The following is a 117,069-nucleotide window of genomic DNA, read 5'->3' as shown; positions in this document are numbered from 1 at the left end:
TTGCAAGCCACGTGTCAGCACCCAAACATGGTTATGTGATGATGTTTTCTGAAATGAGAATGAAAATCCACTGAGCACTTTCCTGTCAGTATATGATAATTCGGTGGAGTTTTCACGGCACTAAAAATGTTCTGTTCTCCTGCGTTCCACCCTCCCTCCCCACCCTACAACCCCAGATCTTGTACTGTCCACGCAGTTTTGCCTTTTCCAGAACGTTACGTACTTGGATTCACACAGTATGTAGCCTTCTCAGATGGGCTTCTTTCACTTAGTAATATGCATTTAAGTTTCCTCTGTGTCTTTTCACTGAATTTCTCTTTATCACTTATAATATTCCATCGTCTAGCTGGACCAGTTTGCTTATCCATCACCCATTGAAAACATCTCAGTAGTTTCCAAGTTTTGGCAGTTACGAAAAAAGCTGCTATAAACATCCGTGTGCGGGTTTTGTGTGGACATGTGTTTTCAGTTTTGGAAGAAACCACCAGACTGTCACCCAAAGTGGCTGTGCCATTTGTGTCCCCACCAGCAGTGACTGAGAGTCCCTGCTGCCATGCGTCCTGCCGGCACTTGGGGACGTCAGTGTGCTGGGGTGTGGCCAGGCTGGCAGGTGTGTGGAGATGTCGTTTCAGTTTGCATCTCTCTGGTGACGTGCCGTGGGGCACCTTCTCGTGTGCTTACTGCCATCTGTGTGTGTTCTTGGTCTATTCAGGTCTTCGCTCATTTGCTTATGGGTGTATTGTCTGTCTCGACTGGAGTGTAAGCTCCTGAGGGCAGGGGTTTGTCCTCGGGCCACTGTGTCCCCAGAGCCTAGAACAGTGTCTGGCTTCAGGTAGGTTCTCGTAGACAAAGAGGAGACAGATGTGAGCTCAGCAGTGCACAGCAGCCGTGTGGCTCTGCTGGATGTCACCCAGCTCTGCAGCTAAGTGTCCACTCACCTGAAGGATGTCGAGATCACCGGACACCACGTGTTCAATCCCAGAGGAAAGTTCTGGAAGTCAGAATTAGGCCCTGGCTAGAACTCAGAACGGGACATCTCTCAGCTGCTTTGTCTGTCCTTGGTGACACCGTGCACAGCTCGGCACCGGGTAAATGCCTGCTAGATGAACAAACAATTGGGGGACCCTGGATGATCTCTGTGGGGGGGGCGGGGAAGCCCCACTCCCCAGGGATGGATGCCTCTGCCTCATAGTGGCCTCGGGGACACTTCGTGACCTTGCTTCCTGTCTCACTTCCTTGCTTCCTGTCTCAATTCCCTGCTCTCTCCCTCCTGCTTCCTGGGATCACCTCTCAAATGATTACTGCACACAAACCTTTGAGTCCATATCTGTTTTTAGGGCAATTGAAAATGAGCATCATCCTTAACATAAATGTGGGGAAACTGAGGCCTGCCCAGACCACGGAGAGCATCAGCCAGACCCTTGGCTTTTCCAGGACGGCCCAACTCTGTAGCTGAGCCTTGGGGCACTGCCCACAAGCCGCTGGGTGACATGTGAAGCGTGAGGACACATAGGATGAGCCAGGCCTGGCACACGGCTGCACGGAGAAGCCCAGTGAAGCCGAAGCACGGCTCTTCCATGAGGGTCAGTGCCGGGTGCCATTGCCATGGGTCCTGGCCTTCCAGCCCAGACACAGGCCAGCCCAGGGAGCCTGCAACCAGCCAAGGCCGGCCAGGCCCTGAGACGCTACTGGGGGTCAGGCCAGGTACCTGCCCCCAGACCGTGCTGCTGGGAGAAGTCAGACATCTGGAGAGTCACGTACACTCTGGGAAAGGCCACAGGGCTTTCCAGGCATTTCCTCCTTTTTAAAATATTGTTCCTCCCTCCTTTCCCTGGAGGGGTGTGAAGTGGTGAAGCAGGGTTTCTCTCCACAAGAGCTGCCGGGGAGACCTGCCTACTAGGTTTTGGCAAAGCAACAACATAGTTTGTGGCAGTAAGTTGTGTTTAGCGCCTCCAGAAAGGTACCGGTTCTGTGAGAGTGACCCGGCCGGGACACGTAAGCCCTCAGCTGTCCACAAGGGGGCAGTCTCGGCTTCCCAGTCTCCTCGGGCAGCTGGAGACACTGTGCCTGCGTGTCACTGGGGCACGGTGAGGGGAGGGCCTGCTGTGCAGGGGCAGGGCCTGCGAGCTGGTCAGGACAGGGCAGACGGACACTGTGTGTCTGTCTCGGTGAGGTGACAGAGCTGCAGCACAGCAAGTGGCGCCTTCCTTGCTCCTCTGTCCCCGCCGACCCCCATGGTCCCTGATGGAGAGCCTGACCATGGAGAGCCTGAGGCTCAAGAACAAGAGTCTGTCTGGAGCTGATGAGCATGTGACCCATGGCACACACGGGACAGGGCGGCCGTGCTCAGCAGAGGCCGTGGCCAGAGCTGTCCTCTCGGGTTCTGTGACAGGACCACGGCAGGCGTGTCGTAACAGCCACAGCCCTAGACGAGTAGGTGGCAGCCACTAAGAGCTTGGGTGGCATCAGCGCCCCTCCCAGGACCCTGCCTTCCCTGACGGGGGCCAAGTGCTGCTTGCCCCGTTAGGCGTTGTTTGGGGGCAGGGATTACAACATTGAGCGCCTGCTGTCAGCGTTCTCTGTATGGGCTGCAGCTTCCCGTCTGGGGGCTCCCCTGAATTCCACACGGCTCCCCACTATAGCAGGCACCACTGCAGGTGAGGACGGGGTGCTCCCGGGCACCGGCACAGACCTGCTCAGGGAAGGGGCTCTGGGCCGTGCACGGTCTCCTGTGTGCACCTCCCCCCACAGTGACGTCTCGTGCACATTGGCACAGCTTGGCCACGCGCTGTGGAGGAGCTGTTTTTCTCCAGGGAAGGACGTGTGGACACCCCAATTTCAAGCACTGCAATTCTGAATGACCAGCGAGGGTGCAGCCGGCAGCGGGCACTGTCTCAGCACCGTGGGCCCTTGGGCTGCGCGCTCACCCTGCAAACAGTGCCCACAGCAATACCGCTCTTTAAAGGGCCCGCTCATCGCTTGGCTCCAGTCGGAGTCCAACTGAGCCAACTGCGCGCTGGTACGATTCTACTGCCCCTGGATTTCTCAGGGAGGGAGGACTGGCAGCACGTTCCTCATCAGGGAGAGCCAGACCTCTCTGGACAGTGCAGACGGTGGATTCTGCCCAGGTTCGGGGGGCAGGCCCTCCTGGAGCTGCATCTCTGAGGTGAAGATGACGCTTGTACAGGACAAAGCAGGCTTTCCCCTGGGTGTCGCGTTTCGGGTAGCACCACAGGGCCCCCACCGGGACTCGGAAGGTACCCTGCAGGCACCTGAACCCCATTACAGAGGAAAGAGCTGACACTAAATGCGCAAGGACAGGCGGCCGGGTGTTCCTGAGGAAGACACAGTCGTGATGTGAAGGTGATAACAATTTGTTCCTTCCCTCAGCCGGCCCAGCACTTGTTTACTGAGCACCTGCCGTGTTCCAGGCGCTGCTCCAGCAACAGGGACTCAGTGGTGGTTTTCCTGCGAGTTATAGTGGGGGGGCAGACGTGTTGTAGTGGGGGGCAGACGTGTTGTAGTGGGGAGCAGACGTGTTATAGTGGGGGGCAGTGCGTGTGATAGTGGGGGGCAGACGTGTTATAGTGGGGGGCAGACATGTGATAGTGGGGGGCAGATGTGTTATAGTGGGGGGCAGTGTGTGTTATAGTGGGGGGCAGACGTATTATAGTGGGGGGCAGACGTGTTTTAGTGGGGGGCAGACGTGTTATAGTGGGGGGCAGACATGTGATAGTGGGGGGCAGATGTGTTATAGTGGGGGGCAGTGTGTGTTATAGTGGGGGGCAGACGTGTTATAGTGGGGGGCAGACGTATTATAGTGGGAGGCAGACGTGTTATAGTGGGGGGCAGTGTGTGTTATAGTGGGGGGCAGAAGTGTTATAGTGGGGGGAGACGTGTTATAGTGGGGGAGCAGATGTGTTATACTGGAGGCAGACGTGTTGTAGTGGGGGGCAGACGTGTTATAGTGGGGAGCAGACGTGTTATAGTGGGAGGCAGACGTGTTATAGTGGGGGGCAGTGTGTGTTATAGTGGGGGGCAGAAGTGTTATACTGGAGGCAGACGTGTTGTAGTGGGGGGGCAGTGTGTGTTATAGTGGGAGGCAGATGTGTTATAGCGGGGGGAGACGTGTTATAGTGGGGGAGCAGATGTGTTATACTGGAGGCAGACGTGTTGTAGTGGGGGGGCAGTGTGTGTTATAGTGGGAGGCAGATGTGTTATAGCGGGGGGAGACGTGTTATAGTGGGGGGCAGACGTGTTATAGTGGGGGACAGACGTGTTATAGTGGAGGGCAGACGTATTATAGTGGGGGACAGACGTGTTATAGTGGAGGGCAGACGTGTTATAGTGGGGGCAGACGTGTTATAGTGGGAGGCAGACGTGTTATAGTGGAGGGCAGACATGTTATAGTGGGGGCAGTGCGTGTTATAGTGGGGACAGACGTGTTATATTGGGGAGCAGACATAAACAAATTAAATTAAGATGATAAAGTGGCAACGACTGTAAAGCCGGTGAGGGTGGTGAGAGGGCCTATTGGGAGGTGGGCACAGGAGGGGCTTCCGCTGTCCACTTGGGTGGTCGGGCTCAGGCTGTTTGAGGAAGGCTCCCGTGATTGGTGGGGAGGAGCCAGCTGTGTGCAGATCTGGGAAAAGAGCAGTCAGCCAGAGGGACAGCACATGCAAAGGCCCTGAGGTAGGAAGTGGCTGGTGAGCTTCAGGAGCAGCAGGGAGGGCAGCGTGGCTGGATCACATGACTGAGGGGCAAAGGGAGGGATGGCGGTCAAGGACCCCGGGGGAGGGGGGGACCGTGCCGAAGCCTGCGGCCTGGTGTTGGCATCTCGAGGGGAGTGTCTGCCCTCAGCGGCGCCGTAGCACTGATGATAATTATGCCGCATTGAGAACAAGGGCAGTGACTTCCCGGGGAGGGTAGGTGGGGAGCTTACCATGAGCTGGTTCTGCCCTGGGCACTGAGTAGAGGCCTCTCATAACCCTGTGACTTCCCTGCAGGGAGATTAAACAGGGACCCCCGTAAACAAAGGAGGACAGTGAAGGTGGGACAGAGCGAATGGTTTCTCATGGTTCTGCAGCTGAGTGGTGAGCTGGGGTCTGAACCCAGGTTTGGGTCACTGTCCACCGTGCTCTTGCCATTGCACAGACCTCCCGCCTCTTGGCTGGAACACTGCCAGTGACAAGGAGCTCGTCACCTCACCCTCAGCCACCCCAACAGGGACAAGCACAGTGTCTGATTTGTGGGCGAACCGTCCGTCCAGGAGCTCGGCTGTGGTGCTCCTCACACCGTGGGGGCTGGCCCTGCATGTGTGGCCAGAGGGGCGGGGTGACGGTCCAGGGCTGGCACGCTGCCCAGCCAGAGGTCAAGGGGCGCTGTGGACGGACAGACACTTGTGGAACAGCTGCCTCCCTGTACTTACAAGAGGGCGCAGGAAGCCCTCTCCTCTCACCCTGCCTGTCCCCACTCGGGAGGCCGTGTGTCAGGCAGCGATTCTGGGAAGACTGCACACGCCCAGGCCACGCTGGTGGAGCTGGACAGCTGACCACAGCTCAGCCCCTCACCTCCCAACGTCCTGCCATTCTTCTTGTCACTACTCGTACCAGCAGCAATCTGACACAGTTACTGGCACTCAAGCTTTCCAAACTACTAAGGGCTGGTTTATAAGCAAAATATGGCCCGAAACAGGACTGAAATGGAGACTCAGAGGCAGCAGCGGGGAGAAAGGCTTCCGCTGGGAAGCTTCGTGTTACGTATAACCATCGTACATCCATCAGAAAGGATGGTTTGAGAGGCTGCTGGGGTTTGTTCCAGGCCCTGGGGGTGCAGCTAACAGTCAAAATGGCAGCCCAGGACACCGTCCCCCATCTCGGTGGGGACAGCAGGCCCCAAGGAATGTTTGTGTGCTTGCACACCCTGCACTTACGCTCACACACACTTACAGTTTCTGTACACACCCATCTCCGTACAGGCAAACAAGTGCATAAACGCCTATCGCAGATCCTAGGAGGGCCATGTCACCTGTGGCCTGTTGGGAACAGAGGGTCCCTAAGCCAGTGAGATCACCCAGTAGAGACGACCTTCCTAAGATGTCATGTTTCCCACAGCCTGAGGACAGGTGTGTTGTCATGCCTGCGACGTGCACAGCTGGAGCTGCCAGTGGCGCCCTCACCAGGCTGCTCCTGCCCCATGGGCCTGCCCGCTGACAGCCTCCAGGGGAGGAAGGCAGGGCTGCAGTCGGCTTGTCCCGGGCTTCCTTCTCCTCCTGCGCAGGCTGCTGGCTCACCTCTGAAGCTCCCTGAGGCTCACAGACAGCGTGCGTGGTGGGCACACTGGCACAGAACACAGAGCAAGGACCTGCCCACGTGGGGACTTTGTTCAAGAACTCAAGTTGATAACACTTATTTGGTACCATCTTTTGAGTTTCCACTGTGACTATTTGCTTCATATACTTTCTATCCATCAATACAAGATAACCTGCCCCCCAAGCCTCATGAGGCGGTGCCATCACCCCCTTGAGCAGACAAAAAGCACGGGATTCTGGAGCTGACAGGACTCACCAGGCCTGACCCACCTCTGACGTGGACTCTGGGACCCAGCCTCGCAGGGCCCCCCGTGGGTGTGGCTCAGGTCGCTGCGTGAATATGAACAGACGTGCCGTGCCTCCAGGACTCACACAGTGGGACCCACCAGTACTGAGCATGATGAAGGGATTGGGGTTACTGTCCAAGTGAGACACTGGGTCTCTGTCCCAAGGGGATTAAAATGTAGACGAAGAGAGAAGTAATCTAAGGTGGAGCCAGAAAAGAATCAGAAGAGAAAAGGACACGTGTCAGGAGAGTCTGAGGCACGACGGTGCTACCTGAACACTCCCGAGACCGGGTGGCGCCGGCCCGGGACGACGGGTCCTCCCCACATCACGCACCCTGGCGATGGGCCTTCCGAATCCACCAAGACACGTTGGTGGGGGTGGCGTGGGGGGGGTCCTTACTCCAGCCAGGCTCTGCAGGCCACTGGTGGGGTGGCTGGGCTGGAATCAGCCCATCTCTGTCCAAGCTGGTAACCACCTGAAGCAGCGTTCTCTCTCTCTGATAAAGGATGACAAAATAGTCTTCCTCCTTTACATCACAAGGATGGTGAAAATATAAGCCAGAGTTTCCCAGAGCGCCTTAAGGAAGGAAAAGCAAGGAGCAGATGTGTCCAGGTAGACAGACTCTCCCGGGGTGAGGGCTGCGGTCCTCTCTCCCAAGAATACGAGGAACCTGTGTCAGGTGGTCTTCCTGGGGCACCTGTCCTGCGGGGACTACATGTCACTGAAGAAGACGGCAGCAGGCAGGTGCCCAGAGCAGGCGAGCTGGACGGAGGAGCTGGACGTGCTGGTCTGAGGCCTGCATGGAGAGGCCCCACCGGCTCACACACGACCCGCCTCTGGGGTCCTGGGCCTCGTGGCTCTGCCCAGGACCGTGCCCCCGCCCACCCACACGTCCCTCTCCACCACACCTTTATCTCACTTCCTCAGCTCCGTCCAACAACCAGCGCCCAGGAGGCCTTCCTGGCAGCCCCTTGGCTGAGCGTTTGCACAGACACAGGCCCCGAGCTGCCCCTGGGACTCTCATGGGCCCTCCCTGGGCATGTGTCCCGTCAGCTCTCCCACTGTGCTGTGACAGGGTCCCTGACAGCTCCACCTGAACAGGCTGCAGGACAAGGCAACATCCCATGTGCTTGTCCATCTTGTTTCAAACTGCCTCTGGGGCTCTAATGTCAACAGTGAGTACCAGACAGCGATGACCACGGAGAGGAGACGAAGGGGTCGGGAAGCCGGGCAAGAGAGGCACGTCACAGTGGAAGAAGCAAATGCCAGCTTTCATTGAAGAGCTCAGTGGGGCACTGAGGTGTGGCCTGCACTTCCTGTTGGGAAGAGTGGACTGGCAGGAAATGGCTGCAATCCTGTGGCGCCCTGAAAGGCTCTCCCTGAATGACTCTGTGTCCCCATCGATGCGTCACCGACGAGGTGGCCCCCGTCCCCCATCCTTCACGTCAGACAGCACCTTGCTTCCCACCGTGGTAACTTATATTTCTAATTTTGGTCCTGATCACTAAAGGCCACAGAGGAGATTTACATGTTCAATTTTAACAAAAGGGGCGGGAACAAGCAGGGGTCTGTGCAGACTTCATTTGGAGCCTCACACAGGGAAGCCAGCCCGTCAGAGGAAACACTTGCACGGGGCAGCAGGTCGGCAGTTTCCTTTTCCGTGTGGGATTTGTGTTAGCAGGTTTGCAAATGGTAAATGCGTTAGGAACCGCCAGGGTCCTGGGAAGTGGGATGTTAATCCAGTCGGTATTTTAAAACTTGTCTCAGGGTTGGGAGTGACTGGAATCGTTTTGGACTTAATTTTGCATGAGGATGTCGCAAAGCGTGACAGGAGGAGAAAAAGAGAACATGCTGGCTAGGAGAAGTGGGCACCTGAGCCCAACGGGGACGTGAGGGTGAAGACAGGAGGCGCAGAGGTGGCGGCCACGCGGGGCTGGGCTGTGGGTGCAGCCGCCTCCGGCTCTCAAGCCCTGGGGTGCTGTGCCGTCCGGAGAGGCAGCCGCTGGGTGGGCCCTGGGGGCTGTACGGCTGACCAGAGGAGGGCTGGAGGAGGGACGGGGTGCAGGCTAGCGGTTTCAGCCCCTAGCGCCACCTTCGACGTGACCTTGGGGGCTGCTCCGTGGCGGGTGGTGTCTGTCCTGCGTGATGGTAAGGCCTGGGCAGGGCCGTGTGGCTTTGCGTGCGGTGGGCACCGCTCCTCCCTGGGGCCCAGGAGAACCCAGGCAGCGGTCACCCTCCCCGCGGCCTAGATGATCACTGGGAAATGAGGCTGCGTGGTCAGCCTGGCAGCAGAAGCCCGACGCCGACACTACGGTTTCCCACAGCACACGTGAGCGGCACACTCACACGTAGCCATACATGCCATGCCACCCACTCACGGTCCTGGACACACCTGGGACACGTGTGCTTGCTCACACAGGTGGGTGTGCCCGGCTCAGGGCTCACGGAGCCTCCTGGCAGGGAGGGCGGGGCTGGCCATCCAGGCCACGCGGTCTGGTCTGTCCTGACTCTGCCCAGGCTGCCTCCCACAGAGGCCAGCTCTGCCCAGATGACCGGCCTGCTCCCAGCAGGGGCTCATGATCTTGTTTTGCCACCAGTATTGTGTGTCCCTGGTCACCCAGACCTGGGGCTGGGCACTGCCCAGGGCAAATAGGCCACATTGACAAGGCTGAGAGAGGAGCAGTGGACAGTGATCCTCCAGCTTGTCAGCAGCTGTCACTTCCCGTTACCCCAGAGTGTCCGAGGGGACTGCTGTGGGTGACGCCCAGGTGGAGCCGCCTGAAACCGCAGCACGTCCAGGCTGAACTGGAGCCAGACCAGGTAGCAAGGACTTCACGCTCACGGGAGGGGAGGAGGCTGCAGGACGGGCCACCCGAGCCTGGTCCAGCTGAGACGTGCAGGTGCCCTGCTGTCCAGCCTCGTGCAGGAAACGAGGTCTTTAAAATTGAGCTCGTTGTTTCTGTGCTTCTGTAAAAGGCCTGTGATTGAGCGAATCAGAGTGGACGTGCAGCTGCCCCACCCCTGCCCGGCCCCTCAGCACCGTGACTCTCCCGACAGGAACACAGCCGCTCCACACTGGGGTCTTGCTGCTCAGCACTGCAGGGCGGTCCCCCTAGATGGCCTTAGTGACCATTCACGGCTGCTCCCAGTGCCCTGGGTCCAGATGGTCAAGTTCACGCTGGCGTCATGACATCGTGACTTCTGTCTCCCCAAGTCACAAGGTGGAGAGGTCACTGTTAGTGTTCATTTTGGGGGCGTTTTCCCCACTGCTTCCTGCCTCCCTGTGTGTGCACTGTCGTTCACTCACTCAGCCGTTCACTGAGCATGTGACAGGCAGGGTTGTGCTGTCCCCGGGGATTCCTGGGAAACATGGAAAATGCACGATGAGAAATTTTAATGAGGCGCTGGCAGGAAAAGAATAACGGGGTGTAATTTATATTGTCGCAAGGGGCCAGGGTCATCCTCCTTGAGGAAACCTGACAACAGCAGGTGTTAGCCAGGCAGGGACAAGGGAGAGCCTTCTGGGCAGGGAGGCCCCTCCCCACCTGCTCCTGCATTCCTGAGTGTTTATTCAGCACAGAGGCCACATTCCCAAGGTGAAAGGAAGGAGGGCCCAGCTCTCAGCGCCAGGTACTTGCATCTGGCCTTGGGCAGGGGGCATTTCGGGGGCCCCACTGCTGTTCTGTGGTCATTCCTCGGCCCTCCTCACAGCGTGGCAGCAGGCAGGTGACCCCATTCAGACAGAGCTGCACAATGAGCCCTTGAGCAAGCCTGAGATTCCTGGGAGGCCATGGAATCCCTTCACGTGGTCAAGCCCAGAAGCTGGGAGCCAGGCACACCCGGGTGGGGTCTCCTGACGGCACCACCCTGTTGCACCAACACCAGCCCCACAGAATCTCTCAATCCAAGACGACACTGCTTAGAGTTGAACACGCAGTGATAAATGTCCACTTTCTATTCTTGGTGTCACTGTTCTTCCTCCCAGCTCTTGGAGGAACAGGGTGAGGGCACAGGAAGGACTGTCTTCCCGAGATTCAGGCTCCAGGCCCATGGAGGGGGCTCCTGTCTGAGCTGCCCCCGCAGGCTCCTGAGGCCACACACAGCCACTTCCTCCCCATCTTGTGCTCGGGACACAGGGCCAAGAGCGCCAGCTGCAGACGGAAAGAGAAATTGGGGTCACAGAGCTCACAGCACACGGCGTGACCCGTGGGACCATGAGTGAGGGGTGCCCATGCTCAGCATGGACTCCTGCACCCACAGAGCTGCCAGTGGGGGAGTGGGGGGTGAGAGAGAGAGAGAGTGTGTGTGTGTCAGGGTGTCCTGGGGGCTGAGCCCGTTGGGGGAACCGGGCACTATCTGGGTGAACACGCGTCCTCGGCACCTGGCAGCCCCCTGACCTGCAGGAAGGACTGCCCAGCTGGCCAACCCTGTACAGGCCACACAAGGGCCTCCAGACCAGCCTGGCTCTGGCTCAGCATGTTTTCTCCCAGATCCCTCTCTCTGATTTTGTGCTACTGGCCTCTTACATCAAAATCCAGGAAGTGATCCCTCGGAGAGTCACTCATTTCCCACGGAGCCCAGCCCGCCTGCTAGGAAGTAGGGAAGGCAGAGAGCCGAGCCTGGCTGGGGGTGGAGGGAGCTGGAGCAGAATCTCAAGCGTGGGGTCCTGCCCCCTTTACCTGGAGCTCACACCGTATCTGACACAAGTCAATCAACAAGCCATTGCTTTTGTTCAAGCTACAAGCTACTTTCTCATTCTGCCTTATTTGCTCTGTTGCGTGTCCATGGATTTGGGTGTCCCCACCTTGTTCCTGATGAGAAGAGCTGGTCGCTCCCAGCCTGTGAGCGTCCCTGCTGGGGTGGGCTGTGGGCCTGAGCAGGGCCCTCTCTTGCCCAGAGCTGGGAGGTCTGTGTTCCTGCCCAGGGGCTCAGATGGCCCGGCCACAGCTTCTCTGGGAGCCGCCTGGCCGTGGTGCCTGGTCCAGAGGCTGGGCCCTTGGCCTGAGGCTTGCAGCTCCAACAAGTGTCCCAGCGGATAGGCTCATCCCACGAGGGGATGGCTGGTCTGGGCTCCTGACTCCAGCAGCCCTCAGATTGGACACGTGGCTGGTCAGCTCAGCAGCTGCTGCTTCTGCACCTGAGCCACCAGCTCTGACCTTGCACACACACCTGTGGACACTGGGGAAGCTCCAGGGCCCTGCACCTGGCTTGGCTCAGAAAAGGCTGCCACCTTCCCTTTGAACCCTCAGGTCGGGGGGAATGGCCCAGCCCTGAGCCCAGACCCCCGCCGCCCTTCTTTCAGACACACAAGTCAGGACACCATGGAGGCGACCAGCGGGGCCCTGTACCACGGAGCTCCAGAGCCCCAGGGAGCAAGGAGCACCTGAGGAGCACTGTTCCTGGGCCGCTCTGGGTTCTCCACCTTGGCCAGGGCGGCGTAACAGGACTCAGCCCACGAAAACCTCAGGGGATGGGCTAGCACTTGATATCTGGAGGATAAAAATGTAAACAAAACCAGTTATTCCCCCAAATATACAGGAAGTGAAACCCATGAGTGCACAGACCGGGCCTCATTCTTTGCCAGGCCCCCCAATTAGGTGTTCTGCTGTGGGGACGCTCTAGGCTGGCAAGCTCAACTCAGCGTCTAGGGCCTCCCGGAGTCCGACCCCCGTCAGCCTGTGGGGCCCTCTGTCCCCCTGAAGACTTGCCTAAGGCAGGATCTCTCAGTCCCCGGCTTTCTGAGCAAGGCCGGTCCCACAGGCTGTGCTACCCCTCCCCCATGCCATGTGGCTGCAGCTCAGAGTCCCCCTGGAGCGCTGGCTCACGGACCCCTCCCTGTCCACTGCTCAGAGTCTGTAGCAGGAGCCTGACGCTGGCTTCTCTGGAGCAGGGGGACCTTGAGCGAGGGCAGGAGGCTGTGGGGCTGCTCAGGGAGCCTGCAGGCCCTGCTCTGGCCTTGGTTCTGGGGACAGCCGCTGCCCCTGCCCAAGGGTGTGTGCGTCTCTCTGGGTGTGTCTGTCTGTGTATATCTGCGTGTGAGTGTCTGCCTATCCGTCTGTGTCTCCTGGCTCGCAGGACAGGCAGAAGCCACAGCCCACGCACTTCTTGGTCTGGCCCTCTGTCAGCCACGGCGAGGTCACTGTCCTGGAAAACGAACCCACGGGGCCTCTGACTCAGAGCCCCTTCCTCCTGCCCCCTGCCCACCCCACAGTTGGGGAGCACAGGCGCCCGCAACTCAAACCCACAGCCCTGACTCACTCACTTGCCGTCTCTGGCTGGACCGGTTCCTGGGAAGGGCAGTCAGGGACACAGGAGGAGCCGCGTGTGCGGAGGCGGGTCCCAGGGTCTCAGCCCTGAGCGGCCCTCAGTGGCCTGCGCTGGGTGGACACTGGCAGAGCCCTCTGCTGGGCGCTCAGCCCGCTGGGAGGGCCTGTGAGGCTGGCAGGGAAGGGCATCAGGTGGCATTTCACTGTGGTCTTGTCCACTGCCTGGCGCAGCTCACACCCATGCTTCGTGTCTGTTTCTTCGTGTGTGAAACACCTCTTCACATCTTCCAGTTTCCTGTATGGTCTTTCCCATCCTTAATGATTTAAAGGAATTTTTCACCTATTCCTGATGCTCATGCTCAGTTGTGTCCTTGGTGAAGAGCTTCCCATTTTTAACTTCTCTGTTACTTTCTTTATGGTGATTTTGACGCACAGGTGTTTTTAATGTGCTCAAATGTATCAGTCTCTTATAGTTAGAGCTTTTTTACTGTATTTAAGAAATCTCTACTCCAAGGTAGAGTAGAAATTGTTCACCTATAGCTTCTAGGCAAAGTTTTTAAGAAAACTCTTGGATTTAAGCCGCGATCCACAGTGTATGTGTTTAATTCAAAGGCCGTGAGAGTGAGTGAGAGTGTGTGTGTCAGTCTCAAACCTTGGAGAACTTACAATTGTAGTGCAAGGTTTCTTCTGACTGCTGTGAAAATAAGTTGCTGGATGGAAGGCTCATAACCGCGAAATGTTTCCTAGGAACCAGGACACTGCTGTATTAGGACAGCACAACCATCCAAATCCAATCAGGAGCCTGCCAGCCACCTGAGGCGGGCCCTGTTCCCGGGCGCCACCCTCTCACCGCTCAGCTCCTTCCCGATATTGCCCGTTAGAGCAACAGGATTCAGTTTAGAATCCTGCGCCCAGCTTGCCCGGCCTCTGCATGTCCTGCTCTGCAGCCAGGCTTCGCTCTTGGTCTGGTCTGGACTCTCATGACCTGGGTACAGTGGGAAGTTTGGGTTCAGTTAGTTCGCGGAGCGTCCCTCCTCTGGGTGTGTCTGATGCCCTCACGTCTGGATGCCTCTCTGGCAGGAGTGTCGCAGAGACCCCAGGTCCTCATCACATTCCCGCTGGCAGTTTGTCCCATTAGGGGTTAAGTTCCTTTCCATCACCCGATGGAGCTCGCCTCTGCCAGGCTTCCTCCCTATTTCCCACGCGGTTACTAAGGGCTGCGAGTCTATTTAAATGCTCTGTTTCTGATCGAGCTTTGAGCTCCTGTATTCCTTCGTGTCAGTGTGAGTGCACGGTTGCTATCCATCTAGTCTGTCAGTCCTTCTACATATCATGTGCTCAGGTTGTCCTACTTTGGCTAGTTCTGTGACTCACAAGGTTTTACTGTCCTGCACGCTCCCCGCCCCCTGAGCCAGCACTGAAATGAGCTCCTGCTCCAAAAATCCTGGTGTCATTCAGCGACAGGGGTGCTTTGGCCAATCCTTCGCACCGGCTGTGCTCATAGCCACTGGGCACTAGAGCTGCCTCACTGGGCAGCTCTGACCTCTGACCCCACGCTGCCCCTCTTGGTCCTGCTCAGGCCCCACATCCAACCACCACCGCCATGCAGGCACTGCCTTGCTCCGCCACCGCTGAGGTCAGCCCTGAATTGTTTAGAAAGGGAACGCGCTAGGAAGAGGGAGCCTGAAGAAAATGTGTACGTTTCACCAAAGAAGGTGAAATTGCCTCGGTACCAGCGCTGCACAGAATCCTTTTCAAAACTCAGTGACAATTTCCTGTTTGCTTCTTTGATCATGTTTTGTGATTATTGATTAGCATCTTTTTGTGTTTGTCTTCGCATGTCTTTTGCCCTTTTTCAATTGATATAATAATTTTTATTTCTAAGAAATTATGCTTACGGAGAGTATGTCTATATAATTTTTGATAACTGCCCGACTACTTTATTTTCTATCGCTATTTTTGCTGCTGTCTTAAATTACAATTTCAATGTCAATTCAAATCTATCATATGTGCTTTCTTAACATATTTTCTAAAAATGTAATTTTTACCTTAGAGCCAATGAACGTTGTCCTGTTTAGTTTTGTCTTCTTGTTCTTTTGTCGTGTTATTTTGAAATTAAATCCACCTAGAGTTTATCACATTCTAGGGGCATATGGGAAGATCTAATTTCATTGTCTATAGTTTATTCTTGATTCCACATCACTGATTGAATAAACCTTTCTTGATTACTGACAATACTATTAGTATTCAGTAAATTATTACATGAACACAAAATTATTACATAAATACTGATTTTTTTCTGGAGTGACCTGAGCTTTTCCATTGATATGGATGATGCTTCCTGCAGCTGTGCATGCTTTTCAGTGATTGTAGCTTCGTGCCACGGTTCACTATCTGATAAAGAATCTCTGCCCTTGATTTGTACTCTTAAAATGCTTCTGGTTTTTCATGTTCACTTGTTCTTCCAGATAAGCTTTTGAATCACATTAGCAGGTTTTGAAAGGTCCAGATATGATCTAGCTTCGACTTATACCTGTAAAGCCTGGGAGGGTCAGTCTTTGTTGTTCAGTGTCTTCCTCATGCAGACTGTTTTCTAAGCTCAGTGACAGCATGAGCTTTTCCCACACTCAGCCTCTGCCTTTCCACATGAGTTTGCTCCTTGCCTCTTAGTACTGGGATCAGGTCTGAGTTTTCCTATTACATTTCTCACATTGCTACTGACTTTCTATAGAAAATGCACCCAGTTCATACATTTGTGTTGTCACCCTTCTTCTGCCTCTGACTTCCCGTGTCCTTCCTGCCCCTGGCTCTACATCCCAGACAGCTGTGGTCATGTCTGCAAGTGCCGGCGTGTTGCCAGGCCCAGCTGCACCCAGCAGGAGAGGTCCTGACAGGAAGAGCTGGCCTGGTGGCCCCAGGAGAGTACCCGCCCCCCAACAACAGCGTTCCAGCCCAGCCCTCTGAGATTACCAGAGTGAGGAGTGAGTGGGCTCTGCTTCCGCCTCTCGCCGCTCCCACTCCCACCACAAGCCTGCCCTTTGCTCACCGGAAATACCCCTGTGGTCTCCGTGATTGCTCACTGAGCTCCCAGCTCCTGTGTGCTGTGGGCACGTCTCTTTGTTGTTTGTTCTTTATATATTTTTAACTGTCCACTATTTCAGTGAGAGGGAAGGGCAGGGAACAGCTCTGAGCACCACTAGCCCTGGCTCTCTCTCAAGGGGCACCCTGAAAAGCGCTGAGACCCTCCCCACTGTGTGTCTCACAAGCAGCGTCACTCACAAGCCCAGCACACAGCCCTCCTTGTCCTCAGAAGACTGCCCGGTGGTGGCCGTCTCACTACGGTCTCTTGCTAACGGCTCAGGCCCACAGAGCCCGGCACTCTTACAGTCTGGGGGACAACATGCCTCTGCTTGCACAGCAAACAGCCATGCAGACACCCTGGTCAAGTCCCTTCTCTCCTCCAGCCTGGGCTGCGAGTTCCTGGCACCTTCAGAGCTGGTTTTCCTCTGGGCGGCTTCTTGTGAGTGCGTCTCTTGGCTATGTGTGTTGGGTAAAGGTTTTCCTTCTCCCTATGCCCATGTCTTATCGTCAGGAGGTGTTTCCTAAAGATCTGGATTGCGACATGGAGGGACCCTCGGTGAAATCTGCGTTGTGTCTTTTCCTCCAAGGACACCTCCAAAGGCATGTTAAGAGTTCACATGGAAAAACTTCAGGTTTTCCAAAATAGTAAATGGTATGAAATACACTGTACATTTCCTCTTTTCTGTGTAAAATGGAAAGCGTGTGGTTATTTTTAGCTCCCGTGCGTCCCCTGGGCTTGGGGTGCTGACGAGAGCCAAGGCATCCACAGAAAGGCCCTGGTTGTCAGCTGCTCCAGCTGTGCAGGGGTGCAGTGCCACATAGAGGGAGCACATATGCAAAGCGCTGCTCTCGCTGGAGCCGCTGCTGGTCCCTGTAAAGGTGCCTGGACCTCGTCTCCTGAAGCCAAGTGAACCTAACTAATCCTACGGCTCCTAGACACCGTTTCTTCCCATGTGAAATCGGCATAGAGAAGCTAAGACCTGGGGTTTATCCTGAGGATTTAACAAGGAAATGTGCACAATGTGCTGGGTACACGGCCTGATAATCAATGGTAACTAGCACCGCTATTGTGATGAGCAGTGTTTGTCTTGATTTCAGTGTTTATGCAGGAAATCACCTCTCCAGGGACCTGCAGCCCTGTGGAAACTGAGCCCACACCCCCATCACCTTGCCCACAGGGTGTCTGGGAAGAAGGGTGGCTTTGAGGGTTTCACGGAGTAAACATCAGGGAGTCTGAAAGGGCTCCCAAAGGCCAAAGGCAGAATGATTTGAGAAGGAAACGAACAATGACAGTATTGGATGACGTCACCCATTAAGTGAGATGCCTGAGTCCATAGTGATGTAAATAAATATTCAAATAAAACCATAAGCGTGGGCAAGGAATGGTGATTCCCTACGGAAAATTCTTAATAAATGTACAGGAATGAGGGACCTAGAATATCGTCATTCAGCAAACATCACCGGAACAATTGTTTCTGGCAACTGGGCAAAAAAAATCTGAGGAAAAACAGGATATTGGCATAGCCTCAAGCCTCTCACCCAAGATGTACATTAATTACCTTGGGGAGGTGGTAAAGAAATGGCGGTTCTGGATGTATTTTTACACCAGAGCTTCTCAAAAGCACTCTCCCTGCATCCCACCCCCCAGCCTTTTCTCTTATAAGGGTCTGGCTTACCTATTAACTTCAGGGTAATTCTGATTTGCAATACACCAAAATCCTTGAAACAGAATTGCAAAAGCCACAGGCTTGAAATTAGGGTGAAGTGAAAAATAGCGAACACATGCAGTTAAACATGTAGACACGTTGATTTTGTGCAAACGTCTGCGGTCTGACCTACCCTCTGATTCATGGCCCCCACCACTCATGCCACCCAGAAGGGTTGGGATCTAGGGCCCCTTATCTTGACAAACGAGGTGGTGGTTTACTGGAGAATGGGGAGAAGTTGAAGAGGTTACTCTATACGGTGAAGACTGAGCCAGATCCTGAATCCACTTAGTCCCCAGAGCAGCTGGGAGGAGAGGGCAGTGAGGGACAGAAGGAGACAGCTCAAGAAGTGCCATGAGGCAACCCCCCCCCCCCCTGCGGTTTCCTTGGGAGGCCGGAACAAGGACTGGAGATGCTTTTCTCTTCTGGATGAAGGGTGACGTTTGCCTGCGTGGTTCTGCCAGACCGAGGGTCCCAGATCCACACAGGTGACAGCATCTTGAAGTCTTTTTGGTGCAGGCAGAATGTCCTTTGTGCCCCTTCCAGCCCCCCCCCCCAAGGGATATTATGACACCTCTTATCTCTGTCCCTCTGATGGCAGAAGAGACTGGTTTTAATTCACATGTATTTGATGCTTGTTCGGCGGAATGTTTTCTCCTCATGATAACTGGTTCTTAGCATTTCCTCATTCGGGACGCACCTGTCATAGTACTTTGGTCCATTTTGTTGTCTGTTCAGATGTCTGTCTGCTAAAGCTCTGTCCTCACTAAGGGTAGTAAATACTTCATGTCAGTGTTGGCTGTATGATCCCATCGTGTTGTCAGTTTTCCTACTGCACTATTTTAACTGTCAGGTCAGACATAAGAACCCTTTCCACTTTCTCCTTTGAGTCCCATTCTGAGGTAGGAGGCCACATTCAGGGATATGTGAATAAGGGCGCTTTGAGACGCTTCCTGTGGGCTGGGTGACACAAACACCGACCATGGGAAGGAGAAGGGAAGACTCGCAGGCATAGTGGAGACAGGCTGATGTGGGAGGGGGACAGTCGCCAAGGGTACTGAACGTTTGCTCAGCAGACACAGCTTGCTGTTTTTGGTTTGTTGGTTTTCCTTTTTTATTTCCATCCCCAACCCCTATCCCCACCCCCTAATCGGCAATCATCAGCTTGTTCTATGAATCCGTTTCTGTTGTTTACACATTCTATTTTTTAGATTTCACATATAAATGAGATCATATGGTATTTGTTTTTCTTTGTCTGACTTATTTCACTGAGCATAATACCCTCTAGCTCCATCCATGTTGTCACAAATGGCAAGATTTCCTTTTTATGGCTGAGTAATATTCCATTGTATAAATGTACCACCGCTTCTTTACCCAATCATCTATCTATGGGCACGTGTTTCCATGTCTTGGCTGTTGTAAATAATGCTGCAATAAACATGAGGGTGCATGTATCTTTTCAGTTAGTGTTTTAGTTTTTGGTTTGTTCTTTTTTTTAATTTTATTGGGGAATATTGGGGAACCTTGGTGTACTTCTTGGTGTACTTCTCTAAGGCCCATCAGCTCCAAGTCGTTGCCCTTCAACCTAGTTGTAGAGGGCGCAGCTCAGTTCCAAGTCCAGTTGATGTTTTCAGTCTTTAGTGGCAGGGGGAGCAGCCCACCATTGCATGCAGGAATTGAACCGCAACTCTGTTGTTCAGAGCTCACGCTCTAACCGAGACATCCAGCTGCCCAAAATTAGTGTTTTTGTTTTCTTTGGATAAATACCCAGGAGTGGAATTGCAGATCATAAGGTAGTTCTATTTTCAATTTTTTGAGGAACCTGCAGACTGATTTCCATAGTGGCTGCACCAATTTGCAATCCCACCAAGTACACGAGGGCTCCCTTTTCTCAATGTCCTCACCAACAGTTGTTTGTTGATTTATTGATGACGGCCATTCTTTCAGCTGTGAAGTGACATCTCATTGAGGCTTTGGTCTGCACTTCTCTGATGATTCCTGACATCGGACATCTTTTTTTTTGGTGTGAGGTTTTAGGAGTTCCTTATGTATTTTGGATATTAACCCTGTATCAGACGTATCCTTGGTGAATATCTGCTCCCATTCAGTAGGCTCTCTCTGCTTTGTTGGTGGTTTCCTTTGCTGTGCAAACTTTTTAGTTTCACATAGTTTATTTTTTCTTTTGTATCCCTTGCCCGAGGAGAGACATATCCAAAAAGATGCAGTGTCGGAGAGTTTACTGCCTGTTTTCTTCTACAAGTTTTATGGTTTATGTCTTACGTTTAAGTCTTTAAACCATTTTGAGTTTATTCTTGTATATGGTGTAAGAAAAGTGGTCTAGTGTCATATTTTTTGCATGTATCTGCCCATTTTTCCCAACAACACTTACTGAAGAGACTGTCTTTACCCCACTTTTCTGCTCACAGAAAACGTTCAGTTTTGAGTGTGGCCTGGACTCTGCATGAGGTGACCTGGTGTCCTGGCCAAGGTCTTCTAGAAAACTCAGCCTAATATATTGGGGTGGGTGTGATGCTGCAATCTCAGGGAAGCAGGAGTAAGAGGAAAAGGAAGGTGGGGGAATGACACAGGTAAGAAAGGAGAATAAATGGAAAGTAATGCCTTAGAATTTTTTTGTGAGTGGGCTACAGATTATACAGAAAACAGCAGGATGATGGCTGGAGGTCTTCAAGGAGGCCACATGGAATCCCTGCATCTTGACACTTTGCAGGTGGAGAGGAAGAGTTGGTCCCTTTTCACTGGTGAAGACCCTCTAAGCAGCAACTGGTCTTAGGCCAAAGCAGGTTCTACTTATCTGTTAACAGTACCTAGGGAAAGTGTGAGATGTTGTGGTATCTAAATGAGAAAAAACACTTCTACACATCCCTGCCTAGCTTGCTGGTGGCTGACACCAGGGTGAATGCAGTCTGGGGCATGGGGAGGTGATGGTGGGTTAAAGAGCTTTTGCTTCTGGTCTAGGTGCTGACCTCACTGCTGTGTGAGGGGAGGGGATTCTGCTAAGAGCCTTCGCTTATTCTGGGAGAGAACTATTTCTGGCCTTTGTCAGTTCTGTGGTCTCTTTGGATCCTTAGTGTCGCGGATGCTTCCAGTGTTCGGCCCACAGTTCCTTGCATCCATCTACCATTTTTATGCAGCCGACCTCCAGGTCTTTTGCTCCCAACATCCAGCTTCTGAATATTTGACAAATGGGCTGCCTTCTGGCCATAACCCCCTATCCCTGAGCTCATGGAGGACTGAAATTGGGGATGTACAGCCCTTAATCAGCGATTGGCCGGGTATAAACACCCGAACCACCTCGCCTCCAAACAGGGGCACCTGTGAGCTGTGGCCTACAGTGTCCAGAGTTCCTCCATGAGATGGAGCTCAAGTCGCTCCCCACAAACTGGTGCCTGGCTTCCTGTCCCCCCCACCCCCATCTCACACTCCACACACACTCAGACACACACACAGTACACGTGACCTTTGTCCACAGGCATTGTCTCTGATAATACTGATTTCTATTACTTGGTGATTTTATTTATAAACATAACTGCAATAAATAGTACAACTTTATCACCTTACAACTAGTCATTCACATACTTACACATGCTCATCTGCCACTACTGCAGAACTGCAATTATTTCTGAGAGAAACACCGAGAAGGAAAGCGGTAAAAACTGTTAGATTCATCTAGAATGCCAAGTTTTCACTTGGCGGGAGGGCAGGTAATCCGAATTGCCAAAGATCTACACAGGATTTGCGAATGTATATGGATTAAGAATAGATGGATGTAATTATTAAAAAACTAACAAATTGTTCCTTCAGTCCCTCCCCTAGTTCTCAGTTGGAAGGTATCAGAAAATACACCGTGTTCTTCACTTCTATTCAGGGCGTGCTCTCCCACCCACGTCGCTTTAAGGAGTAGTAATTAAAATCCGTTATAGTACAGTGCCCACAAGCCCTAAGGTGACACTGGGCACACGTGCACGTGGGGGGAATGTTGATCCCCTTTTTAGAAGCATCTCCGGATCGTCCTAAACCGCATGCTCTCGATTCCGGCCCCGGCACGCGGGTGTCCGGTCTTATTCCCTGTCCTTTTCTGTGTGGGGACGAGGGACGAGAACACCCCCGCGGGGCTCAGTCGGAGCGGCGGCACAGACACAGTCAGAGGCGCAGCAGCCAGCGAGGAGCCCCCAGGAAACCCTGAAACGCACGGAGCCCCGAGGAGCAGAGGACACGCAGGACACCGCAGGGCCACCCCCCGCGACCGGAGGGCGCCACGTCTACAGCGGCGGGGAGGGGAGCCGAGGGGCGTCGGGGAGGAGCGGCGGGCGGCTTCCCGGCGCCGGTCGCCGTCCGATGGCGTCACAGGCCTGCGCGGGGCGGGAAGGCACAGCGCGTGGGGCCGCGGCGGCCGCACAGCTGGGACGCCCGTAGACAGCAGCGCTAAGATGCCCCGGGGAACGCGCGAGACGTGCGCCCGCGGCCCGCCTGGCCCTGGGCGTCCAGTCCGCGCGCCCAAGCAAAGGGCCTCCGCCGGACCCGCTCCCTCCGGAGGGGTCCCCGTTTGAGCGCCCGGGGCCGCCTCCCGCGCCCGCGACCCTCGGCAGCCCCGCGGTGCGGCGCCCCGGCGGCCGCTGTGCGCGTGCGCAGGGCCCGGCCACGCCCTCTGCCGGGCGGGGCTCCCCGCGCTTGTGCTGCCGGTCGGGTCTCGGGCGGGGTTTAAGCGTCTAGTGCGGGTCACCTTCCCCGCGGACACAAAGTACTTGTCGTTTTTCACTCTCAGCGTAAGGTTTTTCTCTAACAAGGACATCATTGTAATTGTGTTCTTCTAAATAAATACTGATGATCTTTCTCGCCTGTACTTAGGAACGGGCAGTACTTGAGTGACCCCTAGTCGCCTCGGTACCGGTGGCCATCCAAGGTTCATCCGGGTTCTAAAGGTCCGAGGCTGGCGAAGGTCCCCGCCGCCTGAGTGGACACTTTGTTTTGTTTTACGGGGAGGTCACTTCTCCGTTGAGAGTCTCGTCCTGCAAGAGTCCTAGCGCCCAGCCCCGTGGACAGCAGTGTCCAGCCTGACTTGGGGGGTAGTGTGGGGGCAGCGCGGGGTCCAGGGCACAGTTTGGGATAAGGAACCCCAGGGAATGGGCCAAGGCCCCTCAGTGCCAGGACTGGGTGGCCCTGGCTGGAGAGTTCACTGATGGGCTTAGCACCAGAAGGGACTTTACGGGTCATTTCTCCTTTGAGATGGGGAAACCGCCTGGGCGCCAACTAGGAGGGCCAAGTGTGGGTTGCCTTCTCCTCCGAGTAAGGGGGGTGAGTGGCGGTTCTCAGCTTCCTTTGCTCTTCTCCCATCCCTGAGAGCATGGTCTCCACAGGGCAGCTTCCCTTCCATGGCCAAGGTAGTGCTTGGTGATTCACACTCCAGACAGTGGTAGGACAGGCCAGGCTGGAGAAGGGAGAACACATGGCAGAGAGTCAACGCCCGGGTGCCGAGTGTATCTGCACAGTCATGGGAGAGAAGGAACGCCGCCACCAAACAGGCTCCATGCAGTCTGGGGCTGAGGGTCAGAGTGCTGCCTCCTTTCCCCTTTGGGTGGGGCCACAGAGACCGCTCCTGTTCAGGCTTGGCCCACCTTGTAAGCGCCCCTTTGCTCTCACACACTCCACCCACTCCTCTCTCCCTACACCTCCTGAGACACCCAAGCCTGACACCAGTTGTGTTTCTTGAGATTTGTGAGGCTGTGGTACGGTGTGCGGGAGGTATATCCTGTCCCAGTCTTTCGATAGGCAGGAGCGGTGTATCCATGTACAATAGAAACAAAGGTCCAGGAATCAGGGCCAGGCCTACCGCCCAGTGTTCAAAATGAGAATGAGCAGGCCTGGCCCCAGGTGAAAGTAGGCTGGGAAGGAGGACCTCCAGGAGGAAGAGGTGAGGACCTGGCAGCCCAAGGTGGGGAGGGGCAAAAGGGACCAGCCAGCCAGAGCAGGGTCTCCGTGGGCAAATTTGAACGTGTTCTGCATTACAGGTAAGGGTGATGTTAGACCAAGGCAGGTAACGTACCAATCCCACAATGTCGCCTGGCATTTGTATTATAATTTGGTTTTATAGTTCTGCTCAATCTGTCTCTTTCTCTTAAAAATGGAATGCAGCATGGCAGTGCTGGCTATTTCAGTTGTGGTTAATCAAGATTTTACTGTACTAAGATTTCATTGGCTACTTAGAATTAATTATAATTCTGGGATCTTGAACAACGCCATTGTGTAATTTCACTGGTGCGGATGGAGAAGGAAATGGAGTGCATGTGGCACTAGTGCGATCTGTCTATCGCCGGTAACTAAGGAGTTATATCACATACCTGGGCAGGAAGACCCAGTCCATTGAATTGCCTCTGTAGCTACGTCCAGAGCCCCTAACTCAATTCTGGGGAGCCGAAGGCTTTCAGAGATGGAGGGATTCATGACAGACATAACTGAATCAGCTGACAGAATCCTTCAGCAAGGACTTTTCAAAAGTCCGTCAGTAGTAACGTCCACCTGAGATGGCTTGGTCCCAAGTTCTCTCATTGTCAGCACACCTTTGGTTCTGGTTGATCTGAATTACTTATGCATAAAACGTGTTCCCTACCTGGGAAGTCCTGTTTATATCCACATTTCTTTATAGTCAACTCCCTTCTGTTGTCACAGATTTCCCCCCCCCCCATTAATTCTTGAGTGATTCCTGGGAATGATGTAAAAGAGGTGTAAGAAATGCCCTTTACCTGGATGAAGGGTCCAGAGTTTCCTCTGACGTGCTCCACTTGAATAAGGTGAGTGGAGAAGCTGGTGTATTTTCAGATGAAATTTCTTCAGGAAATAGTTTCTGTATTACCAGTGATCCTCTAACGCTTTAAACCAATATTTATAACACTGCCTAAGAGCTTTGGAATAAATGGCTTTTATAAAGACAAGCTGTTTTAGAGTGCTGCATCCTAAGAGGGGCTTTGGCCAATGAGGAGAGAGGAGAGGAGACTCACCAGTGAGAGGGGTGGTCCAGGGCAGAGGGCAGCTGAAAACAAGACAACCCAGCACACTCAACAGCATGACACTGCTGATTCCTGCCGTGGGAAGAGAAGTCAGCTGTGGTCACTGCTCCCCACAGGGCCGGGGCAGGGAAGCTGGTCTGTAGGTGGCCTTTGTAACTTTCACTCACAACTTTGTGACTTTAATGTGTACACCCGGTTCTTGTCCATCTCGGATGCTGTGCAACCCAGGAGGTCAGTGCCCTGGGTCCCTCTGCCTCTCCCTCCCCGTTTCATCTCGTAGCAGGTAGTTATCTTTTTATGGTGAAGCTGACAAGATAGGCCTTTTCTCCTATAACCACAATGTCTGTGTGAATAGTGTGCTAAGAGCCAGGATGGCACCTCCAGTGTTTCCCTGAGCCAAGGGAAAGGAACCATTCCCAGTGGGAGGGCCTGCTACTCTTCTATGCCGTTTTTCCCTTTAAAATCATGCCACATCTAACTTTTTAAATATGTATACTAATACCTTTTATTTCCTAAAGTTTATAACTGCTGATCTTTTTGATAACTGCATAAGGAGCCCTCCCATGTGCTCAAATGTAGCCAGCTTCTGTGTCGTAGGGGCAGCTGGAGGGGATCATTTCCATTGTTTCTTTGCTGGAAAACTGCCTCCAGGACACATCCAGTGCCTTGCGGCCCCTGGACTGGCCGTTGTTTTCAGGGCATAATTAAAGAAAAATAAAACATTACTGGACACATTACAGGACGTGGCATTTGCTGCCTTCTTTTCCCGAAGCTGTAAACATGATGGATGACCCATTGTTGGATTATTATGAAAGATGGACCAGCTTATGAATTTCAACAAAAACCTAACATATCATCAATGAACATAGTCAACTTAATGGTTCATAAACCAGCTGCTTCATTGTTGTGACACAAAAGGTCTAGAAAGATTGCCTGGCCTTTTTCCAGCAAATGTTAGTCTGAGAACATGGATTTTCTCAGTGCCCTTTCATTTTTGTTTCCTTCACATCCCACTGCCAGTGCAATGGAATGTTCTGGACCTGCCTTCGATACAGGACGTGTCTGTCTTGGGCACTGATGATGTGGCTGCATGTTTGGGAACCAAGTGCAGGTGACCAGGGTGGGCCTGGGCTCTCACACATATGCTCCGGGCTCAGCAACCCCATTTTGAGCTCAGGGCCTCGGGAGCAGGTGACACGCTCCCTCAGAGGGCACAGAAGTTAGAGGTGCCTTGTCCTGGGTTCTACTGTGGTTTACACACAGAGCAGTGGTTGAGAGCACAGATGTAGGATTGGGAAGACCTTTGTCCCCAAAGGGGGGATGATAACACTCTCGGCTGAGGGCCACCAGGAGGCACAACCACGGAGAAAACCAGCAGGAAGACCCTCCACAGACCGGATGCGGGGCAGGTGGCAGCTGCCCGTGTCCGTCTTCCAGGCTTCTCAGAGGACTTCTGCCTGCCCAGCTCTGTTTCTGTGCGCATCTCAGCATGACAAGTGGCCCCAAGGGTTGTGACGGGAGGGCATGGTCCAGGAGGTCGTACCTGGTGAGCACAGGTTACTCAATTGATGTTTCTTTGTCCGACAAGATCAGAAAGGTAGTCTTGAAGTTAAGTGGGTGGGTGGGGGACAGTTGTGAGTGAGAAGTGGACAAAGTAGGGGCATTGAGCCAGAATCCAAGACAGATGCGATGGGCTGCCCTGAATAGCACACTGACAGGGTCAGAGTGGTCAGCGGTTCCTTTGAGCAGCCTGGGGAAGGAGGGCTGCCATGAGAATTGGGACATGACAGGGTGCTGAAGAAGGCTCTGTGCGGGGTCATACAGCAGGAGACACTGCCTTGAGACAGTCGCAGATGTGGCCTGTGTCGTTTGCTATTCCCTATCATTACGTTCTGCATACACAGAAACCCAAAATAACAGTGGCTAATACAAGACAGAAGTGCCTTTTCTGTCACGTAAAGAAGCACGGACGTTGGTCTTCCCAGCTCACATGGAATCCCAGTAGGTTGCTGGCAACCAGGAATGCTGCTATCTAGTTGCTTGTGGTTTCCTTTCTCCCTTCCAAAGTAGCTAGTGGAGCTCTGGCCTTCACATCTGGCCACTGCCTCACTGCCAAAGAAGTTTCCAAAAGCTCTCCAACACCGTAGGATTTCACCATATGAATTTTTGGGGGGACACACATTCAGTGCATTGAATCATCTAAGCCTCAAATTTCTGACGTGGAACTGGAGTAACATCTCTCTTACGTGGTATAGAGCTAAAGAGTCTTTTGGTTCCAATTAATAGAAGTCAAAGCCATACTAAATCAGACAAAAGAAAAATAATAACTTTTTTTGGCTCAGGATTGTATCAGAGATGGAGCTAGAGACCCAGACAGTATCACTGACGCTCCCTCCCTCCATCCGTCTCCAGAACGCTTCCCTCTGTGTTGTTTGCTCACAAGCAGTTCCTCAGCACATGGCAGTGACACCAGCTCCACACCAGCTCTGGGCTGGCATCACCTTCGAAAAACGGCTGCGTCTCTTCTCCCCAAACGCGAGTTCTCATCAGCCTGGAGATATTCTTCAGGGCCCTGGGGTCGTGTGCTCACCCGGGACCAGTCATACATCCAGAGGGATCAGGGGCCAGCAGATCACCCCAGGTCCCAGGGGGAGAAGAGGCAGTTCCCTCAGCAGAGCGCATCCAAAGCTTCAGAGAAAAACCACAGCTGTAATCAGCACGGGGACCTCAGCGGCGGTTCGTGCATGTACAGGATGCAGCTGGCATTCCTGAAACTGAGGGCATGCCTGGCATGGCCCCTGGAGCCCTCCGGACCCCTGGTGCATGTGTCCTGTGTCACATTCACAGACCTGCATGGCACTGGCTGCTCCTAGGGCACAGAGGCCCCCACAGGTGGTCCCAGAGCAAACTCAGGAATACTCCCTCTGAGCTGTTCTTGGTTTTCATTCTAATGGCTCCTCCAGTGGGTTTTCTGTCCCTGCTGGGATTGTGGGTGGGTGTCTGAGTACCTGCAAGGGTGTCACTGCCCTTCCCTCAGGCTGTGCAAGAGGTTACACTGGGCAGCTGCTGGGGGCTAATTCACTCACTGAGCAACCTTTTATTCTGCAAAATAAAGGTAAAAAAAGGCCCTGGTCCTTGTTTACGGAAGATAAAGAAATCATAGTTATCAAAGGCAACAGAGTATTCATTAAACTCGATCTAAAGTGTATATTTAAAGCGTCTGAATGTTTCCTGATGGAAGCATTTTCAAGGGCATTTCTCTCAGCCACCGTTTTGGTTGGCCAACCGCACAAGAAGCTAGCATTTACCTTGAAGGAAGGTCAGGAGGGACAGTGCGCAGTGAGTGTGGCAGCAGAGCCATGCTGCACAGAAGCCACTCTATGGGCGCACCCAGACGGATCTCAGTCGGCAGCAGCTCTCGTCCAGCTGGCATTTGCTTGGGGCTCAGACGGCCCCTCACCTGGCCATCCCAGGGGGCCGCCTGGGGGCCTCCGCTTGCTCCTGTCTGCAAGCGTCCTCTGAGCCTCTATGGAACTGTGTCTCCTGATTACGTGACACAGGGCTCAACAACCCTAGACTAAGAAAGGAGGGCTCTGGGCCTGGGGGTCCAAGAGCGTAGTCAGGTCACACCCAAGACGGGCTCTTCCCTGGTGACAAAGGGCATTTACCAAACTCAGAGCCCCATCAAATGCCCCCTTACAAGGACGTCCCAGTCCCCCCACCCTCCCATTACCAAAGGAGGTGCGCAGAGCTGGTCACTGACCGGCCCCGGTGTCAGGGCTGGGGTTTCTCAGCACAAAACCAGCTGGACAGTAGCCTCTGGGACAAAGGTGTGTCCAGTATTCCTGGGAGGAAGGTGGCCTAGCTGGTCCAGCAATGAGACACAGCAGTTTGCGCTGAGAAGTAATGAAGGCTTTGGTACAAAGTTTTGGAACCTCAATTCCAAAAAAAAACAAACAGAATCACTGAATTAAATACGTAGACAGGGGCTGGGATTCAATTTGCCCATCACTTTAACATGGTGCCACCCATTGCCCTGTCGGCCACCAAGGGTCAGGCAGGCAGTTGTCATTTCACTGGAGATTGTGATGGTCATTCCATTGCTGTGAACCTACACAGGTTTGCTGTAAACCCTGCCAGGTTTCGGATACTGGGGACTGCAGAGGCTGCCTGCCTGCTGTGACCCCAGGGCTGGCGCTGAGCAGGTGGCCTCATCATAAATGGCCTGAGGCTTCCCCCTTGTGCTGCCAAAGGTGCTGTGAAAGTGCATCTTCCTGGAAAAAGCCAGAGAGGTGCACCTTTTCATCTTTAAAATTTTGAAATCTTGGCCAAACCGATTGAGGGAGAAAACACATTGCTCCCAGGGCTCAGGTGACAGGTTGTCTGTGAGCTGGGGAGCCAGGTCTGGAGTCCTGAGCGACCAAGGTCCCGTCCTGATTTTGCATCTCAGGAGGTGGGGACAGACCTCAGGTTGCTCTTGGAAGATGCTGCTCATCTCAGAGAATAAAATATAAAAAAGCACAACATCCAAAACTGAGGTTGGTGGCAGACACGGGCCATTCTGCCAAAAATGATAAATTGGCCCTGGAGTGGCTATTACTGAGAGCAGTAATGTTGGGACCCTGAGTGTCAAAGCCTGGGACTTAGCGGGAGGCTTTTCCGAAATGACAAAGGGCTCCCCTGTGGGCACACGCACTGCTCACCGAAGCTGAGCATACAGCAGGGCTTCACTCCTGAGCTTGGCTCTCGGAGGGACCAGCAAGGGCCTGGCTGCCCTGAGGCGGAGTCAGGAGCCACGCCCCCACCCTGCTCCCAAAGGGATGACACTGTGTGGTGCACACGTGGGTGTCCTGATTCTTCACAAATGCGGGATATCTAGAACTAGGTTAAGCAGCCGATGGTGGGCCTGCAGACTATGATAGCTGTTATTCAGCCTCTGTGGGCGATTGAAGACGACACCAGGGTTTCTCGTAATTGGGTTTGGTAGAGTCCCCCTCAGCCTCCAAAGCCTCCAATTACAATGGACAACATAGACATGGCGAGTCGGATGTCCAGGTTGATTGAGTGTGAGGTTTGATACAGGATTGACAAGGGGGCTAGTTTTTGTCATGTGAGAAGAATGAGGCCTGATGATACGGGGATGCCTTGTGTGACTTTGCGTGATAGGCCGTGTTTTACGGTGAGGGCTACGCTTATGACAGTCGAGGCTGCTGGGCTCGGGATGTTTGTGACGGCTCACTGGCCAGTGTGGGAGGTTCCTGATGGTGGCTAGCATGAGTAGCATGGATGCGGTTGCTTGTGTGAGAAAATACTCGGTGGAGGTTTCTGTGGATCGAAGATTAAATCGTTTTATCATTGTAGGAATAATAGCTAGCATATTCCTTTCGAAGCCGTTTCAGACAAGTAGTCAGTGGGAGCTTGTCATTACAATACGGTTCCTAGGATACTGGTAAATGAGATTGTAGTGAACATGAGTGGGTTTATTAGGACGGGCAGGGTGTGAACCAACATTTTCGGGGTTTGGGCCCGATAGCTGACTTAGCTGACCTTCTTGTAGAATGTGGTGTAATGTGGTAGCACAGAGGTTTCTGAAGTCTTAGGAGCGGGTTCAATTCCTGTAATTCTAGAAATAAGGGGCTTGAACCCCTATAACTTACTCTATCAAAGTAACTCTTTTGTCAGACATATTTCTTACCTTTGTGGGGGAATACCAGCTATAAGGATGGGTATTGCTACGTGTCACATGCACAGGGCTCGGGGTAGGGGTAGGAAGTTTTTTCATAGGAGGTGTATTAGTTGGTTGTATCAGAAGCATGGGTAGGATGCTCAGATTCATAGAAAGGAGATAGTGAGAAGTGAGGATTTGAGTGCGACGTTGGCAGTGTATAGTTCTGGTGTGGGTGGGTTGTGGAATGCCCCCAGGAAGAGGGTGGTTGTAAAAATGTTTATTTAATAATGTGGGTGTGTTCCGCTAGGAAGAAGAGGGCAAATGGGCCTCCGGCATATTCTACATTGAATCCGGAAACAAGTTCAGATTTACCTTCTGTGAGGTCGAATGGGGCTTGGTTGGTTTCTGCTAGGTGGAGATAAATCACATTGTAGCTGGTGGTCACGATGGGAACATTAGTCGTGTGTGTTCTTGTGTGGTGACGAGGGTTGGCAGTGAGAAGGATCCGCTCAGTAGTATGGAGAGTAGGATGATTGCAAGGCTTACCTCGTAGGAGATGGTTTGTGCTCCTGCCCGTAGGGCTCCGACTAGTGCGTATTTGGAGTTTGAGGCTCAGCCTGATCATAGGATGGAATACACGGCTAGGCTTGATATGGCCAGTATAAACAGGACGCCGAGGTTTAGGTTGATTCCTGGGTGCGGGATGGGTGGGGGGCTCATATCCTCAGAGCTAGGGCGAGGGCTAGGACTGGTGCGATACTGAACATGGAAATGGGTTCTTTGGGGAACAATGTGATGGCGTCAGCGATTGGTTGGAGGAGTCCGTAGGGGACTACAACATTTGGTCCTTAACGGAATTGCATGTAGCCTAGTACTTTTCGTTCGATGAGGGTGAGGAATGCTGCAGCTAAGAGGATAGGCACGATTACTAGTAGGAGATTAACTATGAACATGTTGTTAGAGAGTCAGCCCAGGAGGTCCAGCCCTGACCACCTGGCAGAATTCTGACCTGAGACTGTGGTCCTGGGGGAAGGGAAGGGCTGAGAAGGAAGAGGGACTCCTATCCCCTTCCTGCAGGGGCTGTGCCGCACTGGGGAGGGGTCCTGTACTTACTCATTGGATAAGGGCATCTCCTGAGAGGACGGAGGTCTTCAGTAAGGCCCCTGTGTTCATACAACCTCCTCCCGCAGACATGGTCATCCGTCTCCTGTGCCTGGCACACATGCCAAGGTGAGATTCTGTTCTCTGCCCCCGGCAGGGCAGCCCTGGGTAGGACCACACACATGACACCCTGGGCAGCCTTCACGGGCCTTCCTTTTTCTTCTCCTAAGTTGTCCCCTCAAACTTTCCTTTACTTGCATCTCCCCATCTTGGCCACTTCTTGGTGGAGCAATCAAGGCAGAGTAAAGCCATGCCCTCCTGCCAGTCTCACAGCGTCCCAAGTGGAGTCCTCGGGGCACACTTGGATCCCTGCTCACGGCCCGCCCTGGAGACCAGGGCCTTGTGTGGGGTGAGGGGGAGCCCAGGCCGCCAGGAGACGGGGCTGCAGGGCGCTGGGAGAACTATCAAGTTGGATGACTGATGGATGGGCTCAGCGGGAGGCCCCACAACCACCTGGCAGCCTCCTGATAAGCCCCTGGCAGGAAACAGGCTCCATTTTTGTTTGGTTGCTCACAACAATATCTTACAATTGAATAAAGGAGCTCCCTGAGGTGTCCGTAACTGTTCCCACTCGAGGTAGCCTTTCAGTCTACTCAGTAGCACGTGTTATTGCTGCCTCCCCGAAGGCAGTGGGCAGCGTGGTTCTTTCGTTCCTAGTTTTATCATAGCCACCTCCCACACGAACCTCAGGATGTACAACAGAAAGCACAAAACAAGCAGAGGGACTTGACTTCCTTGCTCCCTGACTGAGCGTCCTTGCCTGAGTCTGCTCACATCTGATGTACACATTCATCATACTTCGTGACTGAGCATTTGGAGCAAGTGGGGCTAAATGAAGACGAGGCCGCGTATTCGCAGCTTGGTACGCCACAAAGTGGGCCACCGTCACTTGTGTTTGGCAGAGACTCGGTGGGAGAACATCGTGGTGACAGGGGAGCCCGACATGTCCGATGGAGTCTGCGGGTGGGAAGTGTGGCAGCTGCCTGGATGCGGGCGTCCCATGCCATCGTGTAGAGGGGCATGCTGGCTTTCTCCGGTTGGTCCTGAGTTGACAGTGATGGCATCAGCAATCCAGGACCCTTCTAATTTTTTCAGCCACTGACCAAGTCCCAACCGTCTAGGCCGGTGGCAGCAGAGGTTGTGAGTGGAGCTCCTGGTCGTCCAAGGTGTGTCCATTATATTTGGTCTCTCAAGCAGCTCAGTCCTTTGTGTAATGGCCAGATCTGCTGGCCTCTCAAATCAGTCTATTTAGGGGGCCTGCGTGTTCCCAATCTAAAGGTCCAGAGTCTCTACTGGGGGACCCAGACCCTGCAGAGCTGTTTTAGGGCTGTCCTTGGTGCCATCAAGCTTGGGGGTAAGGCCCAGTGGGGGATTCGGTCCCCTACCCCCTGCAACTCCCACAGAAGCTCTGCTGTTATGGTTTATTCACTTTTATTTTCAGGTCCTTGTATTTTAAAAAAATGTAGAGTATAAAATCATTGAATCTAAAACACTCGATGTTAAAACTCAAGAGGATTATTTCAAAGGGAGAACGTACTTAGTTGCCCCTGCCTTCTCGCTGCTCTGGCCACCCCTCCCTCCCCAGAGGGACCCAGGCCAGGTCAGAGGGGACACCAGTGCATTAGGCCACCCTCAGATGCCTCCTTCCAGGGCTGCAATTTTCTCACTGTGTGGGTTCCAGCACTTTTAATAGCACCCACACCATTACCAGGAGGAGGACGTGGCCCCTGACACTGGGGCATACAGTTCCCTTAACGTGTTCAGATGCCACCAATGGTTGCTCTGACCTTTGCTTATTCCAGCACTGTTGGCAGTGCAGTCTCCTTCATGCCAAAAAGCAGGAATGGGTGTGAGCGATGCCCACTAACGAGCCGTGAAATGAACCCCGAGTGTTTCTGGCCACCAGCCCTGATTCAGGAATGGCCAGGACAGTGGGAGGAAGGCCCTTGTCATCAGACATAGCTCAAAGCATTGGCTCATCTAATCCCAATTGATTAAAAGGTAGAAATATTTATAAGTACAAAACTCATCATTATCTTCAAACATTTTGTTCTCAGTAATTAGTTTCTCCATCATCATTTTGGGAGAATGTTAACATTATTGACATTTGTTTCTTTAATCACGATAAAAACTTATAGGAAACTCCTGGGGGCCGGGGGCCTCCACACCCCTGCTTTCCCTCCTCAGCCCTGCTCACCCTCCTCTCCCCTGCTCTCCCTCTTTAGCCCTGATCTAGTTTTTCCTCAGAGATTATGTAATAAAGACTGTGGCCACGCTCTCTGTGTCTCCCTCCCTGGTTCCTCTCTCCCTCCGTCCCTCCCGCCCTCCCTCGCTCCCTCTCTTCCTCTCTGCCTCCCTTCCTGCCTCCCTCTCTCAGGAAGCTGTCCTGTTGTGAGTTGCTCAATGGAGAGGCCCACATGTCAAAACACCAAAGGCCCACAGCCACTGAGGAAATGCATTCTGCGTCTTGATGAGAGTATGGAGAAGGGAGGTGGGCAACTGGAGAACTAGGAAGGACTGAAAAATGCCTGTTGACAAGACAGGTGAGAGGCTCGTCGGGCCCAGGCTGCCAGGCCTGCTGTCAGTGCTGTCTGAGGTACGTCCCCACGTTGGGGGCAGTGTCACCGAACCAAAAGAGGGTCCACCCACTTGACGTGTAGCAGAGTCAAGCATCGAACACTGAGTTTTGTGGTGGAGACATCACAGCCGTTTGCAGGCAGGGCACCAGGCCAGGAGACCGGTGAGCTCGTACTCAAAGCCCGAACTCCTGGTGGCTTTTCATCAGGGACTAAGGCTCAGCAGAGGACGGGGCTCAGCGTTGGGAGCCACGGGCCAGGCGAATCGATCAGTCCTTGTGCCGGCCTCGGCGGTTTTCCTTAGTCTGGTTAATGCAGTTTCTGACGTCATCTCGTCTGCTGTCTTCGTCACGGCGGTAGGGTGAGCCTATCAGTCTGAGGAAGCAGATTCTGCCAAACATCTCACAATTGCGCATCGGTGATGCTGTCTTTAAAGCAAAAGGCAGAAACTATGTGCTCATGACCATTTTGTTGTTTAAGCTATCAGTGTTTTCCGCGTACGTTTTTTTTTTTTTTTTTAAATAACTTTTATTGGGGAATATTGGGGAACAGTGTGTTTCTCCAGGGCCCATCAGCGCCAAGTAGTTGTCCTTCAATCTAGTTGTGGAGGGCGCAGCTCAGCTCCAAGTCCAGTCACCGTTTTCAATCTTCAGTTGCAGGGGGCGCAGCCCACCATCCCATGTGGGAATTGAACCAGCAACTTTGTTGAGAGCTGGCACTCTGACCAACTGAGCCATCCGGCCGCCCCTCCGGAAGGTCAGCGGCAGCTCGTTGTTTTCAGTCTACTTGTGAAGGGCGCAGCTCACTGGCCCATGTAGGAATCGAACTGGCAACCCTGTTGTTCAGAGCTCATGCTCTAACCAACTGAGCCATCCAGCCACCCCCATAACTACATTTTTCTATCATCTTAAGCAACATGTACTTTTAAACATTTTTCCTGGAACTTGCTTTACAGGACATGACTGACATACTTTCCTAATCTTTGACTATGAGCCATGTGACAACCAAAGTGATTGAAACTTTCAGTCGAAGCCTATGCCTGCGTCTCTAGACTCTGTGGTCCAGAACCTACACACATCACTGTCCACTGCTGGTCCCAGCAGGATCCCGCCCTTCAGCCATGCTGGGCTGCCCACTCCTGGGAACAAGGACTTCATAAAAACGAGCAGAACTGCAAGGTTTGCCTAGGAAGGCTCTAGGCTCTGCTGTAGGGAGAAAGGGCTCCAGGCCCCACAAAGGATGACAGTTAAACAGGAGTGTTGGTCCATGAAAGGATGTCAGGATTCCAGGACCATTTGGACAGGTTTGCTCAGGCTGCCTGTGGGTGGCAGGGCTGGGTATCTGAGGGGACGAGAGCTCTCTGGTCCCTTTCTCTAAGCAGCAGCACCATCTCCAGGGGCCTGGGGCTCTGACTTCCAGCATAAGGAGTAGTACTCAGAGAAGCCAAGACGGGCTGGGTGGGGGCTGGGTGCTGGCTTGCCTGCCCTGGCCGTAGGCCTGCAGAGATTGCATTCTAAACAGGCCTCCCCCACTCCAAGACCCCCATGAGAGTCCATCTCCAGGAGCTTGACTGAGGGCTCTTTGGGGTCTGCCAGACCAGGAGTGAATCTCAGCTGTCACTTTCTCTTGGTTACTTGGCCCTGGCTTCGATGTGTGGGCCTTGGTCTGCACACTGGGGCCTGAGAACATTGCAGCTCCCTGGTCATGTCCATGCATATTTACACACATTCACACGTGTGTGTGCACACACATGTACACACTCACACGTGTACACAAAAGAAAGTCCTGGGTGCCTTCCTCATCAGTTACCTCCCAGAGGGGCTCGTCTTAGTCTCCTGTGACGGACGTGAGCGTCTCCAGCTTCCCAGCTCTCAGGCTGCTCGGGAAGGTGCCTCCCCTGCACTCGGAACACAGGGCGTGGAACCCGTTATCACTGCTCTGCTTGCGCGGCCCCGGGCTCACTGCGGCCTGCGTTTCAGAGGGACCAGTGCCCATGGCTGTGGGGCCTCCCTAAATGACCTTGGGCATGTGCCTGCCCTGGCTGTCCACAGTCTACCCCCTCGTGCGGTGACCGAGGGCTGAGCTGCGCCTCCTTGTTGCCCACATCCTGGCCGGCTGTTCCTGGTCCCTGTGGTTTTCTGACAAAGGGGCATGTGAGGGCTTGAAATGTCCTCACCTCCTGCTATTTTTGCAAGAGGCCCCAATGCAATTTTAAAAATAGAAATAATGAGGGAAAGCAGCAGCTTCTGACCTTGAATCACAAGGACAGGACAGGGTTCCCAGTGTCCTCTCTGGCTCGGGATGATAAATGGTCATCGTGCTACCTTTGTCCTTAGCTAATTTATCCTTGGCCTACAAATTTCTGTGGGAGTTGTTGTTGTTTGTTTTTTGGAAATATGGAAAGGTACTTCAGGCCTAATAGCCTTGCCTGGTCTTTTTTTGGGTGGTCTTCGCCTGGCAATGCTGTGGGGACCTGGTCCCCGGCGCTCCAAGGACTTGCACTGCCTATGCTGGGCCAGTGTGTGTGCCAGGAACGACCTCTCACCTCCCGGCTCCCGAGCTGTACCCGTCCCCCTGCAAAGGGACCGAGAAGGACAGGTTGCCTCAGCACCCTTAAGAGGCTGTGTGTCAGGCTGTGTAGGGCAGGGCTGGGGCTCTGGGGCAGTGGTGGGACCCCAGCATCTGGCGGCTGCCAGTCCCGGCATCTCTTGAAGATGAAGAATACTTTGCATTTGCAAAGGCCCTGTTGTCTCTCTCACAGCAGGACTCGGGATATTAGCGCTCAGACAAACTGGAACATTGCGGTTGTTCGTGTCCCAATAAAGAGAATGGGGTTAGGCCAAGGAAGACCATGCAGATGACTGACGAGTGAGCGGGGTGGAAGGATCAATCGAAGCCCCCTTGCAGGCCCTGGGGCAGACCTCTGGGGCGCAGCCAGCCCTGTGAGACTGGCATGCGTCAGAGCTGTGCCTCGTCCTGGGGGCACCAGGCTGTCCTTGCTGCAGTGAGTCGGCGACACTGCGCCAAGCATCACGCTGGGGTCCGTCCTCAAGGCTGACCTGCAGGCTCTGCCCACAGGCAGTACCCAGGTGCCCACTTCGGCCGGGCCCAACCACAGCCCCAGTGCCACAAACGATGAGAGGTGTGACAAAAGCCATCTGTCATTCATAAAACACTACAGTGCCTTGTCCGCAGTCCTGGGGCTCAGACAGGAAATGGCCTATGAAGTTCTGAATAATGACCTCAAACCATACTTTCCAATATAGTATTTGAGGCCGCTGTTCCCAGGACTTACCTGTGTGCTGAAACCTTACACCCAAGCTGTTTCCTCCTCCCCAGCAGCTCCCCCCACCCCCCATGTTGAGAACGTGCATGACACTCGGGGCCATAGGACACTGTCCCTCTGGGTGACAAGTGGCAGTACTGTGCTTACAGGCTGTGCCCTGTGCCATTGGACGCATCCATACGCAGGGGCACCCTGATGACCTCCAGGTCGTTGGGAGGGAGGGCTCAGCCCTGTCCTGTACTTGTCTGTTTCGATGGTAATAGGGAGAATGAGGGTGGACATCCTCTCTGGCAAGGGCAGTCAAGAGACCCCTCTGGCCACATCCCCTAGGGCACAGCCTGGGTCTGTAGAGGACAGAGAGCTGTGGGCAGAAAGTGGGGGCGGGGGACCTGAGCAGGGCTCACCTGGGGCATGTTGCTGACAACCACAGGAGGTGGAGTTCTCAAGACAGGCAGTGTTCCCCGAAACTGCAGGAGGTCCCCGTGTCCTCACAGCACCGCGGCTCCATCAGGGGTAAACCCACATCGCCCACCTGTGTGGTTCAGCAGCACTGGTGTTTTGAACCTGACCCAGAAGTTTGAGGGTTCTAGAAAAGACGTTTTACTGAAATTTATTCTCTCACTTGAATCTTGCATTGGCCTCTAAATACCAAATCTTATTTGTCTAATATTCACATTTTCACCTCTAATCTCCAAACCTACAGATTACATTCATGCGTAAAATAATGTTTGGTGAATGCCTTTTGATTTTACAGATTGCCACCTTCTAAAATGTTTCTGCTACACCCAGGGAAAGACAGAATGATGTCACTGGCAACTCTCTGTGGGTGCCCTTTGTCAGAGAAAGGCAATTTCCCACTAGTGGGGATTTGCTACGACTTCTTAACAGGAATGAGTGTTGAATTTTGCAGGGGTTGTTCAGCACCTATTGAATGATCAGATGAATCTCCTCTGTCTGTGAAGTGGGTAAAGTGACGTCATCTCTGCTTCCAGGGGAGATGGCCTTATCTGGGGCGGACCTCAGGGTACAGAAATCTCCATCTTTTCTCTCTGTTTGGAGCAATTTCCGTGACATACAAAGTATCTGTTCCCTGACTGTCTGATGCAGCTGTCTGGCCAACTTCTGCTTTTAGGGATCAATATTTGACCGGTTTTCAATTTCTCCTGTGATGATTGGTCTAGCTCCATTTTCTAGTACTTCTTAAGTCAATTTTGGTCATTTAAATTTTTCTTTAAAAATACCTATTTCTTTGGCATCATCAGATATGACAGAGAGTGGTACAGTCTTTTCTGGGACTTTCATGCCTGTCCCATTTGCAGTCGTATCTCCTCTCTCATTCTTACTCTGTCTTCTCTTTTCTCTCCTTAGTCATATTTTCCAACATGTTGACTCTTATTGGTCTTTTCAGAGAAATGCCTTCGTTTTATTAGCCAACTCCACCATTGTTTATTTTCTGTTGTATTTGTTCTGGTTGGTTCTGTATGAATTCGTTCCTTCTTTATTTGGGCTTATTTTATTGTTCTGTTTCTAGTTTCTGGAACGGAAAGCTTAGTTCACTTATTTCTAGTCATTATCATTTTCTCAGAAGTGCTGTCATCACGCCAGGTTTCCTCTGTGAACCTCGCTGGTAGAGTCACACAGGTTTTAATACGTGCTGTTCTCATTTGCGTTCATTTTTGAATAGTCTGTAACCTCCCTTTGGGTTTCCTTCACAATCCCCAAATTATATAAAAGTGTTTGTATTCGTGGCGTTGATTTCCATGTAGTGGCTTCAAAGCATGGCTTCTGTTTATGAAGCTGCACTGGGCTCAGTGACCAGACAATAACCTACCTGCCTTCAGAATTCTTCACATTTTTCCTTCAATAGACGGTCAGTTTGGGTGGTTATTGTATGTATGATAGGAAAGACTATAAATCAGGTATTTGAATGATACAAAATGTAGCAAATGAAGTCAAGGAGTTTTATTTGCTTACTTTTGAGTTTCTTGATCTGTGATTTAAAATTAGAACAAAGGAGCTGTTTTCCGAAGGCCCCTCAGGCTGTGGATATGTAGCTGGGGAAACAGTGCCAAAGTCCCAGCGAGGGGCAGCTGGACATGCCAGATGGGCAGTGCTGGTGGCTGATGGAGGCCACATTCGTCCATAGGATGCCTCCTCTCTCCCTGCAGGCCCCACACAAGTACCTGACACTGGCCCAGAGGACACTGGTGACACTTATGTCCCTTCCCTACGGTGGCATCTCTCCTGCTAGTGTGCCCCCCTTCCCACGTAAATCCTGCTAGCCCATCAGCCCCGTGCTAGCCAAGTCCCATGCAGGCAGGGAATCTCCATGCTCTCTGTTCCACCAGACAAGGCTTAAAGCCACACACCCCATGACACCTGAGCACACGGTGGGTGCCCAGTCAGGAACATGACCCCTCCTCCTTCCTACCTCCCACAGCACAGCCCTCCCCCGCCAACCCAGCTACCCCTACCCTCAGCTCCCAGAATAGCCTGTGACCAGGGCTGGTCTGTGGTCAACAGCCCAGGAGTTTCCCTGGAGGGGCCTTGGGTAAGTAACCCTTAGGAAAACATCGCAGAATCAGAAAGCTGAAGGCACCAGGGCCTGAGCTGGTGGGCAGGTCCCTCTGGCCCCTCCTCTACTCCAGGCTGGACCACTCAGGCCAGGCCAGGGTGGGCAGTGCAGTAGGAGAGGCAGGCTGGGTGTCTGTGGCCTGTGCTGCTCCCCTTTCTCCCATCCCGGAAGGAGTCCTGGACCCTTCTGGAATGTTCTCCAGCCCCTTTCCTCCCCCATCTCAACTTCAACCTCAAGGCCCCCCCCCCCCCGCTTCCATATACTGGCTCTTCCAGGCCCTGCCCCCGAGCAGAGGCATTTCCAGTTCTGCTGCCCAGGACACCACCCCACAGACCTCCGAGTTCCCATTCGCTCACGAGCAAGCTTCTATTCCAATGTTGCTTTCTCAGGCTCCTTCCCTGACCACCCAGAGTGTGGGGTTCCCTTTGTGCTGTACCTCGTTTTCTGCATAATTCCAGTCACCACCTGACACATTAGCTACTGGCTTATTGGAGTGCCATCTTGTGGGAGGAAAAAGCCCAAACCATTCCCGGAGCAGTGACCTGACCTGGCCTGGCCTGGCCCAGACGTTGAGGTGGGGCCTTGTGTGTGGTTGTGTGTGCGTCTACTTATATATGTGCATGTGTGTGTGTCTCTGCATGTGTGTCTGTGTGTCTACTGTGTGTGTCTGCATGTGTATGTGTGTGCGTGCCTCTCTGTGTGTGTATCTATGTCTATGGATATGTCTCTGTGTGTGTCTGTGTATATGTTTGCTTTTTGTGATTTCCATGGATGAATCAATTGAACCAAATCAAACTAATCCTCAGACAAATTATAAGAACTAGGCGGGAAGATCCAGTCCAGCTTTTCATACTGTCCCCCTGTGGCGTGTGCTCTGTCTTCAAAGGCTTTTTTCACATGTGTCACCTTAGTTTGTTGACATCTGACCCCACATTGGATGGTGGTTTGTCATCTCTTTTTTGAGCACCTGCTCTGCAGGCCCCAGGGCAAAGCTGTGCACAGGCATCTGAGGCTCCTGAATTAATGGATCGCATGCATTTTGGGGGAGACAAACAGTAAATCAGGACAGAAGATGGTATTTCAGATAGCAATGGGTACTGCTAGGAAAATCAATAGTCGGGGGCACTTCAAAATTATCTGGTTAGTGACACAATGCTTTTCTAAGGTGACAGTTGAGATGAACCCAGAACCAGGAGAGGGAGCCATCCAGTGGTGAACAGAAGAGTCCAAGTAACATAGGAGGTGGGGGGCTGGGGGTGAAATAAGCTTTGGGGATGCCCCACACCTGATGTCCACGGCTCGTGGGGCCAGCCCACCAGACATCCACCCCGAGGACATTGAGCATGGGAGGACTGGTGGGGCTCGCAGGCTATTGGACACGGAGGCCAAGAGAGACGCTCGCTGGGCTGGGAGACCACAGACCTAAGCTCCTTCCTGCCACATGGCAACTCCTTGCTCCCCCTCCCCCAAATGGGGCAGGGGGCTACTTCTCAACCTCCAACTCAGTGCGCACATCATTCCCTGGGCCCCCTGGGTAACCCTGTCCAAAGTCACCTCCTCTGCACAAAAATGGTGCCGTCCTTGTGAGGGGTTGGAGAGGGAGGCATCTCCAACTCCGAGGACAAAAGTCTCCCAAGTGCTCCATCTCCTGGGTCAAATCCACCTTCCTCTTCTTGCCGCCCCCAATCTCCAGCTCCAGGAAGGCTGAGCCCAGTCCTCTCACTTATTTCCAAAGGCCTCAGAGACACTGGCCAGGTGGTCGGGCACCCCCTTCACTTAGCAGATGTGCAGTGGGGTCCTGCTCAGTGTGAGGCACTGGGCCAGGCGCCAGACTCAGCGTTGAGTCACAGGGACGATGCACCCTGAATGCACCGGAGAGAGAGAGCTGAGGTCTGCAGAGGGCGGGGAGCCGCCCCCATGGCACAGTGACTGAAGGAAACAGAGGGCTGCCACCCTGGGCGCCCACCAGAGGCTGCCCCCCTTCTGTGTCCCACTGGAGAGGCTGTGGTTGGGGAGATTCTTCCCATTTCTGGGTGGGGGAGGAGAATCTGTGTGCTTGGAGCTAGACGAGTGTGTGACGTCTTCCCTGGCCTGATTCACTCACCTCCCTAACTATGACTTTGGGCTGACATTCACACTCGTATTCCCTATTGGGGCCTGGGGGTCCCGGAAGATGTGTGTGCCAGAAGAGGCCCCGTTGTCGGTGCCCCTGGGTGTGGGTGGGCCATCCATCCCGTGCATCTGGGAGGCAAATCACACACACACACTCTGCCCGGCACAAAGTGAGGAGGTGCCGCCTCACAAACACACTGCGACCTCTCAGTGCCCAGCCAATCCTTGCTCGGGGTGCTAGCGCCGCCAGAGTTGAGGCACAGGAGTGGCCCCCCAGTGTGAAGTGGGTGGGGCTCCAGCTGGGTGCCGGAGCCTCGAACAGTCCCCCCGATTTGGGTCAAATACAGCACTCTTCTCATTCTCTATGACGGCGTCCCCACCCCCACCCCAGTTCTCCGGCTGCAGGGCGCTTGGGGGCCCGCCCAAGCCCAAGCCGGGGGCTTGGGGCACAAGGTCGCCGTCTGGTGGTGCAGATGCCCAGCGGCTCTGGGGAGGGACTTGGCCTGGGTTCTGGGCCTCGGGAGGAGCCGAGAGGCTACAGCTGGTGGCAGCCGGCCCCAGGCTGGCGGGCAGAAGTCCTGGGTGCAGCGGCCCAGCGGGAGGGCCCATCCACAGTGCCCGCAGCGGCGCGGCGCTCATCTCCTGCTGCACGAGCCGGGCATGAGGGACCCCGCGCCCTCCAACCTTCCTCTCTCGGGTGTCTCCGTTTTCTCTCGGCAAGCCACGGAAGAAGGCGCCCTCTCCTTAGCGGGCCCGGAGCTGCAGAGGCATCGCGGGGCGCGGCCGAGGGGAGGAGAAAAGAGAAAGGGAGCGGAGTCGGCTGGGGCCCGGCAGTGACTCGCGGGGCTGCGGCTCCGCCAATCTGCGGGCGCTGACGCGGGGGGCGGCTCCGCCGTGCTCGGATATCTGCCCACCCGGGGCGCGGGGCACCGAGAGGCTCGGCCGTGCGGACCCTGCACTCTGGGGACGCCGCTGCACCTGCCGGGGATCTCGCCTGCCGCTCCGTGTGCCCCCCAACCCCCCGCGCTCGCCCTGGGCTCAGACCCCGCGGCCCTGCGCCCTCGTTCTCCTCCAGGTCCCCGCCTCCGGGCCGCAGCCTGAGAGAGCCGAGCCCTGCCCTAAGGAGCCGCCCCTTCTCCGCCGGGCCAGCCCGGCGCCTAGCGCGGCCCACGGAGCCGCGGATCGGATTGCAACGCGCGGTCATCACCACCATCCCCAGCCCGCCGCGCCCTGGCCGGAATGGGCCGCAGCGTTGGGCCCCTGTGCGCCTGATGAGCGCGGCCCGGGCCCCAGGGACCCGAGCCGGCCACTGCGTGAGCAGGGCCTCATCCGGCTGCGGCCCCAGCTCCGCGGATAAGGGCCGCTGGGCCCGGCCGCTGAGGGCGCGGCCGCTCAGGAGAGACGAGAGGGAACGGCCCCGAGATGGCTCGGCAAGCGGGCGCTTTGGCGGTGGGCGCCTTACACGTGGTGCGGGCCCGGGGACAGCCCCGGAGCTGGTAGCTGTCCGACGCCAGATGGACCTTGACCCGAGCCGCAGCACCGCGTTCGTGCCCAGCCGACACTAGAGGGGCACGCGCGGAGCACGCTCCGGAGGCGCTCGGCCGCGAGGATGATCCCGCTGCGCCGGTTTCGTGCGCTCATCCTGGCGGTGTTCCTGGCGGCCTGCGCGCTGCACATCGTGCTGGACCTGCTGCCGAAGCTGGGACGGCGCGCGGCTCGGCCCTCCGGGGAGCCCGGCTGCTCCTGCGCGCAGCCCGCGGCCGAGGCGGCGGCCCCCGGCTGGGCCAAGGCTCGGGGACGCCCCGGGGAGCCTCCGGCCCCCGCTTCCGCCGCCGCGGGAGACTCGGGCTGGCCCAACAAACACACGCTTCGCATCCTGCAGGACTTCAGCTCCGACCCTTCCTCCAACCTCACGTCCCACTCGCTGGAGAAGCTGCCGCCTGCAGCCGAGCCGGCCGAGAGTGCATTGCGGGGCCCGGATCCCGGCGCCCCGAGACCTCGTGACCCAGCGCACCGGCCGCTGCTCCGAGACCCTGGCCCCCGTCGGTCGGTGCCACCCCCAGGCCCCAGCGGAGACGGCTCCCTCTTGGCCAGGCTGTTCGAACACCCACTGTACCAGGTCGCGGTGCCTCCGCTGACGGAAGACGACGTCCTCTTCAATGTGAACAGCGACATCAGATTTAACCCCAAGGCGGCGGCGGAGAGTCCCAACTGGTGAGTGGGGTGGGGTCCCCTCCGGTGGGTGCCTGGCAGGCCCGATCCCTAAGGCAGCCACGAGCCCTCTGAGGATCAAAGCGGACCTGTGTGTCCCTTCCACATCCAAGGCATTGTGTAAGAGGCCCAGAGCCCCTGGGAAGGGCCGCGGCTCTTTGTCTCCAGATGATTGACTGCCCCCTTGAGAAGGGCTGCGGGCTTGGGAGCTGTTCCGGGTTGCCACCGGCCTGAAGGCAGAGCGGGGGAGGGTCAGTGCTGCAGGTACAGGAAAGCAGAGCTGGCCTGCGTGGCCCTGGCCACTGGCTTGGGTGACATCAGGCAATGAATGAAGGAGGTGGCAGGGCCCCTATCCTTTGCCTGGGGAGCTGCTGGCTGCCAAGCTGTCAGACACGTGGCGGCATTGCTCTGATGGACACGTCAGAAGGTCTGGACAGACCCAGTGATCCAGTCAGTGAGAACAGCATTAGCAGAGGGGCGTGCAGGGCCAGAGAGTCTAAGGAAGGTGCTCTCCCAGCCAGTGTGTGGGCTGCAGCCAGCCTTGGAACAGTGCCAGCTGCAAGGGGGTGACAGCCTCATTTAGGGGGAGACCCATCCCCCTGGAGCATCTCTTGAAACTGTACTGATTTAAAACCCTTCCCCCAAGGCCCTCCTCAGCCACCAAGATCAAAATAAGCAGATGCTGCAACCTAGGGTAGTGAAATATTAACTAGCAGCATGGCCAGAATAAATAACTGCCTGCAAAAAGTTACCCAAGGCACCAGGGGAAAGGCCAGGTTTCCAAAACATTTTAGAAAATCCTTTCTCCTGTGAAATTTGATCAGGCCCAGTGTTTTCTGTCTGAACACACTAAGGGGTTGGTTTGGTGGACTCTGGGCTTTGCCTGCTGGCCAGGTTCAAGGAAATGCTCAGAAACTTGAGAATTGGCGCCGTGGCCTGGACCTGTGGCTCATCGCAGGACAGACAGCCAGTGGCCAGTGAGGGAGCCACCTGTCGTGTCCATCGGGGGACAGGAGTTAGGGCCGAGAGGCCTCACTTGTAGATGAATTAGCACCAAGGAAAGCCCGCTTTTCCCTCCAGTGCAGCAGCACACAGGCCTGCCCTCCCCAAGCGGCCCTGACTCGGGCAGAAGGCAACCCGGCGGATGGCAGGCCCTGTCTTTGGGCCTTGGCTGAAGTGAGTGCCTGCCTCCTTCCTCTCTCCCCACCCAAGACTGATCTCATTACAATTAAATTTAGCCTCTTGCATCACTCCTACCCCAGGTGGTTAGAACTAAAGCCGTTCCCAGGGAGAGTTTCTGACAGACTGGGCGTGTCTGTGACTTGCACACAGTCTGTGGTCAAAGATGAGTTCTTTCTTCTGCCCCCGGGAAGGGCCGACAGCCTCTTGCACCCCAAACTGACATCATGCTTGTCAGGCTGTTTTGGTGACCCCAGGACAGACACGGTGGGGCCTGGTGCTGACGTCCTGGGTTTGGTCCTGCTTTAGTTATAGCTGTCTGGGCGGCTCAGGGGTAAGTAAGCATTATGGTCTCCAGGTATGTTATTAGTTGGTAGAACACAGCCCCAGGAAAAGTGTGGACTGTGCAGCATCCTGCTGGAGCCGGACGGCGCTGAATAAGTGTACGTTCATTTGGATCCAGAGTTAACACCTTGGCACCCGCGGCCAGCTCCCCGGCGCTCTGCTCTCTGCTGACTCTGGGTCACTCACTTCCACAGGCCACCCGGAGGTCCTGAGGACGAAGCGTTCTTACCCACCGGGGAGGCAGCCGTGGACGCCTATCCCAACTGGCTCAAGTTCCACTTGGGCATTAATCGGTACGAGCTGTACTCCAGGCGCAGCCCAGCGGTCGAAGCGCTGCTGGGTGACCTCGGCGCGCAGAAGATAACCAGTGTCGGTAGGTGCCCTCGCTGTGCCTTTCAGAGCGGTCGGCCTGCTGGGCCTGGCAAGCCCAGAAGCGTTTGCCTTGCGGAGCATCACTGCCCGGGAGGTCTACGCCCCCGCTGTCCACACAGAGGCACCCGAAGGCTTTGAGGGCAGGGACCCCCGAGGGCCGCCTTCTGCTGTCCCCAGATGAGTGAGGGCATGGCCATGCCACACAGCCCTTCCTATTGCATGCTGCCTCCCCACCTGAGCAGGGGCACAGCACTTTCTAGGTCACAGATGCCCCCCACATGGGTAAGGAAGGAACAGCCCTGGGGGCCGCGGCCCTCCCTCGGCGTGGCGGGAGACACAGTGGAGCACTGAGTCTTCTTGTGCTGGACCAGCATCCAGGCTCAGCCAGGTGCTCTTGTGAGATCATGTGGATGAGGGTGACCAGGGTGGGGGCCATGCAGCTGGCATCCCAAGGCAGTGCTTTGGGGGTCCTTTGGGACCCGCTGCATCGGACAAGAAAGGGCTCCGGGCACTGGTTTCAGGGGAACATGTCAGCACTCGGGCCTGTGGGCAAGAGTTCGTGAAGGTCCCTGTCAGTCACTGGTGGCTTGGACAGGCAAGGGGGATAGGCTGCGGCCCTGGGGTGGGAACAGTCCCCAGGGGCTTTGCAAGGGCACTTGGCCACCGGGGGTGGAAGGACGGTGGTGGCGGGTGGGGGGACATATGAGTGCAGGTCCCCACGCTATGTCATAGAGCAGGCAGTTCCAGCTGCTTCTTGGTATCTGGTAAGCAGCCCTGATGCTGAAAGGTCACCTGGGTTCTGTCCAGGTGCTGACAGAGGGGATATACATGTGACCTATGACACTGGCAGGGATTTTTCAGAGTTCTCTGGAGGTTTTTGGCTCTCTCTGCCTGGCTTCAGCTGTGTGCTGGGCACTCAGCTAGCATGGAAAGAAGGACTTGCAGCTTCTCCCAGCACGTGACTGTCCACGCTCGGGGAAGGGGACTGGCCAGAGCAAGCTGGTGGTCTCCCCCACTTGCTTCCTGCCCAGAAGGGATGTGAGCACCTCCCCAAGTCCAGCGCTCCCCCCGCCCCCCACGGGAAGCTCAGCCTCCATCCTGTCCCTCAGCCCAGGGCTTCAGGCTATGCTGGGAAGCAGCCGTGTGAATGACAGGACTGTCTGGTAGACATCCCCAGCTGGTGTCCCTGTCACTCCTGTGAACAGCTGAGACTGTGAGAGAAACATCCGGTGCACTGAGTCTGCTCAGCGGGCTTTCCTGGCACCTCCAGTATGACACCCTTTTTCTGGGTGGTGGGCACTTGGGAGTGAGTCCAGCCTCTGGATTCTGCTGCCTCCTGACCTGAGTCCAAGGGGACAGGAAAGACTCACACTGACCAGGTGTAGGTACCACACAGACAAAGTCTAGGAGCGTTTAGAGAAGAGATGACCTCTGGAAGGAGGAACAAGGAGGGCCCTCTGTAAGGGGAGGCACAGACTGTTCTTAAGTGAACTGTAAGCTTTCATCACAGGTCCTTCCACGGGAGGGCGGGGCTATCCGGGACAAAAAATGAGAACAACAGTTTAAAACTAGAAGGGTTTTAGGGAAGTGCAAAATTCCTGTTAAAGAGCCTGCTGCTCCCCGTGTGCACTGCTCTCTGCCTCAGTTTTCCCATCTGTCTAATGGGCTCATGCTGGAGAACGTTGCATCTGACTCTAATAAGATGGTGGATGTGAGCACGCTTGGGAAATGCTGTTGTGCTTTGCAGGGTGGGCTTCCACGGCCACTCCCTTGAGTGCAAATGCAGGGTCTAGGGTAGAGGGAGGGCTGCAAGGACGCAGAAGCAGACCAGCCAGTTCTCGGCACACTGCTCTATGCAGAGGGCAGAGCTCAGGAGCTCAGGGAGCAGCTGCAGGGAGGATGGGCCTCCCAGGCTCCCAGGCAGTTTTGCCGCTCCTGGCATCCTCCGCAGGGGCCTGGCCTTGGGGCACCTCACTCCCTTTGTTTCAACTGTCCTGGGCAGTGGTGCCTAAGCTGCTTGGCATTGCTGTGTGGTGGACAAAGCCCGTGGCTTGGGATCCAGCCACCCCAGCCTTTTGGCTTGGTGTGACCTCGGGTGCCCATCTGTCTCCTACGGGTTGTCTGATCTGACCTCACTCACCCCTAACCCAGTCTGTTCCTTGGGGCGGAGGGTCCGTCAGAGCCAGACTGGTCATTCACCGTCATTCTGCAGGTGTCCAAAAGTGCTGGAAGGTTGACTGATGGGTCCAGGTGCTGTCCCCACCCCCACCCCCCTAGCAGAACAGCAGGCCTGGTGAGAGCCTTGTCCCACCAGTCACAAGCCAAAGTGACTTTGGGCAAATGCATTAACCCCTCTGGCTTCCGGCTGCTCACGGGAACACGGGGATGGTTGTAACCTGGACTCTATAGTTTCTGAAATCCAAATGTAACTCATTTGACAGCAAACCTGACTCAAACTGAACGTACGTGGGACAAACCCTAAATCAGTGAGGCTCTTCATGCACCCTCGTTTTTCTCCCTTGGGGTAAATGTGCACACATCCTGAGGAGACTGGAGTGAGTTTAATTACAGGGCTGTGCCCCAGGCTGTTCAGGGTGACACGTGACACCGGTGCCTTTTGTCATCTGAAGTTTTCGAAATCCCTGAACACTTCTGCCCCCTGGAGATTTTGAGGAAGGACGTGATCCCCAGAGACGTCCTTCAGGGGGTGTTGGGAGGCTTCGTGGGTAAATAGACAAAGAGCTGCAAGCAGCACCAGGCAGCCCTGAGAGGGCAGAGCCCCTGTGCCCGGGGTGGCCGGTGCAGCCGGGCCGGCTCCTGGAGAAGGGCCGCAGCCCACACTTGGCCCCCGTCTCCCTGCTGCCTCGGGCCTAAACGCACCCAAGTAAGATCACAATTGTGGGAAGGCCCCTCACCTGTGAGCAGAGTGCTGCCCACACGCCGCTCAGGTGTCCAGGCCGAGGTCTGCAGGCGGCAGGAGAGGAGCTGGCCCAAGGCCAGGTGGCACTGTCCCTTGGTGCCCTCTACTGAGTGCACACTTTCCGGCAGGTGGCCACCCCCACATCCAGCTGGACGTTTGGTTGAAAACCCAGCTGAGAGAGACAGCCCCTGGCTATGGCCCCTGGCTTAGCAGGTCCAGCTGGGCAGGTTTGGAGACTGGGGTCCATAGATAGGAGCTATGTGCTGCTGGTGGCGAGGCCCCTGCCCTTGCCCCTGGCATTGCTGTGACCTGGAGGACCCTCGGGAAGCCTGGACGGCAGCCCCTTCAGGGGAGCCCAGAGGCTGCCTCAGAATTCAGAGCACGAAGTAGAAGAAAAGAAAGACATGGAAGTCACAGTGACCCATGGTGGTAGCGTAAGAAAGATTCTAAATTTAAAGAGCTGGAAATCCAACCCACCTTCTGACGGCCATTCTACAAATAGGGAAACTGAGGCCTCCAAGAGGGACGCTGCGCTGGCACATCTCTGCCTCCTCAGCCGGCTGGCCCGGGCTGGCCACTTTTATCTTTGACTTGCTCATCTCATTACTGAACGGAGCTGGAAATGTAACGGAGCATGATGCTTGCAAGGTCCCCACAGGTTTCTCTCAGGATGATTCTGCTAAGTGCCCAGCTTAGAACCGCGCATGAAGCCAGCAGAGTACTCACCGTGGCTCCTGCCGCTTGGAACGTTTTCACCCCTGAAAAGGCTTGAGTCGTCACCTCCTCTGTTCAGCAGGAAATCAGGCATGTCGCGCGTCTGCTCAGGGATGAGAATTAAGTCGCCATCATGCACAGTTATGGACGCAAAGAACAAACGGCTGAGTGAACGAGTCTGTACTTGGAAAGAAGGAGCCACACTGGCCTGAGGATGGGCCACCTCCGGCCGGCAGTGCACAGGGCAGGGGCAAAGCCGGTCGGGGCCTGCACAGCAGAGAGCAGCTCAGGAGGGACAGGAGTCCTGGGCACCGATTGGCCCAGCTGGGATCCACGACTGGCTGGCCCCCAGGAGCAAAGGCTGCTGCCGGGGCCGCGCTCGCTCGGCCGCTGCCCCGGGTTCCCGGGGACCGCTGGTTCTAGTCAGAGGGGGGCTCCTCAGGAAGGCAGTTCCAGCCAGAAAGCTCCCCCTTGCACCTCGGGTCCCAGTCTTCAGGACCTGGCCTGGGCCTGGAGAAGGAGAGCTGAAAATGCCCAGTTCGCCTGACGGACATGGAGGCCCAGTGCTGGAGGGGCCGTAGACCATCCCAGAGCATGACTGTGAGGGCGCGGGAGGGGGCCGCAAATAGCTGAGCCCTCCCCAACTCTCCTCCCAGCCTCTAGTGCAGGGGTGTCCAAACTTTTTTTTCAACGTTTTTCACCAAGGCCATATGCGGTAAAATACACCAACAGCCGGGCCACTCACTCGAGGTGAAGTACGTCTTGCCTCACCTGGTTTATTTAAGTAAACTAAATACATTTTTGGAATTTTCTGCGGGCCGATTAACAATGGGTTGCGGGCCGCAGTTGGCCCGCGGGCCGCAGTGTGGACGCCCCTGCTCTAGTGGAAGCTCCAGAAGCGAATCCCACTAGGTGTTACCCCAGCATCACCCCGCCCGCACCTCTCCACTGGGCAGACGGCAGCTGCGGCCCCAGAACCCAGCACGTGTGTCTTCCAGTTGTGTTCCTTCCAAGTCTAGGACTGGTTTCCACCATGGCAGTGTGGTCATTTCCCTTTTGAGTAAATATAATTTTCAAAATGAAAGTGAGCTATCTCTAGGGGAAGCATGGCACCGACAGCAGTCCAGGCTGGCGGCAGTCACGGCCCAAACACCCAGGGTGTTGTGCGGTGGACAGAATGTGCACAGGTGAGGCGGACAGGACACCTGCCAAGGCCCAGAGCGCAGGCCGCGGTCACTCAGCCTCTCCCGGCCCGTCAAGTGGGAGCAGACACCCATGCTGCTTGTCCCCTCAATGCCAGCCCCAGGCGCCATCACCGATGTGAGTGGACGCACCCCAGCCCTCTCCATGAGCCCAGGTTCTCAGTGGCCAAGGTCAAGGCCAAGGTAGAAGAAGCCCTGCATGGCCACCCAGGAGTGGGGGACACTGTCAACCTCCACTCCCCATAGGGTGAGGAAGGCGGGGTGAGGAAGAACAGGTGACCTAAATGCTCCTGGTGTCACACTCTCCAAATCTGAGCCGTCCTTGGGCAAGGCCCTCACTTCCTCGGACCCTTAAACCAAGGCAGTGGCTGTGAAAACACCTGTGACCCCTAATGACAGCCTTGCTTCACATTGACATGACCTTGGCCAAGGGTGGTGACGTCAGAGACTCCCATTGGAGGCCGGGCAGCGCCTCCCGCGTGGACGTGTTTGTGTGGTCCACAGATCTCTAAGAAATGGGATCAGTGCATTTGAAAGTGAGGAGGTGGCCCATCAAAATACAGTTGAGGATTCTCATTCGGGATGAGGGGACCGGTGGTGCTGGCTTTGGTGTCCACAGGAAAGAAAGGGCTGAGTGGTAGCTGTGCCCAGTGTGCAGGACCCAGGTCTCGTCCCGAAAGGATCGAGGGGGCACAGGATGAACCAGGGGCACATCACAGGGTCCTGTGTCTCCCGCGCCTTGTCCCCAGCTGGGCACGGGGGTGTTGGGGCTCCAGCCCAGGCGTCACACCTTTCTCCTTGGTTCTCGGTTTCACTTGCTCTTTCCTTGGTGGGGGACTCCTAGGGCGTGGCGGCATCTGTGGGGATCTCCTGAGGGGCACATCCAGTGGTTTTCATCCTGCGCTTGGTCCTGGGGAAAGTTGGTGAGCAGTGCACGTGGGCTAAGAGCTTCATCCCATAACACACTATGGTGACCTATTCATGTATGTTAACATGTAGAAATGATGCATGTTCTCAATGACCATTAATCAGTGTTAATTAATAGGGCACATTGACACAGAGCTGGGGGGATGGCCCTCCGGGGACGCCGGGAATGACTGAGCTGACACCACAGTCCGTACAGTGGGACCCTCTGGTGGGAGGTGGGCTGGGCAGATAGGCAGTGGAGGGGAGAGCTTGTACAAGAGGCGCCGGAGGGTGTGGTGCTGCTGGGTGTTGTGGAGACGGCCTGGGTGCCCTGCGTGCTGCTGACGACGGCGGTGTGTGGGGAGAAGGCAGCAGATGGCTGAAGGGGACTTCCGGGCACGTGGCTGCTGGGTGTCGCCAAGACAACCCGGCCTTAGCCTGGCTTCCTGCCCGTGGTGGGCTTACCCCTCAGTTGGGTCCCTCCCTGGGGCTGTGGTTGGCCGGGCTTTGTTGGATCTCTGTCCACAGGGACACGTGCAGACCCATCCGGGTGAGGGCACATCCAGAGGCTCTCGCCCAGGGCCTCTGTGGGCACCTCCTCTGAGCACCACTGCTCTCATGACACCTCCCCTCAGCTCTGGGCAAGGTGTCCTGAGTCACGACTCTCGCTCTGTCTTAAGAAGAAACCCCAAACTTACACCGTCCCTCTCAGGCCTGCGCGGTGTCCTGGCTTTGTGCCCTCAGCCTGCGGACGCGTCTGCCTCTGGCCCCACCCCAGACCAGTACCTTGGCTTTGCCAGGACATCAGGCGTGGGTGTGTGGGTTTCTGTAGGGAGACTACACCACTTTTAGAGCAGAATCCCAGCTGTGTATCTGAGACTGCAGCCTGGCCGGGTGCATGGCGGACATCTGTGGGAGGGCACAGACCCCAGACAAGAGAAAGATGGTGCCCAGGGCAGGTCGCAGGAGGCTGGCGTGTCTGGACTCCTCCTCAGTTGCTGGGAGAGTCTGATGCCCTGACTTCTAATGACGTATTTGCTCTGTGGGAGGAGCTGGTAATCCACTGGGGCAGCAGTGCAGATGGGACTTGCTTCCAGAATAAGAACGATTAAAGGAACCAGATTTGCATACTGTTTTGTTATTAAGAAAAATCAGGACTATAAGCCCTGGTAAGAGCTGGTGTACTGTCTCTCATTGGCCCAGGAAGGAATAACTAAATCCAGTGACCCCAGTTATTAAATGGATGTTGGGGACATCAAATGGGGCTGAATCATGCCATTAATTTTTTTTAATAATCACTGCTGTCTCCATCTTACTGAAAACATAATAAGTGTTCATTGTAGAAATTTAGAACACACAGATAAGGGCGAAAGGGAGTTAAAATCCTCGGCCGCTCTCTCTAAGGAGAGGACTGCTGAGCTTCGTCTCCTGTCTGCGCCCCGTCTCACACTCACTCACCCACTTACCACCTTTCACAAGAGAGCCATTCAGGGAGCCTCATGCGCTCTCGGCCTAAGGATCAAACAGAAGTCCTGGCACCGCTAAGAGGGCTGACGACTCCGTCTCGAGAGATTATCGTGCAGTGTCCATCCACCCCCAGGCCCAGGCACTCTTGGGGATTTCCAGTGTTTTGGAGTGGGGTGGCAGTTGTTGGTGGCTTTGTTTTCCTGAAGGCGCACAGGCTGGGAGAGCTTCACTGACAGACCAAGTCCCGCACTGATCTTGGGGCTGTGACTCAGGGCCCCTTCAGACCCAGCCAGGCTGTCCCGCCAGTGGCTGGGGCAGATGCTGCATAGGAAGGGATTGGGACAAGTGGCCGGGCTGGAGCCTGGACACAGTGTCTGGCCTTGGTGCCCACAGAGGCCATGGGAGCCACTGAAAACGTGCAGGGAGCTCAGACCTCCTGGTCGTTCTTTGCAGCTTGTGACAATGTGCCGTTTGAATATGCCCCGTGCTGGCACCCCTGTAGAGGTGGTGGTGGTGTCCTAGGAGATGGGTGTCATCCCCATGTCACCCGTGAATGGAACCCTGTGTTGCCAACTCCAATAGTTTGTCTTGACCTCCTATCACACTCCTGTGGAGGAGGCTGCGCAGTGTCTCGAGCCCCCTTTAATAGAAGGGAAACCGAGATTAGGAAGAATGGGTTCCGAGGGTGCCCAGCCACAGGAAGCTGCGCACATTCTGCTCGGGCCTCACGGCTGCCCCACGACAAAGCCCTGCAGTACGGCTCCCTCAGGTATGACACCCTGTCTGTTTTCGTGATCATGTCCACCCTTCTCACCTCGGCTCTTTCCCAGACCCCAGTAGCCCCTTCCTGACCCTGAACTGTTCTCATGTCCCAGGGCTTGGTCCTGGACCCTCGTTCACCACACTCTGCCCCCATGTGAGCTCCTCCATCCGCAGCCTTTGGTCATCTGTGTGGATGGTCCTCACATTTGTACCCACAGCCCAGCCTGCTCGCACAGGGTCTCTCCCGAGTCACCCCAGGCTCTGAGGCCGTGATCTTCTCCTCCAGGCTGATTGCTGCTGCATCACCCAGCCACTCCCGCTGAAACCCGAGGGTCATTCTAGGTCCCTCTCTCCTCCACAACCCACACCCACTCCACCAAATGTTTCCTCAGACTCCCAGATTTCTCCTGAATTTTCCCATTTTCGCCGTCTCTGTCCTCATCAAAACCACCACCGGCTGCCCGACCTCCCGTCCTCCACCCCGGAGCTAGGCCCCTATGCAGCGGGACGTGGGGGGAGGGCAGCACCCACCTGGGTCTCAGTCACTGCTGCCGAGCACCCACCTCTCCTTGGCTGGCGAGACCCCGCTGAGACCTGCACACATGCTCAGGCGTCCTGGCCACTGGATGGGTGGGACCCCGAGTGCTCCCAGGGCTGGAGATATGTCCTTCTAGGCCTGTGCATTTCCCCTGCCTCCCAGCGCCTGTCTGTGACAGCAGCTGAAATGTCACCTCCTGGCCTGTGGCTCGTGCACCAGAGCCTACAGTCATTGAGGTGCCCGTGGTTTACTGGTGTCCTGCTCAGTCGAGCATGGACTCTGGGGGCCACTGTGCCTTGTTCTTCTTGGTCACTCCTGTGATATCAGCATGGCCAGTGGTATGGACACAGAAGGCCTTCCATGAACACTGGACAGGCCGTTGCATGGCCTGCCTTGGGTGGCCTGGAGCCCACCCCTTGCAGAGGTTGGCCAGCTGAACTCCTGGGGCTGCCACAGCCAAGCTGCCCGCATGGAACCCTGAGTACCTTCCATCCGCAGTCAGGGGAGAGCAGGTCCCTTCATGAAGTCTTTAGGCTTCACAGCTGATAGGAAGCCAGGGCAGTGCTTCCAGAGGCTTCCACCCATCATGGCGTCCTCTGGAGGCCCTGGGAGCCCCCTTGGATGTGAGGAGCTTCCAGCCAAGGGGTCTTCAGGGTCTCCTCACATTAACCCTGCTCAAGTTTCCTCGAGGCACCAGAAATGTAGACGGGGCCCTCAGTGGTGTGTGTGGAAGTGTGTGTGGGTGTAGGTGTGGGTGTGAGTAGGTGTGGGTGTGAGTAGGTGTGGGTGTGTGTGGGTGTAAGTGTGTGGGTGTGTGTGGGTGTGACCCATAGAATGTGGTGAAAGCCTTGGCATCAAGAGGTCCTGGGCGCTCTGTAAACCTGAAAGAAGCTCCTGGGGGCGGTGGCATTGCTGGTAGGGTCACGCCTGGCCATTCTAGAACCCAGTTTCTTCATGGGTGATAGTGGGACAGTTTGGCCACAACACCTGAATGAGGGGAGGGCATGTGTCAGCGTCCTTGTAGGAAACCCCTATAAGGGGTTTCCTGTACACCCCCCCCCAGGCAGAAGGGGGCCCTGACCACGTCCAGGGGCCCAGGTTGGGGGGTGGGGGCAAGTACAGAGGTAGCCTCGCTGCCTGCAGAGGGGGTGGGGCAGCAGGTGACCCTGTGTCTTTTACCCCTGCAGCCATGAAGTCGGGGGGCACTCAGCTGAAGCTCATCATGACGTTCCAGAATTACGGGCAGGCGCTGTTCAAACCCATGAAGTAAGTGCCAGGTGCTGGGTGGGCCTGGGGTGCAAGGTGCGCAGAGGGACCCGGAAAGGGGTCCGAGCTAGGGCGGGGGCTGTAGCAGCCACTGTTTCTGGTGGGAAAGGCGATGCTTCCCCAGTGGTGTTTTGGGGTGAACCAAGGGTGAGCGCTCCCGGCTTTCTCCCCGTCCTGGCAATGTGGGCAGCACGGGTCTCTCCCCCTGACCGCCTCCCACCCCCATCCCTGCTAAACGGCTGGATCATTTCTACCCTAGCGAGAGTGACTGTTTTACACAAGGCCCCCCCACCCCCCGAGTGTGGACACTGAAATGCCTCTGAAGGAGGTGACTCTGGCTTGTGCAGCACGTGTCAGGGTCACAGAGTCCCCGTGAAGGGTTAGCAGGCAGAATTGTTCGGTTTGGCAGGCCATGCGATCTATGTGGAGCTGTGGAGGGCAGAGGGCGGCTTCACACTCGGATGCTGCGTCATGACAAGTGACAGGTGGGCCTGGGTCCTTCCACTGAGAGACAGTGGCTGAAAACATGCTTAAGGCATGGCCTCTCGTGTTAGTGGCTGCAGCCTCCAGTCTGGAAAAGCATGTCCAGTGTATTCAGAGCCGCTGGGGAGAGTCCCCTGAGGCCAGGAGGGCTGGCCTGTTCCTCTGAAGGGTCCCTGCGTGAGTCTCTGAGATCACATGTCACCTTGAGGAGTCAGGACACCAGCTGCGGGCAGCACCAGTGCTGAGCTGCGATGGCCTGGGCTGGGCTCTGTGCTGATGGTCACACACCCTGTTGGTCCTTCAGCGCCTCCACCAGTTAGAGGAACTGGCTCATTCTGCCATGTAAAGAAGACAGAACCGGGGCTTGGCGTCGCAGTACAGATCACCCAAGGTCGAACCCAAGCCCGGAGTCCCTAAGTCAGGGTGCCGCCCTCCCCACATGGGCACCGGCACCTCCACGGTCCCAGGAGGAGCTGAGCATACAGGCCTGTGGCCTGGCAGGTCCTGACAGCCAAGCTCCAGAGCTCCCGGGAGAAGCTCAGGCAGCTCACATTGGCCCCCTTCTGCCCGACCTCGCAGCGGACAGGATGTCAGCCCGGCCTCACCAGCAGCTGAAGGCCAAGGCCACAGATGGACAGTCTGGGTGGGGCTTGTGCCTGCCCTCAGCAAAGGCCCGTGTGACCACTGGGTCGAGTGGGGAGGTTTGAGGCCCAGGTTGAAGCCATAAAACGGTTGAGAACCCCAAGGCAGTTGGGGAGACAGGTCTGGAAAGGAAAAGGACGTGTTCATGGCGTACCAGCTAGATGGCCAGAGTCAGCCAGGTGATTGGCGTCCGGAGGTCAGCTGAGGCTGTGGCCCCCGCACACGGCGCAGTCCTGGGCAGGGGGCTCCAGCCGGGCAGGGCAGGTGCCAGGGTCCCTGCCCTTCCTGGCCTGGTCCTCCCACCGTTTCTTGGGGTGGGGCCGAGGCATTCCTGATGCCCGCTCCTCACCTGCTGACCAAACTCTGAGTCTGGTGTTGACGAGTCCCGTGGCCGGCAGCCACTGCTCCCCTGATGATGCTCCCCGATCATGGCCAGTGGCAGGACCCAGGGCCTGCTCCCTGTCCCCCAACAGCTGGGGTTTGGATGTGAGAAAAACGGTGGTTTATAACTGTTGCATTAAAAAGTTAAAATCCACAATTAATAGTTCTCTAAGAAAACTGCGCTTCTGTGAACTCATAATCTTTGTAAATTGTTGATAGAATATCATGAGTTAGTTACTGGTAGTATTTTTCCTCCGAGATCATGAAGGAAAAGTTGGGAGGGTCTGGAAGAGGCCAGTGGGGTCCTTTGTGTGGTGTGTGGGTGAGTGTTTATAGTGTGGTTGTGACATATTTTTAATAGGGGTTGGAAAACCTATAACAGCACATCAGCCTGTGAGTCCCTGGATATTTTTCTTTCAGTGTTAAAGTGATAAGGTTTTTTAACAGCTTTATCAAGATATAACTCACATGTCACACAGGTCGTGCACATGGGCTTGCAGTGCAGGGGCTTCCATCACCACAGTCAGTCTAGATGCTTCTGCCTGAAGCTCTGCAAAGAAGGTCCTCCCTTACCGTCGTCCACAGATTCTGCAGCTTTAAGTGAAACGATGTGTAATGAAACTAGGATCACCACAGGCTGAGTGACAGAAATGAGAGTTACATTCCTAGGGCAGCTTGTCAGCGTCACTAGAGCGCCAACTGTCCAGCTGCCACCCTTGCCCCCAGTTCCTTCTGGCCGTCCTCTCTGCCTAGACAACCAACCGCTCACGCACTTCCTGTCCATGGATTTACGTCTTCTGGAATTCCTAACAAGAGGATCATAGAGCACGTGTCCCTTGTAACCAGCCTCTGTCACTCAGCATCACGTCCTCATCCATGTAGTCGCGGGTGTCAGAGCCTCACTGCTTTTTTTCAAAGGCCGAATGGCAGCCCAGTGTGAGACGGGCCACCTTTACTCATATATCCTCACTTAGTGGGCATCTGGCTTAGTCCCACGTGGGCTGTATTATCCTGCTGCTGTGGACACTCACGGGCCAGTTTTTGAGTGAATGTGTGTTTTCATTTCTCTGGGGTAGGTACCTAAGAGTGGAGCTGTACGTTATCTAGTAACTAAACTGACCGCTCGAGGGGCTGCCAGCCTGTTTCCGCGGTGCTGGCACCACTCTGGGACCCCACCAGCCATCTCCACTAGCTCTTACCACGATTTCCCCTCTGATCACAGCCATTCGTGGGTATGAGGTGGTGTCTGCTTGTGGACCTGACTTGCATTTCTCTGGGGCATCTTTTCATGTGCCTGTTGGCCATTCGTGTATCTTCTTCAGAGAAATGTCTATTCAGGTCTTTTGCCGTTTTTAGTTGGGTTGTCTTTTTGTCAAAGGGTTGTAAGAGTTTCTTATATGTTTCGGATACAAGACCCTTATCACATGTGTAGTGTCCTTTGAAGCACAAGTTTTTAATTTTGAGGATGTCGATTTGTCTGTTGTTACTGCTTGTGCTTCTGATGTGGTATTTAGTTTTAATACTGAAAAGTGTGTATGCAATGAAAATGGCGTGTAGATGATGGGTGTGGCTGAAGTTTTGAAGGACCGGTGTGTCCACAGAGCCAGCAGGCCTGGCAGGGCCGTTCTCGTGAGACCTCCTTCCCCTCGCTGGGACTCAGTTTACCCATCTGTCAGCAAAGGCAGTATAGGAAGAGGTCTTGAGGTCTAAACCCCATTGGATTGGTTCAGCAGATAGGGTACCAGGTCACCTGCAGGACACTGGATGGTGGGACACACCAGAGAGTAGAGGCTCTTTGCAACAAATTTCAACCTGCTTCTTGGAAAGGACCCTTGCAGGCATGCCCACAACCCTGGCTGTGACCACCTCCGAGCAGAAATACTCGTTTAGCCACCCCACCAACACTGACCAAGCCCCGGGACAGACCCAGCTCTGCTGCTGCCCAGGGCAGGCAGACGGCAGTGTGTCTCCACCACTGCAGCCCTGGGAGCACAGGGCCTGGCTCACAGGTGGCGTCCGGGCTGTGCACACACGGCCTAGAGAAGTCCCAGGAGGCAAGTGCTCAGTGCCCTTGTGCAGTGGGCAGCAGGCTCCCCTGCTGTCCTGCTCTTGACTCCTTGGTCCGGAAGAACCAGGTGTGGCCTGGGGTGACAGCTGTGTCTGCAGCCTCAGCTGACGCGTGTCGGCTGCTGTCAGCATGGGAGGGCCACCCCCCACCTCCCTTCTCTGTCCCTCCTTTCCTTCACGTCTCTGAGGCCACCGTGCTGGGTTGTGTGTCACCCCTGAGAAAACTGCTTCCTCACCTCCACGTGCTGATTAGGGCCTGACAGTCTCTGGAGGGACAGGGTCACAGGGCAGCTGGCAGGCCCTTTGCACAGCCAGTCATGTGGCCGTTGGTCTCAACTGTGTCTCAAGGAGGAAGACATTAGGATCAGTGTGAGCAGGGTGTGGGCCGCAGGCCAGGGCTGAGTCCAGAGTCTTGGGTGTGAGGCTGGGCCAGGTGGTCGCCGTCGTCACTGAGAAGTTGGTCCCGCCCCTTTTCCCAGCCGGCTCTGAGCACTGTGCGTAGTGACGAGGACTTAAAACTTGGATGTGTCTCCTGTTTGCTGCTCAGCTGTGTTCACAGTGCACGGGGCAAGGCCCCCAGCCCAGCAGGTCCCATCTGCCTTGGTTTACCTGCTCTCTGCCAGGCCAGGACTTGGCCCAGTGGCTGAGGGTGAAACTCAGCTCTGTGTCCTATGATGCCCAGGACCTGTCCTCTGCCATCTGCTTCGTGTGTGTGTGTGTGTGTGTGTGTCTCCCACAGAAACTACCTGTGAACAGCTGTTTGAGGCCCAGGAATTCCTCATAGCTGAGATGCATAAACAGAGGCGGCTACAGAAAGCTTTTGGGGACAGCGTTTCTCAGTGCGGAAGCCCGGGCCCCCTGCCCCGACTGAGTGTGACCTGCCAGGTCTGACCTCCAGCACAGGCTGGAGAGCTGGAGCCCTGTCTGTCTGTGTTCACGGTGCTGGGTGCCGGCAGCAGAGCTGACACAGCCCCTCAGGTGACAGCTCAGGTCGGCGGGTGGATGACCTTGGGAGAAGACCTGGAGCTGGGCCTTGCATAAGGAGGAGGGCTCTCCCTGGGGGCGGGAACACTTCTAGCTCATGTCCCACACACTGAGGCTTGGGCAAATGAACGGGTTTTGAGGACCAGGGACCAAGCGGTTAGCAGTCTCCAAGTATTTGAGTTCTTCTGATAAATAATTCATGTTTTGTCCCCACTGGTACCCTCACTCAGCCCCAAAGATAAACAGATGGCCCAATAGCTAGTCGCTGGGTAGGGCCCGCAGAGGCCCAGGCCTGGCCAGAAGGGGACAAGGGCCCTTTTGTGGCCACACTCAGCTTGGGCCGGCCTCCAAGCCCGCTCCTGCTCTCACTCTGACTTTCAGGCGCTTCAGCCCCCTCCCCCATGGGGCCACCGGGCCAGGATCCTTAGTCAGATTCTAACCTGCTCCCCCGAAGCCCGTGTCCCACGTGGGCTCAGAGCTCCCGGGCCCCAGGCTGAGATGGGGCCTCCCTGAAAAGCTGTCCCCTTGCAGATCTCAGTGGTTAGGTTCCTCCCTCTGCTGTGCTCCCCCCCCCACCCCCGACCTGGCTCAGTCACCAGTGTCTACTGCAGTGAACTGAGCAGTGAACAGGACGCAGAAGGTGCCACCTGGCGTGGCCATGTAAACAGATAAGCACGGACATTTCCGAGGGTAAATCGTGGCGAGGATTCAAGCTGAGCGACGTGGCAGAGATGGCCTAGGGACAGGCAGGGCCTATCCGTGAACCACGGCGTACCTGGGTCCCTCCCCCAGACACCGCCTGCAGAGCCCGCTCTGGACCGTGTGTAGAGGGCAGCATTTATGCTGAGGCCCGGATGGGGAAACCCAGGTGGGAAGGTCAAGAGAACATTCCAGCAACATCCACATGTAGGGCCCAAGTCTGAGATCAGGGGCTCACGGCGAGCGGGGGCCAGGCATGGGGCGGCCCTTTGACAGGCCAGGCCCTTTGACAGGCCAGGCCCTTTGACAGAACGAGGCTTGATGGCAGTCGGCTCATTTTCTCAGGGGCTCCCTGGGTGCACAACGAGTGTCACACCAGGGTTGCAAGGGCAGAAGGGCGGCCTTGGTGGTGGGCTGGGTGGGAGCTGGATCTTTGCGTCTGGGCTTCAGTGAGTGAGGAGGACTCGGTGGGGCCATCCGGGGGCTGGTACCCGTGTGTGGGGGACGCATGAGGTACGGCCGTGCAGGGCTTGGGGGCCGTGTGGCGACTGCAGGGGCTGTGCAGAGATCCAGTGTGTTCTGGGGAGGCTCCCAGGCTGTGGCGATGCGCGGGAACGGAAGCAGAACCAGGACCTGCCTGTGGGAGACAGGCCAGCTCGGGTCTGACAGATGCCATTTAGAGGCCGTTTACCTTACAAGCTCCCAGTGCAGGACACAGGTTGCCTCCAATTTCATGGATTAGTTTCATATTCAGAAAAAAATAGACTTTATTAATCGAAAACAAATAAGCATCAAAACCCATAACAGGCTTTTGAGAGTCTCCTGAGCCTCCCATGGTGTCTCGGCAGCAGGACGATGCCCGTGGCCCAGGGGCGGATCTGAGGCCGGGCGGCTGGGACCCCAGAGCAGCCCCTGGCTCCCTGCCTGGAGGCAGCGTCAGAAGACCACTGTCCACTGCGTGTACCACCATCACCAGGAACCAGCTGGATTTTAACGAGCTCGATGAGACAACGGCAGAAGAAGCATCTGGGGGGCTGCTTCCTGAAGCACGACATGGATGGGCCTTCCAGAAGGATCCCTGGAGAAGGGTCTTCTCCAGCACCGATCCCCACTGCGCTCCCCAGGGCCCACTGCAAATCTTTTCTCTGGGACCCAAGTGTCCCCACGTCCAAGTGTGGAGCACACGGTGGCTTGCTCTGCCCGCGTCAACTGGGCTCTCCAAAGCTGCAGAAAAGGCTGGCTGGGCACCGCCCACCCAGAGAATCCTGTGCGTCCCACCTGAGAGGGCCTGAGGGGCAGGGACTGCAGCGGCAACATCACCCTTAGGCCCAGGGAACACGGCCTGAGGGTTCTCAACACGCAGGGCAGCCTGCGCAGCACCTGCCCACTCACAGACGGGGCCAGAGGCTCAGGGCCGGAATCACCCCCCATGCACAGAGCTGCCGAGCTGCGTGGAGCCAGCGAGCAGCACGGGCGGCCATGCTGGCCCTGCACCCGGCCCGAGTCCACCAGGCCGCCTCTGCCGGTTCCCCACCCTGTAGATTTACCTGCAGCCAGAAGGGCACTAACCAGGCAGACCACAGAAGGTACATCTGTCTCCCCTGAGCCTCTTTGGCAGCTGGAAATGCCTTCGCATAAAATAAAAGGGAAGGAAACTATTGGCAATTCTGTGATCGTCACAGAGGCCCCGCAGGGAGCGCTCAGCGTCGTGGGCCCCGCACCTGCTGCACTCACTCCGGCAGAGCCCAGGCCTCTCCCCACCCTGACCTGTCACCCGGCCGCCCTCCCTGACTGTGGCAAACGTTTCCTTGGGGGCTTCTGGAAAAGATTATTCCCTTTGTTTAAAATCAAAGCAAGCAAGTCACTTTTTCCGAAAACATTCTCCTAAACAGCAGTATCGAGAGAGTCTTTCTGTGCTTTTCTCTGGTTATTACAGTCTCTAGGTTGCCTGCTAGTGTGTGGCCGTCATTCTAATTGTCATGAAAGGGAGGGAAGGTTAAAAGGCGGGGAAAGAAAATGTGGTCTTTATTTTCCTTGTACTGGGAGGAAAATGAAAGTCGGTGTGATCAACTTCCAAGAGCAGTGTGATCAGGTCTGGTGGTTTGTTATGCCCCAAAAGGAAGTTTTGCAGACGTCCTTATACAAGCCGAGAGAAGGGGCGGGATGCGAGCCCTATCCCCTGCGTCTGGTTTATTTTTCCTTCTGGAAAAACAACATCACAGCAGTGGTCTTGCTACTAAATGTCTGACCCATGGTTGACAAGCTAGGAGCTCAGTGACACCCTCATCTTTTTATTACATCTAAATAAAATGACAAACCCAGAGGGGCTTGGATACAGAAGGGAGACACGCGCCTGTCTTCTTTGGGCGCCTGGGGAAGCCGCACTCTTTTCCTCTTTAATGCCACTGCTTTCTCACACCCATGGAAACTGGAGGAGCTGACGGGAGGGTGTTTGAAACAGCAGATCTTAAAACTCGAAGTAGATCTCCCCCCTTTGCTTTTGAAATCAACTCAAAATCATTGCAATTATTTTTAAATAGAAAAGACCTCAGACTTTCTTTACAGTTAGAAATTTTGTTTCACTCATTTTAAAATCGGTTTTCTTTACATTGAACGTAAGCGGTTTAAGAGTCTCTTCTGAGTTAGTTTTCCCACCCAGCTAACAAAATGAGCGACTCTTCCGAGGGAGCTGGGCTCTTCGCTGGACTCTGGGGGTCCCCGAGCCCTTTGCTAGAACAGTCGGGGCAGGTGATCTCAGCAAGCGCAAATCGATATTCTTTCATCCTCACGTGTTTACTGTGCACCCACTGTGTGCCAGGCCCTGCTTTAGGCAGCAGCAGACAGCTCGTGAGCCATAGTCCAGCAATACGTCACTTCAGAGTGGGAAACACCAAGAGCACGAAAGCAGGTGATGGCTGAGACCGGGGTCAGCAAGCTTCTGTGAAGGGACAGATGGGTGACGGTTTCACCTGTGCAGGCCAGACGTCCCCCGTCACTACTCGACTCTGCCATCAGCATGAGAGCAGCCATAGGCGACACACAGACTCCAGCATGCGCCAACAAAACGTGGCTTACAAGTCAGGTGATGGCTGGATTTGTGCACTGGGTTCCTGACCTCCACCTGTGAGTGGGACATCTGTTTGTTAGAAAATCTGGTCAAGGAGGGTGACACGGAAGACCAGGGCCAGAGTTTCTGGGCCAGGGGACAGCAAATCCAAAGGGCCTGTGACAGTATAAGGCAGATGGCAGGAGACAAGATGAGGCGCAGGGCAGGGCAGGGGCAGCCTCATGCTGGGTGGCAGGGGCAGTGCCCTGGTGGGTCAGCAGGAAGCCATGATCTGTGGAACGTTGGACAGTCGGGCTGGACACAGGGTGGACGGGTCCCGTAGGCAGAAGGTCCCAGAAGAGGTCACCAGGCAACCACACTATGTCCTCGGTGGTGGGGGCCTCATGGAGAACCCTGGCATGCTTAGTTCACCCACCTGTTGCAGAGAATGAGAGGGAGCCCTGCAGCCTGTGTGTGAGCACCGCAGCTGTGTGCGTCCGGCCGCAAGAGTGTGTGCCCTGCTGCCTGCAGACACGTCTCGGCAGGTCCTCGTGAGTGGCCTCTGGCTCACAGGGTTTGGGGTGGCGGTCTCCTTGCACAAAGGGCTGCGTGAGGCCCACCACTCTCTGGGCCTCCATTTCCCTTCTGTGCTCAGGGCTCTCGGGGGCCGAGCTGTGATGAGGACACCCCAAAACAGCCTGCACCCTGAGAATTGCCAGCTGCCCTTTGTGCTGACTTTGACCTGACAGTGTGCTGCTGCTTTGTTCCCTGGCTCCTGCGTCCACATTCGACTGACGTCAGCTAGGCCGTCCCGCCGTGCGACCCGCTAACCAGGCAGGCACGTGGCTTGACTGTGTGGGGACGCTTAGCCCTGCCCTGTCCACACAGGCCTGGTGGGGCAGTGCATGCGGGTACTGGGCAGAGGGTATTTGTACCTCCTGGAGGTGTCACCCTCGGCTGCCCACCTGCCAGTCTTCTCAAAGGGAGCGGAAGGTGGATCTGTGCCCTGTCAGCCTGGAGGGGGTGGGGTCAGTGCCGGCCCCTCTCCAGCAGCTGGTTCCCTAGGTGTCCAGTGGCGAGGACATGGCCAGCCCCCCAGGGGCACCATGCATTGAAGCAGAGCCTCAAACCCGAGCACATGGCCCGGAATCGGGGCACCGCTGTTAGTGGGCTGAGACCCCTGACTGGCCGTGTCCTGGTCCGTCGTGGGGACACTTCCCAGGGTGTCATGAGGATCCAGGAGTGAATTCACATAAACTGCTTAGCGGGCTGTCACTCACAGTAGGAGCCGTGGAAATGTTGGCTTTTAATGCAGGAAGTTTCCTCTATTTTTAAGCAGAAGTTTTCTGCTTTCCCACAAATTAAAGAATGTTGAGTGTTAATAGTAACAGTGGGAGCTGTGAAGGAGCTGTGCTTCTAAAGGGAGGAGATGAGTGGTCCTGACAGTTGTTATGGGGGTGAGGGAAGGTGTGGTAACAGTGAAGTACAGTGGTACCTCGGTTTTCGAACGTCTCAGTTGGCGAACATTTTGGTTTACGAACGCTGTAAATTTTATGGATCTATGGTATCATTAGATAGTAAGATTCATGCCAAATTTGCAGTTTTAGGGGTTGATTTTAAAAGTCTAGAATGGATTAATCCATTTTGCATTACTTTCTATGGGGGAACCATGCCTCGGTTTTCAAATGTTTCAGAACTCAAATGGTCTTCCGGAACCGATTACATTCGAAAACCAAGGCACCACTACTTGGGAGGGCTGGGGAGCGCAGGAATGACACTGTGGGGACTTCCCTGCCACTGAAGTCACAGCCTCAAGTTGGGGTCCTGCAGCGGGAGCCAGCCCTGCAGCCAGACCTCTGGCCCTTCCCGTGTCCCCACGTGAGCCCAGACACCTGAGCTGGTGGCCAAATCTTCCGGCTTCGTGGGTCCAGCTCCGGTGCCCAGAGTGCACCTGCTCCGGAGTACACACAGGCTGTGGGACTGCCCGGGGGTGCAGCTGCCTTCCATGGGCCCTCCGGGAGGAGCACAGATTTGGGTCAGCCAGCCCGCCCTAACCCAGGAGCTGCCCTTTCCTGCTTCTGCAAATGCTTCTTCCTCCCGGCCAGCCGACCTCAGACTTCCTTGTCACTAAATGGGGGCAGGGTCTGAGCTTTGGGGCTTCCCGAGGGTTAACTGTGCAGCCCAGGGTGCCTCCAGCTGATCAGGCTCTGCCTCTCTTCGGCTTCTGTGGAAACAGGTGCCTTCTCTCCAAATGTTCTGCGTCGTTTCTGAGTGTAATAAGCTCTGCAGGCCTGGTGCAGCCAGCTCTGGAGGAGCTAGACCACAATGCACACCCTTCCAGGGCCGCTCGCTGCCCGTGCGGCATTGCTGCCAAACACTGCCAGCGCCCTGCTGCCGCCGTCAAGCATCAGCCCGAGTTCCATGCTAAAGGACGGAAATGTGTTCTTACAGTTGTGGAGGTCTGAGCCCTGTTGTGGCTGCAGGCCGTGTCCCTCCCAGCGGCTCTGGGACGGAGCAACGGACACAAGCTGCAGCCCAGGCAGCTGGAGCCTCAGTGTGGCCTCCTCTGGACCCTCGTGATGACACTGGGCCACCAGACAAGCCAGGAAAACCTCCCCTTCTCAAGATCCCAACCTAATCATTTCTGCAGAGTTTCTTTTGCCACTTAAGGAGCTGTGTCACAGGCCCTGGGGCCTTGGCTCAGAGTCCCTGGGAGAGGTCAGCCTAGAGGTCACTGTCATGCTGGTGAGCAGCCACCAGCAGCTGAGTTTCCTGGGTCACGGAGGGCAGTGCCTGTGAAGGACAGGGTTTGGGGTGGTCACTGGGCAGGGGGTGGGAGCGAGCACCAGTCCCGAATGGCCCTTGCCAGGGTTCAGCAGGGTGTCAGGTGCTGGGCATCCCCTGGGACCCCCCCCACCCAGGTCCTGCTTTCTAGTGGCCTGTGGGACTCAGGGTGACCATGCAAGCCAGGCAGAGGTGTGAAGTTTTGGGACCTTCCTGCGGGAACCTTCCTCAGGATTCCCCTTCTGAATTTCACCTTTTCTTTCCTCTTTAATCCCCTCTATCTCTCACCGAGCCGGTCACTGGGTCACTGACCATGGTTGTGGCCAGCTCCTCAGCTGTTGTTTCACAGGGAAAGCCCCCCTTACACCTTCTCTGCTTCCTGCTGTGCCAGGTGGGGCTTCTTCTGACCTGGCCGAGCTCCAGGCACTGACCTTGCCCCCGTCCCCCAGTGTGGGGGCAGTGTCCATCCATCCATCATCCGAGAGGACGTGGCCAGACCAGGAGGCTTCTCCCATCACTGGTCCCCTGGCTGGAGAGGAGGGGGGTCTGGCTTGTCCCAGGGGAGGGGCTGCCGCCTGGCCCCTCTCTCGCAGTCACCTGGACCCGACCCTGGCTTCTGGGCGCTGTCCTGGGAAATGCAGTCCTGGGCCACGGCGTCCCCACTTTGTTAGGGAGGCACAAGCTCTGGGTGCTCTGCCAGGGTCCCATAGCGATTCCTTCCCAAAGTCCCTGCCCCACCTCAGGAAGAGGCCCTGGCCTGGGATGGGCTGCACCCTTCACCTGCCCTCCCACACCTGGGCACACCTTCAGCCAGGACACCTGGAGGAAAAGAGAGGCTGCCAGGTGAGTAGGTACAGCCAAGTCCAGTCTCCTGCCTGTGCCAGTGGGCTCAGTATTTTTCCAAAGTGTTTTACCCAAATGGCTGAGTCTGCGACAGCACCTTCTGTTCTGCAGTGCGACCCGGAAGTAGCAGGAAGGTGGGAGACTGCCCTCGGAGGGGAGCATGTCCCGTCTCCTCCAGGCCTGGGGGGAGGAAAGAAGTCCCCTGTGCCACCCAGCTCTGCGGCCCCTGGCACCCCACACATGTCCCCACGCTGTCCGCTACTCAGCAGCCTGGCCCTGGGAGGGGCCAGCATGCCCCCTGCAGCGGACACGCGCAGCTCAAAGACCACTGAATTTTCCTGGGGCGTGGCCTGGCCCATAGGGACAGTTCATGGAGGCTGTCACTTCACCAGATCATCCGGGTGGGTGATGGGCCAGGGGTCCCTACTCCTTTCCTTCCATCGCTGGCACTGCATGGCCAGCAGATTTTCACTGCTTGCACTTATTCTGGCACCAACCTTCAGGGAGACCCGCGGGGAGCCAGCAGGCCCTCCTTCAGGGGCCTCCCAAATTGGCCCTGGGACTTTCCCCTTGCATGTGTGAGCACGGACCCGCTCAGAGGGGAGGAGGGGCCAGGGTCAGCCGTACACACCAAAGCCCTGTTTGATTATCTTGTGAGGATGGATATGTGCAGAAATTATCCCCATATTACAGCTGGGGAAACCGAGGGTCAAGGTCTGCCCATCACGGGCCCCGTACCCCTGCTCCCACTCATGACATTCTGTCCAAACCAGATGGTAGAGGGTGGGGCTGGGCAGGCCCACAGCGGGGCCACCTTCCAACCTCCCCTTGGGGTGTTTCCTGAGTGCCCGGCTCAGTCCAGTGGACCTCATCAGCACAGGCTAAGCTGGGCCCGTGCCCAATAGCTCCCAGGCTAAAGGAGCCTTAAAACTGCTCACAAGTACCCGCACAGCTGGGGCGTGACCAAAGAGCGCAGCAGCCCCGGGAGCAAGTCAAGCCCTCAGGAAGGAAAAGTCACTGGGTCCACAGACAAAAACGCATTTCATCCCCACTTCTCTGCACTTCCGGGGCCATTCTGGGCAAGGGACATCTGGAAGCCAAAACAGCCTGTAGGGCCTCAGGGCTGGGGACAGAGCTTCCTCTTTCTGTGAACAGCCCAGGGATGGAGGAAGGCCCCGAGGCGGGAGATGTGAGGGAACCAGAAGCTGTTCTGGAACCTGGCCACAGAGCCTCCAGGAAGTGGCTGAGCTCTCCCCACAGCAACAGGGCTCAGAGCCACCTGCATTCCAGGTATGTGCCCTACTTAGAGGCGAGGGAGAGGGAACAAAGGCCAAAGCACTGGCAGGTAGAAATGCTCACTTTTTAGCATCATAGCTCATGCCGTCGGGTGGGGACGGCAATGAGAAGCTAATATGCATTAGGGACAATGGCTGTGGAGGTGGTGATGGTGGTGGAAACTGAAGAGATGACAGTGGAAAGAGCTCGAGGCTACAGACAGATTTACACCCCTTCCCTGTGCTTCTTCCTCAATTCCTCGTGTGTTTATTAAATACCTGTTCTAAAGCAGGTGCTGGGATCAGCGTTCCCGCCCAGGCCCAGCAAACAGTGATCAGTCTTGAGGTGTCAAGCTCCTCAAGGGAGAAGCCTTCATCTCAAGCTGCCAGGAAGGACCCTGGGGGCCGAGACAGCTCTTGGGGGTGGGGTGGAGGAGGGACGCGTCAGAGACGGGAGGCGCCTGGGCTGGGGCTGCTGAGAGCTTCGGGGATGCTGGAGCAGCAGGGGTGAGGCGAGGAGGGTAGGGCTGGCGAGGTGGCCGGAGGTTTCTGACCGCTCTAGTTCTGGGTTGGGACAGGAGGCCAGGGAGATGGAGTGAGGAGGGCTGTGGGGCGGCCGAGACTGGCCAGCGCCCTGTGGCTTTAGAGGGTAGCCAAGTGGTCAGCCCCTTGCTCTCCCACCCTCAGAGCTGCTCCCTCTGCCTCCCTGCCTGCCTGGGGCCCCCGCCCCCGGGCTCTCTGCCCTCAGTGTGCAAACCAGCCAGAAGTTTGGGCTGGAGGCCACAGGGCCCGAGGCCTGGCTCCAGACCCCAGCTGAGACTGCACCCTGGCTGCCCACCTGCTGCTGGGCTGCAAGCAGGACACGGCTGGGTGACAGGAAGTGCTTTATGACCAATGCATGCGAGTCACTCGTCTCTCCTGGAAGGAGCTTCCAGACTCCTTCCTCCTACCTTTTCATGGCCACTAAGTGCTCTTGCCCGGCCTCTCTGCATGGTTGTCCCGGAGAAAAGGGGTCCAGGCCTCCTCCCCATCTCTCAGGTCCCTTCTGACAGTCCTGCTCTGGGGCTGTTGGCTCATGAGCGTGAGTGAGTGACCCGGGGAGGGGAGGAGGCAGGGTGTGTGGTCCCGGACACCAGCATGTCCTGGCGGCACACAGGTGGCCCCAGGAAAGCCTGCACCCTCCCTTACGTGCCCCCGGGGGACACTCTCTGTCCGGGGAGCTGATGGGTGGCTAAGAGCTGGCTGAGGGACAGTTTGTCTACCGTGACCCTGGCCCCCAGCTCACTGCTCCGTGTCTTCATCATCGATGCGTTCCCTGTCCACAGGCCGCCCAGTCTCTGGGCTCAGAGGCAAGGGGCTGCCTTTTGCCGTCAGCCTTTCCACACAGTCTGTTTGGCTGGTGCCTCGGATCTGGTGATGGGCGACTAGTATTCGGTAACAGGCTCTGCCACGGGGGAAAAGTCTGATATGTAGTTTCCAATTTCTGTGCTGCGAAAACTCCTCCATGGCTGATTTCAAGCTCCCACCACCAGGTCACTGAAAATGGAGTTGGGAGAGACGCGTTCGCCACCACCTGCAGGTGCCAGGGAGGCCGGCAGGCTGGAGCGGAGACGGTGACATGGTGCAAAGTACCTGGGAAGTGATGAGATCTACACATTTACTACTTTTAAATACAACTTATTTCAGTGTAAGCTCACATAATGTTTAGTGACCGACTGTCAAAATTCTTGGAAATTTAATGTTTGGTCTCTGGCGAGCTGGTGCAATCCACGGGTGCCCTCCCACTGGAAGGTTTTCTCAGTGATAAACCCTCTCTGCTTTGTCCCTTTTTCTCTAGGCAAACGAGAGAGCAGGAGACACCCCCTGACTTCTTCTATTTCTCGGACTACGAGAGGCACAATGCGGAGATTGCAGCCTTCCACCTGGACAGGTGAGCCCGTCCCACCCCCACCTGCAGCTCCCCGCAGGGCCTGGGCTGCTAGGGTCTGAGCACCAAGCTCGTCCCTTCAGCCTCACCGCTCCCTGCCTATGGGAGCGGAAGCACTGTGAGCACTGATTTGCCACAGCCCACGCTCATGAGAGAGGTGGTCCATGCCCTGGGTGTTACAGCTCGGACGGACATGCCCTGCTATGTGCCTGGACCGAGGAGAGCACCTGGCAGGACATGGCTGAGTGGCTGGGGACCAGGAGAGGCGGGGGACCTGTGGGAATAAAAGAGGAAGAAAAGAGGGCCTGTGTACTGAGGGCTGTGAATTTTGCAGGTGTAATGGCAGGTGTAAATTTGTCTGAGGCCCCAGTGGGACCGAGGGACAGGAATCTCACAAACTGTACCCCCACCATGGTCACCTGTGTCGGGGGCAACTCTACCCAGCAACTCTTAGGGCTCTGTATGGCCCCTCACTGCTGGGGGGTGGACAGACGGCCAGCGTGTGGCCATGTGGGGTGGGCGGCCAGTGGCCCCAGGCCCCCTCGGACCCCTCACCCTCCAGCGGCAGCCCCTGGACTGACTGGGGTCAGCCCCAAGGGGCTGGAGGATTGGGAGACTCCACCTCGGCCCTCTGGAACCTCCCCATCTGCACTGCGGACCCCTGGCCTGACCTGGGTCTGAGCCTCACGCTCGGGCTGTGGCCCAGGGCACACAGCGTTGGTGTCACTAAGCCTGGTTAGAATGCAGAGTCCGGGCTGCACCCTGGTCCTACAACCAGGCAGAGCCATAGAGCCCAGGAGGCAGAGAGAGGCAAGTCCCCTCGGCCGCCCTGGAGCCGGCCCGAGGGGCACGAGATGAAGACCCCTCCCCCTGTCCCTTCCCGCCAGGATCCTGGACTTCCGCCGGGTCCCTCCCGTGGCTGGCAGGATGATCAACATGACCAAGGAAATCCGGGACGTCACCCGAGACAAGAAGCTATGGCGGACTTTCTTCATCTCTCCAGGTAGCTGGGCCGGGAAGCCGCCCTGAGCTGCGGCCGCACACAGCTGCGTGCTCGCCTCCCCTCAGACGCTGACGTGGGCAGCAGTGCTCTTTTGCCCGCTGCTTCCTCTCGACCACATGCCACGTGCCCGTCCCTGTCGAGGGACATCTGTCCGTCGCACCCTGACTTTACGCGGCTGCCCCCAGCTGTCATGCCATCGTCGCAGTTGGTCCCTGGGGTGGGCACAGAGGCTGTTTCTGCCGTGTTGATTTTCAAAGGCAAAATGCATCACTTTGGGAAACTGCCAGGCTCTCCGGGAATCCTCTCCGGGCGGTCCAGCCAGATGAGGCGTCTGTGCCCTGCTGGCCCCTCAGCGTGCAGGCTGGGCCACACCCGGGCGGTGTGCCTCCCCCTTATTCATTTCTTTCTGCAATTTGTATTGAAATGTTTCTAGTGATTTATTTTCAAAGGTTCGAACACTAAGAAAACAACGCCTCGTCCTATGTGCCCCCCACCCAGTTTAGCCGTTGACATGGTCCTTCTGCGTCACACACAAGTCCCCACGTTGCTGTCCAGGCCTCACTTCCGGGGCTCTCACCTCAGAACTCCCTGGAAGGTTCTCTGTCTCAGGTCAGACAGAGAGGGGTCAGAAAGCCTCTGTTACTGCTGAGAACACACCGTGGTTGTGGCCACTCTGGCTGCACAATGTTACCTCACCACAAATGAACTCGGTCCCCATGTGAGCCAGCAGGTCTCAGGCCCTCTCAGATAGACTGCTGCTTCTGCCATCGGGGCCAGAATGGGGTGGGACGTGCCTATAGGGAAGTCCTGCCATGTGGGGACCAGGGGTGCTTTTGCCTGTGGTGATGGCCCTCGTAGCGTTCTGGGGGGGCAACGCACTGGCTCTTACTCCATGTAATTCTGGGGCTGGCCTAGGGGGCGCACGGTTTCCTCATCCCCACGTCTAAAGGGTTTTCTGGAGGTATAGCTGCTGGGGGCTGCGAGCCCCATCCCCACGGGTTCCCTCGACCCCTGAGCTGCTCCTGTCTTGTTTCCTGGGTCCTTTTTCTGTGTGTCTCCTGCACTCGAAGGCCTTGGTTTGAGATCCACCCACGTTGTGGTGGCAACCGCAGTGTCTTTCTTCTCGCTTCTGTCCCCTGGACGGATGAGTATTTTGTCCTCTGCTCACCTGTGTGGGAGCTATTAGGTAACTCGGCCAAAATGAAGAGCAGGAGCCGCAGGGTGAAATCTCAAGAAAGGGGAACCATCGGAAATTGCAGCATTGTGTTTTGCTTCCTGGGGCACAGAGGGGCCTCCCCCAGAGTCGTGCGTGACTCCTGGGTGGACAGCGGCCTCCACGTGGGCTCGGGGCAGAGCCACCGGTGTCCAGAAGCCCGCACTGCAGAGGTGCAAAAGACTGTGGGTGCCTTTTTACAAACAAAAGATGGAGTCAGTGATCAGTCTAAGCAGATGAACCAAGACACGTCCCTGTCCTCAGCACGGGGACTGTCAGGCCCCCGCTGTCCCGTGTCCCACAGCAGTGGTGCCGTGCCAGCATCTGGGGTGTCATGGAAATCTCTCACGCCCAAGTAGGGCCATCACTGTGGGCAGTCCAGTCAGTCCTGGCAGCTGGATGTCCACTCCTGCTTGCTGTTTCCGACTACTTTCACAGCCCGACGGTAGCTTTATCCGTGCGGCTCTGGGAACCCCGAGATCTCGGCTGGCGCCTGAGGCCCACAGCTGGACAGCGTCCACAGAGTGGCCAGGCTGGGGCTCAGCTTGGGCAGCTCCTGCCTCACACCGCCTCCACCCAACTCCGCCGGCTCCCACAGCCTGCGCCCCAGCCAGGCCCTTCCTGAGAGGCTCGGAAGCGCTGGTTTTCTCTGAGCACTGGGTGGCGGGAGCCAGCTTGATATCAGTGTGGAAAACGACCTGTTTGGACTCATTTGCACCATTTCTGCGTTGCTTGCACTTCTAGGCCCATCGATGCCAAAATTGCCGTAGGTGGCTGAGCTTTGCTCCAGAGCCAGGCACAGCAGACTGTAATCTACAGCTCACACCCCTCTGCCTCCAGGGGTCTGAGTGGCTGGGCTCAATCCAAAAAGGGAAAAGTCCAACCGGCGAGTGGGAGAGCAGGGTGCCAGCTGGGGGCGGGGGGCATGCCCGGGCCAGCAGCTGGCAGGAGGACGGGTGGGGTGAGTGAACCTCCTGGACTGTGGCACCAGTCTGAGCCGCAGCTGCGGGAGTCGTAACACGAGACCCTTATCAGATGTAAGATCGCCCACTCTGTGGGTTGTCTCTTCCTTTTCTTAAGAGTACGGGTGCCTTTTGGAGCCTTTGGACACTGGCTCTGCAGTGTCCATAGACCCCCGTCCCTTCATTTTGAGCAGAAAGAACGTGAGTTCAGATCCAATTCTAACGGCACAGCTGTGTGGCCTGGGGCAGGTTCGCTCCCCTCTCTGGGCCTCTGCTTTCTGTCCCTTGGGGTCAGAGTGGTCTGCCGAGATGAGTGTGACACTGCACTGAGCCCTGTCAGAGGCAGGACAGGGCGGCCAGAGAGGCCCCCCTAAGCAGCTGTGTCCCTCTGCCCTCAGCCAACAACGTCTGCTTCTACGGGGAGTGTTCCTACTACTGCTCCACAGAGCACGCCCTGTGTGGGAAGCCGGACCAGATAGAGGGCTCGCTGGCGGCCTTCCTGCCAGACCTGTCGCTGGCCAAGAGGAAGACGTGGCGGAACCCCTGGCGACGCTCGTACCACAAGCGCAAGAAGGCAGAGTGAGTGTGGGCCGGGTGGCCGGGGCCTCTCCCTCAGGCTGACTTCCATGGGGTCTTGTCGGGCCACAGCTGTGAGCACTGGCAAGCCCAGCCCTGCCTTCCTGGGCATGTGAGGCGGCCACTTCACCATTGTTAGACGACTAGGCAGGGTGGCCTCAGTGCTGCTGCCCTGCCTGCTGGACTCTGCACACAGCCTATCAGTGTTTGCACAGGGCGTTCGCTCCCTCCAGCCCTCCTTGTTCCTTGTGCAAAAGACATCCCGTTCTTCTAGACACTGAGACCTTGTGAGTGTTGTGTCCAGGCCCAGTTTCTTAACAGTGACCCTCCAAACACCTGGCATCCAGGCTGGTGGCACCGCCAGGCGCAGTCAGTCTCACCTCCCCGCCCCATACTCCTGTTAATGCAGCCTTGGCCCACCGCTGGCGCGCGTCCTCTGCAGACACTTTGTTATATAGAGACAGCTTTTCCCCAGCCCTTCATACTGTGCGCAAATCTCGCTGCACAGAGCTGGGCAGCCCAGGAAGGATTGGGCCCTCTTACACCGGCTTCCCTGCAGGTGGGAGGTGGACCCTGACTACTGCGAGGAGGTGAAGCAGACGCCCCCCTACGATGGTGGCCAACGCATCCTGGACGTCATGGACATGACCATCTTCGATTTCCTCATGGGTATGTCTGGCGGGCTGCCGGGCCCGCACTGGGGGTATCTGCCCGGAGCTCTGGGCATCAGGCCACGTGTGGAGGGCCGGGCCCCTACCTTTACTCCGTTACTGCAGCTCAAGGTCAGACTCTGCTGGGAGGGACACCACCTCCAAGCCCCACACAGACATTCAGCTGAGGCTGGGTTTGCTTCTCTCCACAGGAAACATGGACCGCCATCACTACGAGACTTTTGAGAAGTTTGGGAACGAGACGTTTATTATCCACTTAGACAACGGAAGAGGGTGAGCCCTGCTCTTATCCTTCCAGACACAGCGAGAAGCTGGCCATGTCCTGCCTTCCAGTGGTGCAACCTAGACCAGGAGGAGCGGGCTCTCTGTGGGGAGGGACATGGCCATCCCCAGAGGTCCTATGTGCTGCAGGGTGCTGGTAAATGGAGCTCCTGAGGCAGGAAGGCTGTGTGACATTATTCCGCCTCATTCTCACAGTAACCTTGTGAGCTGGGTCCTGTTGTATCCTCATGTTGCCCTGGGGAAATTGAGCCCCAGAGAAGATGCTGGCCTAGGAGAGCAGGACTGCAAGGAGCAGGCAGGGGCATTCTGCCCGCACGCAGGCGTTCTGGGACCAGCTCGCTGGGACAAGTGGCCCATGCTGCCCCACCAGGAGAGCCCGTGGCCACCAGCCAGCCCTGACCTGCCAGATGCATAGGGTAGGGGGGATGCGTGTAGGGTACCCCATTCCAGAAGGTTCAAGCTGCAAGTGCCTGCGGCCTCAGAGAAATCAGCTTTGGGCACCTGGACGGGTTAGTGTGTAGGTCATGCACTCCAGCTGTAGAAGCTGCTGACCCCCCGCCCCTGCAGGCTGGGTCCTCCCCCAGCCTGCCCAGCACCCTGCATTTGTGAGCTTCTGTTCAGTCCAGTGGCCAGAACACCAGGCTGCTCTCAGGCACTCACCACTTCCCAGGCCCTGCCTCTGGGGCTGGGGAGCAGGGGCTAGGCCACACTGCCAGTCCCAGATCCCTCGCAGCCCAGCCGGACCCCCGCAGGTGCTGTTCACGCGGTGCTGCTGCCCCCACAGCGTCCGGGCCACGGCCTGTGTGCTCGGCCGTCCTCCTGTGTGTTGCACGCTCGACAGTTCTGCTCTTCTTCCAGCAGGTTTGGAAAATATTCGCACGATGAGCTTTCCATTCTTGTGCCTTTACAGCAGTGCTGCAGGTACGTCCCCCTCCCTCCTCCACCCTCCAAGAAGCCCCTGGTCCTCTCACCTGCCAAATGTGAGAAGCTGCCACACACCGCCACAGGTCAGGCAGAACCGCCCGTGCCCACCTCAGCCACAGGAGGGCGTCCAAGCCCCAGTGGGACCCACAGCCCCGCCCCTGCTCACAGCGGCTCGGGCACCAGACCCCAGCCAGCACCCTGAGGCTTGTCCAGCTCCAGCTCCAGGAGTCCACAGCCCGTCCCGGGACTCAGCTCCTTGTCACCCTAACAGCCCATCTACAGGTGGAAGACGCAAGGCCCAGACAACAGTTCTGCTCCCTGTGCCACTCTGCCACCCTCCACAGGGCTCCCAAACCCTTTCCTCATTTTAGCTGGAGGCACAGGCTGTGGGGCAAAACCACCTGTGCTTCCCAAGGTGGGTATCTCAGTGTCCACCCCGCTCAGACAGCCCAGCTCAGATCTGTCTCCCGGGTGAGCGCCTCGGCCGGACTGCTGGCTCTCACAGGGCCACCTGCCTACCCTGCCTGCCAGGTGCTGCCCTCCGTGCTGTGCCCCGAGCGGCAGGGGCCTGAGCAGGACCACCTCACTTAGAGCCAGTGAGGCACTTGATCCCTGCACGTGCCCGCACCTGGGTTGCAGCCGCTGAGCCCCTTCTCCCTTGTGCTATGTCCTGACCTCTGTGACCCCTGCAGGATCAGAAAGTCCACCTACCTGCGGCTACAGCTCCTGGCCAAGGAGGAGTACAAGCTGAGCCTGCTGATGGCGGAGTCCCTGCGCAAGGACAGGGTGGCCCCCGTGCTGTACCGGCCGCATCTGGAGGCCCTGGACCGGCGGTTGCGCGTAGTGCTACGCGCCGTGGGGGGCTGCGTGGAGAAGGACGGGCTGCACAGCGTCGTGCACGATGACCTGGACGCTGAGCACAGAGGCTCCACCCAGAGGTAGTGACCGCGAGCCGCTGGCCTGCGCTGCGGAGGGGCACGTGCGCCTGCGCTGTGAGTTGGGGACCTCGGGAACACGCGGCCCTTTGGCGGTGGGTCCCACAGGACACATCTTCCTCGTTTTCAAGACCAGAAGAGGCTGGGGAGGGGGCGCTCTGTGCTCAGGACAGAGGCGGTCTGGCGGCAGGCGACCCACCCTTTTGTGTGGAAGGGAAGCCTTTACTTACGATTTTGTATTTATACACGGATTCGACGATATAAGCAGAGAGCCCAGACCACCCACCAAGTTCACACAAGAAGGCCACTGCCCCTCGGCAAGTCCCTGTGAAAGTCCTCATGCTCTGGACCTGACTTCAAATAAAAACTCTCCTTCTCCCTTCCCTGGGCCACACTCGCAGGCCCGAGCGTCCCGGCAGAGGCTGCAGGAGGCCCCTGGTGGTAGTCACTTCACGGACGCGCACGCCCACAGGCGGACACTTGTGCCTCCGGTTCTCCAGCCTCTGCACCGCGCCTTGCAGCGCCGGGACTTTCCGGTGTTGGCAGAGGCCGTAGCTGAACATGCACTCTGCACACCTGTGCTCTGCACACCTGGTGCAAATGCCACACGCGGGTCCTGTGCGGCTGTGGCAGCAGGCTCACCCTTGCTGCGTTTTTGTGGAATAGTTTGCAATGTGATAAAGTGCAATAAAGATACAGCAAACATGTGTTGGGGGCTTCAGCTGCCTGCCTGCCTACCCTCAGAAAATCAGGCACTGGGCATGGTGGAGGCCCCAGCTTTCAAGGTGCCAGGGTGGCGGGTCACCTGGGCTGAGAGGAAGGGCTTGCAGTAAGGCCTGGGCTCTCTCCAAAGGCGAGGGGTCTGCTGCCTTTCTGCTCCTGATGTGGCCAGCTCTGGGAGAGTGCGTGAAATCCCCAAACCACAGGCCGGCTCCAGAGGGTGGTATCAGGTGGGCACGCCGTGTTTACCGAGCTGGAGCCGAGACAGCAGTGGCTGCAGGAAGGGCAGGCACAGGGGCTGCTCTGAGCCAAGGCTGGCCCAGGAGCTCCCAAGTGCTTCCCCCACCGGCTGGCCCCAGGCCTGAAATCCAGCCCCAGAGAGCCTGTGAGGCTCATTCCAACAGTCACCGAGAGTGTCTCCTGCGAGTGGGTGCAGGGCACCGTGATGGGCCACCCCCAGTGTTCTCAAAGCATGAGCCTCCCGGGGGCAGAGAGCTCCAGAAGTCACAGCCCCTACCTCTTGTTCGGCTGTCCTCACCCACCCCTTCTCCACGCAAAGCAGTCCCTGCACCGTATTTCTGGTCTAGAGCTGAACTGCCAGGTCAGCTCCACGGTCCTCATTTTACAGACGGCGAAATGGAGGCTCGGGAGGTAAGTCATTCTGCCCACAAATAAGTTTAGTTTCCTGGAGCAGCACAGCCTGTTTGAACCCTCACCTGGGTCCCGAGGCCGCCCGGGCTGAGCTCAGGGAAGGCAGGCTGACCTGCACGGCCAAGCTGTCATGTGCATCAGGCTGCAGAGTCTCCAAAGGAAGTAAGTGGGGTGATGGGACACACTGGCCTCCAAAAGCCTGTCCCCACCCCGTCTTCCTGCCTGACGCTCACGTGCTGCCTCAGCCCAGCTGAGTCGCTTGCTTGCTTGTTACTAAGCCACCAGCACGCCTGGCATCAGCTCCCCTCTGGCCTCAGTCACCAGCCCCTCCCTGGGTCTTTGCTACAGAAATGGGACAAGGTGGGAAGGAGCAAAGTTCTGCCCTTCTTCATGATGTTATGGGTAGTGTTATTTAAGACTTTTTACACTGTGTTCATTTGTAGCAAACTGATACAAATCCAAAATGCAGTTAAAGCTGCTGGATGGGGGGGAGATGGAGTCAGGCAGCGTGTGAGCTGTGAGACGGGCGAGGTGGGGACCAGCCAGGCCCCCATGCCACGATCGGCACCACCCACACACCCACGGCATTCACCATGGCTGCCGTGCGCTCTTTGTTCCTCTCAACTGCTGTGTGGGTAGGAATCGCGAGCATATTGTGCCCATTTTACAGCTGTCTAAACCGAGGCCCAGACTGGTGAAATGACTTTCCTAAATTCAACCCGGAGTGAGTGGCATCTGAGACCCCTATTTGCCTAACCTCTGGATGAGTCCTGTCACACCAGACCCCCCACACTTCCTGTCTTCAGAATCCAATCAAATATTTCCATCTTCAAAGTCAAGAGCCACACTCCACACTGCAGTTGCCACGAACATAAACCCAGCAAGCCCAGACCAGGCTTCCCACCCAGGGCTCCAGTAAAACCGCGTGACACAGAGGGGCATGGGGAGGGAATGAGACTGGGCCAAGGGCTCTGGAACTACATGAAGAAAAAGGGTTTTCAATTAAATTCCTCCTGGGGAAAGTCTGATTTCCCATGAGAGTTGTCAAGTAGGACAACATGTTGCCAGAGGGGCCTAGGAGAGCCTGTGTGGGTAAGACTTCAAACATGATTTACAAACAAAGCTGAGGAAGAGATGAAAACAGAACCCCTCCCTCAGTTGGCCTGCAATTTCACTTTGGAGACTCAAGAAGCAAGCAGGAGGGGGTGGCCCCCTGGCAGGAGCTCAGGGAGGCTCTGAGGACAGAGGCCACTTCCTGAATAAGGTAAGTTAATGAACAGGTAAGTCAATTCGTAAGTGGGGACTCATGCATGATCCCTGCCCCATGGGCCCCAGGGGAAAAAATGTGTGAAGGGGCTATGGGAATGCAGGTGGGTGGGCACACCCCCATTTCCCGGCCCCCATCCTGAAGTCTGAGATGGACAAAAGACACATACTCGTGGTCTGAAGAGTGGCAAAGACCACCTTGTGGACGGTGGGGCTGCCTGGCCCTCTCTGGTGGCTCCCCAAATGTCCCTGCCTCTCAGTCACCTGGGAGCCAGTTGCCCAAAACCTAGGACCATGTAGGTGGAGGGGCCTCGGTGCCTTTGTCAGGCTCCCAGGTGGTCCAGAAGTAGGGGTCCCCAGGCCACCCTCTTGGGGGTGATGCCTTAGCTAATGGCACCCCAACGGCCACCCCGAGCAGACTCACACTCAGCCTATCTCTCCCACAGCAGTCACCACGGAAAACTCTCCTCCATAAATCACTGTCCACCCAAAAGGGGCCTTATCAGAAGCAGGTAAGCAGAGAAGGTACGTGGCGTGGGGTGGAGGGCAGCCTGGTTAGGGGACAAGGAAGAGAGACTTTTGTCAGGAGAGCAGGATTCCAAAGCCCCTGTGTGTGTGGGGGGGGGGGGGAATGGGTCCCCATATGCACAAAGGGGGCTTTCTTAGTCTCAGAGCTGGCATTTGGAAGGAAGGCATTTGGGGGCTGGTGGAACTGCTGGCCTGGGAGCCATGTCTTCTGGGGACTGGGCGCTGAGCCCATCCCATCTCAGAGGGATGGGGATACTTCCTGGCCTCACGACTTCTATGGGACAAGTGGGGAGAGGCCCAGGGGAGGGACCCTGGGGGCCAGCTGCTGGAGTGGGGGCGGTGGCGTGGCGCACAGCAGAGCCTCAGCCCCCGTCAAGGGCCGCCCCTAGGTAGGTCGCTGTGGAGCTCCAGTCAGCCAGCCCCACCCTAAGCCCCCGTGTGTCCCAGGGCCGCAGCATGCAGGTTCCCCAACTACACTCAGACAGGGGCCTGCAGTCCCTGCTATCCTGGGGAGGGCTCTGGGGACGTCGGCACCAGGTGACACTGCCCATGACTGGTCCCCATGCACCACCTAGAGGAGAGCCTGAGAAAAGCAAGACCCGCCCTCCCAGGGCAGAGGCGACCAGAGCTAAGTACAGAAGTCAGTATCTGTGAAAATATGTTAGAACACCGTTGTCTCTGCCGATGCTGTCACTATTATTAGTAGTCTTTTAAGGACATTTTTGGGTAAAGATCAGAGGAGCCTTCCTTTTCACTGCCAAGCCCCAAATTAATGTTTTATTTATTTATTATTTTTTAAGATTTTTATTAAAATACAGTGGTACCTCGGTTTTTGAACATCTCCATTGACGAACATTTCGGTTTATAAACACCATAAATTTTATGGATCTATGGTATTATTAGGTAGTAAGATTCATGCTAAATTTGCAGCTTTAGGGGTTGGTTTTAAAGGTCTGGAATCCATTAATCCATTATGCATTACTTTCTATGGGGAAACTGTGTCTCAGTTTTCAAACGTTTCAGAACTCAAATGGTCTTCTTGAATGTTCGAAAACCAAAGTACCACTGTATAGCTAACATACAATATTATGTTTCAGGGGTACACAATAGTTATTCAACATTTATATACCTGCAGAAGTGGTCATCATGATAAGTCCAGCAACCATCTGACACTGTCCCACGCTGTCACTATATTATTGACTATATTCCCCATGCTGTACACTACATCCCCATGACTTACTTGTTTTATGCCTGGAAATTTGGACCTCTTATTCCCCTTCACCTTTACCCTCCACCTTTTTAATTTTTCAGTTACAGTTGACAATATTTTATATTAATTTCAGTGTACAGCATAGTGGTTAGACATTTATGTAATTTAAGATGTGATCACCCTGACTAGTCTAGTACCCACCTGGCACTATACATAGGTATTACCATATTGTTCCCTATGCTTTGCTTTACATCCCCGTGACTATATTGTAACTACCAATTTGTACTTCTTAATGCCTTCACCTTTTTCACCCTGTCCTCTCCTATCTATCATCCCAATAAATCTAGTACCCATCTGCCACCGTACATAGTTATTACAATATTATTAACGACATTCCTTATGCTTTACTCTGCATCCCCATGACTACTGTGTGACAACCAATTTGTGCTTCTTAATCCCTTCCTCTTTTTTCACCCACCTCAACCCCCCTCTCATCTGGCAACCATCAAATTGTTCTCTGTATCTATTACTTTGTTTCTGTTTTGTTTATTTTGTTCTTTAGATTCCACATAAAAGTGAAATCACATTGCATCTGTCTTTCTCTGTCTGACATACTCCACTCAGCACAGTGCCCTCCAGGTCCATTCAGGTCCAGACGGCAAGAACCCATTCTCTTCCCTGGCTGAGCAATATTCCACTGTATGTATGTACCACCTCCTCTTTCTTCATTCTTCCATCAACAGGCACCCAGGCTGCCTCCACATCTTGGCCATTGTAAATAATGCTACAATGAACATATAAATTTACATGTCCCCTCGAAGTAATGTTTTGGGTTTCTGAGAAGTGGGATTACTGGGTCCTTCTTTGCCTCGTGTTATAGCCTTTGCTTTAAAGTCTATTTTATCTGGTATACATATTGCTACCCCAGCTCTTTTTATTCTTTCATTTCTGTTTTCATTAAATATCTTTTTGTATCCCTTTACTTTCCGTCTCTGTGTGCCTTTCAATCTGAAGTGAGTCTCTTGTAGGCAGCATATGTAAGGGTCTTGTTTTCTTATCCATTCAGCTCTCTTATGTCTTTGGAGTGGAGCATTTAATCCATTTACATTAAAAGCAATTGTTGATAGATATGTAGCTATTGCCATTTTATCATGCATAATTTTGATGGGTTTTTTTTCCCATCTTAAAGAAGTCCCTCTAACTCTGTTGGCTGTTTCTAATTTGGGACACTCTTTATCTGTCCCTTGGTTCTAAATGATAGCTTTGCTAGGTAAAGTAGTCTTGGTTGTAGGTCCTTACTTTGGATCACTTTGAATATTTCTTGCCAATCCCTTCTGGCTTGCAAAGTTTCTGTTGAGAAATCAGCAGACAGTCTTATGGGAGCTTCCTTATAAGTTACTAGTTGGCTTTCTCTTGCTGCTTTTTGGATTCTCTCTTTGTCTTTAGCCTTTGCCATTGTAATTATAATGTGTCTAGGTGTGAGACTGTTTGGGTTCATGCTGTTTGGGACTCTCTGTGCTTCCTGGGCTTCTATATCTATTTCCTTCACCAGGTTAGGGAAGTTTTCAGTCATTATTTCTTCAAATCGATTCTCAATCCCTTGCTCTCTCTCTTCTCTTTCTGATACCCTGAGATGCAAATGTTGTTACGCTTCATGTTGTTCCAGAGATCTCTTAAACTAGCCTCAATTTTTTTGGATTCTTGTTTCTTTTTGCTGTTCTGATTGGGTGTTTTCTGCTACCTTGTCTTCCAAGTTGCTGATTTAATCCTCTGCTTCATCTAGTCTCTGGATGGTTCCTTCTAGTGCATTCTTCATTTCAGTTACTGTTTTCTTCACTGTCTGACTAGTGTGTTGTGTTTTAATGGTCTCTATCTCCATTTTTATGCTTGCTATCTCTCTGTTGAAGTTCTCACTAAGTTCCTTGAGCATCCTTATATCCAGCGTTTTGAACTCTGCCTCTGGTAGTTTGCTTGCCTCTATTTCATTTAGTTCTTTTCCTGGAGTTTTTTCCTATTCTTTCATTTGGGACATATTTCTTTGTTTCCTCATTTGACTGCCTCTCTGTGTTTGTTTCTATGTATGAGGTAGATCTGCTAGGTCTCTCAGTCTTGGCCAGGTGGCCTTATGTAGTAGGTGCCCTGTGGGGCCCTGGCACAGTCTCCCTGGTCACCTGCTCCAGGTGCCCCAGGAGTGTCCCTTGAGCGGGTTGTGTGGTCCCTCCTGTTATAGTTGAGCCTTGGTTGCTATTGGCACATCAGTGGATGAGATTTACCCTCAGACTCATTCGCTGTGGGGTTTGGCCAGGTACACAGCTTATGGGCAGCTGTGTGGGGGGTTTACTCCACTGAGTGGGATTTGCCCCAATGGACTCTGGTGCCTGTTGAGACCGCTGTTTGTGTGTGCTGCTTGTGATGCTAATTGAGTGGTGCTCTGATATGGTCTGAAGCCAACCTCCAGGTATGCTGGTTCTGGGGCCTCTGGGGAGGGGCTCTGGTGCAGGCCCAGGTCACCCACTGCCTGTGACTAGCTGGAAATGATCTGCAGTTGTTCGCCACCTGTGCCAAACCTAGAGGTGCGTGGGAGAGGCCACACTGGGAACTGAGGACGTCTGCCACCAGAACCAAGCCTGGGACAGCTCCACAAAAAGCCAGGACACTCTGAGGCCTGCTGCCACCTTCCGGCTCCCATAAGGTTCAGTGACTGATAAAGCCTTGTGCAGTGTGCGAGTTGGGTGAAGCAGGGTCTCAGGGAGACACTAGAGTAGGAAGAGCTTTGGTCACCAGGTCAATGTAAATTCTGGTTTGGTGCCAGTGCTGAGCTTGGAGCTACTCAGGAAAAGTCTCAGAGCACACTGAGGTCAGTTGCTGCCTGCCTGGGTCCCATAGACTTCAATAGTGCTCATAAAGAGTGCAGTGTGGGCGGGGCTGGCTGCTCCCTGGCACTGGGGAAATTGGGTGGGATGGGGTCCCAGTGAGTCCGCAGGGCAGAGCCCGGAGCTCACCAGGCCAATCAGATTCCAATTTGGCTGTAAGCGTAGGGGGCGAGCTCGACACAGAAAATGGTGCCTGCCTGCGGGCTGCCCTGGAGAAGGGAAATTGCTGACCGTCCTCCAGTCCTGACCCCGCAGCCACACACCTGAGTCTGCTCCCATGTGTCTCTGACAGCCCCCGAGTCACCATCCCTCCTCTGGAGCCCAAGGTGAGTGTGTATGAGCAACTGAGTCTGTGCGCGGGCGGGCCCTTTAAGAGGACAGCTGGATTCCCCACGCCTTCTGTCCCACCCGAATCCCCACTCGTTTTCAGTCAGATGTTGTGGGGGCTCCTCTTCCCAGCGCCAGTGCTCTGAGCTGGGGAGGCTGGTGTGGGGCTGGGGCCCCTCATTCTTCTAGGGGGGAACCTCTGCGGCTGAGATATCCCTCCTGATTCTCAACCGCCACACACAGGTGTGGGCCCATTTCATGTCTCCACCCCTCCTACCAGTCTCCACGTGGCTTCTTTATATTTTTAGATATAGGACTTCTCTTTGGCTTCAGATGGTCCTCAAGGTTCGTTGTTCTATAATTTAGTTGTAATTTGAATGTGTACGTGGAAGGACGCAGGCCCAGTGTTTACTCTGCCATTTTGGGTTTCTCTGAGAATTGACCCAATAAGTTATTTTTAGAAATAGTCGAGTAAATGATTCAGACATCCAAGAAACCAAAATTCATTAGAAAGGTTTTCTAACTAACCGACATTCGTTTTCTATTCAATTAAATAAGTGGAGAACTTGTGCTGTTTTCTCCACCGTCCATTTTTAAGGTTCTTTCCTTTAATGCTTCAGAAGCCCCCACCACACCCTCCCCCTACAGTGGAGGGGGGTGGCTTATTTGCAGCTGCTGCAATGCCCCCAGGCCGGACATGTGGGCAGGCTCCCAGACCACCACCTGCTCTCCCTCTTTCTCCCACACGTCCAGGGAGGTGTCTGGGAACCGCCTGCTGTGCAAAGCCCCTGCTCCCGCCTCCTGGTCTGTATGCTCGCGGGCCCAGGCGGTGCCAGTCTCTGTGGCTGGAGGGGCGAGGCTCCGACCAACTGTCCTGGGAGGTGCCTGCCCTGCAACCTTAGCTCTGACGGACTCAAGAGAAGTGGTGATTGTGCAGAGTTCCACTTTTTCTGCTGTGAGGGCGGTGGGAGTGCCCTTCCCTGTGCCTCCTTCTGACCACAGAGCTGTGAGCTAATAATGGGGCGGTAGGTTAAGCCACTAAGTCTGGCAGTTGGTCACACAGCAATAGGAAATATTACAGAAATCAATGTGAATTCATAAGTCATTTTTATTACACAAGACACACATTGTCCTTACAAAAATCTAAACTCTATGGCTGCTTCTCTCCCCAGAGGTCATCACTGTCTTTAATTTAGGGCGACTTCTTCCAGATCTTTTTTTGAGAGAGGCTAAAGGCCTGCCTGACACGCCGACTTTGCCAGCTACGGCTGTGGGACTCTGAGTGCTTGGCTTTGCTGCAGCTGGCGATGGGCTGCGTGAGTTCACACATGAAAGGAGCCCAGTGGTACATGATACTGTATGGACACAAACAAGCACTGGGTGATGTTTGGTCTCCTGCTTGTGAGTGGCCAACTGGAGGTGAGTGCAGAGGTCGCTCTGGAGACCTTGTGTCCTCTGTGGTGGCTTCTGTCTTTGTTGAGCTCAAGTAAACTGCTCTTCCATATTGGTGGGTTTGAAAGCAGCAGGCAGGTGACCCCAAGCCTCCCAGGTGGGAAGGACCAGGCCCACTGGCATTGTCTGAAGGGCACCCTGGCCTGCACTCACAAACAGTCCAGCAGAACTATCATCCCATCGAATGTGTCTACCAACTTTGCACAAGTGGCAGGATTCCTCCAGGCCGACATTCCTAAGTCCCTGCCGGGGACTTATAAAGTGCATCATGGGATTAGGGGCCAATGCCCATCCCAAACAAAGGAGCCCAGGCTGCAGCCAGGAAGGGAGGGATGGCCTCCGTGTCATTCTATTTTAACTTCAGTGTTTTCCATTAGCCCCTGACTTTTGGTAATGAAAGAGCTTAAGTTAGAACTGCTTGCAAAGTCGGGCTGTGATCTCCACCATCTGTGGAGTAGGGCGTGGCATGAGGGTCATCTGTTCCCCTAAGGGTCTCACGTGCAGCCTTTACAAGGGAAGGGACCATCTTCAGAGACTGGATCGGCACACATGGGATGTGTAAAGTGCAGAATGTACCAGGCACAGCCTGTGCCTCAGGGAGATGGCTTTACCTGGAGAGGTCAGATGGAGAACATGGGGGTTCCAGGTGATGCCAACTTGAAATTCCCCTCCCCACAAGGTTGGGTTTGGGTTGGCCCCAGGAGGCATTCCCCCAGATTGGGAAGGCTGGAGTGAAGTAGCAGCTGTCACTTTATATCTGACGAGGTTCCGTGTTCACTGGTGCTGGCTGGGACAGTGGTGGGCCTGGAGCTCCTCCAGCTCCTGCCACATCTTCTCCCTCTGCTTCTGCCTGACCCTGGGGCTCCCGGAACCTAGGCTCTTGGAAAGTTCACCTGAAGCTTGATGGAAGGAAGTAGAGAGAGGAGGAGAAGAGTAGGGGCTGGCAGGTAAGTGTGTGTGGGCATTGCAATTCTGCAAAGAAAACCCCAAACCGCGGGGAGGTGACGGCGCTCTCTCCTTTGGCATGAATCCTCACTCTGCACTCCTATTGCTCGTCTCAGAAGTTCATTCTCACAGCTTTGGCATTTTGGGGTTCAGCTTCCATAACCGCAATATGAAGAGGTGGGGAAGGAGGGTCTCCAAAACCACTCCAAGATTTTTTAATTAAACTTAATTTTAAGATAATTGTAGGTTCCATGCAGCTGTGAGAAATAAAGCAAACCCCATGCACCCTCTCCCCGGTTTCCCCAATGACAACAGCTGGCCAAACCCTAGTGTGACACTAGGACCAGGATGCCGACACTCATGCCGTGTAGACGCAGAGCATTTCAGGGCCTCTCGTGTCACAGCCACGACCACTTCCCTCCTGTCCCCCTCCTCCCAGCCCCTGGCAACTGTGGACCTGTTCTCCACTTTGTCAGTTTGTCATTCCAAGAATGGCGTATACATGGCATCCTGTGTGTGTAACCTTTTGAAACTGGCCTTTTTTCACTCAGCCCGAGATTCACCTTGTGTCACTGAGTTGCAGCTGGTTCCTTTGAGTTGCTGGGTAGTGTCCCGTGGTGTGGGTAGGCCACAGCTTGTTGAGCCATTTCTCTGCTGGTGGACATCTGGACTGACCCCAGCTTGGGGAGATGACAAACAAAGCTGCTAGGAGTATGTGTGTGACCTTCCCTGGGATAAATTCCCAGGAGTACTATTGCCATGCGATTTGGTAGTTGCATGTTTAGTTTTTTAAGAAAACTATGAGAGGGGCCATACCATTTTGTCCCTACATTCCAGTGTTCTTAATTTTGATGTCTGACAGAGGGGACGACAGGGAGCCTCCAAATATATTTGCACTCTAGTGTGCCTCAGATGGCAAACAGAAGCCAGACAGCCCCAGCCCCAAAGCAGAAGGGGTGATTGCACAGCTGACCCGCTGTTTCCGAGGGACCTGGTGCCGTTCTTCACCAAGGACAGTGGGCATCTGGCCCTCCTGGGACCCACTGGCTAGACTGAGCACAGGTCATTTCAGAGCTAAAGGGAGAATTTTCTGGAGAAGACTATCCAGGCTTCCTGGCCTTACACAGACTCACAAACATGGCTTACCATCAGACTTCTGCAGGTTATTTATGGAAATACATTTTGGTGGCATATCCACTGTGAAACACCCCCCCCCCAAGGACCCACCCCACTTCTTTTACGTAAAATTTCCCAATGTCCCTTCTCTTCTGCATGCTCCCCCTTCCTCCCCCATACAAGGAATAGGAGCTTTGGCACCACGAGGCCCAGGGAAGCAGTGGCTTGGCTGCCCAGGCCAGTGCAAGCTTGGTTAGAGAGTACGCCTTGCCTCTGGGTTCAGAGCCTGGCCTGGGGGCCCCTGGAGGAGGCACACTTCTGGGCTGTGAGACACAGCACTGCCAGGACACAGGACGCTGCAGGAAGTGTTGGCCTATGTCTCTGGAGGAGCCCTGACCCAGGCAGGCCACACCCGCTGGGCCCACCCATCCTGCCTGGACCCCCCTGCTCAGGGACGGAAGAAGCCTGGGCTGAGCCTGGCAGCGGAGCGGTGAAAGCCCCAGTCCTATCTGTGGCCTGGCTCCAGCTGGGTTCTGGCAGCCCGCGTCCACTCCAGGCACCTAAGTGCATGGGAAGAATCTAAGTATCTCCGGGTGCGCCCAGGGAACACGGACCTGGGAGCCCCCAGGAGAAGTCCGCCAGTTCAGGGAGCCCGCGAGGACCTCCAGCCCTGGCTCCGGGGACCCAGCGAGCTCTGCCCTGTACTCTGGGGCCCGTGCAGCAGGGAGGCTCACGGAGCGGGGAGGGGAGGCAGCGGGTGGCTGTCCCCGCCCGTTAGACCACCCAGCGTGCGGCTGCCTCCTGCTCCCTCCCGCGGCCTGTCGGAGGGTCACCGAGAGCCCTGCGCTGCTCCCCTCCTCCGCTTTAATGGTGGCTGGGGCCTCCCCCGCGCCGGGATTGGATACGAGAGAACTGGGTGGGGGCGGGTGAGGGGACCCCAGAAGCCCAGGTTCCCAGCTTGGGCGTAGAGTATCCCGCAGTACAGACGCTGCTGGTCTCTGCGGGTGAGGACCTCCGCACAGACCCGCAGAGCCGGCGGGCGGCGCGGAGGAGGTGGCAGCTCAGCAGAGGTCCCCGCAGGCGCTGGGCGCGCCACGATGTTTGACAGCTCGCAGTATCCTTACAATTGTTTCAATTATGACGCGGACTACCCAGCGGGCAGCTCCGACGAGGAGAAGCGGCTCACACGGCCCGCGTACAGGTGACCTCGGGGATCGGTGGCCGGGGCCGCGGGGGACAGCGACCTTCCTCCGCAGGGAGTTGGGGCAGCCAGGACCTGCCTGGGGTAGAGGGAGGGCTTTCTTCCCTTGGTTGGGGCTCAGAGAAGGAACACTGTCCTCCACACGTTTAGAGGTAGCCGGAGAAGGTCCTCTCAACGTCCCTGAGGGGAACTCCACCGCTGACGGAGAGCCTCTGGGATCTGGAATGCAGCGGGGAGGGAGGACCCGGGGGTCACTTACCCCTGCGCGCTCCACGTCCAACACCCCCAGGCACCTCTGGAGGGAACTGTGCACGCGAGGGGCTGTGCACCTGGCTGTGGGCAACCCCCACGCCAGCGTGGCCTGACGCGCCCTGTTTGCAGCTACATCGCGCTGATCGCAATGGCCATTCAGCAGAGCCCCGCAGGCAGGGTGACCCTGTCGGGCATCTACGATTTCATCATGGGCAAGTTCCCCTATTACCGCGCTAACCAGCGCGCCTGGCAGAACTCCATCCGCCACAACCTGTCCCTCAACAGCTGCTTCGTCAAGGTGAGACACCCCTCCCCCCACCCAGCGGCCCCTGAGTGTCCCAGCCTTGGTGACACCGGGGCCGTGTCATCCCTGATTGGGGGGGTGGAGGGCGGGATTTACAGCGGCAGCTGCTGGAAAGTTGGTTCTTAGACTGGGCTTCCTCCACTTGCTGCATGAGCAACGCCACCCACCCCAGGACAAGTACCCCCCGCGTCCTAAGTGAGCCCAGATGCGGAGGGGCGCACCGGCCGCAGCCCCGCTGAGCCCCTGTCGCTCGCGCAGGTGCCTCGGACCGAGGGCCACGAGAAAGGCAAGGGCAGCTACTGGACGTTCGCCTGCGGCTGCGAGTCCCTGCTCGACCTCTTCGAGAATGGCAACTACCGGCGCCGGCGCCGGCGGCGCGGCCCCAAGCGCGAAGGGCCGAGAGGGGCGTGTGAGAGCGGCGCCCAGGGGACCCAGGGGCCGCCAGAGCCGGCCAACGCCCAGGGCTCCCCGGCGCTTCGCTGCCAGCCACCTGCCCACGCCGGCCCCGCTGCGCTGGGGAAGGGGCCACACAAGGATGTCAAGTTCAGCATAGACTACATCCTCTCCTCCCCCCACCCCTTTCCTGAGCTCAGGTCGCCCCACCCCCCACGGGAGGCCCAACAAATGAATCTCCACTTTTGGACAATGTGAGGGGGGCTGAGGCTGTCAGCTCCCTGGTGGCTGGCACCCAAACAGCCTGGCTCTTCTGGGTGACTTCAGCCAAGCCAGGAAGTGAGGTTTTGCCCACATCTTTGAACATGTGCAGACTCCCGCTCCATGTGGGAACAGCCTGGGCTGGAGGGAAAGGAGCGGAGCTCGTGACAGGTACTCCTGGTCGTGCTGGAGCTTCATCCTTTCAGAAAAAAATGTTTCCTTGCAGGAAAACTCACTGGGTTCCTGTTTGACTTAAGGTTTGCTCTAGAAATCCTGCACGAGGAATAAGAACACGACTCCAGTGTCACGTTCACTCAGAATCAAGGTAACATTCCTCTCCTGCTCTCTGAGAATTCGCTTCATGGACAGCCACACCCTGGAAGCTGATGGTGAGGGGCAGTGTGGCACTGGTGAGCATCTCGTTAGAGATAAAAGTAAGAAGAAAGTACAAACACTGAAGTCACATCCTAACTGACCCCTGAGTGTTGCCCCAAGATTTTTGACTGTGTCTCTGTGATGGTGATGTGATTGGAAGTGACAAATGCATCTTGTGTTGTGGGCAGAATATTGATTGTTTAAGAAATCCCATGCACTTTTTTATGAAGGAAGGAAGGAAGGACAGAAGGAAAGAGAGGAGGGAGGAAAGAAGAAAGGGCAGGAGGAAGGGAGGGCGAGAAGGAGAGAGAAAGAGGGGTCCACATTTGGGACAACTTGGAGGCAAAGCTCACTTTTCTTGATTCTTGTGAGAGGAGTAAGCCCCTGTCCTGGCAGGTCCCAGCCAGCTGGTTTCCCCAGAAAGCAGACGTTGCATAGCAGGCAGTAGAGAAACGCCACTCTGCTGAGATGTGCAATTAGGAAGTGCACAATGGAGGTGGTACAGTCCATTTGAAATGTAAATTATTTAATTACTGTGTAGAGACCAGCATTTTAAAAACACAATTATGCACAGTGAAACTATTTGACCAATCTTATCATTTTTCACCAGCCCATTTTTGCAGAGTTAATTGCTTTCCATGACTTAATTTGAACATTAGTATGGATTACACCTAATCTGATTCACTAGGCGACAATGATTGGCTAATTTTGTAAACAGCAAAAAACGCACTCAGGGAGGCTGCTGTCTGGCCTGGGACTCTCTTGCTTCCTGGAAACTCTGCAAGATGGGCTGGGAGAAAATGAGGGCAGGCCACTGAGCCAGACCCATCATGCAAAAGGCTGGCTTAGTGAGCTTCACTACTGATTCGGAAGGCTTGGCATTTCGTCCCTTCACCTGTAAATAGACTCCACGAGCTCCTTTAGTTGTGTGAGCAGAGGGAGAAGGCTGGTCCTTAGAATGTTGGTGATGGGCCCAGTCCCCGCCCGCCTGCACCAGCAGCCTGGCCAGGCCCTGCCAACCTCACAGGAGGAGAGGAGCCGTGTCTCAAGTGGCCCTCCTGAAAGCGGGACAAATGTCGGTAACATAGAGGACACCTCTCCTTTGCAAATGCCAGCTGCCAGACCTCTGCCGAGGTCGCTGCCCACCAGGCCTGGTGCTGAGCCCGGACGCTAGCTGTGTGCACAGCAGCCCTGGTAGCTGGTGTGGCTCTCGTCCCCATTCTACAGATGGGGATCTGCAGCACAGCGGGCCCAGGCTCCGGGTGCCGGCGTGTGGCGCGGGGGATGGGCTCCTAACACTTCCTTTGTGCTGTGGTTTGTCCCAGCTCAGAATGGAGTGTGCACGTGTGTGCGCGCAGTAGGCATGTGTAGTATCTGTCTGTCTTCCTCCTACTTATATCCCTGTGTTGCTTGTGCTAGAAGCAGTGTTTTCAACTATACCAGATGTACTTTAGATGGAGAGACGATGCAGATGCTACTGTGTGTAACTACACGGCACCCAGAGTCTCTGAAGATATATTTTTCTGCTACCAACTGAGCAAATAAAATTTTTCATTTTGTCTTTCGGGTTCTTGCTCTTTTCCTGCATTTAACTCTGGTGAGTGAAGCCTGAGTGAGAGCAGAAAAACCCTCTGCCCGAAAGAGACAATCTCTAGGGCCCCCAGTCTTGGCAAGGGGGGCGGCCTTGGCAGGAGCCAGGCTTTGACTGGCACGTCCTCCTGCACGGACCCCCCTGGGCTGCGGCGAACAGAGGGGTGGCACCAGCGGTGAGATCTGTGCACTACAAGGTGTAACATTTGTTTTGCAAAGGATATCAATCATGTTTTTAAAAGCGAAGGGACATTTTCAATTTGCCAGCGTGTGATATCCTGCGACTTCAGAAGGGCTCCCAGCCCTCAGAGTGAGTGGCATTTAATACCAAACAACACAGTGGGGTGAGGGCTGGCTCTGACCTATTCAAATGTCGCCACCACACGCAGACTCACCCTGCGTAATTATAATTAAATACTTTATGCCTCCCTTGCAAATCTGCTGATTGATCACTGATATGCACATTACCACATTACCCCGAGCAGATGTCTGCCACACACGGTTATGGATCACCAGGTTTCCATTAACAAAGTTGGAGGTGGGAGTTAGGGGAGTTTGTGCAAATTACCACCGTGCAAAGTTCCCCAGCTTGACGGCATCCAGGCCGGGGACCCTCCTCCCAAGCCACTCTGAGACTGTGCGGGGGACCCTCCTCACAGAGCTGTCGGCACCAGGGGTCTCCTAGAGCTGGAGGCTGCAGGAGCGAGGGACCCACCCTGAGTCTCCTTGAGAGGTAGGGCACCCACCACAGTCAGACTCCCCAAAGGCCAGGGAGAGGGCCGCAGGATGGCAGCCTGGGAGGCTCGGAGTGCAAACCGGCTTCAGATGATACCCTCCTGCCTGGACCGCGGGGCTCCCCAGGGAGGCTGACAGTGCCCATAGATGGACCCTTCCCTCTACACCAAGCTGCTGTCCTTGGCCCCTGGTCATCCGCCACCCCAGCCAGGGCAGCAAACAGAAAGGCCTCATTTCTCTTCCAATTCCTTCCTCCCTGTATCGAGCAGATCTGGGGGCTGTTTGTTCATTCGATCAACAAACATTCGTGAGCGCCATCCTCGATGCTGTGGCACAATAATGAACCAGAGCCACCGACTGTGTCCCAGCCGCTCAGCACATGCAGTTTCACACCCCATGCAGCTGAGAGGCCAGCCCTGCGCAGGGTGTTGAAATGGGGGTAACAGGGTGGGGGCAACAATTATCTTAGTGTGTGAGGGCGGGGCCCTCCCAGGGTAGGCAAGGGCAGTTGTGCCAGAGGAAAGGGCATTTAGGTGGTGGGGGCAGCAAGTGGAAACCCCGTGGTGGAAAGGAGTCTGGTGGGGGTTGGCAGAATAGACGGGAAGCCCGGCGTGGCTGGAGGGGGAGTGCAGGAAGGGAGAAAGGCACGAGAAGACCCCAGGCTGCTCTCCCAGCATCCACGTCCAGGCCAGACATCCCATCTCTTGAGCCTTTGAAATGCATCTCCTGCCTTTGTGTCTCCTTTCTTTCTTTTCTTTCTTTCTTCTTCTTGATATGTGGAACTCTTGCAGAACAATCACGTCCCATGTTCTGGGCACTTTACCTTGGTTAATATGACCTCCATACCGGCTGACTTACTTGAGCATACACACTACACACTCCTGCTCTTGTCCCCAAGCCTTTCTCCCTGGCCTGTCCCATCCTGTGCTCATGAAACTGAGTTCAGGGACCCAGGACACACATACAGGTGCTGAGGGCAGTGTCGGGCTGCAGAGCTGCTTGCTGTCATCTCCCCAGAGCTGCAGCTCTCCTGCCAACACCTCCCACCCCCGCCACCACATCGGAACACGGCTGTTTTTCCAGTATCGCTCCCTGTCTCCTGCCAGGTCCCTAGCCCTGTGAGCAGGGACCGGGCAGACACATGGCTCCATTTCACAGAAGGGGACATGGAGGCTTAGAGAGGCCTCACAGAGCTGTCCAAGCCGGCAGGTCTGCCCCAGTCCAGGGGCCTCGCTAGCCTGGAGGTTAACTGTAATCAGACCCCAAGGCCCCTCTGCCCACGAGCTGTGGCCACCATTCCATGCCTGAGTGTCAGGGACCCCGCTGCCTGCCCGTCCCCCATGGGGATCAGGGCTTCATGGCCCTCACAGTAATTCCTTCCTTCATGAGGAACCAGGAAATGGAAAGTGCAAACGCAGTCTGTTACCTGTAATTTGATTTTGTGTTCTGCCAAATTAACAATTCATAGACATTTGAAAAATTACGTTTTCATCCCGTTAAAAATACCAACTGGTCTTTATGTAAATGGGGCTTGTCCACCGCTTTGCTGTTCTGGAGAAACCAGCTTCTCAGAACCGGAACCAAAGGCGCAGCTTGCCAGGCCACGCTGCTGTCCTTACAAATTAACCGCCCTCGTGTGCTTTTGTGCAATTACATTTCTGCCAGCTCTAGGCGACTTCAGGCCCAGCGTCCAGATAAAATGTGAGTTCACTCAACTGAGACTTGCGGTATGAGAGTCATAATAAACAGAGGCCACGCGGCTATGCCATTTTTAAAAAGAAAAGGAAATTGGGTGGGAACATTTGAACTTTATGCAACTTCCTTCTGCATTCCATGTTGAATGCCGGCACCAGCTGACGACAGCACCGCAAGGAGGCTGCCCACAGGAGATGGCGACCCTCCTGCGCCTCACCCGGGAGGGCCACTGGGCCCTCACCATGCCACGGGCCACCCCGTGTCACCTGTCGGGTGTTTGCGTGCACACCGATCAGCATACTCACCCACGGGCCCCATGGGGCCCCCACCGCCTTGCAAGCAAAACACCCTCCTGTGTCCAGGCCGCCCAGCGCCCATGGGCAGAATGGAGCCCTGGGCACACGCTGCTGGAAATGGCAGTGACAGAGCACCAGCCTTTAATGGGGACAATCATCTCCCATGACACAGACGCGGAAGCTGAGCCCAGAGAGCTGCCCAGGGCCACGTGGCTGCAGTGGGGTGAGCATTTGAACATGTCGCGCTGGCTCCTGGGGTCCCAGGAGGCAGGACACACCTACGCAGGGAGGGCGGGAGCTCTCCAGGCTGTCCCCAACCCCCCAGGGCCTGGGGGCATCCCCACATCCTTGCCTGCAGCTGACCCTGCACACAGTAGGGTTACAGTAAGTGTGTCTTGGATACATCCTGCCTCCCTTGAAACCTAGGATGCACAGAGCAGGACATTCCAGACACAATGACGAGGGTCCACATGTGCCTGCAGCTTCTGAAAAGATGGGAACAATTTTTCCCGCTGTTTTCTGTTTAGATTAACTGACTGGGCCAGATGTTGGCCAGGAAACTGGCTTATGAGTCTCCTGTCAGCACGAAGGAAGCAGATGGGCAGCGCAGGCCACTGAAGCATCCCGTGTGCAGCTGGCATCGCCTCTCCATAGGGTTGGTCTGGGCCAGGCGAGGCCCAAGGAGCCCAGCACCTCTGAAATTATCTCCCAACTGAGCGTGGACACGTGGTCTTCCTGCCTGAGAGCCCGTCCTGGCAGGGCTGCCCTGGGGAGACCTGCCTTCTGCCTCTAGCTGCCGCCGTCAGCTCCAACACTCTGGGGATCTCCACAGACACTGTCCACATCACTGTGAAAGAATATTCAACCCTCACACTGGCTCTGTGAAAAACGCCGGTGGGCTTGCCCCATTCTACAGATGAGAAAAGCAAGGCCAAGAGAGGAGATGGGTTTGTGAAATGCACCCACAGCCTCTCAGGCTCCTTGACCACCGTCAGCAGCCACACGTCCCCTGGGGTTAGGAATGGCCCTGGAGGCCATGGGCCTCGTGTCAGTCTGTAGGACAGGGATAGCTGTGATGCCTCTGGGCCCAGGCAGTGCTTCTGGGTTATCTTGGGTCAGGAGCTTGCAGTTCCTATGCCTGCTCTCCAAGGTCAGCTGAGGTCAGCCATGGGGTCTCGTTCTTCTGGCCCCTAGAGCTGTCCACCCACAACTGTGCGCTTCAGCAGAAAGAGCTGACTGAGGGCCGCAGGACTGGAGTCCGCCTGGTCATGGCATGGAATGCAGGGCGTCACTGGTGGGGAGGGAGGAGGAAGGGGGCCATGCTGGAGGCAGCATGGGGAGGCCCCCAAACCTGTAACAGGCTGCTGTGAGGCACCCTCAGAAGTGTTGGCTCTACCAGAGAGGTCAGTGGGCTTTGTCTGCCCACTCCCTGTTTCTTGGAGACAGCCCCTCCCACCTTGGCCACCTGCCACATTCTTGTCTCCCCCATCAGGTTACCCCACCCCCTTAACAACAGCGATTGGTGCAGGAAGGGTCACATGATCCAAAAGCAACCGAATAAACCCCAAACCACAAGCAGTTCAGCCCCTGCAGGCAGAGGTGAACTGGTCTGGGCACAGCAGTGGCCAGGCATTGAGCCCTGCCATTCTGGGTGTCCCTGTAGACACTGGGGAGGACGTGCCTGGCTGCTGGCTCCGTGCTGGCCCCATGCAGGGCCTCTCTCCACCAGTCAGGGCGGGAGCCTCCTGCCCCTCCAGCCACACCTCTGAGCTGAGTGACCCCGGCTCTCAGGGGCCCCAGGGCACAGAGCACCGAGCTCTTGCCCTCCCTGGGATCACGTCCTGAACAACTGCTGCACCGACTCTTCCCTGACCCTGGCCCTGGGGGAACCAGCCCCGACCGTGTGATTCCAAGGCCTGTCTGCCCTGCCCGGGCCCCGGGAGCAGGGCCTTCTCCCCTCACTGCACTGACCCAGCGTGCTCTGACGCTGGCATGCACAGGGCCGTGTGTGTGGGATGTGGGCTTCTCTGAGCACTGGGTGAGTGGGCGTGTGAGTAAGCAGGAGAACACACGTGTGAGTGCGTGCCCATGTGCATGTGCTCACATGGTGTGCAGAGCGTGGGTTCTACGGCTGTGTTCCTGTGCAGGTGAGCGTGTGTCCTGCCCTCTACATGACAGGTGTCTGTGGGAGGGCGGAGCAGCTGCACGAGAAGGGGGGGGTCTCTGGGATTGTATGCCCCCCACTTTCAGCTGTGCAATCACAGGGGTGTGTCACGGTAACGGTCATGCGGGGTCTCTGGTCCCACTCCCCACATAAGAACACAGGACATGGTGAAGCCAAAACAGGAACACCCACAGAGCCACAGATAGGGGAGTCATACCACTAATATTCTCGCTGGTGGCTGGGTTGGAGACACAGGAAGTAGGAGCCAATCCGCTGTCCGTTTCTCTGCCAACCGATCCCACTTGCTAACTGCAATCCGCTGTTGCTAGCTTAGCGACGGCAGTTATATCAGTGGCTAATGGCTAACCGGTAACAGCTGATAGCCAACTAGTCACAGCTGACGGCCATCTACTACTACCTGAGCCAGCACCTTTCCTCGTGAGGCCGAGCCTGGAAACTGCTGTCCTGGCTCTGTCCCCACAGCACCTCAATGCAAACTTCACTTCCAGTCTTTTCTGTGCCAAGAAATGTATATCGGATACAGTGGCATTGATGAGTCCCCAGGTCTTGTGAGCCATCTCCCCGAGCTCTTGCCCTCCCTGGGATCACGTCCTGAACAACTGCTGCACCGACTCTTCCCTGACCCTTGCCCTGGGGGAACCAGCCCCAACCGTGCGATTCTAAGGCCTGAGCAAGTGGCAGGTGGGAGCCCGGGGGTCTCCTCCATGAGCCCCGTCTCAAGGAGAGGCTCATGGGGGACGCAGCTAGAACGGTTCTCAGAGCAGCCACTGTGCCCTGGTGGGAAGGCTGGCACATAAGTCAAAGGGAAATGTCAAATGCTTCTTAACGCTGCTGGAGGTGTAATTCGGGGCAGGGCCGTGAGCCAATCATACAGCAAAAACGTCTGACTCTAAGAGCAACTTGCACTAAAACCTTCTGCTCCTTGTGAGTAAACCCTTGAGGGACAGGTTCCGTTTTCTAGTCACACAGGAGCTGCATGGGCCCGCGAGCTGACTCTGCGGTGGCCCATTTGGAAGAAGGTGAGTGTGCCACGTGCTGACACCACCTGGGGGTGCGAGCTGGGAGCCTGCCGCTGCTCAGGTCGGAAAGCCAAGGACGCCACCATGAGCACGCAAGGACATAGGGGGCGCCTGGCCTGCACACCCCACGTGTCTGCTCAGCTCCTGCCAACTGCGTGCTTCACACCTTATGATTTCTGGCTACAGAAAGGACGTTTCCATACCCCCGTGTGGCGAGGCTCTTCACTGCACAGGTGCCCCGCTCAGGAATGGGACTCGTAAGTGATCCGCGTGAGCGGGGGCTGGGAGTCTGGGCCCTCAGGGCCGGGGCAGCACAGCCTCTGGGGATCCTCAGGGCAGTGCCACCTTCCTCCTCGGCCATGTCCTGCTTGTGCAACAGCCTGCCAGTGTAGACGGTGTTGGGTGTGGCCTGGGCAGGTCAGACGCTGAGTGGTACACGGGAGTGCCCCCCACAAGAGTCTCCTTCTCAGAACGGTGCCCTGCCCCGCTGAGACCCTGTCCTGTGGGGTCATCCGCACCCAGGAGGCCCACAGTCAGAGCCCAGCTCCCTAATATTCGCCAGCAAGTGTGTTTTCTGCTAAAACGTGGCCAGAGTGCATGTGTGGTTTGCAGTTAAGCATCATGACTGATTCATGTTCCATTTTGTCCCCGTAACGCTGACACTCGCTGTCCCTTCTGTTCTTACAAAGTAGGTACCTGTATAGTTTCCACATGTTGGCTGTTTCCTTCACTGACCACTCTTGGGGTCAGTTTCCTTCTCCGTGAATTACAGCCTAAGTAGTCCTTTCTGTGACAGGAAATCTCTCAGTCTCAGTCTGAAGATCCCTCCTCCTCCCTCTCTCTCTCCTTCCTCCCTCTCTCCCTGCTCCGACCTCGCTTCCTCCTCCCTCCTCCCCCTTCTAAAGATCCTATTCTATTATCTAATGGCACATATTGGGCTGTTTAAAAATGTGCTGTCTAAGATCAGTCCTGACTATTATCAGTTCTAAGTATCCCCCTCTAACATTTTATTATTAAAATTTCAAACATACAGGAAAGTTAAAAAAGACTGCACAGTCAGTGCCAATCTCCTCACCACGTAACTAGATGGAGGAAGTTGATACATCACTTCCTCCATCTAGTTACGAACCCACCTGATACCCCATGGGTTCAAGGTGAAATTTAAAAATATAATTTATAATAGTATCCAAAATATGAACTACTTTTTAAGAAGTTTCTTTTTCACACATCCCTGTACTTCACCCCTAGATACTTCAGCACACGTATAATCAACTACCGTTCAATATTTGTTTATGGAATTTTTTATTAGGTAAAATTGACCTTGAGTGAGAGGTCACTGATTTTAAGTGTATCATTATGTAAGTTTTGATAAATGCATCAATCTGTGACCCAAGCCAGTGAAGACAAGAGAACACCACCCAACCTCAAAAGGTCCCCAGTCTGACCCTACCCCAACCCCGCGCCAAGCTGTGCTCTGAAGTTTTTCTCAGCAGATGAGCCTATCATGTCCTAGAACCTCACAAAACACCTACTCGTCAGGAATGCCCCTCTCACTGAGGACACGGAGCCGACAGCCACGTCCAGCGTAGCTCAGGCTTCTGACGGCACAGCAGTGTCTGGCACATTTTAGTAGGCTTTTGCCTTATGATTGGCTTGTGGGCGTTCTTCATATATCCCTGATAAAGTCCTCTGTCAGATGCATGTTTTGCTAATTTTTCTTCCAATCTCTTTGCCGCCTCATTTTCTTAATGCCATATTGATCAGGAGAAGTTCTAATTTGACAAAGTTTAATTTGCCCCAGATTCTTGTGGCTATTTGTTTCCTACCCCTGGGTTATAAAGGTATGATACCACACATTTGTTTGCAAGCTTATCGTTTTATCTTTTACGTTTACTTGTATGCTCCATCCTGAGCATTACGCTTTTGGGAACAGCAGCAGGAAAGTGTTACTTTGTTTCCCCACAAATCGTTTCAGCACTGTTAACGGAAAGGCCGTTCTTTCCCCATGGGTTGTTTTGATGTGTGTCAGAAATCCATTGACACATGTGGGTCTATTTCTAAACTCTCTGTTCTGCTCACTGACCTGCTGGTCTCCCTCAGCACAAGTAGCACACGGCTGAGCTTAGGACGGCTGTGTAACAGGGATAGACAGGCTCACAACTCTGCTCTTCTTTTTCAAATTTGTTGGGCCACCTGAGGTCCTTTGCAATTCCAAATTAACTTTAGACTCAGTTTGGGAAGTTCGATGAGAAAACTTGCTGGCATTATGACTGGGATTATGTTAATGCCATAGATAAATTGTGGAAAATTTGACCTCTTAACAAGAAGTTAATATTTTTAATGCTATTATAAATTATATTTTTTAATTTCAATTTTTGATTCTTTGTTGGTAGTGTACAGAAATACAATTAATTTTTGTATGTTATCTTGTATTCCGTAACCTTGCTAAACTCACTTATTAATTAGAATAGCTTTTTTGTCACTTCCATCCAATTTTCTACATAGATGATTATCTTCTGTGAATAGGAACAGGGACTCAGACAGATGCCTGTACACAGGTGTTCATGGCAGCATTACAAACAACAGCCAAAAACTGGACACAGCCCAATGTCCACCAATGGATGAACTGGATAAGCAAAATGTGGCAAATCCACACAGTGGAACATTATTCAGCCAGGAAAAGGAATGAAGCTACAACTTGGATGAGCCCAGGAAAATGCTCAGTGAGCCAGTGACTGAGGCCACACAGTGTGTGATTCCACTGGTGTGAAAGAGCAAGCACATCCGCAGAGACAGGACGCAGACGGGTGGTCGCCAGGGACGGGGGGAGATGGGGAGCCAGTGTTGTGAGTTGCGGGGGGTGAGACGGTGGTGGCGGTGGTTCAACATTGTGAATACACTAAAGACCACTGCAGCGCACAATTTAAAATGGTGAATTTTATGTTCTGTGGATGGTCTTAATTTTAAAATTGCACACACAAGCACACGCATGCACACGCATGCCCTAACCCGGGATGAATTCCCTGCCATAGAAACTGAGCGCGTCAGTCTCCGAGCTGCAGCTTCCTTATGCCCGAAATGGGCCACAATCCTGACTCACAGGCTGTTGTGCCAATCCAGCGAGATAAGGTGGGGAACGCCCTGCTTATGGTGCCAAATAACCGAGATAATGCATGAATGTGACACGAAGCTCGGAAAGTGGGGCCATTTCGAAATGTCACCTGGCCCCGTTCCCATCACACCTGTGTCTGATTTGGGCCTGACACCTGGCAGTTGGCCTTGATCCTACCTTGCCTCCACTGCCACCCCCCCCACGCAAGTCCTTCAGCCTCCTGTCAATGCAGCTCCTTCCTACAGCTGTCTGCCGAGCCCTCATCCAGTCTCCACCTAAAGGCACCTAAAGGCAGCCAGTGTCCCACCTGCTTCCTGCCTACTCCAGCCACCCTCCAACCTGCAGCCTGAGTGGCACTGTGGAATCACACAAGGCACCCCTCCCGGGCCACCCCCCTCCCCTGCCACCCCTCGGTCGCCACCAGGCTTCTCTCACCTCTGCACCAGAGCCCCACGAGGCTGGGCTCTGCTTCTCATCCCACTTTCTCCTCCCTCTCCCCACTCACGGGGCTCCAGCCACACGGGTCTCCTGGCATCCCTGCCTTTGCACCGTTGTCCCCTGGCCTGTCTTCATTCACATCTCTCAAATGCCATCTACGCAAGCCAGCAGCCTCACAGCAACTCCCCCCAGGGACGGGCTCCTCCCCTCACTTGCTTTCTAGCGCACGTCTGATTGTGGGGCTACTGTTGCCTTGTGCTCTATGATGTTGTGGTGTATCCATTATATTACAAGTTGTTGCCCTTTGTTTCCTTCCCCACTAGAATACAAGCTCCATTCGCAGACCAAACCCTGGTTCGTGGCTTTCCCCATGCCCTGAGCGGATCTAAATGAGAATACAAGAAGCTGCCGACCGGAAGCTCTACCTCAAGCTCTCTAGCGTCAGTTTCCCCAACTGCAAACCGAGGGGAGTGGCTCGTGTATGAGTAGGCCTTCCTAGCTCTCCAGGTAAAGCGCAGGTGGTTCCGCACCGCAGGTAGCAATGTACTTGTCAGTACAAGGGCAGGGTAGCTGAGTCCTCCCACAGACCGCCAGCGTCCCAGCCTCAGGGTTGTGTCGGCCTTCCAGGAACACGCACCGCACCTGCACCTCCAACAGGTGAGACCCAGAGGGTGCACGTATGCGCTGTGCCACCAGGTGGCAGCAGAGCGCCAGGGATAGGCAGGTCCGTGGAGCCCGGAGCCTGGGAGCCGCGGTGCGCTAGTGACGATCCGGGCCCCGCCCAGGCCCCGCCCCACCTTTTATGACCACGCCCGATTGCCAAAGGCCCCGCCCCACCGCCCAGGCTAGGCCCATGCAGACTGAACGACGCCCAGGTTTGGGGTCCAGGGTCTTGCGGGCGACATCCTGAAATGAAATCGGTGCAGTGGATGATGGGGGCACGGGGGCGGCGGGAGGGATCTGCTGGTAGACGTGACTTATCAACGGCTTGGCCTTTTCTAAGCACCTGACAGTCATTTTCTCTTTTCATCGTAACACCACCACCCGGCTCATGGAGGGTACTAACACCTAGAGGACATCTGGGGTAGAAACAGAGAAAGGGCGCGGAGGGCTGGCCGGTGCTGAGACCCATGGCGTGAGCTGGCCCCGGGTGGACACCCCCATGGACTCAGTGCACAAGTCTGCTTCAGCCCCGGTGGGCTCTCACCCCCCCACCCCCCAACTCCCTGTGGGCTCTCTGATTGGCAAAGCTCCTCCCCACCTCTTCCCACCCACCCCTCACTGAGATCTGGTGGGGGGCCTGGAGGACAGCTGTCCAGTGGGACTTGCAGAAGACTGGCCCTGAGATGCAGACACAGGATTCAGAGCCAGGTGTCCTGTTGGCCATCGTGGCCCCCTCCCCTATCCATCCCCAAATGCCCTTGAGGGTCTCTGGGTCAACTTGGAGCCCAGTCTCTGGATTCACTCACATCCTGTCTGAGGAGGGGTCCTGCTCAGGACCCAGCCCAGAACTCGGAGCTGCAGCCCTAGAGGGGAACCCTAGGAAGGTCTCCAACTCGTGCCCCAGGTGCCCCTTTGAGGGGTCCATGAAGCTGGGAAATCCACAGGCTGATTCGAACGTGCCCCCTGTTTTGTACTAAAACAAACACAGATGTCCTCTGGCATACAAAGCAGAATTGCTATGAAATCCAATTCGCAAAACAGGAATTGAGGAAATTTTGAACCTGGGTGGGCCATTTGGGGTTGTATCCCTACACGGTTGGGGGCACAGTTTTAGCGTCCTCTGGTTTTCAAGCTGTGCCCATAGAGATGTGAGAAAGTGCACGGGAAGCCGACCTCAGCCACTAACACCCTGGTAAGAGTAAGATTTTGCCAGGAGTTTGCAGGGGCATGAACAGGGTGCTCACAGCTCGGGGTGGGGTGCAGGGCTACCCCAGACGTGACACTCCAGCCTCCCAAGCCGTGGGCGGTGCCACAGTGCAGCCCACCCCCCGCTCAGCATCTGCCATCGTCTTTCCTGGCTCCCTCCAGCCCTGCCCACCGCAGCCCAGGCCCCACCTCTGACAACCACTTCCAACAGGTGAAAGCATGGCATCATACAAACATTAAATGTACCAAAGATTTTACTGAGCTCATTACGTAACGAGGAAACCAGTGACGCCCTTGAACTGGCTCTCAGGAGAACTCAGACACCACACAGCAGATGAGGAGCCCTGAATGTGACCTTACACCGGACACGGGTCTACCCACAGGGCAGCCTCCACTCCCTCACAGCAAAACTAGCTTGATTTCTGTGGACATGGGCCACATGCATTATCGTCAGTTTTCTTGAAGTAGCTCACATGAAAGGAAGAGACAGCCCCGGAGGGTGTGCCAGATGGAACCCATTTCAAGCTCTTTCCACAACGTCTTGTATAGGCAAGACCACTCGCTGGCCGCTGTCTCTAACGCAAAGGCACACAAGCCACGTGTGGCTCTCGGAAGCCGGCTTCCTGGCTCCTGTACCATAACCCCGGCTGGGCCTCCCAGGCCTCCTTGCTGGGTGTTGTGTGGCCCGGGTGGAATCCTGACTTGGCTACTTACTAGCTGTGTGACCGTGAAAGCCACCCAGCCCGTGCCTCGGTCTGCTCACCTGCAAGTGGAGTGGCACTTTGAGGTGGGCAGGACTCCAGTACGGCAAGCCAGTTGCCCGCCTGGTCTGGCTTCAGTTTCTGGCGGCCCCGTGCTTCCTGACTGACGGACTTTCCCTTGTCTGCAGCTCCAGCTGTTTTCCACCTTTGTACCTGTTTTCCTGGGTGCTCCAGGCACAGGGTGGCTGTCTGTCTGCTGTGTTCTGTGCCACCACCTCACTGCCACTTACAGCCGAGCCCCTGAAGTCCTCCAAGAAGTGGCCACTGCCCGGAAACAAGGTACCTCATTCCCATGGGAAACTGTGGGGCACCGTCCACAGGCCGAGGCCACAGCACCCCAGGTGCGGCCTGCTGTCATCACAGCTTTGTTGTAAAGGACGGAGCAGAATGGCACAGGCGGCAGGGGCACAGGGGCCTGCCCGGGCTCTGGAGACTGGGGTACTCTCTGAACTTATTGTCTCTTCCAATCCTTGGTGGGAGGCAAGGAAACCTCCAGGCTGGAGACAGGGAGAAAAGAGCAGGGCCACAGCAGCAGGCCCCAAAGCTCCCCAATTCCATGTCATTAGTTAACAGGGGCCCCTAGATTTTCCTTACACAGCAGCTCGAGTCAAACCACCAGCCCAGCCGTGCTAGGCAGCCGGCCTCGTGTCCTGTGCATTTTTAAACACCCTGAAATGCACCTCATAGTTCTGGAAGCTTCAGTTGGTCTGCAATTACAAGTAGGCCTTATTAAAAACCCGCGCGGTCTCCCACATCAAACGAAATTAATCAGTAACAAGCTGTAATGTTATTAGGTCATTTCCCAACACACAGTAACTCGGGGCAACCCTATCTGATTGGCCAGCTGTCAGGCCTTGGGGCCTCTCCCGCAGTCGTCCGTACGCTGTGTGCTTTACACGACATGTTTGTCTTCGGCTGAGTTACGTGAGTGTGGGTATTGTCTGGCTGCACAGATTCCGATGGACCAGCAGGTGTGTCTCGCTGGGTGGATGCCATGGAGGCGGTCATCGCTTCTGGCCAGACGGTGCGGACAGGCATGGTGGCTGTGATGGGCAGAGCAGCCGGAACCCCAGGAAGGTCTCTCCCTGGACCTGCAGGGGCGTCCTGACTGCTGGCCAGCGTCCACCTCCCTTGCATGCACTCCATGCAGCAGCCGGAACGGGTTACTTTCACGTGGTCTGAACCTCGTCACTCACTGACTCTGACTGTAACGGGTGCCATCAGATGCAGTGGGGCTGGCCGGCAAGGTCCTGCACACCCTGGATCCCTGCTGCTTCTGCGTCTCTCCCCTCACTCGGTCCTGCTCGCCCTGTGGCTGGTGGCACTTCCAAGACGGCCACCATTCAGGAGGTCTTGTGACAGGAGGACTTCAGGAAGGTGGGGTCCAGTTCCCAGCCCCGGACTCTAGGTTGGGCTATTGATGACAGCAGAGACGCTGCTGTGTGGCTCTGAGGCTCGGAAGGTGTTGGGCTTGGTCTTCTGGGGACTGACCTTGCAGCCCCAAGCTGCCACGCCAGTGTCTGGACACCCTGAGGCCATCATAGTGTGAGGAAACCCACACGGGCCCACACGAGAGGCCACATGGAGAGAGAAATGCCCCCCACCCCCAGGTGACAGGAACAACAGCATCTAGTCGGTCCCCAAGCCCTGTCCTGCCCAGAGCCTTCGTCCATACTGTCCCCTTTGCCTGAAATACTCTTTTCACTCTCTGCATGTGGCTCTTTTGCATCCCTCACTTCTTGGCTTACAGATCACCTCCCCAGAGAGGACCCCCACGCCCGTCGTCCCCTGCTGGCCCTCCCTCGGCACCCAATTCATGTCCTCTGTGGCCCTGGTCATAACTCATACTTCTGTAGCTCTTCTCTTACTCAGGGATCATCTGCTCCCCGGCAGGACTATAGGCAGCACACCTGCCTCACTCCCCACCAAATGCCCAGTGACCAGGACAGCCCCTGGCATACGGAACAGGCTCAAGTGACCAGCAGGCTGACGGCCTGAATGAGGGGATGACGGATAGGGAGCAGGTGCAGCAGTGGGTCACACCCCAGTGGACGTGGGGGACATGGGACCCGGTGAGGCCTCGGGAGAGGCACTGATGGACTGAGGGCTCCCGGGTCTGAGCTGCATGGAGGGGCCTCTGTTCCAAGGGCCAAGGGACGAAGGCCGTCCACACCAGGAGTGGCCCGCTGCTGGAGTGGGGGAGGCTGGAATCTTGTCGAGTCCAGTCCCCAGCACCCAGGTCAGGCCCCTGCCCTGGAGGAAGAACAGCCTGGCTGGGGAAGGACAGATAGGTGACAGATGACTAAAGGAGCACTTGATGTGCGAGGTGACACAAGTTGGCTTGTCCAATCTCAGACAGCTCTCAGGTGGGCACAGGCATGGCCCCCTAGAGATGAAGCAGTGGCCGCTGACCCTGGTCCAGCCCCCACCTCCTGCATCCTGGGTGATGACAGTAGCTGCCTCCCCCGAGAGACACAGCACCTGCTACAGCAGCAGCCAAAACCCAGCTTCCTGAGAACACCTACAGTGTCCTGCATGGTCAGCCTCCTCCCGACTTTCTAAATAAACCTTTCATTTTAGAATGTTTGGATTTACAGAACAGTTGTGAAGATAGCACAGAGTTTCCGCACACCCAGCACCCAGGCTCCCGTCCCTGACACCGTCCATGAGTGCAGTGTATGTGTCACACAGGTGATGAGCCTGCACGGACACACTGCCACCACAGAGCCCTACTTTATTTGGATTTCGTGAGTTTCCCCACTGGGCTCCCTGCTACTTCCGAGCCTGCCTGGAATTTTGAACCATGTGACTATATTAGCTGTTAATTAAATGATCTGATTTCTTGTTTAAGCGCGTGCCAATCCTACTCTGGCCTAGGAGTGGACACAGACCCGTGACTCAGGTTCGAGGACCCGTGGGTCCCCGCCTGAGACGCGTGACACAGAAAATGCCAGGTGTGCTTCAGAGCCTATCCGGTGTCCTGACTCGGCAGAGTCTTCTGTCGGCCGGGCCTGTCCTGCCAGCACACCGGGGATGTGTGGGCTGGCCAAAGGGACAGGGTTCAGGGCAGATGCTCTGGGAAACAGCAGTGGTTCTCCAGGCCGACAGCTCACTATTGTGGCAGGTGGCTGGCCTCTGGTGACGATGCTTGCTGCAGCCTGTCCAAGCTTTCCAGGGAAAATGCTACCTAACGTGTGAAACCAGCCATTCCCCGGGTGTGGGTCACCACTGGGGTCAGGCGGGGGAGGGGGACCAGGGTCACTGGAGCCCTGACTCGGGCCGATCTTTCCCAGGGGAAGTGGGCCATCCTGTGGGTGCCAACAGCCCAGAGGCAGCAACGAAAGAGGTGCATTCTGCAGGAAGCCACAGGCGTCTCCCAGGTCTACGCACCCAACCTGACCTTGGACAACCATGGATGAACCGGCCGTGGACCCCAAGACAGCTCCCAGCTGAGGGGCACGGGGGCAGGGCTTGGGAGGCACCCCGGCCAGTCCGTGTCCCTCACCCAGCCTGCAACGCCCCCAGAGACAACCTTGCCCTCTGCCTGGCTCACAGCCCCACACCTGCCAACAGATGGGCTTTTCTCTAATTGTCCCGAAGGGGCCACAGTGTCAGTGACAGCCCCTAAGGTGTCCCACCCCAGCCCCCACCTTCAGAGCAGGGGTCCAGCCCCCAACCTTCTTTGAGGCACTCACTTGGTAAGGGGACTTCCTCCAAAGGAGCCCCCAGGGGTGGAGTGCCCCCAGGGGAGCCATTCCGGAGCCCCCCAGCCCGACAGCAGCAGCTTCCAAGGTTCACCCTGGATCCCCTGTGACCCCCACAAGTCCCTGACCATCTTGCAGGTGGAGCTCAGAGAATGCAAGGACCCCAGGAAGGGAGCGATGGGTCCCCATGGCCCCTCACACCGCCCTCACTTCCCCAGGTGGGACCCCGCGGGTGGGCCTGGTGAGGGCATTGTCCTGCGGCCAGCTGGCACCACCACTGGGGCCCTGGCTGCCCCCCCGCCCGCCGGCCTTCTGAAAGGCCTTTTCATCCCTGTGTGGACAACACTGCTGGCCGCATCAAAGACCGTCTATGGAAAGTCATATTTTTCCCCAAACCAGAAAAGCTCAGGCTTGGAGCACAAACATTCAGCTCATTATTTAGAAATAACAAGTCCTCTGCTCCTGGTATCAGATCAAAGCTCAGAAATTAAATTCTCCAGAAGAGGGGGGCAGCCTGGGATCAGCAGATTTGTGTTTGCTGACTTTTTTTTCATTCAGCAGCTAAAAAAAGGGACTCAAAATCTGCCTAGCGGTTTGGGAGTCTGGCCCGGGGTTTGCAAGCAGCAAGGAGACAACGCGCTCGGGAGACTCCCGGGCGTGGAGGCTGAAAGCATTTGGTTGACATGACAATGGAGACAGCTTGGCAGCCTGGTCAGGTGTGGGTCTGCAGGAAATCCTGGTCCCACCTCCTCCACCGCTGTTCACAGACACGCGTGTGCTCACAGGTGTACTCCACCCACAGGAGCTCCTGTGCCCCGAGGCACCTGTACCAGGAACGCACGTGGGCTGCAGCCACTGACCAGGTGCACACCCACAACAGGAAGGGGAACCAGAAGGCGGGGCCCTGCGCGCTCACCTAGGGAACCAGGGCTGGGGGCTGGCCTGAAACTCCCCCACGACACTCACCCAGCCACTCCCAGACCCAGACGTGTCGCTGACCAGAGCCGGACCCACTCGTTCTGGCCCCTGCACAGCCCTCCCCGCATACCCCGGGGGAACATGGGCCCTGCAGGAAGAAGGTGCTGACCCGCACTGGGCAGAGCGAGGGTGGTCACTGTAGCTTGTCATTCTCACCGTGACTGTGTTGTCCCTGACGTCTGCACACCTCTAGGGGTCTCAGCCGCGTGGCTGGGCCTGAGCCTGGCTGGCAGGTCTTCCCCGTCCTCTCCTGGAATCCTAGGGTGGCCAAGGCACCCGGTTCAGGCTTACGCCAATCACCACAGCTCCGCCCCCTGGTTACAGGGATTGGCTCTTCCGTGGGCATGTGACCCGGTTCCAGCCAATGAGATGGCAAGAGCCTCAGGCCTAGTCTTGCAGAGCTCAGCATGGCACAGACGTTCGGGCTGTGATGGCCTTTCCTCACAATGGACAAAGCCGCCTGGGACAGGGCCTACACCACAGAGGACCCAGGAGGCCAGGTGCTTGGTAACTTCCTGAGGCCTGAATGCCACGGGTCCTGAAGCCCGCACAGCTCCCTATCCCCTTCAACACACCACACACCCATTACTTCAAGTGGTTTCACGTGGCTTTGTCTTCAGTGAGCCTCCTGGAGACGGGACCAGCGGCCCCTGAACTCTGCTCTCCCATCGTGAACCATGCACCTGCCTCCGTAGCTTACCCAGCCCACAGCGGTGCCCAGCAAGGGGTGACCCCCACAGGCTCTGCATGGCCTGGACCGCCAACATCTCGGCCTGGCACTGCACACTGGCCCTCCCTGGGCTCTCCAGACCCTCACCTTCCTTCCTGCCACCTGGCCTTGCCCGACGAGTTCCCCGGCCTGAGACACCGTCCCCTCCCCTCTGCCCCCTACCGTCCTCGATGAGATATGAACACAGGTGGTACCTTAGGACCCGCCCACCTCAGAGTCTTCACTTCACCACACCTCTGTTATATTGGGTGACACTCTCTGGTTCCAGAGACTAGCTTGCGGGCGTGATCCATCCTACCACCAGCACATGGAAAGCTGATGCACGTGTGTACATGCACATATGTGACGTGCGTGTGTGTCTACACATGAAAACAGACATGCTTTCTTAGTCTGGGTTCCCTAAAAGCAGAGCCTGAGACAAGGGTTTGGGTGCAAGTGTTTATTTGGGAGGAGATCTCAGGAAGTGAAGAGACCGGGATCGTTCACCAGCAGACCATGTGGGACGTGGACACCTCGCAGGAGGGCCGTGCAGGCAGGGCAAAGGCCAGGAGCACTGGCCACTTACCGCCCCCTCTCTTTCCCTGTTGGCTGAAGGTGCCCCCCTGCACAGATGCCCCAGCACTCTGGGGTCCCTGCCTCACCACCCAGCGCCCCCCACAGACAACTACGCTGATTCAGGGCCCGTGGGCCCAGACGTGCCCACCACATGCATATGGACACATGTGCGCTGCTGGGCCCGTGTGAGGAGTCGCCAGGGTGGGGCTGGACAGCTCAGGGCCAGCACACCCCAGGGGGACGGATGCTTGTCCACTGAGGGGGACGGGCTGGGGGACACTGTGTCCAGTCTAAAGCATGAAGAGAGGCTGCTAGCCCTTCGACATTCTCCCAGAATTCTCATCTCTGAGTTGAGCACCAAATAGCAAATAAAAGGAATGGGAAACAGCTGGAAATACTGACAACGTGACTCTTTTATTTCCTCAAAAAATGATAAAAATAGTGTCATAGCCAAGTTCGTTTTCTAGGCAATGTTATTTTAGGCAGCCTGTATTAATGGCACGAGAATTAGTGTGAATTGAGTAATTAGGCAGAGGCTGGCAGCTGGAGCTGACAGGCCCCGACAGACGTGTGATTCAGTGTCCCGGGCTTCCTGAGTCCATGCGGGACAGCTCAGGGCACAGCCAGACTGGCCACATCGTTCTGGGGACGCCTGTGCTCTGGGTGCCAGTCAAGGGCAGAGCCAGGCCAGGGCTCTCCTGGACAGATCTGTGGGCCCAGGAGACTTGGGGGGGGGGGGTGACCCAAGGGCACCACGCTCTCCACCCTGTGAGGTTACCGCTCTCACTGTGTGCCGTGTCCCTTCTGGCCACCCCTCCCTGCTCCAGAGGGGCCAGCCCCTCCATTGCCATCTCCCAACACCCTGACTCTTCAGAGCAAACCGAACACCCCTTAACACAGAGCCCATGTTCACAAATGACTTCCCACCCATCTCCTCAGCCTGGCTACTCAGAGTGGGTCCCCAGACCCGCAGCTTCACCATCACAAGACCTTGTAGGCAATGCAGAGTCCCAGGCCCCACCCAGACCCTGGGCCAGAAGCTGTGTTTTAACAAGGGCCCCGGGCGACCCCTGCACACTTCAGGTTCCGGAAGTGCTGGCTCAGAGAACAGGCCTGTGCGTGCCTGTGCTCAGCTGTGTCTAGCCAGCAGCACAGGACCCGGCAGTGCAGGCTGTGGGGACGCCCTTGCCTCCACCCACAGGCCCACGGCAGACATGTCATCATGGGGCAGGGTCCCACTGCAGCCGTCAAAGCTCCAGAAATACTGGGCTCTGGTGTTGGGCTTCCGGCGGCGCTCACTTACTCTGAGGACCATCAAACAGGTTTTATAGAAGCCCATTGCTGCCTGACAGAACCAGCACCCCCAGGGCACAGGGACATGGCCGTCTACCACCTTCGAGGTGGTTCCCTGCACCTGACTGCCCCCTCACACCTGCTCTCGGTGCCAGTGGGGAGGACAGGCCTGGTGGACGGGGTGCAAGCCGGTCCCTGGCCCCAGCTGTGGCGTCCTGGCTGTGGCCTGAATGCACCCTTGTCTCCTGGCTCTGGTCAACAGCCTCCATAACCGCCCAGCGTTCTATTGACTCAAGATAAGTCCCGGAGGCCCGGGGCAGCTCTGTTTGGTCCGGTGTCTGCTGGCCAGGCCATGCTGGGACCCAGCTCAGCACACACCCTGCCAGCTGCACGCTTTGTCCCTACCCTGGGGCCCTCCCGGAGCCCCTGCGGCAATCACACCTATCAGCTTCACTGGGCAGTGCCAGTGTATAAAGACAGTCACGTGTTCTCACAGCTTTGTCCAGAAACAGGTGCTGAGGTGACATCATATCTCTGGCAGAGATCACTTAGGTCTTCCGACTTCTATCAATATTTACGTTTCCAGCTCCACGAGGAGTGTAATCATACTTCTGGTGACACCTGCCATGTTCTGCCTGCACTGCCCTGGCTCTGGATGTGTGGTAAGCCCCAGTCTCCGCTGGTTTGGAGTTTCCACTCCTCAGGGCCTGGTCAGCTGGCAGGCAGAGCCTCTGGGCCACCAGACAAAGGACCAGGGGCAGGAGCAGGAAAGGGTGGAGTCACCCCAGGCCTAGACAGCGGTGGGAAGAGGGGGCGTGTCCTCTCTGTGTCTTTGGACTTTAGCTGCTCCCCTGAACCCCATCACTCACCTGTCCGAAAACAGGCGTCATGCTCAGAGGCTCCTCCTGAGGAAAAAAAAGAGATGGGAAAGCTCTTTCCAGAAAGTTCTTTTTGAAAAAAACAAAGCACGTTTGCAGCCCAAGGCCCAGGTCACAAGCACAGTATGAATCAGGCCTGCGGCCCAGTCTCAGCTGTGCTGGGGAACCCACCAGAGCCTGGGCAGTGTCGGGAGGACAGCAGGTCTTGATCCCGCCCATCTGAAACCTGTGGGCGGTGGCCTACCTGCTCTGTTTTAGGCACCTGGGCCCTTGGGCAAAGCAGCAGACGAGGACCAGGCCGAGGGCATGGGCAGCACTGCCCTAGGCAGCCCGGGGTGCCCATGGGGATGAGCAATCCCCCCACCCGTCCCCGAGGGCCCCAGCACCCCAGAGAGACTCTCCTGCAGCGTCTGGGGTTTTATTGACACACCAAGAGCAAGAGATAAACCCCACCTAATGTCAGAACAAATACAGGCTGAAACCAGAGAGGCCTGGGAGAGATAAGACAGGCATTTGCCCGGGGCTGCGAGGTGAGGAGGGTGGGGAGAGGCTGTGCCCCCCCCAGCTACCCCGCACTCCCACCCAGGAGAAACACAGAGCTCAGGGGCGGCTGCATTAATCATTCCTGGTGGGCCCAGTGTGGGGCCAGACCCGGGTGAGGGAGGAGGGCCCCACCTCCACCAGGCCAGGGCCTGAGGCTTTACTGGTCCCTCCCTGGGTGACAGGGCAGCAGGCCCAGCCCGAAGGGCGAAGCAGTCCCTGCCCTCCAGACTCTGGAGTCTCGGGGACAGTTACTCAGATGCCCACACAACCTGGGGGCAGTGATGGGGGTGGCAGAGCTCTGGTTGTCTCGTAGGCAAGGGGGAAATGGAGACAGTCTGACGTCCTCGATGCCATCTTCAGGGAAGGTGGTGTAGGTCGGAAAAGGCCCGCTCCCCACGCCCCAGGAGGGCCTTGTCATCACCACGAGTGGATGAGGGGAAGGGAGGAAGTCATTGCCACTGAAATCCCACCTAGGGCGAGACTCCCCGAATTCCCCACTGACAGAGCTTGGCTGGCTGAGAGCTGGGTCTTTCAGAATTCCAGGACGTCTGTCTTCAGAGGGACCCCAGCTAGCCCCCAACCCTTAGCAGAGAGCAGGCCACACAGCAGGTGGAAGACACCGCTGGGCTCAGGTCTTGGGGTCCAGACACATCCAGTCTGGGGCCATCAGAGAGGCTGGCTTGGGCCCCTCTCACAAGAGCAGAGGAAACTGCCTGAGGTGGCCTCCTGGGGGGAGAGGCCCCAACGGAGGGAGGGGTGACTCGGGGAGCCCAGCTGTTCCTGCAGGTGAGCTCTGTGGGGACTTCCTGGAAACCCCAGGGCAGGTGAGCTCCTGGGACAGGCCGGGAGTCAGCAACCCAGGGAGGGGGCTGAGAGGCCTGGGTGGGCCGGGCTCTTCTCCCTCCCCCATACCAGGTGTCAGGGACCTCACAGGCATCACTTTTATACTTTATGCCACTTAAATTACATTAATATACTAGCATAATAATAATCTGCTTGTATTTTATGCCAGTGAAATGGTAGTTTTGAATGAAATGGACAAATTCCTTGGGAAAACAGCTCAGCAGGCTCACACAGAGGGGACACTGACAAAGATCTGGAAATCCCATTCGACTCCAACAAGAACTGAAGTCAGAGAGCAGCAAGCTGGAGCCTGGGCTCTGCCCCCAAAGGCCTGGCTCTTCCTGGGCAGGAGAGACATGTTCTAGTTAGGGAGTAAAAGCTTAGGTGGCCCAAATAGGGAGAGTGTGTGTGCACAGGGTGGGTGTGCGGAAAGGGCACACCTGTGTACGTGCAGAGAATGAAGAGTTGTGCAACCCAATGACATCTGAATACAAAAACTTTTACTATAATCTTGCCTTCATTGATTAAATACAAAAAAAGTATTTTCCAGAACTAACTCTATTGAGTCAATGTAATTAATCCTGGGTCAGTTGTCTAACCTTGAAATCAAAGGCTCCAATTAACTTTTTTTCATTCCACTGAAATTATATTCATAGGAATTATTTATTTTTCATTTCAATTTTACAACAAAATTATGATTTATTCATTGTTATTTGTTCCTATCAGTGTTTGTGATTATAGTTTCTCATAAGAGGGTATTTGGGGGTCAGGAAACGGACACCTAAGAAAAAAACTCAGAGTGGGAGACAAACCACTATGTGCCCCTCCCTCGACTGCCTCCCAGTCTTTGCAGGCACCAATGTCCACTTTTTCTGGGTCAAATTTTGCACAATTCTCTCAACTCAGAGTCCAGGCAAAATTGACCACAGTTTAATTTGTGTGGATTTCATTTTGTGTGCATGATTTCTAACATTCTTACTTTTTAAAGAATTATATGAAAGAGTGATAATATGGGGTGATTTTTCTTTTTATTTTGTTCCTTTTTTGTTTTTTCAGGTAATCCAGGAGAAAATTGCGAGCAATTTTACGTGCCTGAGGAACGACAGAGGAAGGGTAGAGGGAAAGTGCAGGAGAGGTGGGGTGGTGGGGTGCAGAGGGGTGGGTGTGACGGCCCCAAGCCCACGGTCTGTGAGCTCAGAAAGTTCCCAGTCTCCCAGGATGGTTGTCAAATGCGAAAATCACAGTTGGCCGCTGCGCTGTGCCGCCTGGAGACAACTTCCCAGAATTGGAGCGTTTAGGGGTGGGGGTGCTTTGGGGGCCTCAGGACCAGAGACTAGAGTCCCTGGACACTGCAAGGGTCCACCGAGGGGTGGCTGGGCCGGTGGATGGTGACTGCAGGCTGCACACCAGCCCAGACGTAGACAGGTTTGGATCCCCGCCACCTTCAACTTCCATGTCACCTGGAGTGACCCTGCAGCCTGCCCTGAGCCCAGGTTCCTCCCCTACACTGGGCCATGTAGACGTCCCCAGACGTCAGATGTAGACACGTCAGAAAGCTGTAAATTCTGAGGAAGCTTCAGGGGTTTGAGGTCTCCTGTGGGGCGCCTCCCAGTGGCTCACATGGCACTTGGTGAACCCCATATGGAACTGAATGGAGTGAGTTTTAACAGAAGGTCTCACACAGGATACTCAGGGACTTCTCCCCAAAGATAGTCAGTCCAAGGGGCCACCACCCACCAGCCAGGACAGGTCTGAGCACCTCATGCAACTTGCCTGCGTCTGGCCAGTTGGGGTCCTGACTCCTCCTGGCCCTTGAGCTCCTCACAACAAGCTGGGGACCCAGGAGTCATTATACCCCCAATCTGTTGGTGCCTGTATCTGCTGCCTCCTACGAGCCCCTCTGGCCAGGGCCCGAGGCAGCCTCAGGAAGGAGGCCAGGTGGGAGACCCTGCCCAGGTGCTGGCGGCTCTCACGTTGCTGAGAAAACCCAAGAAGAACGTCTCCTGTGCCCGCTGTCTCGGGAGAAATTCTGTGCCAGTTTAGCTTCCCCTGAAGTTATGACAGCAGCAAAGGCAGGCGTCTTCTCTCAAGCACTGTCCCATCATCTGCTTGCAAACGGCCCTGCGGCCAGCAGTGGGTGTGCCGGTGGGTACAGAACATGGAGAGGTGGGAACGGGCACACACATCCCCAGTGATGGGGCCATGGCCGTGCAGCCCTCTCATCCTGGCGGGTGGGCATCTCGCAACGTCCCCACTGCCCACGGCTACGCCCCCTCCCATGTGCAGGCAAATGTCAAAGAATTAAAGGGCCAGAGCCTTGCGCCCTCGCCTGCCCCACCTGT

The 117,069-nt window shown here is 55.8% G+C and overlaps 2 protein-coding genes across 4 annotated transcripts; both read left to right on the top strand.

Annotated features, from left to right (window-relative positions):
• Positions 1-43,435: 43,435 nt before the first annotated feature.
• FAM20C (FAM20C golgi associated secretory pathway kinase) lies at positions 43,436-78,337 on the top strand. Of its 2 annotated transcripts, XM_033096064.1 has the most exons (11): positions 43,628-44,265; positions 45,981-46,159; positions 55,855-55,933; positions 69,018-69,152; positions 70,974-71,066; positions 71,951-72,066; positions 74,640-74,820; positions 75,377-75,486; positions 75,680-75,761; positions 76,632-76,691; positions 77,387-78,337. In XM_033096064.1, the coding sequence occupies exons 1-11, from the start codon at positions 43,661-43,663 to the stop codon at positions 77,634-77,636; spliced, it is 1,890 nt and encodes a 629-aa protein (XP_032951955.1). In that variant the 5' UTR covers positions 43,628-43,660; the 3' UTR covers positions 77,637-78,337. The 2 variants fall into 2 exon arrangements, with proteins under 2 accessions (XP_032951957.1, XP_032951955.1); XM_033096066.1 differs by lacking the exon at positions 69,018-69,152 and having other exon boundaries at positions 43,436-44,265.
• A 10,583-nt stretch (positions 78,338-88,920) lies between these two features.
• FOXL3 (forkhead box L3) lies at positions 88,921-91,924 on the top strand. Of its 2 annotated transcripts, XR_004421963.1 has the most exons (4): positions 88,921-89,918; positions 90,300-90,468; positions 90,733-91,299; positions 91,386-91,924. XR_004421963.1 is itself a non-coding variant. In XM_033096494.1 (3 exons), the coding sequence occupies exons 1-3, from the start codon at positions 89,815-89,817 to the stop codon at positions 91,123-91,125; spliced, it is 666 nt and encodes a 221-aa protein (XP_032952385.1). In that variant the 5' UTR covers positions 88,921-89,814; the 3' UTR covers positions 91,126-91,924. The 2 variants fall into 2 exon arrangements, 1 of the variants encoding a protein (XP_032952385.1); XM_033096494.1 differs by having other exon boundaries at positions 90,733-91,924.
• Positions 91,925-117,069: the final 25,145 nt, after the last annotated feature.

This window comes from Rhinolophus ferrumequinum, chromosome 24, assembly GCF_004115265.2.
Source record: "Rhinolophus ferrumequinum isolate MPI-CBG mRhiFer1 chromosome 24, mRhiFer1_v1.p, whole genome shotgun sequence".
NCBI lineage: Eukaryota > Metazoa > Chordata > Mammalia > Chiroptera > Rhinolophidae > Rhinolophus > Rhinolophus ferrumequinum.
Note: the sequence above shows the minus strand (reverse complement) of the source record. Positions and strands in the feature narration are given on the sequence as shown.

Coding starts and splice junctions, on each gene's coding strand:
- FAM20C (XM_033096064.1), top strand. CDS start 43,661: ATGATCCCGCTGCGCCGGTTTCGTGCGCTCATCCTGGCGGTGTTCCTG. Junction 44,266..45,980: donor GCGGCGGAGAGTCCCAACTG/GTGAGTGGGGTG, acceptor TCACTTCCACAG/GCCACCCGGAGGTCCTGAGG. Junction 74,821..75,376: donor CACAAGCGCAAGAAGGCAGA/GTGAGTGTGGGC, acceptor GCTTCCCTGCAG/GTGGGAGGTGGACCCTGACT.
- FOXL3 (XM_033096494.1), top strand. CDS start 89,815: ATGTTTGACAGCTCGCAGTATCCTTACAATTGTTTCAATTATGACGCG. Junction 89,919..90,299: donor CTCACACGGCCCGCGTACAG/GTGACCTCGGGG, acceptor CCCTGTTTGCAG/CTACATCGCGCTGATCGCAA. Junction 90,469..90,732: donor TCAACAGCTGCTTCGTCAAG/GTGAGACACCCC, acceptor TCGCTCGCGCAG/GTGCCTCGGACCGAGGGCCA.